This window comes from Antechinus flavipes, chromosome 5 (assembly GCF_016432865.1).
Source record: "Antechinus flavipes isolate AdamAnt ecotype Samford, QLD, Australia chromosome 5, AdamAnt_v2, whole genome shotgun sequence".
In the NCBI taxonomy this organism is placed as follows: domain Eukaryota; kingdom Metazoa; phylum Chordata; class Mammalia; order Dasyuromorphia; family Dasyuridae; genus Antechinus; species Antechinus flavipes.
Genome location: NC_067402.1, coordinates 134,578,947 through 134,686,993, shown reverse-complemented (window position 1 = coordinate 134,686,993; position 108,047 = coordinate 134,578,947). Strand labels below are relative to the sequence as shown.

At 33.3% G+C, this 108,047-nt stretch overlaps 1 protein-coding gene across 1 annotated transcript; it reads right to left on the bottom strand.

Moving 5' to 3' along the window:
• Positions 1–9,186: 9,186 nt before the first annotated feature.
• Positions 9,187–67,050, bottom strand: BMT2 (base methyltransferase of 25S rRNA 2 homolog). The gene is made up of 5 exons (XM_051963519.1): positions 66,764–67,050; positions 53,776–53,917; positions 46,150–46,320; positions 14,364–14,478; positions 9,187–12,504 (listed from the first exon to the last, which is right to left on the bottom strand). The coding sequence occupies exons 1-5, from the start codon at positions 66,921–66,923 to the stop codon at positions 11,875–11,877; spliced, it is 1,218 nt and encodes a 405-aa protein (XP_051819479.1). The 5' UTR covers positions 66,924–67,050; the 3' UTR covers positions 9,187–11,874.
• Positions 67,051–108,047: the final 40,997 nt, after the last annotated feature.

The window sequence follows — 108,047 nt, the reverse complement described above, 5'->3', positions numbered from 1 at the left end:
TATGCATAATCTAGATCCTACCTAAGTTTCCAGATTTTTTTTTTATTAAGTTCTAGTCATATGTTCTATATTTCTGCCAAACTGCGAGACTAGCTGATATTTGACCTAGACAATTTTGCTTTGATGATACAGGCTACCACCTGGAATATACTCCTTCTGCCTGGTAGAAAAATCCCGAATTTTATTCAGAGTTCAGCAAAAGTGCCACCTCCTACTCAAAGTTGATGTTGGGTTTGGTTTTTGTTTTGTTTTTTTAAATTTCTCCAGTGATTAGTGTTGTCTCCTACTTGAAATTATGTTACTGCATTATGCTACATATTACTGTGTCACTATAACATCTTATAATCTCCTATTAAAAGATAAACTCCTTGAAGGCAGAAGTTCTGTTTAACCCTAACATCTACTATAGTGCCTTACCTACAACAGGTACTTAAAAATGTTTGTTGAATTAAATGAGAAAAGACTTACCTATACAAAAATATTCATTATCATCAATATTTACAATAGCAAAAATATTACATATAATTAAACCCCATATAATTAATGCCCCATAACTGGGGAAGAACTAAATAAATTATGGTATATGAATACAACAGAATATTAGTATATTCTGAGACACAATATGATGACTTCAAGGAAACAAGGCTAGTATTAAGTGATATTGGATGAACAAAGCAGAACGAAAGAGAAAAAAAAAAACCCACGAAAAATACAATTGCTAATCTTTGTAAACGAAGACAACTTTAACCAGAAACAAATCCTCTATCAAAATCATTGGGCAACTTTGTTATTAACACATAAAGCATTATGGCTGTCTGTCTTTTTAAAAATGGAAAGCTTCTAAGGAACAAGTTTATATGTACTATCAGTCATAATTGTTCTTCTGTATTGTTGTATTTGCTTAAATATTTTCAGGTGTATCATCTGGAATTCAACTGAGAGTAGCATATTGTGTTGAAACAACATTTATCATTAAAAATAAAAGCAAGCTAAGAGACCCTACTTAGAAATTGAACAGATTGAAACCATCTAAACCAAGAAATGAGGGGAAATGGAAATGAGGAAATTAAATGAAAACTAAATTAAAAAGCAAAATTCTTTCTAAAATGTGTGGACATGTAATAGTGTATTAAGAATACTAGAATGGAAAAAGGTGATGCTAATTCTAGGAAGATAGTGGTAGTAAACTTTAGCCTTTCTAATGGTATTGAATTCAGAAATATACCATATTGGAAAAAAAGCCAAATTGGATATATGATCATTCAAGTTTACTAAAGAGGATGTAATCTCTAATTTTGTGATATTTAGCAGAGCATTTATCTTCAGCTGAATGAGGATCATCTTCTTTATGTTATTTCCTTTAGCAGACACAATCTTCTAGAGTAGTTGTAACCAACAAATATCTATTACACCATAAATATTTATCATTTATTTGGTGGCAGCAAGACAAATCTTAATGAGTGTTCATATGACTTCTAAAGTGACTTGAGGCAATATTAAACTTAATCTTTCAAGACTAGAAAAGAGAAGTTAATAACCCATCTTCTCTTCTCATTCCTAATGCATTGAATCAATCACACATAAAAAAATAATGATACATGTTGATTACTACTGTGTTCAATATTTGTATAGCTCCATCAAAGGTAGAAATATGGTTGGAGGGACAACACAGCCAAAGAGAATGAACAGAGGTTGCCAGCTTATAGGAATGTAACATTAAAGAGAGAAAATAGAAAAATTTTGAAATATTGTTGTTAGGTGACTTGTATGTGTTGATGGGGGAAGAGTGCCTTTATTATAACATTTACTAGAGATTAGTATCACAAGAGCGGGGTAATTGGGAAAGTATTTGTGGAAAGGAGAATCTAAGGGAGTGTATTGAGTTGGATTACTTTGGCAGATTGATTTCTTTACAGAATGTTTTAAAATGCATGTGAGGTTGTAATTTATTTTCAACACAAGTTCAAAGCCCTTCTCCCCCTGAAATCCCCTTGAAATTCAGACTTTTTGGGCATCCCTGGACCCCATGATAAGAACTCCTGATCTAAGGATGGGTCAAATGAGATGATAAAGCACCTGAATAGTCCCAGAATGAAATCTTAGAAATTGATGTTTGAAACTTTGAATAAAAGGAGATAAGATTGTTTTCTGAATTCTGGGAATTAAGACTGAGAGAGACATGATAAAGAGGTTATAAAAAGATGATTTAACTAAGAATGTAAGTAAGCTTGTTGAGAGCAGGGATTATTTCATTTTTGTCTTTGTATTCCTAGCATCTAGGACAATGCTTAGCAGATATTTAAAACCGACAGAGGAATAAAAATGATATATCCTTTATTCCTATTGGGTAATCAATGTTTATTGAATTGAAGTAACTGCCAGATAAAATCCTATGACACTTTGGTTGTAAAGTGGAAGTTTCCAAATTTCCTATTAAGAATGATAATTCTGCCCTATACTTGTATGACTTCAGTTTATAAAGTGACTTCCCATATATTATTTCGTTTGATCTTCATTACAAACCTACAAGGTAGATGGGGAAACATCTTCCTTTAATTATGAAGCCAAGTTTAGAATTCTTTTCATTATATAAGTATATAACTTTTTATAAAGACAAATTTATGAATGTTGTACCTTGTATTTCATTCGTAATGTTTAAATTATATGTCTTTTACTCAAGATTTCAATTTCCTAGAGTGCAGAGACTATTTTAATTCACATTTCTTTATAGAGCTCCAACTCCCAGCTTAGTATCCCAAGCATCCAGTATACTGGATGTTCAATCCAGTTAAAAGGTGAGAGTGATGAGGTTAACTTTGTTCCCCCCCCCCCCATATTTGCCATTGGTCACAAAAGAAAACTGATAATTCCAGGATTTTTAAAAATCCATTATTATTAAAAAACAAAACTACCAAAGTGGCATGAGCAGTATACATAATGCAACCCCAACATTTATTATTGTATTTGTTCATATTTTAATGTCACACCTTTTTATGGAAGCCCAATTGTTTCTAAAAGCATCATTATCCATCCATAGTCATAAGACCTTTGCAAAGACTATGAAACTAAAATGATAACCTTACTAATGTTATTAATACCAATTAAAGTTATGATACCTTAACACAAAGGCAAGACTGATGGTAACAATTTCAACTATGACGGACTTATAATCTATTTTTGGCAATGGATCTTTTGGCTTCCTTCTAGCACAATATCATCCTGCACTGGCTCTGAACATTACATATAGTTCAAGTATTCCTAGTGATTCAATAAGAGAAACTCCTGAAGACTTTACAAGAGGAATTTTTTATTTTTAATGGAATCATAGGTTTTATGAGCAAACCATGGAACAAAGTTAAGACAACTTAAAACTTTTTCTTGGTAGAGCTGAAAGTCTTCAGATGTTTAAAACACATTTGTGAATTTGCCTTCCTCTGACATTTTGGATGTAACCAAATCTATTTTAAAACATAGGAATTTATGGGAAACCTTGAGGAACCTAGCTATAGTTGCATGTTTTTATTCTTTTTGTTTAGTAGCAGCTGGTGGAAATTGCTAAAGGGTGACACTGGTTTAGAACATAAAGAGCTTGTGCATCTATAGACTCGACTGATGTACTCACATTCCCTTTATTCATTTGCATTCAGGCCAGCAGTCCCATATAGGATGACTGACTCATAGCATAACCACAAAACATATTCTCCCAGCTTCCAATTATATGACTTCATATTCTACGTGAAGAGACATAGGGCCAAATATGAAATATAAAAATAGAAAAGCTTACTAGTTGAGTCCCAACGTCCTCATTTTATATAATGAAGCAACTGAGGCTGAGAGGCAGAGACTTGCTTATGAATAGGCTGGTAATGGAACTGTAGAGAATGAAATTCTTACACCCTATGGTATATGTCTTTAGGATACCACTGAATTTATGTTGATTAGGGGATTGCAATGTGCAAAAATATGAAGGGAAAAGAAGTGATATTATAACTTCTTACACATATTTTTTTTCTTATAAAATATTTGTGGAATGGTAGTTTATCATGTTCATTTTAAAGTTGAGGACACAAGCTCACAGAGGTTAAATGACTTGCCCCAGTTCAAAAACAGCCCCAAACCCAAGTTCATAAATTGAGTCCAGTGTTCTTCTACTGCATATGGTGGAAAACCACATGCACACTGTGTCCCTTCCTCCCCAACATTCAAAGCCATTTTTCTCCCTGGGAGGGAAAATTTATATGCAATCTCAGAGCAGGCAGCTACTTGGCTGTGTTTTGCCTGGTAGGCAATGATTCCCCAAATCATTTTTATGGTACATAGTATTATGACAGATCAATGCCAGCCTTGCAGCTGCTTAGCTATTAAAAACTATGCATGGAGATTGATCAATACCCATGTTTAGAACTTCCAAGTTATTTTTTCTTTTAATCTAAAAAATATGAAAATCTGTAGACACTGCATAGCATTCAATATTGGACTAACTTGAAAATTCTGATTATAACAGGAAAATTTAGTAGACATTTTTATTTTGATTATTATATAGAACTTGGTATCAGAATTTAAGTTCAAAAAAACTTCAGAGACTCCTCAGTCCAACTCATACTTTAATAAAATAAGTCATCCAGCTTTCTCCTGAAGACCTTTGTGAAAGAATATTCCTTAGGCAATCCATTTCACTTTTAGATATAGTTCTGTGAGAACTGTCTCCTTCTGCAAAATCCACCCAGTGCTGTCTTCCAAGGCCAAGCACAAGACTGATCCTTCTAGCACAATAAGCCTCCTAATGCATATTTTTCTATACCCCAATCCCTTTACTACATCCAAATATGTTATTATCTTGAGGCCCTACATCGCCCTAATTGTCTTTCAGCACTCTTCTAGCTTATCAACTTCTTCCCTAAAATGGGCCCAGAAGAAAAAAAATAGATGCAGTCTGACTAGGCAAAAACAAAAGTTCATCAAATCCTTAAACTTGGAAACTGTTTCTCTTCACTTTAGCCCAAAATTGAAGTTAATTTTCTGGTCTTATATCCTATCTTCTTGACAAGTTTTATCACATTGGACTCACTGAATTTGCAAAACTTCTAAACCCCTAGATTTCAATGCTATGAATTGCTATCTAGCCATGCTGTCTTAATTTTGTATTTGGGAAGACTTTTTTCACCAAAGGATGACTTCAATATTTACCCCCATTTAAAAAATTAAACATTGACATAACCCTCATAGTTTTCATCTCTTTAAATCCTGTCATCTAGCATGTTAGCTTTCTTAATGCTATGTCATCTACAAATTTATTAAGCAGGATTATTCTTTTAAATCATTTAAAAAAAAACATTTGTTGAAAGGATCTGTGATTTCATCAATGCGAGTAGCCTCCAAAGATTTTCTACCATTGTAGATCAGCACAATCTCTGCAATTTAGTCTTAAGAGAATTTTGCCTATAACATTGAGACACTATGACTTATTCAAAATAACAGCCAAGTACAAGGGAAAGGAAAACTTGAAACTGGGTCTTCCTGATTCCATGGAACCCACACACTAAAGTATATGTTCTCTTTTCATAATAGTCACTCATAGAAATAGTGAACAGTACAAAGCTTTGAACTGGTCCATCGCCTATACCAGTACAGACTTTCTGAACAGATACTGAGTCACAGCTGACCACTTTTGGGGTGCAGCAATTCAAGCACCTCTGAATTCAATTTATTTATACAATTTAGCTCACATTTCTTCATTTGAGAAGGTCAATGTTTTGCTAAATGTCTAAATTAATTACATATACATTTGTCTTATCAGTTTGGGAGCATCTGTGATGATAGACACTTTGTAATGTAATCATTGCTTACTTTTTCATCTATTCACTAATCATATGTTTATTAATTTGACAATCTCATAAGCTTATTTTGTAATATTAATTCTTTAGGTGAAAATTGGGGCATTTGTCCTTTATTCTCAGGCATCTCTCCCAATCCACTATCTCACAAAGATCTTCAATGACCTGATAGTTCTTTCAGCAACTGGACAGCTAACAATTCTTGGCTCCCAATTCTTTATTAGCCATTTTCATCCTTTATAGTCCAGGTCAAGTGACCTGACAGGAAAAAAAAACAAACCAGCAATCAAGCAGTTATGTCTCTTTCCCATCAACCATCAGCATTATCCCATTCACTCAAGAGCATTTAACTAGAAAATGAGATATTGTACATGAAATCAAAGTAGTATTTATCAAGAAATATGTGCTAAGTGTTGCCAACTTCAAGTGATAAATAATTATCATTTATTATGCTGTAACTCTACTTTCCCTAATATGCCTTTAAATGAAGAATTCAAAAGGAATTAGCTATTCTGAATTTGGCATAAGGCTCTGAAAGTTGTTTATATGTCTTTCATAAAATTCTTATCATTTCTCCATGCCAGATAGAAAGGTTTTCTGAATTCATCTATGTTTAGGTAGTGGGGAATGTAGTATGATGTTTATTTTAACTTGTTTTAAGTTCCTTACTATTCCTATACTTTAGGATGGGCTTTTGTTCCATTCTCCCAACTAATATTTTTTAAAAATTTTCATGTGGTCAATAGTAGAGTCAGGGGGTAGCTAGATGGTACAATGGATAGAGTGCTGGCCCTGAAGTTGGGAAGACCTGAGTTCAAATTCAGCCTCACACTTATTATCTAGCTGTGTGACCTTGGGCAAGTCACTTAACCCCAAGCACTTTAGCCAAAAAAAAAAAAAAAAAAAAAAGTCTTTTCTTCCATTTACACCAGACCAAAAAGCACTCTACCTTGCGTTCCCATTGTTTTATGATTTCCTCAATGGAGTTTACTTCTTAATCTACTATAAAGCAACTCCTAGTCTCTTACACGTGACATAAATTCCATTCCCATTAAGACTTACTAAGCTATGAGATCACATTTTTTGTTATAATCTTTTACACTATCTTGTTATTTATACTTTGTATATATGTGAATAGACATTGTAAACTATAGATTTCACTGCTTCTTTTATTAGATTTTGTCTATGAATTTTTCACTGTTTCTGGATTTTCCCTATAGGATTCAGTCTTGTAGAAGTCCAATTTTCTTCTTTTCCAATTTAAATCACTCATTAGATCTAGAAAACTCTTAGAGGGGAAGAGGAGGAGACAGACAAATGAATAATCAAGAAATCAGTTTCAGTTTCCCCATCTATAATGATTGTACTACATATTTTACTGAGCTGTAATGAACATAAATGAGCATCAAATTTATATACTTTAGTATATGAAGTTTTAAAAATTAAATCACTATAAATAGTGCTATCATTAATAAAATTAACTAAAAAATATAAGAAAAAGACTTTCTAACTCATATCTGCAGTGACAAAAGAGAAATTAAAATAGACTAAAGTGAAAATAAGGAAGTCAAACAATGTTTGTGGTAATGGTCAATATTTAAGCAATGGAAACCTACTATATACACCAGCTATTTTTTTTAGACAAGAATTTTAAAAGTTAGTGCTTGTTAATTCATTTTATGTTCTAAACTTAATGAAATTAAACCAAATGGATTTGAAGTTTATTGCAACAAGAACCTGTTGAAGACTGATAGGAAAATGCACTGCAGAGATATACATCTCTTCATAGTGAAGAATAAGTCACAGATAGGAGTAAACTTTATACTTTGAACTTCAGTGCAAGGAGAGTTAAGAACTCTAAATTAAATGTCACTTAACTTATCTGTTTTCTATGATATTCTATGTATCAAATGAACTATGAATTCTCAAAGGGCTTTTTGGTCTCTCTTTTTCAAGAGACATTCTTATACCATATTAAATTGTCAGGGGAATTAGCTAATTACTCTTCACATTTACATTAAAAATTGTATTGCATGTTTTAAAAATAATTACAAAGTTACAGGGAGAGGGGTAAGACTCAGTGTCTTGAGCACCAACCCTGAAGTCAGGATGACCAGAGTTCAAATCTGGTTTCAGATATTTCACATTTCCTAGCTCTTTTAAGTCATTTAACCCTAATTGCCTAAGGGGAGGGGGAAAACCCTCCAAAACAAATGCAAAGTATACAGGAGAGAAAGAACAATGGGTTGAAGGCAAGACATCCTAGAGTTCTTCTAGTCCAGGGGTTCTTATTGGAATACATAAAACCCTCAAAAGGTATGTGTTTAAATTTCAGGGGGCTCATTGACTAGAATGGGAAAAATTTACATTATTTTCTTAAACTTCTTTGCTGAAATTTAACATTTCCCTGAATTATTAAATAACATTTTCTGAGGTTAAGAAACCTGTTCCAAGAAGGTTTTATAAAGATGAATGTTGAAAACTATCTTTGCATAAAATAAAAAGCTACTAAGAAAGAAAAAAGAAACTTGTTCTAGTCCATGCTTTGAAGTAAGCAAGTTGAATGGCTCTGAAGCAAATAACTAAACATCAGAATCAGGTTTGTCCTTTCCAAAAGGAAGTTATGTAGTCTCAATTTTGACCTCTTGAAGCAGTTAGATCTATTTTTGGAGATCCTTAATATTATTAAAGTATTTTCTTCTATTCAACTCAAATCTGTCTATGTTAGACCTGGTTCTACTTGGATTAAATCTAATCCTTCTTCCATATAGTAACCTTTCAGTAGTTAAGTCAATGATCATGTTCCCATGAACTAATTATCATCAGTTTCTTCAACTAATCTTTTTATGACATGATAGATTAGATGCTTGGCCTGTAATCCTTCTATGAATTTTGTCTATGGACTAATCTAAATTTAGATTTAACTTCTAAATAGATTGGCTAGTATGTGATGAATTTTTCATCCTAGATAATTTATAAAGGTCCATTTATAGAGATGTACATCTCCAACACTTAATTTTCCTATTAAACTTTATTCCAAGGAACACTCACACCAGTGAAATCAGATTCTTACCATAATTACAATTAACATGGGGGGGAAGGGGAAAAGAGAAAAATCATTTTAATTCTGCGGTCCACTGAATCTTCATATGTAAAATGAAAGGGATGAAGAAGATACTACTACCTCTTACAGTTGAAAACTCTGAATTTTCTACTAGTTATACCTTTAAGTGGCATGTAAGTACCAAGTTACACCACAATCACCAGCTGAACATATTATTATTTACTGAAACATCTTAAGTAAAAGTCTGCAAAGCTGTCAGTTTATAAGTAACAGACAGGGAGCTGGGAATATTATTATTATTTTTTTAATAAATGTGCTTTTGTTCACAAAAAAGTGAAAAAAGGACAACATCAACTCAGACATACATTATCTGGTGTGCTACTCTCCCACTCCTTGGCAACCATGATATAATAACACCTGATCTAGTCATGATCCTGAAGAATTTAACCAAAAGATCATCAGTTGCTTTTAAAACCCAAATATTCAGACAATCCTGCATTCAACAAAGCCTAGAAGGCATGACTATCCCTCTGAATTTTCATACCCAAATGAAGTCATTCTGTAAAGTACCTATATAATAAAACTATTACATTTTTTCAAAGGCTCCTATATAACATTACATATATCCTGACCACCAAGCCATAGGAATGGATTAATTTCAACACTTAAAACACTTAAATGGCTTTTGTGGAACACATATTGGTTTGAATTCTGTGCCATCTCTGAATAAATGTTAAATTCAGAGTAACAAATGATATTCATGAATTCAAACACATTTACACTAGATGGTAATAAGGTTGTAGACAACTTGAAAGTACTAATTAAAATATACCATGCACACTTTGGAGCATACGCAAAATCAGCAACATGTGTAAACAATTTCAAGAATGTATAGCACCAACATTTTAGCTGTAACATAACTGCTGACTCTAAAGCCATGCTAACATAACATTCTTTTCCCCTAAGTTATTTTGTTTACTTTCAAAGCGCTTTAAAACATGTTATTTTGTTTTCTTTGCTCTTGTAACTGAACTGAGTGAAATCAAAGAAAATGAGTATGGCAGTGTAGGCACTCTGACCACAATGTAGTTTTGCAATTATCCTTAATTCAGCACTCCTTTTGGTTACAAGAGATGACTGCAGAGCTTCAATAGAAAGAAAAGTCAGTCTTAATTTGAGTAATATTATGTTACCTAGAAAAAGTGAATTATTCCAAATGATATTCTACCAATTTCAACCAACATACATTTTAGAGAAATAACATTTTAAGTTTAAAAAAAAAATCTAATTTTCAGTAATTTAGCAAGTAAAATCTAATTTGAAATAATAGGTGTAAACAATCAACTGCTTACCTCTTAAAAGGATACTTTGTATTTCTAAATAAAATTTGACATTCAACCTTAACTACAGCAATCACAATAAGCACAAAACAATTCATATCAGAGTATATAGAAGTGCAGTTTATGAATCTTAGGATGAACTTATAGAAAATGCAGTCTTTTTCTTTTAAAGCAACCATGAAATCTGAAATTTTGATATTTCAGTGCAAAACCTCAGTATGAGGTATTTTTAAAATGTAATAACCACTTGAAAAAAAAAATCCACACAGTGGCACTCTTAAAAATGATAGGTTATGAGACAGTTTCTGGCTGATGAAAATAAGATAAGATGGCCTAAATATTCCAGTTGTTAAAACTAGCTTGTCTTCACCTAGATAATTTTTTCCCTTCATCTATTTTTTTTTTTGGGGGGGGGGAGGGAAAGGATGGGAGAAGGGAAAGGATTTTAAGAAAAGGTTTAAGTATACTGCCATCTAAGTCCAAGACAATAAGCTCCTCTTCTAGAATACAGACAAATAAGAACACTAGCTATCAAAACAATTTTTGTGATATTATCAGATGGAGTATTTCATTTTTCTTTAAAATCCCAGAACTGAATTTTACCACTTAAACAAAAAGGTGAAGACCATAACAAAGATGATTCATAAATCACAGCTTTTTTTTTTTTTTTTAAAACAAGGTCAAATGTTAACATAGTTGCTTTGGGTCAGAGGGGAGCAGCACATTGCTGTCTAATTTTAAAATTCTGTATATAGTGAACTAAGAGTCACCCACAAGTAATTACTAGAATATTTATGTACAAATCAATATGAGATGTATGAAAATACTAACTGCGTAATTAGGTTAATGGAATTCATTTACAAAGCTTTCTCCCCCAAAGGTTTCACTTTGGAGTAAAAAATAATTGTCAAAATCTATAAAAGGACACAATGTATGACACTCTTGCATGGATGTGATACTATGCCACACATTCCTCATCCTTACCAAATTCTGGTTAAACTTTTTATGAACAGCAGAAGAAAAGAAACCACAATGAGTATTATTACTAATATCCATAAAGCACAGGCAATACTGGTTCATCAGCCAAAATTGAACGGAAAATAGCTTTCTGCTACAGACAATATTTTTGCTACCAAAAAAGGAAAAAAAATTGATAAGTGCGTCCAAAAACCCTCCAAACAAACCAATCTTTTACTTCACATCAATTTTAACTTGTGAGTCAAAAGTGCAAACTACAGTTTTCTATGCAAATACCTCAAATTTTTCCCCACTTCATCTTAAATTCCAACAGTATTTTAAAAGAAAAAAAAGGAAAACAGCAAAATGATGCTTCATTTCACACAACAGCACTGAAGAGAAAAATGTACCTTTCTATATTTTAGTGCTACAAATCCTAAAGTTTGTAACAGTAGTTTCTGCTACAACAGGAGTCATTTTGCATGAAATTTTAAGCTTTTTATATAAGAATAAATTTTAAAATTTAGAAGTAGAAAAAAATAGCAAACTCTGTAAACCTTTGCAATTTTTCTATGCAAACCGTGTTTTTAAGTACTGAGCCCATGTTAATATCTCAAATTAGTTTGGGCAAGAAAGCAGTCTGGATTGAAAAGGGTTTTTTTTTTTCCCCTTTATACTATTAACTTAAAAGTAATATGGGATCTTCTAGCTCATAGAAAGGAATTGAGCTTGCTTGACTTTCTCCAGAATCTGAGTCATATGGAGCATCAGGAAGCTCCGTGAAACTGTAAGCCAGCTGTTCATCTTCTACATCAGACCGGACATAACTGGAAGGATTGGAGTATTCCTCATCTTCTACACTGTTGAAATCTTGTGGAATATATAACATTCCTGGATAGTTTCTGCTAACCAAGTCAATAGTAGTTTTTAGAGAGATTTTCCTAAAAGCCATTAGATGCATATGAGAAAATTTTGAATACTTGAAACGTTTAAAGCCAAGAGATTCTATAGCAATTTTCCAGCTTTTCATCATCATAGCATGTCGATTCTGATGAGAGGAGTCAGGAGTGATGATGAGTAACAGGCCATTTAATACTAAAAGTTCATGGGCTTTTTTGCAACAAATCCACCGCTGATAAGGTGATGGGAAATAAGAAAGAAGGAGAGAAAAAACAACTACATGAAAAAGCTCTCCAGGAAGAGAATCAATTGGGTTTTTCAGCTGTTTCAAAAAGGCATCTATTGTATCTTGTGCAAGTTGAAGTGGCTGCTGAAGCTGCAGGTTCAGGAAGTCACATTTATAGACACTCTGGGGAGAAGAAAAGTAGAATAAATTAAGACTTTGAAAATTACTGTCTGCTCAGAAATTAGAACAATCATGGACATATAGTTTCCATTCTCCATAATAAAGCACACATATACTCCCACTAGGCCTTACCCAAAATTATAATCCATTCAAAAAAGATGTAATCCCCAAATATCTGAACATTTCCTAAATATTTTTGTGACTAACTTTAATTTTCCTCATATATCTCAACCACACCCAGTTGTACAGTTTTGGGTAAAAACATTATGAAAAGGTAAGAAAATTGTCAGAAATGGGTAGGTTTACATTTATTGAAGCCTGGATTATCAGATCATAAGTAGAATAAATTATATGCAGCCATTTAATAATTTCTTTTAAAAACTTAGAAAATATTTATTTAAAATGTCTATAGGGGAAAAATTATACATTCTAAAATTCAAAAAGATCTTCGCCTGAGATATTGGACCAATACTAACAACTTAACAGAGATGAAGTATTGGATATGGATTTTAAAAATCAATAATCCAATTAGAAGAAGTAGGGACAGAATATCATGAAAGATTGTAGGAGGTTTTAGTTGACTGTTGTCAGAGTCAGTAGTGAATAGGGTTGTCAAACAAGAGTTCATTTGTGGGAATAGTCTGGGAGTTAAGAGTCTTCTCATAGTCTGCTTTGGTCAGAAAGTATCTAAATCGCTATGTTTAGGACTAGGTGCTATACATGGATTTATCCAAAAGGGCACGAAGGTAAAGGGAATTAAAAGTATATTATATAAGAATTGCTTGGAAGAAGTAGAAAAACTTAATATGGAAGCATGTGATAGTCACCTTTGTATCTAAAGATTTATGTGGGAAAAGGACTTTATTTTGTTTTTTTGGGAACAAATAGGAAAAACTGGAATCAACGTTAAACTTTTAGCGCAGTAAATATAGGCACAAAAACAGTAACTCTTGAGAATTATTAAATAATGGATTGACTACTAGAGAGCTAAATACACATTCATACCCTCCCCCTCTCTCCCCACACCATTTAAAGAATAAATTACTTTGGTCTCTTATTAGTTCATTAATTCTGCAAAAAGCCAATCACCTAGCTCAAATAGCCTAGGATGGTATGCCTTTCCACTTGAGAAGGAAATGAGGAAAAGAGCCAAATTAGGGAATTTTCTAGGAAAACAAAAAGTTGTAGGATTTCAGGGCTCCCCCCCAAAAAAAGACCCAGATTGTTGGGAGGGGAGAAAGAGGACTTAGCAGGAAGGTAATAAAGATCTTGGGTCATATATTTAGTCCAATGGCTTCCTTGATGAGAAGACACTGATTCAAAGAGGTTGGGTGACTTACTCACAAGTCTCAAGACCAGTATGTCAGAGAATAAATTTGAACTCAGATTCTCTTGACTCTTGATATAGTTCAGGTCAGCAAGTGAAAGTCAACTGATGTAATATATTTAATAAAACAGACAAGAATATGGCACATTTTGAGGACAATTTCCATCAAAACATTTAAAATTTACACATAGGCTAATTCCTCAGCTATTTAGAAGAACACACTTCTTTAATATTCCAAATTGGCAAAAGTTTTTACTGTACTTCAATTTGTATTATGGCCAAAAAAGTGGGAGGGAAGAGAAAAAACAGCAGTTAAGATCACTGTTAATTACTAAGTAAAGATCAAACATTAATATTCAATACTATAAATTTAGTTGTTATTTTTTTTCCCCAAAAAAAGTACAGCCAATCAGGTACACAGCCAGTATACTACCCATTTCTGCTGCAAAGGAAGTGAATTTACATTGAGGAATAAGTACATTTTAAAATATACTTACAAAGCTATCAGAACAAAAAACATACAAATAACTGATACCTCCACAGCAGGTACAATGTCTATGCCAACAGTCAGAAATTCTTCAAATTTTAAAAATGGATTAAAGCAGCTGCCAACATCAAGTAATCTGATCTTTCCTGAGGGTTGAAGCAACCTAAAAATAGAGATAATGAAAATGACAAATTGTTGCTTAAAAGATACCATTTTACAATAATCTGAAAATAAAAAGGAAAACATGTAGATAAATATGGTCCAAATACCAGAAGGTGGTAAATCCATTCTTTGACCACTTATATTTGACAAAATATATGCAATGAATGACTCTTTTACTCTAACTTGTTTTAGTGATATAAAAAGACCAGTAATCAATTTTATTCTCATTGTTACTAAAGAGTTTTTCTTCACTATCTCACATAGTATATCTGAGAAGCTGCAGGACAATTAAGAAACACGGAAAACTAAAGACCATACACATTACCATTTTAATCAAAATACAGATGTTGCACAAATCAGAAAGATGAATGCTCAAAGACAACAAAAATAAAAACATAGAAATAATGAGCTCAGATTGGATGCACATAATCCTTTTTGGCAAAAGGACAAACAAACAAAAACAAACAAGTGTACGTGAAATGACATAAGATAAAAACTGGGATAAAATATGAAATATTTTGTTTAAACATTGCCTGGGAGATCTTAACTTTGAAGGCATGTTGCCTTGATAGTATATCTTCTATTCTATGGGGCTGATAAGATGATAACTAATTTTTTTTTTTTTTTAACAGTGAAGTTGGCTATGTGAAAAAAGGAAGGATTAAGTACGGTAAAGTGCAGGAAGACCTTTTCAACTTTGTAACAAACATGTAAGACCTTTTCAACTTTGTAACGAACATGTACACTTTCAAACATCTAAGTATGTTTAAAAATTTTTTTTTGAAGGTCTGGTAGTTGAAGGTTTATGGTGAGAATTTCTGGTTATGTTATATATTAAACACTTGAAAAGTGTCCTTGACAATACCAATCTAAACTTATATAGATATAACCACATATTACAATAGCTGAAAATTGCTTAGTTGACTTCCCCTTAAAAGCAAGTTATACCAAACTTAGCCTACTATTTTTAAACATAAAAGAATGTGCAGAGCTACAGTGTTGAGCAAATCCAAATCTTCATGACTCAGCAATCTGTACAATATTTCTTTCTGTCAAAGTATCATTACTTTAAAACACAAATGGTCCAAAGGTAAAAGAGGTACAAAAATTCACTGAATAACCCCTTAAAAATTAGAATTGGTAAGTTGAAGCTAGTAACTCCATGGAACATCAAGAAACAATAGAACAAAGAAAAAAAATAATAAAAAATTAAAGAAAATATGAAATATCTGATTGGAGAAACAAATGACTTGAAAAATATATTAAGGAGAGCTCTCTCTCCTTATTTTATATATATATATATATATAAAGATTACTGGACTACCTGAAAGCCATGATTTTTTAAAAAAGAGCCTAGATGTCTATATGTCAAGTCTTTATAAAGAAAAAATACCCAATACTTAGACCCAGAGAACAAAACAGAAATTGAAAGAATACACTATCACCTCCTAAGAGAGGTCCCAAAATGAAAATTCCCAGGAATATTATGGCTAATTTCCAGGGTTTCTTTGTCAAGGAGAAACTACATCAAACTGCCAGAAAGAAACAATTCAAATATCATGGAGTCAATCAGGATCACACAAGACACAACAACTTCCACATTAAAGAATCAGAGGGCTTATGAACTAGGAGTACAACCCAAAATAACCTATTCAGCAAAATTGAGTATAATCCTTCGGGGGCGGGGGGCATGGATATTTAATAAAATGAAGAATTTCCAAATACTCCTGATGAAAATGCCCAAAGAGAAAAAAGAAAAATTGAGATTTAAACAGAAGACTCAAGACGATGATAAAAAGTTAAAAGAGAAATCATAAGGGATTCAATAAAGCTAAATTATTTTCATTCCTACATCATAAGATGAAACATGTAGCTCTTTAGAACTTTATTATTAAAGCAGTCAGAAGGAGTACCTAGAAAATAGGTTAAGTTGTGAGACAATTATGTTAGGATGATCTTTAAAAAATGTAGAAGTGAAAAAGAAGAAAGCCCTGGGAGAAGAGAGAAGGGAGAGAATGGGGAAACTTTTTCTAAAATATATATATATATACACACACACACACACATACACACACACACACACACACACACACACACACATATATAGTTTATATGTATGTATACAAGGAAGAAATTTTATAGTGAAGGAGAAATAGTGGAGTATAAGGCAATATCTGAATCTTAATGTGATTGAAATTACTTCAAAGAGGGAAGAATATTTATATATACATTTAGTTGCATATAAAAATCTATCTCATTCAGTGGAGAAATGAGGTAAGAGCAAGTTAGGGGAGAAGAGAGGACACATTAAGGGAGGCAGGGTCAGAATCAAAATAGGCTTTTGAGGAGGGACAAAATAAGAAGAGACAAAAAGATTAAACAGAATATATAGTTAGTAAACTTAACTGAATGGGATGAGCTAACCCAACAAACAGAAGAGATTAGAAACCAGAATCCAATAATATCCTGTGTATAAGAGACCCATTTGAAACAGAAAGACAGAAATGAAATAAATTGTTGCTGCTGAAGCAGGATCTATTATGCTTCAACTGAAGTAAAAAAAAGATTGGGGTAGTAATCATGATATCAGACAAATATAAAGCAAACAGACCAAATTAAAAGAGATAATTAGGGAAACTATCTTGCTAAAATGTGCCACAGATAACACAATTTCTTATAGCAGGTTTCTCTGATAAAGATTGCATCTCTCAAATATATGTGAAATTGAATAACAAATTAAAACAACTCTGAGTTACCACTTCACACATAGCAGAAACAACAAATGCTAGAGTATTGCTGGTGAACTGATCCAACCAATGAGAAATATGCTCAAAGAACTATAAAAATGTGCATATCTTTTGATCCAACAATACCACCACTAGGTCTGTACTCCCCCTCCAAAAAAAAAAAAAGCAAAGAAAAAGGGGCTATAGGTAGAAAATATTTACAGCAATTCTTTTTATGGTGGCAAAGAACTGAATATGAAGGGAATGCTTATTAATTGGAGAATGACTAAACAAAATTGTAGCATATGATTATGATGGAGTACTAGTGTTACAAAAAATAAAGAGGGGGGTTTCAGAAAAATATAGCAAAATCTCTATGATCTAATTGGAAAATCATTGTTCAAATAATAGTAAACTTGTAGCAAGTATTAATAACTCTGAAAGACTTGACTTCTCTGTTCAATACAATGATCATCAAAGACAATACCAAAGGACTCATGATGAAAAAATACTATCCTAGCTTCAGAAAGAACTGATGAATTCTTTTTTTTTTTCTTCCCCCAAATGAATTTTACTTACGTTCTTTCTTTTTTTTTTTTTTTAATTTAAATTTTATTTTATTTAATAATAACTTTGTATTGACAGAATCCATGCCAGGGTAATTTTTTTACAACATTATCCCTTGCACTCGCTTATGTTTCATTTTTTCCCCTCCCTCCACCCCCCCCCCCCAAGATGGCAAGCAGTTCTACATATGTTAAATACGTTGCAGTATATCCTAGATACAATACATATTTGCAGAACCGAACAAAGAACTGATAAATTCTTGATGGCAAATCAAAGTATAACTTTCTCACTTTTTTGGCTTTGTTTTACAATAAGGTTAATGTAACTGATATCACATTGTTTGCCTTTTCAGTGAGTGAAGGAAGGGATTGCAATAAGAAAAATAATCTGGAACTCAAAATTTAAAAAGTAAAGAATGTTGAAAATAAGTAAGTTTTAAAAAAAATTTTCATATGGGTGATTAATTATTTTAAGCATTTTCTTCACATTCAGCTTTTACTTCAGGAGGAATGAAAGGGAAAAAGTATTTGTTAGATTCTTGCTATACTGCAAAGTCCTTTGCTATGTGCAAGGGATACAAACAGAAAAATAAATGAGTTCCCAGTCTCAAGTAGCTCATATTCTAAACAATGAGCACATATAGGACATTTCTTCTTTAAACTACCTAGGAAAGGCATACTAGTTCTCAATATATGATGGTAAAGCAGATGGTAATGCATTTTATTTTAATGTAACTTCCACTGATAAACCATACTTGAATCATTTGATGATGGGGAAAACATTGTTTTGTAGGTTGTTATTTAGCAGTTAAGTATTCTCTTTAATATCTTTTTGTTCAGCGTCTTGCCTGGAGGAAACCAACATATTTGTAGATATTGCCTTCTTCCACTGATACAATATGTCTTCTAAGTTTAAAAGCTTCAGTCTCTATGTATCCTTGGTGTAAGAATTTTATAATGGCATTTAAAAAAAAAAATCACTGGAGAAAAGATTCCTCAGGATGAAAGAGCTATTTGATTAATTTTTCAGCACCACCATCAAGCTTGTAGCTTGATACCTAGCTATGTACATTAAATGATTAATAAGATGTTTTGGTTCCCCTCTTCCCCTTTAATCTACAGGGTTACACTTAGATCTACTTAGAAGATGATAATGGGTTTAAAACTAGGCAGAATCACAATGGATTTAAGCAACTTCTCTGAAAAAATGCTACTGCTTAATATATATTCTTGATACAGTGTTAGTATTACATTTTCAAAAGCTAACAGTTTTTAAATGTGGACTTCACATACTCTAGTATTCTTTCTATACCAGAATATGTTTCACATACTTAGAGTATTTAGAGTGGCTTATTATTGTCCTCATTAATAAGGTAGATATCATTATTTGCAGATTTGCAGAAAAGGGCTTTGGAAATTAATGTAAAGAAAGGGAGAAAATCAAAGATAAGAGATGAGAAATTATCATTATAGATTAGCAATGTTATTGCTAACATAGATATTAAAAAACATATTTCATGACAAGTCATTTCAAAAGAAATCTGTTTCAGGATTGATATTTTGAACTACTAGGTAGCTGGAAATTGGGAATTTTATTTTGGAGAATCTATAACTGATAAGAGATTTTGGGGTATTGGGGCAGGCACTGTTACAGGATGCCAGCTGAAATATTCTAACTACTTAAACCACTTCAAAATGGTACTGGGGTTCAAGTCTTTTGTAAAGCTACAAAATACTATGTCTATGAATAATAATATCAATGTCTTAGAAAACTACTTAATTCTAAAATATATATATATATTTTTAAATCTAGCTAAGTATTATATAAGTAAAGTGCTTAACTGGAAGAAATCTTAGAAGAAACATCCAACTAAAATTGTAGAGTATGTAATCACTATGAGAGAAAGAATGGAAAATAATAAACCTGAGGTAGCCTTTTAGAAAAACTTTATGCCAAGGAGGTGGGATAAGAAAGAGAAGCCACTAAATGAAGAAAAAAAAAGATTAAGAACTAAAAACTAAGAACTAGGGTATCATGTTATAGAAACCAACATAACTAGAGAATATCAAAAAAGAGGCTGTCAAGAGCTAAGTGCTCTAAGAAAGCAAAAGGTTATAGACTAAGAAAAAGCTATTGAATTTGGCAATTAGATGATCAATGACCCCTAAAAAAGCAATTTCATGACAATAGTGAGCACAAAAGCCATATAATGGGAGTAAATGACAATAGAAGATACATGGCTATTATTGAAAGTAAAGGCTAAGTTTTATTAGGTTAACTTCTAAATTATTTCTAAGACAAAACAGGTATGAATACTAGTGACTTAATGATAAATTATGAAAACACAAAGATATGCTATATATACATATATATATATGTGTGTGTGTGATTTCATTTAAATATGTATAATCTTTGGCACTAGCTTAAAAGTATTATCTTTTATGTTTCCAGAACCTTTTACAGAAGTTGATTCATTTCTAAAGCTGGAAATCTAAAGGGCAAAAGTTCTGAAAATATATTTTCATGACTTTAATGATTTTTATATTCAATATTGGAGAGAATTGTAAGAAAGTGAACTAAAAGATTGGTGTTCACATTCATGACAAAGACAAGTAACTCTCAAGTTCAAGATAAGAAAAATCTATTTTGATATATGCAGCATAGATCTGATTTAAAAAATGAAAATATTCTCATCTATTAAGACAATGTCAAGACTTATTGATCACCAAAGTGTTTTAAGCTTAAAAAAAAATTTATAAAAGCTAAGTACTGAAGAGAGTTCATAGTAAAATTCTGCTACCAATTGGTTTAGAAAGACTCCCAATGCTAAGAAAATAGCATATCCAAATAAGCACTGATGATTCAGGCAGCTGAGGTATTTTGGATAACTAGGATAGACCTTGATAATTTTGATATTATGCAACAATGGAAAGCAGCAGAGAATTATTGAATTTAGATATGAATAAACGATCTCTTCAGTTCCCTCTCATTTTAAAAATAAGGAAAATGAAGCCCCAGCCAATTATTTTAAAAATACTAGAACTATAATCTAAACATAAATCTTTCAATTCCAGTGCTTATTAACAATTGGGTAGATTCTGCTTGCCTCAGTTTCCTCAATTATAAAATGGAGATAAGCCTGACAATCCAGAGCTGTGAAGATTAATGAGATAATTTATAAAGCACCTAGCAACTCTGGCACACAAGAGGCATTTAACAAATGGTTATTTCCTTCCTTCATTCCACAGAAAACACATGCATGTGTGCATGCGTCCATGCACTGCTCCTAGATTTAAAACATTATTTTCACATTATAAAACTTTTAAAATAATAGCCTGTTATCTTGTTATTCTAAATGAGTGTGGAATCATAGTATGGTTTGCATAGTTGATAATGTTCTTCATTACCTTACTTATTTTCACAGGTTTTGAGGTAGATAGATAATTAATCTGCAGTTTACATATAAAGAAAATGAGATTCACAGAATCCAAAGGTTGGAAGCAATTTCATGAATCAAGATCAATCTAAGAATCCTTTCTACAATATTTTCCCAAATGGTAATCTAGTGTGCTTCTGAAAACCTCTACTAAGGAGGAAGTTGTTGTCATTGTCAGAAACACAAAATGGGTCCAAATGCTCTGGGGAAAGCCCCATTGAAGTGCAAACAAGAAAACTCTATGGGGCAGCTAGATGGCATAGTGGAAGTCAGGAGAATCTCAGACACTTAACCCTAATTGCCTCAGACAAAAAAAGAAAACTCTAATCATTTTTTCACACAACAATCATTCAAGCTGTTGAAGACTAACATTATAACTGCCCAATGATGAAACCTCGTCTGAGCTACATATTGCCATATCTACCTCTGCCAGTTCCTTCTACCTATTCTTGTATGACATGGCTTAAAACTTTTTCACCATTTTCGATACATTTTTTGCCTATGATCTTCCTAAAATATGGTACCCAGAATTAAATTTGATACATGCTGATCAGAATGGAATATTTTACTTCTAATTCAATAAATATTCAATATCATTATATGCAATATACCATTCTGATAATATTCCTTTGGCCCTCCATTTTTGCCTCACAGTCTCAGAGAGATTAAAAGAATTTGGCAAAGGACTAAAACAAGTCAGCCCAGTCTTTTTTTCTAACCTAAATAGTTATGAAACCTTGGTTATATACTTGGATCCTTATTCTCTTACTTCCAAATTAACAAAAAACAAACAAAAAATGCCAAACCCTCATATGATGGCAATTACTTGAATTTCAAACAACTTTCTTTAAATAATTACCTTTTGTTTTTTGATACAGTATTTACACTTCAACAGAATAGTTCAGACTCAAATAAGATCCCATAAGGATAATTCATAGCAAGCTATAGTACACAAATGTACAACTTATTAATTATTGTGTAAATAAAGTAGAAGCAAATCTAGGTATCTGGATAAATCAGATATTTAAACAAAATGCTATAGAGACTGTGAATTTGGTAGCACCAAAAATAAGGGGAAAAAAGATGATGTCCAAATTGAATCTACAGTAATTTTACATAAGTTGTAGAAATTTTGAAAAGGCAAAATGATACAATAGATAGAGCTTTTTATAGAGTAAGGGAGCTAATGTGATTTTATTTAGTATCCATGTGATCATGGACACATCACCTTCTCAATAAGGTGTAAAATGTAAAATGGAAACAATAATACTGATAGACCTAACTCACTGGATTGTTGCAAGAGTCAGATAAGATAATGTAAAGAAAATGCTTTGTAAACATAAAAATATTAATTCAAATGTCAGTTATCACAAGGAAAACAAAATCTTTTACATAGCAGACTGGATATCACAAAATAATCTAATTAGGCAACAGATGTGATTACAATTTCTGTTTTAACTAAACAAGAAATTTCCTAGGAAACTCCTGTAGTCGTTATTTGTATATCATGAAAGAAAGAAATAGCTCATTTTGAAAAATTAGCTATTAAGTTTACAACAAACTTAAAATGCAGGTTTCATTTAACTTATATGTTCCTGGAATTTCATGGCTAAATGAAATTCATAAAGTCAACAATATATTGTGGCATGGAATAAAATGTAATAAAAAATGTAAATGTAATAAAAGATCTTAGAAACCAGCCTAAGAGACCCAATCTGAAATAAATAGCAGCTTTAATGTAGACCGAAATGACATGTCCATATTTCTTTTGCATATTAGAGAGGATGTATATTTGCTGTATCTTCTAATAATTTCATAAATAGGCTTTTTGGGAATAGTATAACATGAAGAAAATAGATATTACCTGATGATACCAAATATTTTCTGGAGTTTTAAATATCAAAAGTTTTTATTAACTGCTTAATGTTTTTTATTTTTTGATCTGAAAGGACTCCAGATTTTAAACATCTCTAGATTTATATATATATATTTCAACGTCAGCAAATGAAATGTTTCTATAATTTGTTAATACACCAACTACTTAGTCTCCATTTAAGTTTGAAACCTTTCCTGAAATACTTTGTTGTTTTTATTCAATTGTAATTAGCAGAAAATCCTTATCCTATTATTCATCTATCATGCTTTTAAGCATTATAGTTTCCCCATTTATTTTTTCTAAGCACATCTTTTTGCAGTTATCTCACTGAAAATCATAACTCTTATACCTACTTTTTTTTAGTTTATCTGGAACATAATAAATTCTGCTCTATCCCCTCATTTTAAAATTGTATGAATATTATAATTGTGTTATTTATACACAAAATATCACTGCAATCTATTGTTTAGTCCATTCTGCTATGCTCTCTATGTAATAAAGGGTTAAGTTCATTCTATTAATTTTAATTGTTTCCATTATATTCCCTAATACCACTACTTCTTTTGTCTTGATGTCCCCAATTTAGGGAAGGTTGTTTAAGAAAAGGAATGAGATTACACTAGTGATCTGTAACTGATGTGACCTGTTTCCACTGTATTGCCTTTCTTCTATGCCAGACCCTGATTACAATGCTTATACTTACTTTCCTTTTAATCCTCCCTTATGATCCAGCCTCTAAAGATTGTTTTGTTCAATCCAACTCTCATCCCTCCTCTCGTTTCCTTGTTTCTACCTGTTTGCTTGAGTTCAATGCTTATTATGAATTGTTTATGTTTAATTTGTCTTTGTTTAGATCAGATGAGTGAGTTTCATGTAGACGCCAGTTCCAGCTCCCCATCTCAGAATTCATAAAGAAAACATTTTTCAGACTTAAAAATTGATAAATGCAAGATACCACTATAATTCTAGAGGATCAATAATGAAACACACTTCTGACCTCCTCACAAGTGCCAGATGAGAGGTACAAAAATGAAACATTTTTAGATATGGGCCAATGTGTAGATTTCTTTGGCTTGACAGTGCTATTTTATTGGTTGCAATTGGAGGGAGGGATGAACGATGAGGATTATGATAGTGCTGCAAAAAAGAGAAAATAATAGTAACTGAAGCATTAAAAACAAAGAACTGGATATTAAAAATGAAATAGAAAAACCTTCCCCATCCATTAAAAAAAGCAAAACAGGTAACAAATCCTTATAGGAAATACGAGTAATCAAGCAAAACAAATTCCCCACATTCATGTCCAAAAATGTTATATATCATTCTGCATATAAGTCTGGAATCAAATGATGTTTTTCCAAATATTAAATATATCCCTCAAGGGAGGCATACTTGCTGCTACTAAGACTGTTCAAAACAATATATTGGAGGCACATATACAAAAAATTTTGCTAAACAAAAATTATCCTCCAAAAATACCACTTACCTAAATAAGTCACTTTCTCATCTTAGATACTAAGGCAATTGTTTGTTTCAAGTCCTAACTAAAATTCCACCTTCTACAGGAAGTCTTTCTCAAATCCTCTTAATTCTAATGCTTTCCCCTCCACTAATTATTCGGGTTTTATCCTGTACATAGTTTGTAGATATTTGTTTGACTGTTATCTGCATATTAGACTGACCTCTTTGAGACCAGATGACCGACTTTTATCTTTCTTTGTATCCTCAAAACTTAGCACAGGCTTAGCTTACAGTCTACCAGACAGTAAGCTCTTAATAGTTTATTAAAAAGATGATTTCCATTCCATAATGCTTATTTGTAAATATTGGAACATGATTAACATATGATTAACTTCATGAATAATGGCAAGTACTTAAATTTTACTTTAGTCAATAGATGATTTATTTAGTTATTACTCAGAAAAAAAACTATATTGACTGAACAAAAGGGTAATTCTAGACAAGGGGGAAACTGAATAAATGGCTTTGTAAAGGATAACTATCTAAAATAGCAATACAATGTTTTCTATTTTTTTCCTTCACTTTTCCATTTTCAATGTACAGTTCTATATTCCTATTAATTTGCATTTTTCTGATAACTGCATATAGCTATTCTCTACATTCTTAGTACACAAAACCAGTACTGAATAAAAACCAAAAAGCCTAGTTAAAAATACATCCTATGATACTATTGGCTACATTTAAACAGCTCTCTGAAATGCTCTTTTTGCACTCATCAGTTTTACTGGGTCCAATTATGTAGAAGACCTTTACCCATGAGATGAAACAGGCATAAACAGCACCTTGAAGCAAGAATTCATAACATATAATCTCTTCATTGTGGAGGGGCTTTTATTCGACTTCCCTTTAAATTTTCCCCAAACTTTCTTCCAAAAAATTCTGATAGGAATTTGGTTTCTAAAAAGTTGGTAATGTGAAACTCCTCCTTCTAAAATCATTATGAGAAATGCTAGCGTTGGCAATAAGAGTTGAGAAAGAGATTAAAGGAATAAGAATAGGCAATGAGGAAACCAAATTATCACTCTTTGCTGATGATATGATGGTATACTTAGAGAGCCCTAGTTATTAGTTATTATTATTAGAAACAATCCACACCTTTAGCAAAGTTGCAGGATACAAAATAAACCCACATTAAGTCATCAGCATTCTTATATATCTTATATATCACTAACAAAACCCAACAGTTAGAGTTACAAAGAAAAATTCCATTTAAAGTAACTATTGATTGTATAAAATATTTAGGAATCTATCTGCCAAGGGAAAATCAGAAACTTTATGAGCAAAACTACAAAACACTTTCTACACAAATTAAGTCTGATCTAACCAACTGGAAAAATATTAAATGCTCTTGGATTGGGTGAGCAAATATAATAAAGATGACAATACTACCTAAACTAATTTATTTAGCGCTATACCAATCAGACTCCCAAAAAACTATTTTAATGACCTAGAAAAAATAACAACAAAGTTCATATGGAAAAACAAAAGGTCAAGAATTTCAAGGGAATTAATGAAAAAAAAAATCAAATGAAGGTAGCCTAGCTGTACCAGATCAAAATTATATTATAAAGCAGCAGTTACCCAAACCATCTGGTATTGGCTAAGAAATAGACTAGCTGATCAATGGAATAGGTTAGGTTCAAAGGGCAAAACAGTCAATCACTTTAATAATCTAGTGTTTGACAAATCCAAAGACCCCAGTTTTTGGGATAAGAACTCATTATTTGACAAAAATTGCTGGGAAAATTGGAAATTGGTATGGTGGAAACTAGGCATTGACCCACACTTAACACCACCATAAACCAAGATAAGATCAAAATGGGTTCATGACCTAGGCATAAAGAATGAGATTATAAGTAAATTGGAAGAGGATAGTTTACTTCTCAGACTTGTGGAAGAGGGAGGAATTTATGACCAAAGAAGAACTAGAGATCATTATTGATTACAAAATAGAAAATTTTGATTATATCAAATTGAAAAGTTTTTGTACAAACAAAACTAATGCAAACAAGATTAGAAGGGAAGCAATAAATTGGGAAAGCATTTTTATAGTAAAAGGTTCTGATAAAGGCCTCATTTCCAAAATAGAGAATTGACTCTTATTTGTAAGAAATCAAGCCATTCTCCAATTGATGAATGGTCAAAGGATATGAACAGACAATTCTCAGACGAAGAAATTGAAACTATTTCTAGCCATATGAAAATATGCTCCAAGTCATTATTAATCAGAGAAATGCAAATTAAGACAACTCTGAGATATTACTACACCTGTTAGATCGGCTAGAATGACAGGGAAAGGTAATGCAGAATATTGGAGGGGATGTGGGAGCAATTTGGAACTATGCTCAAAAAGTATCAAACTGTGCATACCCTTTGATCCAGCAGTGTTTCTACTGGGCTTATACCCCAAAGAGATTTTAAAGAAGGGAAAGGGACCTGTATGTGCCAAAATGTTTGTGGCAGCCCTGTTTGTAGTGGCTAGAAACTGGAAAATGAATGGATGCCCATCAATTGGAGAATGGTTGAGTAAATTGTGGTATATGAATGCTATGGAATATTATTGTTCTGTAAGAAATAACCAGCAGGATGAATACAGAGAGGCTTGGAGAGACTTATATCTATTGATGCTAAGTGAAAGGAGCAGAATCAGAAGATCATTATGTACCTCAACAACGATACTGTATGAGGATATATTCTGATGGAAGTGGATTTCTTCAACAAAGAGATCTAACTCAGTTTCAATTGATCAAGGATGGACAGAAACAGCTACACCCAAAGAAAGAACACTGGGAAATGAATGTAAACTGTTTGCATTTTTGTTTTTCTTCCCAGGTTATTTTACCTTCTGAATCCAATTCTTCCTGTGCAACAGGAGAACTTCGGTTCTGCACATATATATAGTATCTAGGATATACAGTGACACATTCAACATATATAGGACTACTTGCCATCTTGGGGAGGGGGTGAAGGGAGGGAGGGAAAAAGTCGGAACAGAAGTGAGTGCAAGGGATAATGTTGTTAAAAAATTACCCAGGCATGGGTTCTGTCAATAAAAAGTTATAATAAAAAAAATAATAAAATCATTATGAAAGGAAATTTCAAACATACTTATGTATGTAATCAGACTTAATTTCCATTTTCCCTCCAAAATTCCCTCTCCTCTACTTAGCCTGACCCCGGATAAGCATTTAGAGATTTTGTTGCAAATAGAGAACTCAAAAAATAATCACTCGCTGTTTGTTGTCTTATGTGAATATATCCTATTTATCTATTTGAAGGATTATGTATTTAAATAGTTTAACATTTTTCATATATTCTAAACAGTTTATTAACATATATTCTAAAGGAGCTTATATCCTATTAGATCAACCTAAAAATTTTTTATAAAATAAATATTTATTTTTAAAAATTCCTATTCAAAAGAATTACAAAAGCAATTCTGAACCTTTGAAGTAGGAAGGTACAATATTGATGAGGGTGGAGAAAAAGCCCTCCCAAGATTAGAGATCTAGGCAGGTCCTACATAATAGGAAGTGACACTACAGAGAAAAAGCCAGAGTTTACAGCCTCAACTACTCCCAGAGGCAAGCAGAGAGGAGCACTGAGCCTTAAGTGGGTCACTAGTTTTAAAGTAGACCTTTTGTTCCTTGACAAGACTCATTGCCCTAAAAAGTTTAGTGTCCAATCAGAGAGCCAAGTTATAATGTCAATCTCTCTCTCCAAGTTATTCCTTCCCTTATAAAGACTTATTTGTACAGTAATTCCACTAAGACCTATCAGGACCTTAACTCCTTTCCAGAGGTAGCCTGCCAGTCAATGGGTCCATCAGAATTGCAGGTTCATTAGGAACTTGCCACACCTCAATGGCATGTTCCTCCAGGTTAACTCTGAATTCCGTGAGAAAACTTAGCTCTCATCTGTCCCCTTATTAATTGCTAAAACTTCTTTTCTATACTAAAAACTCTATCTGGATTTACTCTGCAATCTTTGCCTCTTCATTTGAAGATGGTCTAAGCCTACAAATTACTTTAAGACAATATGCAACACCAGCTCCTAACCCCAATATACTTTTGGGGTTCAACACCCCCTCCATCATTTGGTGGCAAACTCTATCAATATGACTAAATGATTATAACCTCTAAATAGAATTTTTTAGCACATGTGACTAAATTCAGGCATATTTATCCCATTTATTAGTTCAGTTTTCACAAATGGTTTTCACAGACTTCCATCTGGATTTGTGAAAGAAGTACCCTTTATTAATGAAATACTAAATATTAATGTATGTTGAAAACAATTTACACAGAAGACACATTTCTCTCACATAATCTGAATGTATGGCAAATATATTATTTTCAAATAGTTTTTTTTAAAGCATCTTTAGGAAACTAACCTAAATCAAATTGAAGAGTATTGCAAAATAATTATACTGTATGTACAGTAGCAAATTATTACAGATTTTGTGCGACTTAATTGAAACACATATTTACAGTATGCTTATGTTTTTCCCCTTACATGAAATTCCTCCACCTTTCCCCAAAGAACCAAAGTCTTAAGAGATTAAAAATCCTTAAATTTGAATCTCAAAAACTATTTGGAAGACATCAAAACAGGGATAATGTAAATCTTGCTCCTAGGTAGTTTTCTATCCCTGAGAGAAAACTTAATTTCTAATATTTGCCTTCATTTTAAAAGTACTTTTACATTCCAGTGGTCTCATTTCTAACAAAACACTAAAAGTTAATACCATCTGCTAGAGTCATTCTTAAAATGGGAAAAATGAAGCATAGAAAATAAGTGATTTATGCTTCTCACGATTATATGTTCTGAATTAGACTACGGTACAAGGTTTTCAAGGTATCAGAAAGCCTCAAGTAACTGGCACTTTTTCAAAAGTAAAAAATGTCAAAGAAAGTCAAACAACCTATAACAGTTTCAACTTTCCAAAATTGTATTCTTCCCTGCTTGTTTAAACAAAAAGTCACCCAGCGTTAGAGCTAGAGGCATCCTAAAAAATCACTTACCACTCTGCTACAAAGAAGTTGTGAGAGACTATAAAAGGTAACAAAACACAAAGTATAAATACTTTTAGAGGAACTTTGGCAATCAGCAGATATGCCACTAGACTGAAGACTATAAAATGCTTTTTAAAAATTTGTAAATGATTTTCAAAAAGGGGACAAGTTAATTACTTCCTCACTACAGGCTTTTGAAGAAACCTTAGTTTCCCTTAAAGTTAAGGTCATGTCAAGATTAATGTCAATCTCTATAGAAAATCTGTCTTGCTACACACCTAGTTGTTAGTATTCTTTTTGATTCAAACACTATGTGCTTATCTGTTCATTTCTCGGATCACAGATCAAGACTAGGAAGTTATTTAAAGGATATCTAGTTCAACACTCATCTTAAAATACATAGAAACACAGAGCTGAAGAATTTAAGTGATTTGTCAAGATCATACATATATTTACAACTAGTAAATATATGTAATATACATTATTGTATATATTGTAATAAATAATAAATATAATAGATTTACTATATATTCTAAGTCCTATACCAATACCCCAAAATAAAACATAAGCTCTTATTTTTCCTTTTGTAATTTATATCTCTAGTACCTAGCAATAAAATTTTAATACTTCCTAGATTGAATTAGTCTAGAAAGTAAAACTTGTGAGAATTTAGATAAAAATATTTAATAGGTAAACCAGGGTGACATAACCAATGAATATCAATGTTCCTACATACATTATGCCATAGGTAATCAATATCTATATTCCTAATACTTTAATAACATACAACTCCCACCTACTTGGTCTATAATCCTATTGATACACCCTCTTGGAACAATAAGGCTAAAAGAAGAAAACAATTCATTTATCTGCCACTGAAGTATGTGTGGCTAACCTAAAACAATACAGCACTATTTTATAATTTAATACACATCTTCAAAGTTTAAAAGAGACAACAACAGAGGAGGAAACTTCTCGTTTCATTAAATAGGAACAAGGAATACTAAAGAAAATAAAGATTTTCTATCCAATTTAATTCAACATATATTACATATCTACTATATGCAAGGTATTATGGCAGGGAGTAAGATACAAAACAAATGCTTTTATATTTCCAATATGGGGAAAAAATAAATATGCTCAAAAATACAAAATAAGACAAAGTAATTTTAAGAGGAAAAGGGTGCTAATACATTGAGAGTAGAAAGGTAGAAACGAAGCCAAAAAAAAGCAGTAACTTTTAAAAAAGGCCAATGAAAAGATGGTAAAGTGAAGAATAAAGGCTAATGATCTAAAGTAAAATCCTTAATAATGCTGAATAAATGAAGCATTACTTATTAGATTTAATTATCAACATAATATATCAAACATTCCAAGGATCTTTCTGCTTTGTCTAATTTCTAATTTTTTTATAGCTTTTAAAACATTCCATCCTCTAAATAATAATTTCTACATTTTGAGTACTGACCTCCTTTGGTATAACTTCCCTGCATTTAGTTTTGGATCCACATTAAGTGATTTTTTAAATAAGAGCTAAACATGGGGGAGGGGTGAAAATAGGCATTTTAGATGGTACTCTTTCTACATGCAAAACAATGTTATTCAAAATGCCTTTTTGAGAAGCCTATAGCGAACACAGAAGAATCTTAATCATTATTATGAAGATCGAACAATGAAACTCTAGAGAGATGTAAAAAGTGCACAAGGCTATTTGTCCCCATACTAAATGGTATCCAAATCTGTTTTGTTTTTTGAATTCTTCTGTTTCTAAAACTTTTTGGGGTTTTTCTTTCATCTTGCTCACTGCCATCTTGATGGCACCAGTGTACCTGGCCACCTTAAAAATGACTTTTGGTTAAGATATTATATAGCTTATTACAAAAATTCAAATATAAAATAATAAAAAATATTCTTAATAAATTATTCAAAGCAACTAGATGGTTCAGAGATGGAACACTGGACCTGTAGTCAAGAACAACTGAATTAAAATCCTTCCTTAGACATTTACTAGCTATGTGTTCCCGGATAGGTCATTTTGAACTTTGCCTTGGTTTCCTTATCTGTAAAAAGGGAATACCAATAATAGCCCCTGCCTCATAAAGTTATTGCAAGGACAAAAACAAAATATTTATAAAGTATCTTGCAAACAATATAAATGCTATCATGCTCATCATTATTACTTATGTTTTAGTCAGAAAATGGTACTTGTTTTAAAAGCTCAAAAGCTGTTTTAATTATCCTTCAGAATGTTGGATTTTGAATAAATGATCTCTGGATAACTGAGATGTCATTTTTGAGGCAGAATAGAAGACTCTCAAACAAGAAAATTTCTGAAAATACCATAGCATGATGTGAGCTGAGTTTGGGGGGGTTTGTTTTTTTAATTCGAAACTCCAGTGAACATACAGCTCTATTTATAGAATCTGCTTTATAATATAGTTTTAGGGAGTAGACTAAAGGCACCAAGAAGGCTGTGACTAGTCTGCGTTTTATGTCAAGTCAAAGGCAAAATTTGATGTTTGATCTTTTTGATCTGGATAAGTGTAAAATTCAAAGAAAGCTTGCAGGATTTTATTAAAAGCAAAGGTAGGATGTATGCTTTACTCTTTTAGTGGAGAGTGAGCCAGAGCACACAGGGTTTTATCTTCCCCCACAGCATACCGAAGGTTTCAGATATCTCTGCAGCTATTGGAATATGCCTGGATTTAAACAAATGCCATAATCAAGTCTTTCATTTGTTTGAAGTGGACAAGATGGATATATGGGTGGGATTCTAATACAATTAAGGGATTCAAATCCCCCTAGGAGAATGAATTAAGATAACCAAAATAAGACATTAGAGATCCACATCAATCTAATATAGAAAACTTCTTCCATTGATGAGTCCCAAAGACATGCTCTGAAGTTATTTAACATTTATCAATGATTTAGGTGAAAGCAGAGAGGCAGAGAAGATAGATGACAAAATGTGACACATCTGCCTGTCTTTAGTGCTGTCACACCTCTGCCACTCTCCACGATTATTCAAGGACCACTAAACAGCAGTGATTCAAAAATATTTTAGCAGGCTACAATAATGTATCAAATATAGTAAAATTAAATTTAATAGATTAGTAAGATGGTCGAATAAGCTGTATCTTCAAAAAATTAGAAATATGCCAAGAAAGCACAAGATAAAATCAGCAATTGTTCATTAAATAAGAAGGAAAAATAAGCTCCTACCAAAAAAATGTCCAGAGCAAGAGATATTGGCTTACTACCCCATATGCTCTTTTGCAAATGCCCTAGATTTCATTTGGCAATGGCTAGAGACAAAAGATGACTTGAGACCAAAAGAAATTTGAGTGGAATCATCAAAGACCTTCATCAGACTTTATCCTTTTTTTCCCCCCTTCTGCGGTCTTTTTAGGATACCTCCCTTGCATGAATACTGTTATAATAGTTATAAAGATAAACTACTAGGACTAATAATAGGTAGTACAGAGCCTTACCAGTTGCATTCAGCAGCCAAACTAACATCTACCATAATCTCATGGGGTTTTCTCTTGGCAGGAAGTAAAGACTCAGTAAGAAGAAAAAAAGACAATGAGTTAAAAAAGTAAGGCATAACATACACAGAAATATGATCCTCAAGCATGAAAACTCCCAAGTCAGAGAAAAAAATGCTCCAAGTAGAAGAGAAAATACAAACCATAGAATCACATTAGAATCAGATAGTTCCAGTTATTAGTGTGGGGAAGAATATCTAATATATGATATACCAAGAAGCAAAAGAGAATTAATAATCCTAGGTCTTTAAAAGTTAAGCATAATGGAATTAAGGAAAGTACTTTTAAAAGAATTTGTTACTTCCAAGCCCTTGAAGGGAAACTTAATTATGCTTAAAAGTAAATATTAATTATATGTACACCCGCCCCATCCCCCATCCCATACAATATTTAAGCTTTTAAAAGAAAAACTAAAGCTTATGTAGTAAGATAGTAATCAGTGGATCCTTCAATACACTGTTTTCAGAATTAGACAAAAAAAGATAATATGAGATGTTTACTCTTGCTAGGTTCTATGCTTAGCAATAAGAGGTAAAAAAGCAGCAAGACGGTTCCTACTCTCAAGGAGCTCATACACTAATAGGAGGGAAGGAGTATGACATGCAAACATATAAAGCAATCTACATGCAAGATAAAAAGGAAGTAATTAAAAAAGAAAAGTCAAATGAATTAAAATGGGGTTAGGGAAGATTTCCTGTAGAAAGCAGACTTTTAATTGGGACTTAAGCGAAGTCAGGAAGGTCAGTGGTTAGAGTGGAAGAGATGAAGTGTTCCAGATATTAGGGACAGTAAGTGAGGAGGTCCAGAGACAAAAAAGAATAGTGAATTGTGTCATTGAACATATCAGGAAATAAAGTCTAAAAGGACTAGAAAGATAAGAAGGGACTACATTATAAAAGATTTTAAATGTCAAACAGGTCATTCCTGGAAGAAATAGGAAGACACTGCGGTTTATTGAGTAGGGAAGTGACATGACTGCCTTTGCAAGAACTTTGGTGATTATCTAAGTGAAAGCTTCAGAAATATCCACTTTTGGCAATATATAACAAGTCTTTAGAAAAACTAATGATGCACTACGGTTTAAAGAATTTGTAATCCATAAACAACAAAGAGATCAGTCTTAAATGGAGACTAAACAATTTTATCACAAAGAGGGATGTCAAAGAACACATTAAAGATAAATAAATTAGCTTAGACTTACAAAACTATGAAAATAGCTAAATTAATTTCTAGGGGCAAAGTATCAAATAAAAGTATGTGTGTATGTATATATAGAAAAACATATACACTTGTATGTACTTTTTGTACTTACAAAAGAGTAAAAGGTCCAATTAATTAGGCATGTAAGAAAACTGAAATACCAAACAATAGCAATAAAAATGGAAATTCTGAAAAATCAGTGATTTAATAAACAAAATTAAAAATACAAATACTAAGCTGACAAAACTATGTGCCATTTTTGAAAAAAACAAACATAAAATAGATCAACCATTTGCTAATTTGTTTTCCTTTAATAAAGAGAAAAACTAAATTGCCAAGGAGCCAAAGGAGAAACAAAGAGTAAAAGAAAAATTTTAGAAACTGCTACCAAATTGTATGACAAAAACACAAATTTTAAATGAAATAAATATTTACAGATATATAAAATGCCCAAATGAATAAAAAGGAAATGGAGACATCTTCTGTAAATAGATATGCAGATGAATTACTGAAAGGATGAACCCTATTATATAAAATATTCACAAAATCAGAGACATTCTACTAAAATTCTGAGATAACCATGACACCAATATCCTAAACCAAGGAAAACAAACCAATGAAAATTTTCACTAATGAATATTACTACAAAAGTGAGCAAAATATTAGCCAGTCATCCTACAAAGCAACTTACCAAAAATTTATCTCCATGTTCAAGTTCAATATATGACAGGAATTTTGCAAAGATGGCTTGATATTAGAAAAATTTAAAGGTAATCATAATGAAAATGGGCATAATTTTTCAATATATAGGAAAATAGGATACTATAATAAAAATATAGGAAAAAACACCTAGCATTACTATAAAGTGGAAAAAGATTAGAAACTTTTCCTAATATAGCCAGAGTAAAGCAGTATACCCATTATATCCACTTTAATTTGATACAATGTGATAATTAGACACTGCAAAGAGGAAACAAAGTTATCTCTTTTGCAATAATTTAGAAAATTTAGAGAATTACAAAGAATCTATTTTTAAAAACCACCTTAAGATTATAACTTCAAAAAAGTATGATGTAAAAATATTCAATGAACAAAACTTTAGAAAGTACAAGAAATTCCATTTAACATAGAATGAATACATTTGGAAATTTATAATTACAAAGGAAATTTTGCAGAAATTAAGAAATCATTTAAGTAATCTGAGAATTTTTCAATTTTCATTACCAAGTCATCCCAATATAGCAAAAATGAGTACATTACACAAATTAACCTATAAATTCAATGCTATGAGTCAAATTAACAGTAACATTTTATTTATTTGGGGAAATAAAAGGCCAAGAATATATTTTAAAATATGTTTTTATCCACATTTAGTCTCTATAGTTTGCTCTCTGGATATAGATGGCTCTTTCCATCATAAATCCATTAGAATTGTCTTAAATCATCTCATCATTATAAAGAGCCAAGAAGCTCAAGAATATTGAGGAAAAAATTTTTAAAAGGGGGCACACGAATACAAAGCAAGGATTATGAAAACTATCTGACCATGGATTAACATTAGTGAAAAGGCAATAAATGAGTAATATTTAAATTGTGTAATCTATTACAACTCTGTAATCTGGTTCAATCCCTTAATTTGAGAAAAACCTTTTCAGTTTGTTTTTTAACATGGTAATATAGTGAGGATTAAAGCCCAGGTTACTAATAGTTTTCAACCATACCATGAATTTAAGGAATTACTACACAAGTAAACTGTGGAAAATCCCTGGGATCAAGAATAATACACATAAATATATATTAATATGTTCATCGATGCCATTTTCTTCCATACATGGTCAATCAAAATAAAAGCTGTTCCCGTATTGTGATTTGACTATTCGAGTATTTAGCACACTGTAGAACACTCAATATACACTGAAGAACAGCTGGCTTAAAAGACACACAAGGCTAAATGAAATTAGATTTACTTTCATTTTCATTTGTTTTCTACGTGATAACAAGCACTTTCAGATTTTATCTAAGAATGTCTAAGATACTATAGTGTTTGTGTGAAGCAAACTCAAGAATATGCTGAATTCACTGTAAGATTCTCCTCTATGGTAGATGTTCACCTTGCAGACCCACAGTACTATAATTAAGAATCTTAAGACTTTATAGACTTCATTTCTGTCAAGCAGTAAAGGCCCAAAGCCTCAAATTTATAGAAGAGAAAAATATGGCGAAGGAATGTTAAGTAGTTTCCTCAAGGTCATTCTGGAAGCAATTGTAAAGGTGGGGACAAAATTTAGTCTAGCTTCAGAGATCCTATGGAACACAGCAAAGAAAATTAACTGAGGGAATGTGAAGTGTAAGAGGATTTTTAATGTGATCATAATTGAGGAAATTAGGACTGCTGTTTCAACTGTATGTAAACTTATCATGACCAAGCGAAATATTTCTAGCAGAGAGGGATATGCTGGGAAATATAGGTGAGGTAAAAATAAAAGATATAAATTAAAGTTTTTTAAAAACATTATTTTAGGTAAAGGTTTAGGGATGATTTATTACATATTGCTGCTTTGTAGTCAGCTAAGAAAAGGCAAATTTCATTAGCATAGATTAAACAGATAAAGATAATTTTTAAAGATGAATGGAAAAGTCTAAACATGTACTAAATTTAAAATGCCTCTGATTTTTAAAAATACAAAGCTCAGCATCCCTTCCTACTGATCTATAATGATTATATTTCTTGAGTGATAGCCAAATTTAAGCAAAAATAATGAGGTGGTATTCTATGAATTTCATATAGGCTACATAAAGCAATTTTGGGCTAAGGAATGTTATATACTTTTTAATTAGCCATTCTGAGCACACAATTATATGCTATCTTCTATTATTATATGTCAAACATATAGTAGGCATTTAAGATTATTTGCTGTACTAAATGTGCCATGCTGACAATTACTAAGCATTTATTACTATAGTAATACTCTATATAGAAGACTTAATTTTTAAGGGAAATAAATATATATTATTTCTCATTCTCTCCTCTCTCCCTCCATTTTCAATATAATTTATTGAAAATTAATTGAAAATACAAAATATTACCAAAAGACTTATCTGTCTGAACTCCATTCAGGACTTTCTTGCATAATCACTGTACTTTTTATTTAAGAAAAGTTGGGTACTTTAAAAAAAAATTCTGTTAAAATAAAACGAAATTCTAATAACCTTAATTTTAATTTACACCAGCAAAATAGCAAGTAAAACATTTCATAAAATTTACATTCTGTTTTAAACTACAAAAAACCAAAAATTCTTGATTACATTTAATTAAAAAACTTTAGTACAAACAAAATTAAGTGGGAGGGAGGAGTTTATTTCCATTAAGGATCTGATATCTAAAATATATAGGCAACTAACCAAAATTCATAAACAAAACCATTCTCCATTAAGTATTCAAAGGACATAAATTACCATCCAAAGAACAGCAAATTATTAACAACGACATTAGATTCCCAGTCAAGAAGGTTGGGAACATACTTAGCTTTAATAAAAACCTGAAATTCCCACCAGACACAATAATGATTATAAAATCCAATGAGAAACTGCATTTAATGACTTTTTTCCACCACAGAATTATACCAAGTCAAAAGAAGCCCAAAGGAAAGAGGATGCTCTGCAAAGCAGTGCCACCTTAGGTGATTATGTCACTATCTCCCAGCAATACCAAAGAAAAGAAATTCCAGGAGGAAGTCACAGAGGGGTCAGTAACTAGACCTTAGAAGACCCAGGGTCTGCATTCAAACCAGGACAGCTCAGATACCAAGTGACTCCAGGGTCCCTACTAGGCTATCTTGAAGTGTTATACAAGACCCAAAAAATCCAAGATTATAAACCTCAAAAGACTGACAGAGAAGGGGGCAGCTAGGTAGTACAGTGGATAGCATCAGCCCTGAAGTTAGGAGAACCCGAGTTCAAATCTGCTCTCAGACACTTAACACATCCTAGCTGTGTAACCCTGAGCAAGTCACTTAACCTCAATTGCCGCAGCAAAACAAAACAAAACAAAACAAAAAAAAACTGACAAGGAAGGGAGGGGTGGGAGACAGAGAAGAGGAGGACACACTCCAGAAGGTGAGAAGTCAGTTTAGGAAAGCCGGGTGTCTCAGGATAAAACAAGGAAGGCTGACCACCTCACTCACAAGTTCAACAGGGAGAGGACTTTGAACTTGGCACAAAGTCCCAGTTAAGTCTATCCTACTCTACTCAGTAAATCTAATCCCTGGTCAATCCATATAAAAATCTGTTGTAGATACAGTGATTCTCCCCAAAGGAAAGTAACTCTATAAGAGATATAAGAAGAAACTTGAACAAAAGTAAATTTTTCAGATGGACTAAATGAGCACTTAGAAGAAACAAAGCAAAAGATTAAAAAACAAATCTTTGGAGAAAAGAATTGGAAAAACAGCTTAGAAGATAAAATGGCATCGTATGTAGTATTATGTATGTAATAGTATGATATCAAGTGGTATCCGTGATATTATATATCATAATATTACATGCTTTATGCAATATCATACATTATGTATACACTGTAAATAAAAACAACTCTGAAAAACTTAAGATCAAAGAAATGACTAAAGATGCCTTCAGAAAACCAGTGATGAAGCATATGTTGCTAGCTGCTTGTTTTCAGAGGTACTAGGCACAAAGTGTAGAGACATACATTTTTGGACACAAGATAATGAGGAAATTTGTTCTGTTGACCACACATGTTAGTTGCAGAAGTTTTATTGTTCTTTGAGGAGAAGAGGAAAAAAAAGGAAAGAGACATATTTTTGGATATAGCCACTGTGTGAATTCATTTTGCTTGACTATACTATTTGTTAGAAGAGAATTTTAAATTTTTTTCTCTTGATTTTTAACTTAGGGAGATGGATTAGGAGGGAACATAGTAATAGAGATACAAAAAACCCAAGAGGACCACAAAGATTTTTTTTTTTAACGCACAGGAAGAAATAAATCTGAGAAAAACAGGAGAATTTTGTAAATAACACAGATTTAAAAAAAGTGATATAAAACGGTTTAATATACATTCTTTTTTTTTTTTTTTTTGCATTATCCATGAAAAGGCTCCTTTGTGTTATTTACATTCAAAAGCAATTGTTGCTTATAGAAATGATGACCTAAATAGCTGGAGGACTATTTAGTGTTCATATGTTTCAGTTGTGTCAACATAATAAAAACAACTATGCTGCCAAAATTTATCTACATATAGAATATTTGATATTACAGATGTAATGTCAAGACACTAAATAGTCTGATAAAATAACCAATTTTGTTGGAGGAAAAAAGTGAACAAAAAAAAGTAGGAATGAAGAGAGAATTTTTTTCTAGCCCTTTTGGGCTTCAAATTATGTTTATAGAGCAGCAACTACCCAAAACACTTTTTTACTTTAAAAAAAATTTGAAAACTAGATCAATGAAACAGTCTAGAATCAGTAATAAGGAAACAATAGCCCAGTGTTTAACTGCTGAGCAAACTGAAAAGTGGCTTGGAAGAATTTAGCTATCTATGAAATGGATTTATCTCACAAAGAATACTATTCTGATAAAAAAGAAAAGGGGAATGACTTCAAGAGACAAACACAGATACACAATAAACTCACTGATTTACTAATATTGTTATAAAAGACACAAGAGATGATGAAAAAATAACAGAGAAAGAAAATAAAAGCATGGAACTGCTCTGAAGAAAATATACCTGTAACAATAAACCTGGAACGAAGAAAATGCACGAAATGCTAAGGTCAAAAATATTTTTAAAACCTAATTTGAGAAAAAGAAGAGGTAAAATAAAGGAACAGCCAAGTAGCTCGGGGTCAATAAGATGATGATAAAATAAGCCAGGAAAGTAGTATTCAAGTCTTACTTTACTTTTCTTGGCAAAAGAGAATGATCTTTTTAATGAGAAAAAAAGCAGAAAAGAGTTGGCTAATACCAAATTGATAGCCAATGAAATAGGTTCACTGTTTTAAAGCTAATAAAAGCCTTAGAGACGAGCTAGTCCAACTAACTCTTTTATAGTTCAGCAAACTCATGATCTGAAAGTAATTTGTCTACAATTATATAGGAAGTAAAGCCTAGATTCAAATCAAGGTCCTCTGACTCTAAATCCAAAGACCTTTCTAGTCACTATGACATAGCAAAATATATAGGGATATAATAAAACAGTATCAAGCTCTTGATGAATTTAAATCATGGGGCCCACATGAACTATAATTTAGGGTGCATATAGTAACTGGCAAAGTGACTGCTTGTCCTTGACAAATTTTAGTACTGGGTGACACATTTTCCTTATTTTTTCAGCTTTAATAATAAACATATTTTAAATAAAATAATTTGTCCTTTTTAATCTCACACTTTTTAAAGTAGAAGGCTGAGGTGTTCTAAGGTCTTGGGATGGGGGTTTTGGTTTTTTTTTTAACTTTTTTTTTTTTTTAAATAAAGTGAGATCAATGTATAAAGAAACATATTTCTCTATATCTAACATTTCTATAGAACACTAAACACGAGAAACTTTTGATCTCAGTTAGTGCTAGGTCCACCCTGGTTTCCCAAGGGAATAAGGAAGGAATTTGCCCTTTCCCTCTTTTTCCTCCTTCTTGGTTCCCCACTGCTATGCTCTCTGTCCACCTAGAAAAGGGTGGGTGAGAGCTGGGCATGCTCGGAGAGGATGCCACATTTTAGAAAGTTAGTTAAGATGTATTTAACTAAGTGCTCATTACAGACCATGTACTGGCAATACAGATACTTATAAGCAACAAAGGTTGAATGGCATATCTGAGGAAGAACAAGTAGATCAGTATAACTTAATCATGGGGAATATATTCATAGTTAGGAGCTATAACCTGAATGAAGAAACAACAGGGAGACCGAGGAGTTGTCAGACAAGAAGGATAATCAGTTGAAGTAGGATAATAAATGAAAGTCTTTTGAGAAGATGGTGATTGATGGGGGCTTAGTGTGAAGAAGAGGACCATTAAAGCAGAGAGTACCTAAAGGAGAGTGATCCAAGATGATCAATCATGAGATAATGCCACATATGAATTAAAAGAAAGAATTGGAGATATTTTAGCCTACGGAAAACTTCTTATGGATGAGAATAGTATCCAAGAGTTTGAAAGAAGATAACAAAGAAAATGATTCAGACATATTCTGGTTGGCCGCAGAAGGCAGGACAAGAAACAATGGGGTGGAAATTGCAAAGAGATAAGTTTACATCAAAACTTCATTTGGGTTGGACTACATAGTCCTCCCCCAACTCACATCTTTGTAACGCTGTAAAACTTTCTCTGATTACAAATGAATAACTTTATACCCTTCTCTAAGACTTTGTTAATACCTCTATTATGACATGTACCACATCCTTGCCTTGTGCATTTCTGCACAAATCTCCTCTTTTATTGAACTGTAGGTTCCTTGAGAGAAGACTAATTTAATTCACAGGAATTAATTAATATTTGAAATGAAAGAACAGCTGAAAAATTCAAATACACATAAAGCAAGGCTGATCCTCAGTTTCTAATCTGATTTTGCACTATTCTTTAGACTACAGTAGCAAACCTTTTAAAAGATTTTTAGATACTACAAAAGATAAAGAAATTATGCCTTAGAGAATCAACCAAAAAACTATTAAAAATAACCCACAACTTTAGCAAAGTTGCAGGCTACCAAATAAACCCACCTAAATCATCAGCATTTTTATACATCACTAACAAAACCCAGCAAAAGATACAAAGAGAAATTCCATTTAAAATAACTGTCGATAGGATAAAATATTTGGAAATCTATCTGCAAAGGGAAAGTTAGGAACTATATGAGCAAAACTACAAAACACTTTCCACCCAGAGTTAGATCTAAACAATTGGGAATATCAAGTGCTCGTGGATAGGTCAAGCAAATATAATAAAGATGACAATACTACCTCAACTAAACTACTTATTTAGTGCTATGCCAATAAAACTGCCAAGATACTATTTTATTGACCTAGAAATAATAACAACAAAATTGATCTGGAAGATGAAGAATTTCAAGGGAATTAATGAAAAAAAAAAAAATCAAATGAAGGTAGCCTAACTATACCAGATCCAAAACCATATTATAAAGCAGTGGTCTTCAAAACCATTTGGTATTGGCTAAGAGAGTAGTTGATCAATGGAATATGTTAGGTTCACAGGACAAAATAGTCAATGACTATAGCAATCCAGTGTTTGACTAGCCCAAAAACCCCAGCTTTTGGGATAAGAATTCACTATTAGACAAAAACTGCTGGGAAAACTGGCCTAGCATGGCAGAAACTAGGCACTGACCTACACATAGCACTGTATACTAAGGGAAGGTCAAAATGAGTTCATATCTAGACATAAAGAATATTATAAACAAATAAGAACATAGAACAGTTTACCTCTCAGATCTGTGGAGGAAGAAATTCGTGACCAAAGAAGAACTAGAGATCATTATTGATCACAAAATAGAAAATTTTGATTATATTAAGTTAAAAAGCTTTTGTACAAATAAAACTAAAGCAGACAAGATTAGAAGCAAGAAACTGGGAAAACATTTTTTCATTCAAAGGTTCTGATAAAGACAGCATTTCTAAAATAGAGAACTGACTCAACTTTATAAGAATTCAAGTCATTCTCCAGCTGATAAATGGTCAAAGGATATGAACAATTTTCAGATAAAGAAATTGAAACTACTTCTAGTCATATGAAAAGTTGTTCCAAATCACAATTGATCAGAGAAACGCAAAGTAAGACAACTTTGAAATACCACTACCCATTTCTCAGATTGGCTAAGATGACATGAAAAGATAATGACGAATATTGGAGGGGATGTGGGAAAACTGATACATTGTTGGTGGAACTGTGAATGGATCCAACCATTCTGGAGAGTGATCTGGAATTATGCATAAAAAGTTATCAAACTGTACATACCCTTTGATTCAGCAAGGACTCTACTGGACTTGTATCCCAAAGAGATCTTAAAGAAGGGAAAGGGACCAACATGTGCAAAAATGTTTGCGGTAGCTCTTTTTGTAGCGACAAGAAACTGAAAATTGAATGGATGTCCATCAATTGGAGAATGTTTGAATAAGTTATGGTATGTGAATGTAATGGAATATTATTGTTCTGTAAAAAATGACCAGCAGAATGGTTTCAGAGAGGCCTAGAGAGACTTACACAAACTGATACTAAATGACATGAGCAGAACCAGGAGATCATTATACACTGCATCAACAAGATTATATGATGATCAATTCTGATGCATGTGGCTTTCTTCAACAATGAGATGATTCAAACCAGTTCCAATTGTTCAGTGATGAAGAGAGTTATTTATACCCCAAGAGAAGACTTTGGGAGCTGAGTGTGGACCACAACATAGCATTCTCACTTTCTGTTGTTGTTTGCTTGCATTTTGTTTTCTTTCCCAGTTCTTCTTTTCCTTCTTAATCCAATTTTTCTCGTGCAGTAAGATAATGATATAAATATTGGATTTAACATATTATTTAACATGTACTGGATGACCTGCCATCTAGGGGAGGGGATAGGAGGAAGGAAGGGATAATTTGGAACAGAAGGTTTTGCAAAGGTCAATGTTGAAAAATTACCCATGCATGTTTTGTAAATAAAAAGCTTTAATAAATAAAGACACTCACATAAAAATATAGAAATATCAAATAAGTATTCAATATTCCACACATCAGAAAGAAAATTCAGGAAATTACAGATTTAGAGATAATAACAATGTTCTAGTCATCTGGGCTCCACAGATTCATTTTATAAATAAGGAGACACTTAAGCCCCAGAGGGGAAATTGCCTTTTATAGATATATATGATATAGATATTAAGTACCAAAAAGCAGGATTTAAAAATCAGTCCATATTATTAAACTCTTTCCATTGTGTCATTCTGACTCTTTAAACAAATGAGACATTAAATTATAAAAATTAAGTTCTGAAAGAGTCCAGAAGCCAGAAGTAATTGTAAGTTATGGTATTACAGAGAATAGGTCATGTTGTGATAGATCCTGGAAGATGACTACAACTCCAAGAAAAGGAGGGTAAGTAGGGGGAGATGACAATAGAAGCATTCTATAAAAAGAGAAAATAATATGAATATAATCAAGGAGGTAAAAATTCTATAGGGTTCTATAGAAGATACTAAGTAGATACATTATCTTGTTGGAACAAAGAATATGTGGAAGGAAGAGAAGGAAGAAAAGTTCAAGTGGCAGGTTAGGGACTGATTATGAATTTAAGTGTAGATCTGATTCTATATTAGTAAGAAGCTATTGAAGACTTTGGTGGAAGGGGGTTGTTTTTGTTTTTTAGCAAAAGACTAAATGGGGTCAAAATCTGTTTTAGAAGATTTATCTGGCAACTGGACAGAATGAAGAAGAGTGAAACTGAAAAAGAATACAGTTAAGATACTAAGAAAATTGTCGTTCTAGTTTATTTGAGTCGAGAAGGGCTTAGGCTAGGGTGCTGGCTATAAGAAATACTATAACAGCAACATTTGGTAATTGGATCTATCTTTTATGTAAATTAGAATTTTCATATGTAATTTTGTCTTTAAGCATGACTCAGCTATGTTGAATATTCAAAAATATAGCTAGTTACATAAAGTACATTTTAAAAATCCATTCACTAAAAATCTAGATATTTTAAATCACTGAATAAAGGGGAAATGTTTTTGGATTGCCTAATTTTTAATTTAACCTATTTAATCCTTTTATTACAATTTTCTTAACTGAGATCTAAAAACAATAGAATTTAAACATTATCAGCCTTCCTCATATTCTTTCTAAGCATTAGTAGGTTACATAATCTGGGACATCATATTTCAATTCTAACTTTAAATCTAAAAATATATATTTTTTTACAAAGTAGGTTTTTATATGATCCAGAATGGATAGTAAATAAGTAACATTTCTGATTCTCATTTTATACACACACACACACACGGGTCACTATGGCAATGGAATATGAATTTTAAACACTTAGAAAGTAATAATAATACATTCCCCGTGATGCCTTACACTGATAAATATTTCTTTTTTATTGGCTAAGGACAGATTAAATGCTCCTAATTCCCTATGTAGTTAGGGCACTATTTCTTACTTCTTATTCTACTAGTAGAATACATAAAAAGCCTTTATTAAAATGGAGACAAGCAAATGCAGAAGTCTTAGCAACTAAATGAAACTATCTCTGAAATATAGTGGAAAAGACTGAGCACGCAAGGAGCACCAGGAGGAAAGTAAGCTGTCTAAATGAGTTGAGTTCAAATCCAGAGTCAAGTCACTGTCATCTGTATAACTTAGAGCTTTTGGAGCCTTAAATTTTTTGGGTTTTGATTTTCTCAACTATCAAAATGAGAGTTGAGCTAAATAACCCTTCCCATTCCTTTGGGGTTCTAAAATTTTGATTCTATGACAATACATAACATTAAAATCTTATTCAGCCTTTGTGCTAATATGAATTATCAACAAATGGAAATTTGCTATATCACCAAAAGTAAAGATACTTATTATATTCAGATTAAATTGAGTTCATATAGATTTGGCTAGCTTTAATTTTACATTCTGAAAGTGAAATCAATATCTATTAAAGCATTAAGTGAATATAGAACTTCATAATTATTTGTGGAAAAAAATTATTTCATTGGTTTATCATGTATATATTTACAATGTCACCTTAAAACACAATTTAATAAAACAACAAAAAAAGACTTACTCAGTTATATATTCAGGATTTGTTAAGCTGAAGTTGGTTAAATGATCTTCAAACTTAGATGAATCATTAACACTTAAGGCTGGTGTATTCTTAGCAGCAAGTACAGCTCTTTTTTCATCTTTTTCAAGGGCTTTCCTCTTTCCACCATTTTGGAAATATTCTCTGCATACACTAAAGGTAAAATGGAAGTTATATATAACAGTATAAAAATACAAGAAAATATGGTAAAATTATAAACAATAATTAAACCAAAAGTTTGAGCATATTCTAAGTTCAAATTAGTTATAGAATATTCAAGAAAGAATGAAGGGTATTAACATAAAAGAGTGATGACAAAAATAAAAGAATTTATTATTTTGTATGAAAAAAAATACCTATATGTATGAGGCTCATACACTTTTCTGGATTTTCTTAAGCAGAAATTATATTCCTTGTGAGAAGATACAGCTTAATAAAATGTTAAATAATTTCTATTATTTAATCAAAGCAGAAAAATGTTTTAAATATGAATTTTAATGAAAACAGACCAAAGGAAAAACCTTTGGTATATCAAAAGGAAAACTAAAATAAAAATATAGTACCAATCTACCAATTGTAACCAAATAAGAATACCTCTTTGCTAATATAAATAGATACAACTAAAGTAAGGCATCATAAAGTATTTTAGAAAGACAAATAGTTAAATTTAGCCATTTCTATAATTTATATATTTCAACCTCAATCTGATTTTGTATCACACTAAAAATATTTCCAAATTTGTGATTTCAAAAAAAACAGTGACTTAGCCCATGAGGAACTACAAAAGAATGTTTTGATGAGTAGTTCTAGAAGAATGGGTCAGACATAAAAGAGAATCACAAAAAACATGTCAGAATTTGATTATTATTTTGAACAAAACACAGCATGACTTTATGAACACCTCATATTACAGATATGTAAGTACATAATAAAACATCCATATGATGGTCTCTTATATTCATAAACAGTCATACGTATATAATGAATGCAAAATATGATTCATAGTGTAAATTGTAAATATTAGACTTGCAGGTACTAAATAAATGGGACAAGAACAATTTTCTATAACTCAATATCACATATTATGGCAATAAATTGATTCTAAATTACTTTGATCTACTTCACTATCTAAAAATAGACAAAAGCATACAGAAATGAAAATTAGCCCCACTATAGTCCAATATGCTTGAGATTAGTCATCCAGCTAAATTAATGTGAAATTCATCTAAAACTACAGCACACATTATATTAAGGAGTTCCTGAAAATATATCAATAGAAGCAGACATCACTAAAAGGGAACAAGATTGGTCATGACAATCCAACCAAATTTTCTCTTTTGACATAAAAACTACAACTAGCAAACCAGGGAATGCTATAATTAGATGTTGAAACGAAGATTTCAGTAAAACATTTAATAGTAGCTCCTGCTATGCTAAAATATAAAATAGAATGAGATGAGCTGGATTATAAATCAAAGGTCCAATTTCACGGAGAAGATAGGCTGCATCCCACTCACCTTGCCATATAGATAATCATGGATTTTGTTTCCAATATAACTACATCTATTCTTTTATTCCTTAACATTTACTCCAATTCTACCAATCTATCAGTATTTCCTTCTCCACTCCATCCCCCATCCCCTCCTTGTGTACAAAGTACCTATCTTCCTTATTTCCATCCCCTTTGATTATGAACTAGATTTTGGTGCCAACTGACAATAAGTATTGTCTCCCCATTTTTTCTTTATGCTAAAATGAACCACATTGAATGAGTGAACATGTTATCTTCCCCTTCAAACTCAAACCTACCTTCCACCTTCCTACTTCCCTACTGTAAAATCATCACAACCCAACTAGTCAATCACATTCTCATGACTTCACTATCAACTTTGATGACAATTTCCCTCAACCATTTCCAAATCATATTTATCACCAAATCTTATGGTTTTTACCTCTACATCTCTCACATCTGTTCTCTTCTCTCTTTTCAAAGCCATAGTTCAAAAACTTATCATTTCTGCCAGTTTCTTAAAGGACAAGTCAAACCATGTCACTGCCCATGCAAAATTCTTAGGGGGTTAAACCTCTGTAATCACATCCTCTAATTTCTATTTTTGTGTTACAACACTTATCAAAAGCCAAATCAACAAGCATTTATTAAGTGCTTACTAAGAGTCATTGTGTTCATCACTGAGGACATTATATGGGCCCTACAAGAAATGAAGACATAATTAGCCTGTCCATTTCTTTAAAATGGAGATTTGAGGAAGAAGAAATCAATCAGAAGAAAGGATCACGGGGAGAGAGTAAACTTTCATGATGAGAATATGCAGGGGCAGAGTAAAAGGCTGCTATGGAATGTTGGGAAAGATCCAATCACTACAATCAGTAGTAAAAACCATATATGGACACAATTATTAGTAGAAACATATTCAAATCTGTCCTTAGACATTTACTGGCAGTATGATCCTGGGCAAGTCAACTAACTACTGTATGACTGTTTATACACACACACACACACAAAAAGGAGCTAATAAGAGCTCTCACCTCCAAGGGTAGTTATAGGAATCAAATGAATTACATGTTTAGCATAGTGACTGGCTCGTGTGTGTACACACACACGCCACATGCACACACATACATTTTTAAAGAGTATCAACAAAGTTTGAGGACTACTGGGCTACATGAAAATAGAGTTCTTAGAAAGAGGTAGAACTGACTCAAATTATAGGACCCACAAAGTCATTAACAGATCCATTTTAACTTGGAGAGAGGCTTTCAGTAGACTGCCCTAAAAGTCTATTCTTGTTCTTTTTGACTTTCTATTATTGATTTAGATGTTGCAAAATAGTAGGACATTAAGTAAGGAGAAATTGTTAACTAACTAGATGATAGGGTCACTACCTCCAAATTTTAATTGGCTATAAAGATGGCTTAAATTAAATAAAATGAAATTAAACAGTTATCATGTCAAATTCCATGTCTGAATTTCCAAAAAAAAAAAAAAAAAAAAAAAAAAAAAAATCAAAATCTTTAAAAATTGATTTTCCTTTTCTTACCCCAAAAGCTCATTCATAGCTCAGTCCCAAATCAATCCATTTCAAGGTAATAATTATTGTATGTCATCTGCACTGGAACTACCTTATTTGTAATAGTGCAAGCTAGAGATTAACTCCCCTTCTCCATTTCCATCAGTATCTTGGCTAGCAACACCTCAGTGTAAAACACAATTAGTACTCATTAAAAATGACAAGTGTTGTCTTGAGAGGTCATTTCTCTCTTTCTCTTCAAAGGAAGATAATTGCTTACTAGAGATGTTGCAGAAATATTCTTATTAAGCTATCGTTTGAATTAGGCATTGAGATTCCTTACAATTCTTAGATTCTATGAACTAAAATTTCACATTTAAACTATACCAATTTTTTGTTCATAATATTTTCCTGATAAGCTTATCTTTGTTCTATTCAATTTAAATTTGACTTGAACTAAGGGGAAATAATACACATTTTAAGATTTATAAACTATAAACTTCAAGTAGATAGACTAACTCCAATGACAATGGAGTACTCAAAACAAGAGTCCACATCTAATCTGTAAGAATTACTTGATGATGTATATAAGAACACAACTTTAATTTAATAATCTAGGTAATTAAACTAATAGAGAGCCAAACTCCATGTCAAATGTACAACATAGCATAGTATTATACTATACTATACTATTGTGGCATATATATATAGATAGATGTATACATACATACATACATACATATATATATATACACACTACTACAGTATTATACCTACATAAAAGTCAAAGCAAACCAAACACCAAACTAGTCTAGTGAAATCTTTTAAAGTCTTTTTAATTCTTTAAAAAGGCAAACATAATGAATCATTTTAATGACAATTCTCAGTCACTAGTTCCTCTACTAAATTAAGTTTTATGTCCATAATTTACATTAGTAAAAACTATGTTTAACATAACAATTAGTGGAAATTTTGTCTTAAATTTTAGGCCTACCAATGAGAGGAATTGCTATCAAAAATCATGTTTTCTAATTTTAATAAGTATAAAAGTATAATTAAGGAATGCAAAGTATCATGTCATTAATTCTAACACAACAATTTTTTGATACTGTCATTTTATGTCTTTTATAATGTTCAGAAACAAAACTTCAATAGAATGGGAAATAAGTTTTAATTTACAGACCAAAAAATTTATTTTCTGTATCCTCTTATGAGGGAAATTGCTATATTTGTTTAAAAAAAAAAAAACCCTCTTAGAAGAGAGGAAGAATTTACCTTACTCATCTTTTACATTGTCCTCAAATTTTAGTACACTGTTATAAACTATAAACATTTTAAAATGAGCTTCATATTCTAGAATTGGATCTTTATTGAGGTAGTGATAGAGAGAATAAGAGACTGAGTCTCCCTATTTTACATGTTAAAAATGCAACAGGAATTTTTTCACAGTCATGATTATCAATAGTAATCAGCATAGAAAGTTTAATTCATTCTGTTATTTCTGACCCTGGACCCATCCCTCCTTGTTAAGCCTGGAAGCCCTCAACTACCTCTATATATATGCTTCAGCTTCAAAGCAGTAGGGATTAAAGGTATTATCTAGTTGTTGTCTTTAAAAAAATTTTTTTTTTCCTGTTGTATATCTGAGATATGCTCTGAAATAGGGCTACATACAAGACTCTATAATACAATGAAACAATAATCTAATTAAAATATCAAAAATAGTAAATTAAAAAAATTCTCAAATTCTTCTAAATCAACATTTAAATAGTGCAATATCAAGACAATGTTGTTTACTAAAAACAGAAAGTCCCATAAAGGTTTAAAGGGAAGAACTAGAAAGTAGCTATTATTATGATCTTTTAATTTTATTTTACCCTTACAATGCTGTTTCAGAATATCATCAGGGTAATAAACAGAAGCTAGTGATAACAATGTTGAACATTATCTTCCTTTCCTAAGCAAATACCAGGATAGTCAGGTAGAACACTGCCATCAAGCTGTGTCGTAAACTAATTATATAACCCTGTTTTGCCTCAGATTCTCACCTGTAAAATGAACTGGAGAAAGAAATGACAAACCACTCCAATCTTTGCCAAGAAAACTCCAAATGAGTCAGACATGATTGAAACAAAGTAGGGGGAAAAAAGTAGTAAACAATTTTGTCTAATATAAGTTTTAAGTAACTGATTTCTATAACTTCTCTCTAAAATTGTTCTGAGTCTATTGATATATTTCATTGCAAACTAATGCTTTTTAAAGCAAACTAACCAAAAAAAAAATCTTAAAGGCAAAAATCACCTCTTCCATAAAATATTTATACATAACTTTTGGCAAACTTTTATTGCTTCAAAAAAGGAGGCTGAAGTTTGAGACTTGTACAAATCTAAGTTCAAATAAATACTCCTGTGAATATATGATTTAAAAAGCCAAAAATGACATTCTTAAGGACTGATAATTCTAGATTAGTGACAACTATACTACCATTATTTTTTGTTATATGAAAGAGCATATCTAAGTGCATTTCATTTATATTTAGTCTTAAAACTATTTTACATAAAAAAAAAAACTAGGATTGTTTTCTCTTCAAAATAAATATAGCTACATTTTCTTCTTCATCCTGTCTAATCAATTTGTTTAAGCTATCAATTATTTTACTTGCTAAAACTATTCACTCAAACCATAAACCAAAAAACAATCAAAGAACTTCATCTAGATAAGTGACTAAAGTGTCTAAATTTTAATACTCTTATGGAATAGATAAAACTTTGGTTTCTATAAATTCCTTTTCAAGTTCCCTCAGATACACAATCACACATTTTAAATGCTCAAATTTAAATATCAAAGTTTAAACTTCAGTACAATTTAAGTTAAAAAAAACCCCCAAAACTCAAGAACTAGAGATGTGATAAACAAGAGGAATGTTTTCTAATTTGTAAACAAAACTTCCTAAAAGGACTTCCAGAATGTTTATCTAAAATATGTTTAATAACTTGAGAATAGAGTGGTAGAAAGAACACTGAATTAAAAAACTAGGTTCATGCACAGCTTACCAATTAATTATGACCTTAAGTAATTCAGGTCAATGTAAATGAAATACTAACAGTAGATATAGGTAAGGCCCATGCTAGACCTTGGGGACAGAAAGAAGAAAATGAAACTCTGTGATACTGAAAAACCTTCCAATTTACTTAACCTTTATGAATCTTAAGCATCTTCATCTCAGAGAATACCTCAGAAAGAACATCTTTAGTTCTGATAAAGGTCTCATTATAAAATATATAGAGAACTGACTCAAATTTATATAAGGATTCAAACCATTCTCCAATTGATAAATGGTCAAAGGATATGAACAATTTTCAGATAAAGAAATTGAAACTATTTCTAATCATATGAAAAGGTGCTCCAAATCTCTATTAATCAGAGAAATGCAAATTAAGATAACTCTGAGATACTACTACATACCTCTTACATTGGCTAAGATAACAGGAAAAGGTAAAGATGAATGTTGGAGGAGATTGTGGGAAAACTGACAACTGTAAATATTGTTGGTGGAATTGTGAATGAATCCAACCATTCTGTTAAGCAATTTGGAACTATGCTCAAAAAGTTATCAAACTGTACATACCTTTTGATTCAGCAATGACTCTACTGGGTTTGTATCCCAAAGAGATCTTAAAGGAGAGAAAGGGTCTGACATGTACAAACATGTTTGTGGCAGCCCTTTTTGTAGTGGTAAGGAACTGGAAACTAAGTAGATGCCCCTCAGCTGGAGAATGGCTGAGTAAGTTATGGCATATGAATGTTATGGAATATTATTGTTCTGCAAAAAACGACCAGCAGGATATTTTCAGAAAGGCCTGGAGAGACTTACATGAAGCAAAATGAGCAGAACCAAGAGATCACTGTACACACACTAACAAGATTATATGATGATCAATTCTGATGAACCTGGCTCTTTCCAACAATGAAATGATTTAGACCAGTTCTAATTGTTTAGTGATGAAGAGAGCCATCTACACCCAGAGAGAGGACTGTGGGAACTGAGTGTGGTTCACAACACAGCATTTTCACTTTTTTTGTTGTTCCTTGCTTGCATTTTATTTTGCTTCTCAACTTTATTTCTGGTTTGATATGATTTTTCTTGTGAGGCAAGAAAATTGTATAAATATGTATGCATATACTGGATTTAACATATATTTCTACCATATTTAACATATATTGGACTACTTGCCATCTACGGGAGGAGAAAAATTGGAACACAAAACCTTGTTGAAGAATTGTCCATGCATTATGTTTTGAAAACTAAAAAGCTTTAATAAAAGGGGGAAGAGGGGAGACCATCTTTAAAGATCTGTTTCAGTTCAAAATCTTAAGTCTATGAAACAAAGCCAAGATCCTTTCCTAGTAAAATGAATTCTCCATAATAAATTATAATTGAATGAAACTATAATAGCAAAAGTTAGAACACTAGAAAAAAGGAAAACAATGTTTTATTTTAAATGTTAGTAGTAAATGTAACAAAATCTTTTTAAATAATTTAAGGAGAAAATAAATCTTAAAAGTTTAAGCCAATTACCTGCAACACCATTCAATTCGACCTTCTCCTTCACAAGTTTTTGCCCAATGATTATCTGCAAGATTTTTCATTGCAACAGCATATTCACAGAGTGTTTCTTCATCCTCACAATGCTCTCGCCAGATCTTATCAAAGTCTCCAACTAAAAAGAATAGAATTTTAACATATATTACATTTGTAATGGTTATATTATAAAGGCATTTTAAAGTGATTCTAATAAAAATATAACTGAAGGAATATATATTTTTATAAGCTACTTAGACAATTTTAATATTTTAAATAAAACTGTAAATCAAAGTCTTATTTAGATGTGTTTTATTTTTATATCACACTTATAGACTGGCCCCACTCCATGAGAGATCTAGTATAGCAAAGCAAACCAATTAAGTTAAAGAATATAGTGACATTCCCTTAAAATATATACATTACATATCCTACCTCCCCCACTGCTCGATTAAAATTTTTTAAAACAATTTTATTCTATTTTCTACCTCCCCTCGCTGAAAAAAAGATAAAATTCCTTGTAATAAAGATGTATATTCAAACAAAACATTAAATTCCCTCTTTGATTATATACAAATATAAATATGTATGAATGTGTGTGTGTGTGTGTATGCATGTATAACATATATATTTTATTCTGAACCCTAACTAAATCCATCAATTTGATTTCAGAAGGTGGACAATGTTTCCTCTGGAACCAAAGATGGAATACTGAGGTCTTACTCCTTTTGACAGTTGTATTTCTTTACAATGTTATTATGAAAATAGTTCTCAGCATTCTACCATTTTATTCTACTGGTTTACAAAATTCATCAGAATTGTCCTTTTTAATAATATTCTGTTTTTCTAATGGTTGTCTTCATTTCCCATCAGGCTTTGAGACTCTGGAGTCTTTACCATGCCTAAGAAACTTCCTCCGCTCTTTCATCTTGGAAGATCACTCCAGCTTTTAGCTATGGAACCACTGCCTGGAATTGGATAGTTCTATTTAATAATTCTATTTAAGGAGGTTGCCCAGGTCAGTCCTGTTTCTATTTCCCATCAATCTGTATGCTTTGTCTACCTGCATCGTTTCCTTACACACACCCTTCATTTCCCACTTCAATTTCTTTTAATATACCAGGTTTCCCCCAGTAGAAAATTTCTTGAGGCTAAGTAATGTCTTTCTGTTTATATCTGAAAATCACATATTTAGCACAGTGCCTAGGCAAATACTAAGTAACCGTGAAATAGCTTGGTTATGGTTCTACTTATTTTTTGGTCTTTGTATTACTATTATCACTATATAAATCAATCTTCTAAGTCTATTCACCTCACTTTTAATCAGTTCGTTTAAGTCTTCCTAGACTTCTCTGAAATCATCACTTTCATCATTTCTTACAGAATAATAATGTTCCATTGTGCATATACCATGTTTCTTTAGCCAACCCCTAAATAATGGATATCTCTTCAGTTTCTAATATTTTGAACCTATAAAAAAGATTGGCTTTCAATATTTTTGTTTATGCTTGTTAGAGTTTATTTTACTTGGAAGTAGCACCTTCCTTAATTTATTTTTTTTCTTATGCTCCCTCCTTCCCTTTCTGTCTTATATACAACTAAGCTCTCTGTGGAAAAAAAAAATTTAAAGTATCATATGCTTTTAAATTTAATCTGCAGTATTCACATTTTCTCTATCACTTTCTTAAGTCCAGATAATATGCAACAACAAAAATAAAAACTTGATTAAAAGAGATAAAACAGAGAAACTAAATTATACTGATAAGTAGCATGGATATATAAATTAAAAGGTCAGACAACATAAATATTTTCACTTTTTTTGCTGTTGCTGTTAGTTTTTTCTCTCTCTTTTTTTCTTTGTGATTTCTCTTGTGCAGCATGATACATGTGGAAATATGTTTAAAAGAACTGTACATGTACTATGAGAGAAGAGGGATAGAGGGAAAGGAGGAAAAAAATAAATCCACATGGTTTTGTAAGAGTGAAGGTGAAAACTATCATTGCATGTATTTTGAAAATAAAAATCTATTTTCAAAATAAAGGTGAAAAATATGAAGGAGGGGGAGGGAAACAGAAGATTAAAAAAAAAAAATCTACCAACAGTCAAAATTCGTGATAAATACAGGATATGATTTCATTCTGATTCATATATTTTAAAGATTATAGCTCAATTGGATGTAATTAATAAATAATCAAGTGAAAAGTCAGCTACAAATTCAAAAGCAAATATTCTCAAATTTAGGGGCCATTAAATTACCTAACTTTGGCATGAAATATCATTTAGAGAACTACATATTAAGATGACCTCTAAGACATGAACTTACAACCTACAAGAATGGCAAAAATATTCTAAAATAAAAAAATATAAAGTGTTCAGTGTTATAAGTAAACTGGCACTCCAATGTGATTAGTGCAAATAATTTGCAGAACAGTAGCTCAATATACAATAAAGTTAACAAAACTTAATTATTTTTTAGCCCACAAATTTCACTGTTAGGATTCTAACCTCCCCCCCCCAAAAAAAATATGGATTAAAAAAAGACCTGTTTATAAAAAAATCTTCATAGTTACTCTATTTGTAAAAAATACTGAATATATACTTTCTATAACATTTGGAGAAAGCTAAATAAATTCTGATACATAACATAATGGAATATTATGTTGCTATAAAATATTAAGAATCACAAGGAAATAAATAAAATCCTGTATGAAGTAAATAAAGAATAAAAATATAACCAGAACTATACACACTGATAGAAATGAAAGAAAAGATAACAGGCCCAAATTGCATGGCCTATGAACAACAGTCCTTGGTAACTGTTTCTGCTGTAGATATAATAAAATTAGGAATAAGGGGATAGGAATCCAAGGTCAGGATAGCCAGTTCAGGAGCTATGCTGGAAGAAGAATGTCCAAAGTGACTTTCTGGAACCCAGACGAGTAGTACTTGTCATTAGACACTGATGAGACCCATGCAATTCAGGAATTGATCTAAGTTTGAAGCAGTCTACTTTCCCACAGACCAAGGGGGTACAAAAGAAAGTTCTGAATGAAATGTCTGAATGTTTGTTCTTGTCATATAATTATGAGCATCATATATTATGTGATGTATATGTGTTTGTGTGTATATAATACTGATTATAAAAGAGGAGGGAAAAAAAGAAGGGAAGGGAGGGGAGAGACTTAAAAATGGCATAAATTCAGGAAGGGCTAGAAAAAAATACTTTTCTTTGTTTATCAGGTTTAGGACAGGTTTTTCCCCTTACAGTCAAGTCAAGAAGTATTCCCTAAATGCCTACTATGTGCCAGGTACTGTGCTAAGCACTGGGGATTTAAAAAAAAAAAAAAAAAAAAAAAAAGCAAAGATTCAGTCTCGGATCTGAAAAAGCTCACAACTTGTAAATACTGGGACACAACATGTAAATTCTGTACACATATGCTGTAAATATAATAAAAAGGATATAATGGGGGAGTACTAGAACTAAGAGGAATTCAGAAAGGCTTCCAATAGAAAGTGGGATTTTTCTTTGGGATGTAAATAAATTAAGTCAGGAGGCAGAGATGAGGAATGAAAATGAGTATACCAAGTATCTGGAATAAACAGTAAAAGTATCTAGAGCCAGTTTTGGTTTTGCTGACATTTTTCATTCTAAAATTAAATTTTAAAAGAGGAATCAAATTACTCATACTAATAAAATCAGATATATTTAGTTCCAGACATACTCCATTTTCAGAACAATATTTCTACGACTTCTCTTTCACATGTAATCAACTACCAGTTGATTATTTCTGCAACATCTCACATTTGTGTTCTTCTATCTACTCCCATTACTATCACCCAAATAGACTTTAGCTTCCTAAAAGGTCAAGTTTCTCCCCTCTCCCCACTTCATCATTAACCCTTTACTTTCTTCTAGCTACCCCCAATTCACTTTTCACTGCCAGAATAATCTGTATGCACTGACCTCTGCTATAAAAAAAAAACTTCAGTAGTTCATATTAAATGAATTTAAATTTCTTTGCCTGAAATTCAAGACTATCCTCGATCTAATATAATATTATTTTGAGCTTTATCCTAATTTTTCTTTCCATCACAGTATACTTCAAATTGGCAAAGCTTTTACAATTCACTTGAATTGTTATGTTATAGTTATTAATGCATGTCTTATATAGCTCCATTAAGCAAAGTTCATGATGGTAGAAACAGGATCTTACCTAATTTTTCATCTTCTCCAATGCATAACAAGGTGCTATGCGTACATTAGGCACTTAAAGCTTAGTGAAGTTAACGTTTAAGCAGCCATTCAGAAATCATAAAATTGATCTTAATTTTGGCTTAATATGTTTCATATGAGGAAACTTACCTGATTAGGAAGGTCAAAGACAAGTAGGTACTTTTATATTTAAGGAATTTTATAAAAGATTTATCTCCTGAATGTTATTAAGTATAATTTAAAATATAGTCTCAATCCAAATTTTAACATTTAATTTATCATAAATAATAATTGTAAGAGAATGAATGGCATGGTGAATAGTGAGAATAATCAGAAGGTATGAATTCAAGTCCTCTAACATACTGGTTGTGTGATCAGGGAAATCACTTAACCTCTAAGTGTTCTTGGTAACTCTCCAAAAGAGTATATTGCCAAAGGGGTTGACATGCATTGTTAAAAAATGTTTGTTTATTTGGAAATTCTCTAGGTTAATAAAGTAAGATTGTTCCTAGTCCAATAAGAAAATGAATTCTTTGTTTTAATAGTATATCCTTTTTCCAACTGGTTTTCAACATTCATTTGCTGAATTGATTGATTTTTCATTCATTTAATCTTAAGAGTTACAAATATTTTTCCTCCCTACCTACCAATCTTCCCCACCCCCACCAACACAGCAAACAATCTAACATAAGTTATACCTATACAATAATTTTTGGACATATTTCCAATTTGAATCATGTTGGGAAATAAAAATCAGAAAAGGGGAAAACCACAAAACAAAACAAAAAAAATAAAGACGGTTATGCTGCAATCCATATCCAGACTCCATATTCTTTCTCTGACTGCCAAGGCTACTGGAATTCTTTTGGATCACTGCATTGTTAAGACCTAAGTCTATCATAACTGACTATCATACCATCTTGTTATTACTGTGTATAGCTTAATATAGTTCTCCTGGTTCTGCTTGCTTCACTCAGCATCAGTTCATATAAGTCTTTCCAGGCTTCTCTGAAATTAGCCTGCTTATCATTTCTTACAGAATAATAATATTCCATTACATTCATATGTCATAACTTATTCAGACATTCCCCAGTTGATGGGCATCCGCTCAATTTTCAATTCTTTGTCACCACAAAAAGAAACACTATAAACATTTTTGCATAAGTGGGTCCTTAGCCTTTTATGATATTTGATACAGAACCAGTAGTGACACTGCTGGATCAAAGGTATGCACAGCTTTATTTATAGTTCTTTGAGCATAGTTCCAAAGTGCTCTCCAGAATACCTGGACCAGTTCACAAATGCACCCAACAACACAAAAACTATTTATTCTTTAGGACTATCTAATGGGATAAGCTTGTAAGGACATTTAAAATAAATAAATAATATACTGTCATGGGCCAGGTTAATGTTAGTTATGCTAAAATGTTCTTTTATATTTGTTCCAACTGGCTCTTTGTATTTTAGAATTGAAGATGCTGTTAAAAACAAAATATTAAGGTTTTTTCCCAACTTAGCAAGACATATTAAAAGGGAAAGCAGTTATGGAAAGATCTATAACTAAATAGTTAAAGCAAAATTTGTCAATATAGATGTGTTTCCTTTCCTTAGAAAATGGTTTTTGAGTAAATGGAAATCTTTCAAAGGGTAACACATTATGAATAAAACTATTTAAAAGAATCATTGAAAAAACAACAGCACTTTTAAGCATTTAACCTTCTTACCCTAAATGTTGTATTAAAACCAGTTTAGAAAATTGTTCTCCAAAGATTGAAACTTTTCTCTTAGAATAGCAATTCTCAACCTTTATGGTCTCAGATCCTCATTACACTCTAAGAATACTGAGGAATCTCTTTTTATACTTAGAAATTATGGATTCCAAAAAGCTTCTGTTTATGTAGGACATGGATGGACAGACAGACACACAAACGTGATTTTTACCACACTAAAAATTAAAATCCATGTTTTAAGCATTTATTAATTTAAAATAAGCCCATTAGGTAGTAATATAACTTTATTTTTATAAAAATAACTTTTTCAAAACAAAAAAAGAGAAGAGTGGAATTGTCTTACATATTTTGACAAATCTTTTTCATATCTGACATGACAGAAGATAGCTGAATTCTCTTATCTGCTTCTGCATCCAATCTTCAATTGATGTATTTGAAGAAAATCTAGCTTTCCAAAGACATGTTGTTGGGAAAAGAGGAGTATTTTAATAGGCAAATAATGTCTTAGTCTTATGAAAACACTTTTGAAGGGAAATATGATTTTAGAATCACAATTTTGAGAAATGCTGTCTTAAATTTTCCTTATCTCTCCACTTCCCACTCAAGACAAAGGACAGGCTGGATTAGGCAACACAAAATAAAACTCAAGAATAGTCAAATGATTTTCTCACGATTATCTATGAGAGCTGGTAGCAGAAACCAGCCAGAATCAACTATCACATAGTAAGATTTCATTTTTTAATTCATTATTGCGAATGAATAATTCGATAAATATTTAAGTTCATACTATGTACCTAGCACACATATAATGGAATTAATTAGTGGAGCTCAACCTTGTAGTAAGGAAAACCTTGCCCTCTGGCAGTTCTTGGCTTTGTGACCACAGGTAGACAAGTCACATAGGCATAGGGATACTCTCCAAAACTTACGGGAAGCAAATCAGGTAGCCCCCACAGATAGTTTTCTATCCGAGGATTCCAAAATAAATAAATAAATAAAGTTCCTAACTTTAAAAAATTTACATTCTATGGAAGGGAACAGATATACAGATAATACAAATTGGAGTGGAGGCAGGCGGAATTTAGAGAGATCAATATGGTACTTGAACAAGGAGGCAGCACTTGAGCCAATCCTTTATCAGGGATTCCCTTCTATGTTGTCTGGCAGACATAGTAAATGTTTTGGTGCACAGAATGAAGGCTCAGAAAGTATTGGAAACTGAATAGCCCAAATTCTAACTAGTGGCCAAAGATAAAATATAATGGTAACATGAATATCTACAAAATCTATAAAAGAGTTAGATGTTAAATTCTTGCCAAATGCAAATGTCTTTTCATAATCCTTGGTCTTCTAGTCTTCTCTTTGCAGCCTGTCATAATAATAAAAGCAAACCTGTATATATATGTAAGGAATAAGTGTCTGAAGCCAAATATGACTTCCAGACTTCAGAAAGGCCTCTGACCATTCTTTCAATGACTCATGCTTTCTTATACAAGCTGGTAAATATCTATCAAGAGTGACTGACAGGCAGCTAGGTGGCGCAGTAGATAGAGCACCAGCCTTGAAGTCAGAAGGACCTGAGTTCAAATGTGACGTCAGACACTAGCTGTGTGACTCTGGGCAAGTCACTTAACCCCAATTGCTTCAGCAAAAAAAAAAAAAAGTGATTGGCATCCTTTCTGAGAAGGCATCTACTCTCAGCATAGCCATTCTCTAGATGGACTTCCAAATCAGCCTACTGGAAGTTTTGACTTTTCACCTACAATCCCCCAACATACACCTTTTCTATTTAAATGCACAGCTATTTCAAATTCAGCAAGGAAAAAACTAAACATTTTTTCTCACTTAATTCTTCTCAAAAATAGTTTCTTTAACTACCCCATTTCTAATAGTATTAAAGTCATCATTCATTCCTCTACACCTCTGATTCTTTCCTGCTCTATCCAATGTATCATTCTTTTCTTCATTCTCTTACCACTGCCACCAATCTAGTGGAGATTTTTTCTTCTCACTTCCCAATATGGGTTTCTTAGTTGCTCTTCTTACCTCAATACAAATTCTACATATATATATATATATATATTATATATATATATATATATATATATATATATATATATATAAAATTAGTTTTTCACTTTATTCTATAACTACCATCTAAATATTTTAAGGTTTTTTTTTAAAATACAAAGTTCTTAAAGCAAAATTGTCAAAAACAAAATTCAATACAGTGAAGAGTTTAGTTTAAAAAAAAAAAAGGCTCAACTTGTTCAATGAGGCTTTTCAATATCTGAAAGTTATACATTATCATGTATTGAGGAGATCCAAGGATAATTATTAGGCATTACTGAGATTTCAGATTATTTATTTAGACTTCAAGAAACAATGGATGAATTCAAGGTAAAATAGACTGGAAACAGCAAAGAAACCAGTTTCAAGACAAGAACTGAGACATTTGAAAAGTAGAACAAGTAATCCTGGAAGTGACACCCTCCTCTAAGAATGATCTCTCCTGATTACCAAACCTTTAATAGGCTCCCACTTGCCTTCACAATTACTAGATGTAACTAAGCTGTGCTACTTCCCAAGAAATATATAATTTGGAGCTAACTATATTGCCTAAAAAGTGAAGCTATATACACAATCCTGGAAATTTAATTATGAATAAAGGTAACATTTGTTTAAAAAAAAAAAAAATCAAACACCATAACTACTATATATATATATACTATTATATAGTACACACACAAGTCAAGTGACAAATCAACTTTTAGTTTTGAAAATGTTTTTCATTTTAACAATTTGTAATTGTAAATTAAGACACAATGAAAAGACAAGAAAATGAACTGTTATGCATAAATCATTGTGTTTTATTATCTCTTTTCACCCAACTCTTGGCTATCAGTTAACAAAATGTCCTAGGACAAAGCTAATCTAAACAGCCCTTCTATGGCCAGTATTCACCTAACTCTGCTGATTTAGCAAAGATGCTTATCACAAAAGGTAGTACTTTCTGACATTGTATTCAAATAGGTATAATTAAATAAAAACATATTAAGGTAGCAGAAATTAAAAGAACCCTGAAACCAAAAATAATTTACTCGGGGTTTTTTGCCGTTGTTGGGTTTGTTTGTTTGTTTGGGGGGGAGGGTTATCAGACTTGTTAAATTTTTTATATTAACTTTTTATATTCTTCCTTTGGGCCTTTTAAAACACTCTGGGGAAAAGAAATCCAGAAAACTCTTAATTAAAGACAGATGATTTGCTACCTTAATTTCCTTAAGGAATTTCAAATCTCTGCTTTGTGGGAAACTTAAATATCTTGATTTTTCTTTGAAATCTCTTCATTTTTTAAAACTCATCTACAAACTGCTATGCTTATCTCATAGGACTTTAGAATCAGAGTTCTAAGGAACTTTTAGGAATTATCCAGTTCAACCTCAAACCCCATATTTTACAGACAGATCTAGATAGAGGAAAAAACTTGCCCAGTCTCATAAGATAGTACAAGTAGAAGATCTAGAATTTGAGCACAAATCCCTCTAACTCCAAATTCAATTCACTTTTTCCCACACACCATCCAGGATCTCATTCTCACTTAGCTATCTGCTGTGAAGAATTTAATTGACCTATAAGTATTCATTAAGCACTTACTGTGTGTTAGCTCTATTAAAGAATCTACCACTCAAAATGTAGTTTACTCTTATTTAGGTCTATCAGTTAAGATCATTTTCTTTCTGAATTTAGTTTCCATAACAAATAGATCCTGAGCTGTTCTATTTTAGTTGTTTTAACCTATAGCTTTATGTGGAAAACATTTCCCATCACAAGCATTTTAAAGTACATATATTCAGTATTGAATGAACTTTTAAAAATTGATTCAAATATAAATGACCAAAAGACATGTTAAAAAAAAAAAGGCTTATAATATAGAAAATAGCAATCATGGCTTTAAAGTCAACAGCTACTGTCATTTATATATAGTCTTTAAGTGTTGATATGGACACCCAATAAGTTTAGAAAAAGAGTTGTCAAATATAATGGAAATCATTCATGGCTTCTTTAGAAGAACAGGATTGTGGGAAAAATAATACAAAGGCACCTGAAAAAACACATGGCTTTACTTCAGTTCTCAGCTTGATGTGTACTTATCAGGCTGATCTGATTAAACAATGAAGTCTTTGTTTGCAAAGCAAAACATGCTGTTTCTTATTATAAGTATGTCTATAATTCCTGTGATACTTTTGAAAGATTTTTGGTTCATGCCTATATTTGAAAGTTCTACACATTTAAGTTAAAAACCATCTAAATATACAGGCAGTACCTGACTTATACATACCCAACCTGAAATTTTTTATAAATTTTTAAAATAAAAACTCAACAACTTTTCATTGCTGCTGGAAAAATCTTTTCTTCCTTTTCTAGATCCTGAAGATCCCTGTCACTACCTGGAATCCAAGGCCTGGATAAAGTAATATTGAGCAGGAAAGGATCAAAAAGAGTTGTTGTGTGGGAGGGGAAGAATGAAAAAGCAAAGAACACTCTAGGAACCCCCCCCAAGACCATTCTTTTCCCTGGGTCACTCTAAGTCCAAGGTCAGGCTCCACCACCCCAAGCCCCCGAAAGCTTTTTTTATTTAATCTCAGCTTCAAGAGACAGAAAACAGCTTAAGGCAGTCTTCTCTGCAGCTGGCACTTACAGTAGTGGAAGATTGTGCTCAGCAATTTAAAAAATTGGAATTCAGAAGATTCTGACCCCTACCCCACAAGAGTATTATAATTTTGGTAAATTAGCTACAAAGGATTTGGTGGGCTAGTTTAGGAGCAATTCTTTCCATAGGATAATATCTATTTCAAGTAATCCAACATACTAAAGAACTTTATTTGTAAATAAATTGCAGATTACTATAAAATTCTATCATATGATAGAAAATAAATTTTAAAGTGTAATCATGTACAAAATCCAGTTACTCTTCCATAGATTATTCTTCCATAGATGGCACTACCATTTTTACCTGTGAATTGCATATCACCATACTTGTTAGGAGAATTTAATTGGAGAGACAATTATTTAACTAATAAGGTTTTGTGTGTTAGTGGAACAAAATGAGAGAGACATAGAAATCTGAAGCAATGGCAGAATCCAACAGAAATAATTAGGGAAGTCTAGAATCTTTTAGCCCTGCTAGAATTTGGGCAAAAGTTTTTTTGAGTACACAGAAATGGATAAAACTTTTGATTATGAACTCTAATTATCAACAAGTAGTGTTCCCATGGTTAACATTCAGGTTTAAAAACATGTTTTAACATGTGAGAACTAAGCAAGTGCAAGCAGATTTTAAGAAATCATCACACAAGTTTAATTAGTAGTCCTGTTTAAATTAGTAAATCCTATTCCTTTATAAATCAGGGAAAAGTAAAATATTGGTACAAATGAAAATTCTAAACTATTTGTCTACCATTTATTTCCCTACCATAAGATGCATTTTGCTCAAGTTTCTTATGTATTTTGCATAAGTTATCAAGACAAATATTAAGGAAAGTAATTCATTATTTCCTCATCTTTCCAAACAATGCAAAAACCTACAACAAATACCATTATGTAAGGGTATTCTCTTAAGATCAAGAATGATGCAACAGTTGCTATGGTAACTATTCCTTTTATTGAATAAATTGTGGGCTGAGATAAAACATCCTTTTCAAAACAAAATTTTCTACATTTTAATTATGCCAGTAAGACTATTTCCCGATGCTACCTATTAAAACCATCATGAGAAACCTTTTCGGGCAACAGATTATTTTATAAAGTCTGGATTCTTAAGAAAATTAGCTTTAAATTTGTCAAGTTTTATTTGTGAGATTGAATTTATGATTGGAACAAGGATACTTAGTTTGAATTTAGGATACTTAATTAGATTTATATATATATTAAACTTTTTATCTAGATGATAACTATAAGATTTATATCAGAGTACTGTACTACTAATACCTTAACTTGTTACACTGTATACACTAAAAATAGTAATAATGCATATAGAAGTGGGAAGGTAGCCTGTTATTCTGCTAGATATGAAATTCATTGTAAGAAAATTGCTTCCTAATCACTGGAAGGAAAAAGATTAACATTTTTATTTATCATTGAAAATAGCTAATACTTGTAAGAAAAAACTGTGATTTTAAGAATAAAGCCATCTGTATTCTATATTGGTTGCCCACCTACATTTTAAGATTGCAACAATATTTATTCTATTTTATTAATTTCCTTCAAACACAAATAAAAGTTATTAAGGTTCTCCAACTAGCTTTTACCATTCTGAGTGGCCACTTATCTACCACTGATTATAAGACTGGACTCTCAGATACAGCCAGGAAAAAGATTATGACATTAATGACTGATAAGAGGATCCATCAATTTAAAAAATTATAACTTCCTTTCCTCCCTCTCCCCAAGTCAAAAACATTTTAATACAGGAAGAAGTGGGGTAAAAGGTGGGGGAGATCTGGAATCCGCTTTTAAAGAACACCACACCCACGCAAGGCCTGCTGAGTTCGCAGCCCCCCAAAAGCCAGCGACTCAGTGGAGGGGGGAGGGAAGGAAAGGTGGGAAATAGGGGATAAGCAAAAAAAGAGGGAAGTGACAGGAAAGGGATGAGGGGGCAGCTTTCGTCCTCCTGGTGATAACGGTTTTTACCTTTTTTTCCCCCCAGGATCTTGTTCTTCACTCCTTTTCTAGTACTTTTAATTCTTAGCGAGTCCCCCTACTCACCCCCAGTCCCATGCTCGGGAGGGGGGAGATCAACAGCGACCTCAGTGACCCTGACTTGGGCAAGGGGTGGAAGCGTGGGGGGGTGCATTCCTTTTCTTTCAGCCACCCCCCTTTTCCCATTGCCAATGTCCCCCCACCCAAGTTCTCCCCATACCCTGGGGGCCGAGAGGAAAGGATTAAAAGATTGGGAGGCTAGGGATGGGGCGAGCAGTGATTTGGGAGGGATGAAAGGGAACGTAGCGACGGGCACAACCCCGCCTCCCCTAAGCTGTTTACCTTCGCGGTACTTCTTGCGGAGCCGTCGGTGGACGCTCTTCACCAACCCCGAGAGCTTCTCCTGCTCCAGCTTCCGCTCCTGCTCCCGAGGCGGCTGGCCGCCCGGGGGCCCAGCCCCCTGCCCGCGAGCGGCGCTCCAGCCCCCGGCCCCGGGCTCCATATCCCTGCCACTGCCGCTGCCGCCGCCGCCGCCGCCGCCGCCGCCGCCGCCCGCTGCTCGGGCCCCAGCAGACACTCGCACGGCGGAGCGGAGCAGCGGAGGAGGCAGCAGAGGCAGCAGCGGGAGAAGGGGGTAGAAGGCAAAGGAGGAGCAAGAGCAACGACAGTCTCCCCACCTCCGCGGCTCACGAACCAAACGCATATCATGATTGGTGAGAATTGGAGGGCTGGGCGGAAACGGAAGGAGCCAAAGGCCAATCATGAGGAAGCCCCGGCAGCGGATTTGGGTTATTTGGGAAGGCGAGCAGCTGGAGGGGGCGGGGCTGAGGCTTGGGAACGCAGGGCCGAAGCTCTGAGCTCCTTTCCTATTCCGCCCCCCCCATACATCTTAACCCGCTCCAACCCAGCAGATCTCGAGCGCATGCGCATTCGAGGCTCCCTAGATATTCTGCCGTCTGGGGGTTCTCTGCTTTGTAGTTTGTTTTCCATTGAAGTGCTGTCTTTTTACCGCATATTAACTTCCTCCATCTGAAAGGAATAGTGTACTGGGCTCAAAATGACCATTAACACACTGACTAAAATCTACCTTGATTAACGCAGGCTTCTTTTAGCAGTGCGGTATTATACAAATGTCTTTGTTCCTATAAAGCTGTTCCTTAAGCTGTTCAAGGTAAATGGCCGTCCCATTTTGCAGACTTAGCCTAGAGTCTAGAAGCACTTTCACTTACATTATTTTTATGTTAGCCTTGTAAGAGCCCTGTGAGGTGAGCAGAGCAAGCATTAGTGCCATTTTATAGATTAGTCCGATTCCAACCTCTTTTTCCAGACTATACGTTATTGTACGTGGCTGCCTATCACAGATTTACTGGTGGCCTTCTAGTTGCTCGGAACAGGCATTGTATCTCCTAAGGTTGATGACTTTGCTTTGCTGTCCCCCCATACCTCAAATACACTTCCTTCCCATTTGCATCTATGAAAATCCCAGTTGTACTTTGAATCTCAATTAAAGTGCAAGCTTCTGCATGAAACTGTCTTTTCTGATCCCTGAAGTTGTTTCTCTGCCCTATAGAACATAATCTCTTTGGGGCAAGGGGCTTTCACTTTTTTCTTCATATCCCCAGCAATTTAACACGATGTCCATCATAGAATAGACACTTAATAAATGTTTGTTGATTGATTGATGAAGGAACTGAGACTTCTTTAAATTATCCTGTCGACATCATAGACATCAGGACTTAGAATTTAATTTTGTGTCAAGAATTAAGAGATGTTCTTAACTTTTATGTTCCAGCAGTCTAATGAAGCCTATGGACACTTTCTCAAAAATGAGGATTACAGAGAAAAGCAGTTATATTATAATACAATCATCAAAAAAATTTTTTTTGTTTTAAGTCATCTTTTGATTCAGGCCAGTTTCACTGGTTTTGTGATAGAGAGAGCCATCTGCTCCAAGAGAGAGAACTGTGGAGATTGACTATGGATTACAACATAGTATTTTTACTTTTTTGTTGTTTGCATTTTGTTTTCTTTCTCAATTTTTTCCCTTTTTGATTATATTTTTCTTTTGCAGCATGATAATTATAAAAATATGTATAGAAGAATTGCACATGGTTAACATATATTAGATTACTTTCAGTCTAGGGGAAGGGTTGAGGAGAAGGAAGGGAAAAATTTTGGAACACAAGGTTTTGCAAGGCTTAATGTTGAAAATTATCTAGGAATGTGTTTTGAAAATTAAGAGCTTTAATAAAAAATAAAAATATATTTTAAATGACCTTTTATATAGTCTCTGATTAAAACTCCTAAAGGGATTTTAGAGATCATTTATACAATTTTTTTTTTCAAATGAAAATTGGGACCTGTACAGATTAAGTAATAACCAAAATCTCAACTCATTCAGGTAAATAATATATACATCAGCTTCATTTTATAGAGGAAAAAATATTAGATTGATTAACTCAGCTTGTCCATTGTCACAAGTTAGCAAGTATCAGAGACAAGATTTAGCTGGGACCTTTCTACAACAACCTCCTCTGCTCATAAATGGCAAAGCTGAGACTAGAACACAGATCATAGTAAGATCTTACTTATACTACTTACTTCTTACTACGCCAAGGTCTCCCAACCTGTGTTATAAAGTTATGTTTGGAGGAAGAATCATTTTGAAGAGAACAATAAGATTCCAATTCATTAAGGTCAGTCTGTCAATAAACATCAGGCATCTGCTATATTCAAGATACTGTGTACAAAGAAAGGTAAATGACAACCCCTGCTGTCAGAGAGCTCACCAACTAATAGAGGAGAAAACAGGCAAACAACTGTGTACAATCAGGTTAATATGGCAAAAGAAAATAATCTGTGCAGGGAAGAGAAGATAACATGCACTTTTATAGTACCTCCTATATATCAGGCCCAATATGCTATGCTCTTTTACAAATATTATCATATTTGATCCTTATAACAACCTTGAAAGGTAAGTGCTATTATTATTCCCATTTAACAATTGAAGAAACAGATGTTAAGTGATTTGCCCAGTCACACAGCTACATAACTGTCAGAAAGCAGATTTTGAATTCAGGTGTTGTGACTTCAGGCCCAGCATTCCAATCTATTGTACCACCTAGTTGCCTATAAGAATTGAGGGGGAATTGAGCAAAGTTTCCAGTAGTAAATGGAATTTTAGCTAGGACTTGAAGGAAGTCAGGAGGCAAAGATGAGAAGGGAGAGCATTCCTGGACATACAAGTTTATAAACATCACAAATGGGATATAATCCTGGCTCCTCAGATACCATATGCAACATTTTCCCTCCAGGATTTATTTAACCCATAGCAAAAGGAGTAAGTAAACAATTGATATGTTCTATTTTAATAGATTTTTGTCTATGTGTCTTATGTACACAAGATCTCTAAGTTTCCTTTGAGGTCTAAGGTTCTATGGTTTATGTTATAACATTTTTATTTAATTGGGGAATCAGCAGACTCTAGCTTGGCCTGAATATCTCAAGCAATGCCCTATGTACTCTGGTCGATAAGAGGAATGGAGAAAAAGTAGGAAAAGGTGAGGACAGAGGATGAGAGAGGTGGGGAATGATAGAAAAATTGTCAACAGTTGCCTCAGGTGCTACTAGAGGCAACTGTCAAGATAAATGGAAGTTTTTCTCCTGGACAAGTGCAAAATTTAGGGAATTACAGTGACTTCAAAGAAAGCAATTGATTCTTGTTTCTGTTACTTGCAGCAATAAAGTCTAGTGAATCTAGATCATTCATTGTCTGGGACTTGTATTAGTTGACTTCATAAGCATAGTTATCTTCAGGTATTGATAGAATTCTAGTATTCTGTAAAATTTGATTAGGTCAGTCAATTGTAGACATAAGCGGTGTTCTTTGAACTAATTTCAAAAAGGAATAGAAATGATCTTTCTAAATGGCCTCACAATCAAATCAACTCGTCCCAATTAGTATTAAAGCAATTAAATTTCTAACTTTAGCCTCTGAAAGTTTTTCATTGATTACTAGTGACTAGAATTTTAAAAATTTAAAACATTTTTATTTAAATGTTCAACTTAACTTTCTTGATTTTGTGAGAGGTTCTTGCTTATTTTTAATTGTTTTTGTGGTTAAAATGATATTAATTATCCCTGAAATTCATATTCTGAGATCAAACACATTTGAGATGAAATGGATTTGGGATAAAATGGACAAAAGCAGTTATGTATCATAGAAGATGGAAAGCTGGGTCTGAACAGGAAGATGAGTCTTCCTAAGTTCAAATATAGCTTCAGAAATTCAGTTAGTTGTGTGATCTGGGTAAATCTCTTGACCCTATTTGCCTCAGTTTCCTCACCTGTAAAATGAGCTAGAGAAGGAAATGGCAAACTATCCCAATATCATAAATAGCCAGACACAAATGACTGAACAATTGAACATGGTCTTGGCCACTTATTTCCTGTGTAGCCCTGAATAAGTCCTTTTACCTCTCTTTGTCAGGATTTACTCATCTGTTAAATAAGGAAGTTGAATTAGATAAGCTTTCCATTTCAGCTTGAAATCCACAACTCTATGATGCCTTAATGTGGCATAGAGGTGACCATAGATTCTCAAAAGCCATACCATTTGAGACTCTAGTAGCTCTCAGGAAGCTTGGAAGGGTGTCAGGAATGGATCCAATGACAGAGTGTATTCATTTTCTCAGATGATAAGTCCCGCTGAGTTCAGAGATATTTGTGTCCAAAAAAATTGGCCACCCTGTAATTAAATGTATGACAAATTGTCTCTGTGGACTAATACCAAAAAAAAAAAAAAAAAAAATCACCAAATTCTTCACAGGGATATGGAGTTTCTGCAACACTTCTTGTTGTTTGCCTTATTCGTTCTTGAAGAAGACCATGACATCAGAGAAATGACATGCAAGTGAATTGGATTTAAGTGGGAGGGCAGGGCAAAAATCACGTGCCTCACTTTCCCCTCCAGAGCCTCTGAGTCCAGTGGCACTGGAGATGGCTCTTGATGAAATGGGAAACTTTGGCCTTTTTAAGCTAAGGTCTTCAACAAGTCTCAGTTTGTCTGAGGCCTCATCCATTCAGTGATTTAGACTAGGTAGCAATTGAGGCAAAATAAAAAAAAAAAACCCCAACAACAAACCCCTCCTCTTCCACCTAGTCCAAAAAATATATATAAATAAGCAAATACGTGAATAAATAAATCTGGAAGGGAAAGACCCTGACGGTTTCTGGCCGGAGCAGAAATGACTGCTATTACTTTCAATCTGAGTCAATTGGGACTGAAACAAAGACCAAATGAGGCTTGGCCATGGACCTATCAGTGGCCAGTTAGAATCAGATTGCTTTTGGTTTAAGGCCTGTTCTTTAAGAAAGAAATCTAACCCATAGTAAAGCAGAAGACATTTTGAAAGTGTTCAGACAGGCCTTATTGAAGAGGGTAGTTTATTTAAACCATTTTCCAATATGACATTATTTCTGAAGAAGAATTTCTGAGTTTCAGGAGAAGAGAAAAATGAGTTTGGTAAGAATTTTCCATTTAAGAGGGATACATTTCTAATACTCAGAGTAGATAATTTCATTACCCATTCAGCAAAACCATCTCCTGGAAAAAATGAGCATATCTTTCAAATGTTAAACTATTTATTGGTGTGAATATTTCCACATCTTTATGGCTATTGATATTTTTGCTGTTTAAAGGGGTCATAGTGATTGATTTAGAGTTTGACAGGACTTTTAATAAATCTAGTCCAATTATTTAATTTTACAGATTGAAGGAACTGATGCCCAGAGAGATTAAGTGGCTTGAACAAGGACAGAGAGGCAGTCAGTTTGCGATTGCGGCTGTAGTAAACCTCAAGTCCTTTAATTCCAAATTCATTGTTCTTGGGGGTCAATGGAATAGGGGAAGGAGGGGAAGATAGGATGCAAACTTACCTGCATTTACTAAACAGGAAAAACCTGTTTGGGAGGGAACAAATCTAATCTCTTCAACAAACACTTGATAACTGAATTTCTCATCCTCATTCTTTGCCTCACCTGACCAGCTTCTGCACATTCCCCTATGTTCTTTCAGCTTGTCAAAGTACATATTCTATTTTTTTCTTTATTTTCTTTAAAAAAAAATAATAGCTTTTCATTTTTAAAAATACATGCCAAGATAATTTTCAACATTTGCTTTGTAAAACCTTGTGTTCCAAATTTTTCTCTTTCCCTCTCCCCTCCCCTAGACAGCAAGTAATCCAATATAAGTTAAACAGTATGTATCCTATTTCAAAGAACTTTCCAAGGAAGTATCCCTTGGAAAGCTTTGTTTTTAAAATGAAATTCTTTGTAAAAGGGGAAAAAAACTCCATCTTATATTAGGATAAAGTTTAAAGACAATGGAAAGCATTCAGCAAATGTCAAAATGCCACCTCACATTTATTAAGTGCTTTCTATCCAAAAAACTCAGTGAAGTACCTAGGATTAACTTCAATTTATAGGTGTAGAAATCAAGTTTAAGTGACTTGACCAGGGTCACAAAGCTATTACCAAGAACCAGGAATCAGATTCCAGCTGGTTCTACTATATTGCTCTCATGGATTGGTCTACAATGGTCCCAATCCAAGCTTTATTTAGTCTTGGATTTAATGTTGGGTTTCTGAAGGCTCAAAGTGAATGTAAATAGCAATTGTTTCTGTCTTGACCAGAAACCCTGAGGGTTTTCCCTTTCCCAGACTGATTTTTTTTTTTTCCGAGACTAGGTAAAAGAGACCATTCTTTGCCATATTTTTACTTAGTTTAATTGCTAAATGGTTGTTGACTCAGACACAAAGAGACCGGTTAAAGATATCTTTAAAAGGCCGAAGCCTCCTATTGCCTCGGGGCCATCTCCAGTGGTCGATATTTTGCCACTGGACTCAGAGGGCTCTGGAAGACAGAAACTGAAGCTAGTGATTTTGCTTAGCCCTCCCTCACTTAAGTCCATCTAACTTGCAAGTCTTGACATCTCCTTGCCTATGTCGGAGTCCTCTTGGAAAATGAAGGACAAACAATAACAATAACTATACTTCACTTTCTCTTTAATTAAATGCCATTCAATGAAAATAGTAGTTTCAGTCAGCATCGCAAAGAAGACACTGATATACCAAATATTGTCAATGAAAATCTGGTACATCTCCCTAATAACAAATTATAGTGCTCAGGTACTAAAATAATTTTAAACTGTACCTTTCATTTAAGCTTCTGAAAATACATTTTATTTTAGATTAGATTATGTGTTTTTTTCCCCCCTCACAAAATATTTATGCAGTAGAGAGGGTGGAATAACAGGGTTGGGAGGGGGGTTGTGGTTGCCTTTGAACTGCCTAAAGCATTAATAATTTATTTGCATTGTGTATTGATTTTCAGTACAACTTTTGCAGTCCCTCTATACTCACTCCATTACTATACCCTTTAAAAAAAAAAAAAAAAAAAAGAGAGAGAAAAAAGGTGCTTACATTTAATGTTAATTGAATATACACTTGTGTGCAACAGTAGGACAAAAGATCTGATTAGATTTTTAATTGTTGAAGATGGAATTTTATTCTGAGGTTGGCAAAGACTTTTGCCCCATGATTATTTTAGATACTTATTTTTAGGAATAGGAATAAAAATGACAATAAAATTGGAGGAGGATGCCAATAGTTATTTTTAAGCCATTTACCTCATCTTTGCATCATTTCCCAGAGTGAATTATAGAAAAACAACTGCCTACTTAATTAGCCTTGTTCATTCATGTAAATAGAATCTGCACATAATATTGATATTATAATATCAGTTCTATATGTTACATAGAAACTATCAAAAGGCTTTCTTTTCTAATGTTTTCCATTGCATCTTCCTTGGAGGAGTGAATTGAATCTTTTTTAATGATATGTTAACAGAAACAAGTATAGCTAAGAAATAGGAAAAGGAAAATTTTACCTGGATCAAGTTTTCACATATTATTGGAAGACTACAACTCAATAAGAGCATACTCTTCACCAATAATATTTAGTATGCATTGTAAATAGATTGTAAGTTCCTGGAAGACAGGAATTCTTTTTCTTTTGTCTTTGGAGTCAGTCATTAAAGGTCTCCTGGTTGTGCTGTGTAGGTACTCAATAAACATTTGGTGGATTGGAGCATTAGTCTAAACAATTGTAATTGTTTAAAATCCTATCATACTGAGTAGCATTTGTTACAACCTCTGCTTACACAGAAAAACTTTAAAGTATAAATCAAATTAAGCCTTTTAATAACTCTGAAAGGTGTTAGGACTACAGTGAATTACAGCTGCTAATAATCATAGTTTGTGATTACCACTAAGTAAAAAAGCAAAATTTATAGTGTTGGTGCTATGAAGTGCTTCATGAAATTAGTTAAACATCTATAGCAGGATTGTTGAAAGGATAAATTTCCTGATGGAAAAAGAGAAAATTGATATTTTCTAAAGCATGTCTTGACAGGCCCGCTTTATCTGACACAGAGGGATCTTTGAAAGGTTTTTGGAAGGAGTCTAGATTGCCTAAAATGGAGACCTCTGTATCATCTACCAGGTAACCTTCTTGATTGACTGCCTGGATTGATGAGGTCCTGAATCATTGCCTTGGGAGGAGTAGTTGAACCAAGAGAAGCTCAAGAGTTGATCCCTGAGGCAAGCAGGGAGAAGGCACAGATAGAGATCAATTTAGCTTCATGGTCCCACCCTCTAGGGAGTTCCAGTCAGAAATCCAAGTAATGTCAAACCCCTGAGATCTACTTTTTGCGGGGGTCTTAAGAAGTCTCACCTTGACATGCCCTGTCAGAAATCCCAGTCATGTCCCTAAGGTTAAATTTTCCCTTTAAAATCTACTTATGAGTCACCCCATGGCTACTACCTTCTTTGGATCAATCCATAACTGCACTGTGCCTGAGGTGTCTTTTCCTTTTCCCTTCCCCCATGTTATGTGGCCTAACTCCACTATGCTTCTGAATCCCACTTCTCCTTATAGTTACCTAATTCTTTTGGGGTGTTAAGTCCCTTTCAGGATTTAGCCTGCCAGCTAAGGGCATGCCCCAACCTCATGGGGTGCTCCGTTTCTACTGGGTAATTGTGAGTTCCACTAGTTCCACTTGTCTTTCATAGGCTCTCCCACTCTATTTTATATTTACCATTGCCAGTGTCTATTGTATCCCTTCATTTTGTCTGTAATCTATTCCCCTAAATAAATTTACCTTTTACCAAAGAGAATGGACATTGTGAATTCTTCACATGAGCGAATCCCAGCTTTTGGTGCCTTCCATCATCGGGTATCACATCAACCACACACATCATTTTCCTGTTCAAACCACATCAGCATCTTTAAAAATGATGAAACTGAGCTGTTCCTTTTTTTTCTGCTACTCTTAATTTGCTGTCCAGAGGATGAAGATCACAATTCTCCACACCATGAATGGAACCAGTGTGAAGAGAAAAACTTTCCTTCTCCTGTTCCCCTTGGGACCTGGAAGTACCAGTCATAGTAACTACTTTGGAGTCAGGATGAAGTAGCCATCCCAGGCAGAGAAGCAATAAGAAGAATGTCTGGGATTGGAGTCAAAGGACAGTTTTGGATTTGGAACTGAGACTGTGTTCTATGGAAGGGAGGAGGAAGGGGAAGGGAAAAAGGATTATGTTTCCCACCTTTTGGGGAAGTAAGCTTGTATATTTGTGATTGTGCCATCCTTTCTGGAAGTAATAGGGAAGAAATGCAAAGGAAGGTGACCTACTCATACCAGACCTAAAACTGTAATACAAAGCAGAATCATCAAAACCTAGCTAGGAAAAAATAGTGGATCAGTGCAATAGATTAGGTTCACAAGACATAATAGTCTATGACTATAGTAATATACTTTTTAAAAAAATTTTTTATTTAATAATTACTTTATATTGACAGAATCCATGCCAGGGTAATTTTTTTTTTTTTTACAACATTATCCCTTGCACTCGTTTCTGTTCCGATTTTTTTCCCCTCCCTCCCTCTACCCCCTCCCCTAGATGGCAAGCAGTCCTTTATATGCTGGATATGTTGCAGTATATCCTAGATACAATATATGTTTGCAGAACTGAACAGTTCTCTTGTTGCATAGGGAGAATTGGATTCAGAAGGTATAAATAACCCGGGAAGAAAAACAAAAATGCAGATAGTTCACATTCGTTTCCCAGTGTTCTTTCTTTGGGTGTAGCTGCTTTTGTCCATCATTTATCAATTGAAACTCAGTTAGGTCTCTTTGTCAAAGAAATCCACTTCCATCAGAATATGTCCTCATACAATATCGTTGTCGAAGTGTATAATGATCTCCTGGTTCTGCTCATTTCATAGTAATATACTTTGATAAACTCCAGCTTCTGAGATAAAAACTTACTATTTGACAAAAATTGCAGGGGAAACTGGAAAATAATATGGTAGAAACTAGGGCATAGATCAACATCTCATACCCTATACCAAGATAAGGTCAAAATAGATTCATGATTTAGATATAAGCAAATCAGGAGAACAAAGGATAGTTTACCTGTCAGAACTATGGAGAAAGGAGGAATTTATGACCAAACAGGAAAAAAGAGAACATTATGAAATACAAAATGTTACATTAAAAAGTTTTTGCACAAACAAAGCCAATGCAGCCAAGATTAGAAGGGAAACAGAAAGCTGGGAGACAATTTTTATGGCCAGTATTTCTGATAAAGGCCTCATTTCTAAAATAGATAGAGAACTGAGTCAAATTTATAAGAATACAAGTCATTCCCCAATTGAAAAATGGTCAAAGGATAGGAACAGATAAATTAAAGCCATCTATAGTCACATGAAAAAATGCTCTATTTAAGTATTATTAGAGAAATACAAATTAAAATAACGCTGAAATACCACTTCACACGTATCAGATTAGCTAAGATGACCAAAAAAGAATATGATAAATATTGGAGAAGATGTGGGAAAAATGGAATATTAATACATTGTTGATAGTTATGAACTGATCTAGCCCTTCTGGGGAGCAATTATATCCCAAAGGGCTATTAAACTATGAATATCCTTTGATCTAGAAGTGTCTCTACAGGATTTATATCCAAAAGAGATCATTAAAAAAAAAAAAAAAAAAAAAAAAAAAACAGGATCCATATGTGCAAAAATGTTTGTAGTAGCTCTTTTTATGGTGGCCAAGGGATTGGAAATTGAATGGTTGTCCATCAGTTAGGGAATGGCTGAATAAGTTATGATGTAAGAATGTAATGGAATATTATTATTCTATAAGAAATGATGACCAGGCTGATTTCAGAAAAGCCTGTAAAGACTTGAACTGATGCTATGTGAAGTGAGTAGAACCAAGAGAATATCATACATAGTAATAGCAAGATTGTGTGATGATCAGCTATGATAGACTTAACTCTTCTCAGCAATACAGTATCCAAGATATTCCAATAGACTTGGATTAAAAAGTGCCATCCACATCCAGAGGGAGAATTGTAGATGTAGATTGAAGCATACTATATTTGTTGTTTGCTTTTTCTTTCTTGTAGTTTTTCCCTTTTGTTCTGATTTTTCTTTCACAACATAACTAATATGAAAATATATTAAAATGATTGTACATGTATAAACTATATCAGATTGTTTGCTGTCTTGGGAAAAGTGAGATTGGGAAGGAGGGAGGAAAAAAGTTTGTAACAAAACCTTACAGAAATGAATGCTAAAAACTATCTTTATATATAATTGGAAATAATAGAATACTATTGAAATTTTAAAAATAAAATAAAATAAGCCTTTCTGTGTAAAAGCTGATATAATTAACAATAGCTAAAGAGAACTGAGATACAGTGGTTTACTTCCTACAATTAAGGGGAAAACATCAGTGGAGATTAGAGCCTTTTGCTGAGTCTAGACATCTCACCGGCACCTGAAGGATATGCAAGAATCTTGTAAATGTGATGTGCCTGGTCTTCAGGCATTGGGGAACACTAAAAAAATAAAAATAAATAAAGACTTGGACAGAAATAAAGTCATTGTCACCGAATGCTCTAGAAGAAAGAATTCCATACAAAGCAATTTACTTCTAATGTGAATCCCTGACATTAGCTACCTTTTTATTGTTGTGAGATCAAAGATGTCATTGATGAAAAGGATTCCCAGTGAGGAAACTTATTTTACCACTATAAATTAATAACCTCTGCAATAGTTTTGTTTTGTTTTTTTCCTGAGACAGTTGGAGTTAAGTGACTTGCCCAGGGTCACACAGCCAAGAAGTATTAAGTGTCTGAGGTCAAATTTGAACTCAGGACCTCCTGACTTCAGGGCTGGTGCTCTATCCACTGAGCCTGCTAGCTGCTTCACTTTTGCAATAGTTTTGAAGAATTGTCTCTGGCAATGGGGTCAAGTGATTTGTCCATTGTGATGCAAACAGTGGCAAGGTGGGACTTGAATCCACATCTTTCTAATTCTGAAGCCAGCCCTTTAGCCTTTTTTCCACCATGACTCTAGCTGACTCCCTTGCAGGGCTTTTTTGAAAATTAAATTAAATAATACATTTTGGTGTTCTTGGGAAAGTTAGAACTACTACATGAATGTGAAACATTATTATTATTAGGCTTACATACATTGTATTTTTATGGCTTTTTAAGGGCTTGAGAATTTCATATAATTGGCAAAGAGCATCAAATTATATATTCTTCTTTGTTTTTTTTTTTTTTTTAAAGATTGTGTATCAGCCTCATAATTGGAATTTCTAAATTTTTCTTATTGAAAATTTCTCTTTCCTAAAGCTTAAGTATACTCTATAATACCATACTGTACTGCAATGAATACTTTTGAAGAATAAAAAAAGGGGAAGCAGTGTATGCAGTGCACATGAAGTCATCCTGTCTGGGTCAAGCCATTAAGGTGCCAGAGGTTGAATATCTGGAAAAGTCAGATATAAAATCTTCGTTACCAAATTAATTTTAATCAAATCCCATTCACATTGATTTACTATGGTATTTTTATCTCAAGCTTCTGAAAGTCCTTCACTCTAAATAAAAGGATAAGAAAGTTTGATTGTTATGCCACAGTTTTCTTTAACTGTCCTGACTCAGTTTCCCTGTCTCAGTTACCTTAACTGTTCTGTCTCTGACCCAGTAAAACTAAGGATTATTCGCTCTCGGGTTGTAAATTAGCAAGATAAAAGAGTAGCTCTCCTGACTCTTTTATGGATTTACAATATTCCTTTAGAATATTCCAAGATCAACCCATGATATCTTTACTTCTTTGTCTCTGGAATTTTTAGGTTTTATGGCTTCCCCTCCCTGATAAAAAAACCTTCCCTCCCTTTCTCTTCTTTGTCTCCAAAAAGGTATTTAAGAAGTTGTTGTTCTTCCATTCATGGCTGGAGAATGGCGTCTGGCAGCTGTATGCTGGACGATGGATTCTTTGGGTCCTCCAGCCCTGGGACCAATATGGATTCCTTGGTCCCAGTATACTTATCTCTGTCTGACTGGATAATCTGAGACGAGAGTCCTGTCCAGTCAATCTTACTCTCCCATTAATAAAAATATTAAAACTCTCTAATCTCTCTCCTGCCTCAGTTTCTCCGGCATTACAGATTTTGGTAAATTAAAAAAGTAAAAACTCCCCCCACCTTTTTTAGTAGATCATTTACTTACTATTCATAAGTTGGCTTGAATGGATCCTCTATAATTATTTAGGAACAAACTACTTCAGCTTCCTAATTCTGCAGATGAAGAAACTCAAGGCCATAAAACTGTAAATAATTTGCCTAAAGTCAGTTAAATGACAAAGTGGGAACATGAACCCACTGTCTTTACATCACATTATGTTTATTTGTCTAATATTTCCTCAATTTGGCAAAACACATTTTATAAAAAGAAAATTGTCAATTTAGTTAAAAAAAGAAGGAGTCAAAGTTTTGGGGCTGAATGTTTTTTGTATCATTGTTACAAAAATCTATTGCATTTTTACTTTTAAAATATGATTTTTTTTGTTGTTGTTTGCTTGTTTTTTTTTTCCTTTTTTTTCTTGCAAAACATGACACATATGGAAATATGTTTAAAAGGATTGTACATGTTTAACCTATATTAGATTGCTTGTTGTCTTGGGGAGGGGAAGATAAGGAAGGGAGGGAGAAAAATTTGGAACACAGTTTTACAAAAATGAGTATTGAAAACTATCTTTACATGCACTTGGAAAAATAAAATACTATTACAAAATAAAGTAGTTATGATGGAATCATGAAGACTCAGAAATAGAATGTCATCTGTTAAGTGCAAAAAAACAGGAAGAAGCTGAAAGCTTATTAGCTAAAGATTAGTCTCTTACCATTGCCCATAACTTTAAAGTTGAAAATAACAGGCAAAATGCTAAATTCTTAATCAGTATTTTTTTGTTCTAATTCCCAGTTGATAAGAGTGACTTACACGCATTTAGTAGCTTCCAAACACACAATTAAGTATTTTGTTAGAATTTAAATTTTTTCTTTTTAGGGCTGTGATATAGGTATTTACTTATCCACCAATGAGCATGTAGTATTAATTGAACTATTACAATGTGATCTTTCCTTGGGATGGAAAATGCCACCCAAACCTAGAGAGAGAACTAGGAAACTGAATGTGGATGAAAAAATAGTATTTTCACCATTTTTTGCAGGGGAGGATGAGATTCTTTCTTGTGGTTTTTCTCTTTTTGGTCTGATTTTTATTGTACAACTTGATAAATATAGAAATATGTTTAAAAGGATTATACATGTATAACCTATATCACATTGCTTGCTGATTTGTGGAAAAGGGAGTTAAAAGGGGGAGGGAGAAAAAATTGGAACACAAAAATCATATAAAAATGAGTGTGGAAAACTATTTTTACATGTATTTAGAAAAATAAAATACTGTTAAGAAAAAAATAAAATAATGTTGTCTTTCCTGTTAATAACTGATAGAAGACCAATTATTAAAACATTCCATTTGAATTTATTTGCCATGTAATTCAAGTCATCTACTTTGAGGAGATTGAGCTAGAAAAACATTTTTAAAGTTACTCAACATTGCTGTCAGACTTTTATCCCCTGTTTAGCCTCTGATCTTTGTATTATCATGTGAAACTTATAAAAGTATTAGTTAAGGTTTAAATTTTCTTGTCTTTTAAGTTGATTCAAGGAAATTCCTAGTATTTAATTTTACTTGGTGGACATGAATTTTTTCTTCTTCATTTCCCTAGTTCAAAGCCCAGATTTAATAGTTGTCTAAATAAATATAAAGATCATTGAGTTCCAGTAGTAAATATATGGAAATACTACTAAGTATCAAATAGACCCAAATAAATTATAGCTGGCTTTATAAGTGGGTTGAATAAAAGTTTTCTTATTTGGTATAAATTCAAAGATAAGCAGTAGATCCTGTTCCCCCAATTATCTTGCCTAATGCTATGAAGATAGCTTAATGTGGTGGGAAGGCACTGGCTATGGTCTGAGAAAATAGGTTGAATACCCAGATCTGCCATAATAAAGGCAATATAACTTTTTGGCATTGAACAGATCCACTTCATCTCTATTGACATCAGTTTTCTTATTTGTAAAATGAAACCTTCATTAGAATAATGTGCAAATTTCTTCCCAATAGTAGGTCTATGAAATTCTATTTATAGATTAGTTTCTTTTTACATCAGAAGATTTCACATTTTAAAAACTCCTTATTAAAGATATATATGGTTCAGAGAAGGACATCCTTTCAGAACAAGAAGATTTGAAGCCCTCAATTCAGCCTGGAATTGGATGCCACACTGAGGATTTGGAGTTATTATAGGAGACCTTCTTTGAGTACTTGTTTAATTCTGAGTCTTGAAAGGTCTAGGTTCCAAATTAATTCTCTAGTTAGATCAAGCCTTCTGACTTTGATCAAGCCTATAATTTTGCAGAGTTAAGATCCTCAGAGCTAGAATACAACTTCTGTTTACTTATTCCTACTTTGTTAGGAAGAAATTGAGACACAAAAAATATGATTTGCTCAAGGTCCAAAGCTACTTAAAAGCAAAACTGGGAATAAAATCCAGGTCTTAAGTAAAGATTATTATATCAAACTCTATTTCTCAGAATCAACTGGGCTTCCTCAAGTACTTCATTAAGGTCCATGGATTTGGGATAAGGTCTCACAGTGACATTATAGAAGGCTATTTGTGCTGATGAACTCGCTTTCTAATCCACTATCTCTATCCAAATCCTGCTTCTCATCACCTCATACAAGCACTACTGCAGTAACTTCCAAATTGATCCCTTTGCTCTAACTCTCCACCACTCCCAACACATCATACGTGTTTCTATCAAATCTTTCTAAAGACAGCCTTTTACATGTCCTTTCCTTTTACGTTGTAAAACAGAATTTAAACTCACGCTGTATTTTGAGGTCCTTTATAACTTGATCCTATTACTCCTTAGCTTTATCTCATACTACTTATTAAATGAACATTCCAAACAGACCGACTCACCACCCCCTAGTTAAATGATGCTTATTTGTACATCATATGCATTCTTCCCCCTCATATGGTCCCCTTACATGGAATGGCCTTGTCTTCATCTCCATTTCCTTTCCTACTTAGCCTGCAAGACCCAAAGTCTAATTTCCCTTTTTCAAAGCTTTACCTATCCAAAGCCCCAGTAAACTTGCTGTTTATATTGCTCCTTAAACATTTAGCACATAGCATGTTGTATCTTGAATGTTATTCATCATTATATGTATATTTCTTAACTTCCCAACTAGATTTTTAAGCTTCTTGAAGACTATGAAAATGTCTTGTAATTCTTTGTATCCCTGATGTCAAATACAGTGCTTTACACAAATGCTTGCTGTTATTGCTGCTGCTGCTGCTAGAACATTGAAATATTTCAATGCTGTCTAGAAAAGAGCAAGTATTATACTACTGTTATAGAGACCTTGTATTAGTGTCACTTAATTTTTTTTTTATTTTTAGTTTACGGAATTAAACACACATTAATATATTACAATAAAAATATGGTTATACATGAAGCTACAAATCTATTCTATACAACTTGCTATGCCTTTAAAATAGTTATGATATAAATTTCTTTTTTTCCCTTTTCTTCTTCCCTCCCTTACCAAACCCTAGAGATAAAAAACCCCTTACCCTTGCTCCCTAAGGATGAGGCAGTGAACTTGAAATTTGAAAATTTGATTTAGGATCCTGATTCTGTCACTGTTCTATCAGCTGTATAATGGTGGACAAAATATTTGGCTTCTCTAAAACTCAGTTTGCTAATCTGTAAAATCAAAATAATAATCATTACACTACCTGCCTTAGTGGGTTGTTATAAGAGAATTAGATTATAAATTGTGAAGGACTTGTTTTACAGCACCATTTTATTCCTTTGTAAGTTCTTTACCTTTTCAGGTTTGTATATATAAATGTATTTGTATCTATAAATAGCATTCATATACATATGTGGATACATAATTTTTAATTACATTTATCTGGACTATGAGTTTTTGTTCCACATTTGTTATTTTTACTTTAGTCCATAGATTTTTACTATTTGGGGTTATCTTTCTTACTTTGAAAGGCAGCATGGCACAGTGGACAGAGAGCTTGTCTCATATCCACAGAGACTCAAGTTCAAATCCTATCCTTCACATACACTGACTGTCACTTTAGATTAATTTTTTAGTCCTCTAAGCAACTTCTCAAACTATAAATTGCCAGTCTTCATTGGTAGAGGGAATTTTCTCACCTCGGAATTTCCTTTATCTAGAAAATAACATGTCCAGATTCTATTGTTGCTTACTTTATATTTCCTTTTCATGATCACTAAACCCAATGGAAACCCATTGGGAATGAGAAAACTCATTAGTTTTAGGAGACAGTAGTTGAGTAGCAGTGGAGTAGTCTTGGAAATATGAAGATAAAATCAAATGGCAAGGAAATGGAACAAAATAATCACTGAACAGTTTATTGACCCTGGTCTTGTTCATTTCATTACATTTCTCCAAATTCAAGAAAAAAGAGTATGTCACCTTTTCTGAATTATATTATTTTTATCAATTGATAAGCATTTATAAAGTATTCACTTTATTCCAGGCACTGTACTCCTTTTTTTTTTATCAATATAAACTTTATTAATTTTTGTTTTCTTCTGACCTTTGTATAATTAATTCTATTATTGCTGCCTAGGGAGGGTAGGAATTTCCTGTTATCGTTGGAGTAAAAACCTGAAAAGGTAAAGAACTTAGAAATGAATAAAATGGTGCTGTAAAACAATACATTCAAACTCCAAGCTTTTAACTTAAAGATGTGTCAGCAATTTCAAAAGTAGTTTCTTTTTAGGACACCACAGTGATTACGGTCTGAAGAAGTTTCTGAACTTTTAACTTAAGGTAATGAGCCAGTTAATAGGAGACTGGATTTTGTGTAGGAAGCAATTACACCGATTGATAGGAAACTTGAGAAAATGAGTGCAAGCTTTAATGAGATCGACAAAAAGGTTATGTGTCTGAAAGCTGGGATAGAAGAACAAGGTATAATGCTGGGAGAAAAATCTTTAAAGACAATACTATGAAAACCAGTGAAAACAAAGATGAAGAATAATACCACTGAAGCTATCAGTATAAAAGTTTACAGAATTAACGTTTGGAAACCTGTCTCTGAGATCAGAGCCCATTTTTTAGTTGGTTTTAGTCTATTTCTTCTCAGTGGCAAAGGGATATGTTAGTAAGTGGGGCTATAGGTGAAAATTTCTCATTGCAAAACTGAATCAGTATAACCTAATTTGAGGGGAAGAGCTAACATGACTTGAGTTTCATATTTTAGGAGAGGTTTCTAAGTTGTGGTTTTTTAAAATATGTTTTCATAAATAGCCAAACTGGTTTTTTGACCCAGTATGGCTAGAATTGGAAACAGAAGACCTGAGTTTAAATTTCTGATCTGCTATTTGCTACCTCTGTAGCAAATTTTCATTAAACGTTGTAGCACTGGGTAAAAAATATAAACCTGAAATTATAGAATCCTGGGTTAGCATTCCTGCTCTATTTCTTATGAGGGTTACAAAAATGGGTAAGTTATGGAGACAGTTAGATGGCACAGTAGATAGAGCTCTGATCCTGGAGTCTGGAGTACCTGAGTTGAAGTCAAGTCTCAGACATTTAGCACTTACTAGAAGTGTGACCTTGGGCAAGTCATTTAACCTCAGTTGCTTTACCAAATAAATGGGTAAGTTACTTCTCTAGATCTGTTTCTTTATTTATAGAATAAAGGATTTTGACTAGAATTCTGTTAAGACCCTTCTTAGTGCTAAAATTATGCTCAATTTTTGTGCAAGGCACAGTGCAAGCTACTGGGATACAATGACATAAATCATGCAATCCTAGCCCTCAATCTCTACATGAGGATTGGGGACAGATTTGAAACAGATAGGCCTTAAAAAACAGATAAATATAATGCAAGATAGGGAAGCATAGGAAAAAAATATATAATTTATATATCATTATGTAAAGTGATGTAGAAAAATGTGAGAAAGGAAGGAATCAGAGGAGGCTAAAAAAAGAAGTAGGTTTGAAACAAAGATAAGGTTTCTAAAAGGGGTCACTGATGATCAAGTCCTTTACAGAGGGACCAGCATGACTTGTCACAGGGTACTAAAGCTGGAGATAAGAGTAAGAATATGAGGAAATAGCAAGTAATTTGGTTTGGCTGGAAATACAGAATATGTGAAGGCCTTTGACCTTCTATGTTTTCAAGTCTGCTCTAACATTAAATTCAAACCTTTCCCTAATGACAACAATGACAGACTTACCTAGGGATGCAAAAGAACAAAGACTAGAAAGCTTATTGTTATTAAAGGGTGCTGTGAAATAAGAGTGCAAGGTAAATGTCAGATTGTGGAGGGCCCTAAATGCCAGAATAAAGAGTTTGTATTTTATTCTTGAAGCAGTAAGAAGGTACTTGAGTTTTGATAAAAAGGATTAACAAAGTCAAAGCCGTCTCTTGGGAAAATTATTCTAGCTAACTATATAGAGGATGAGCTAGAAGTAGAAAGACCAACTGGTAATCTAGTAGTGGCAAGAGGTGATGAGAATATGACTTGAATATTCAAGGCTATATTATTAAACAATTAAAAGAGAATAGAAGGACACAACTTGTACAACTATGTAGGGAGGGAAAATTCTTAACTAGAGGAGGGATAGAAATAATTATAAAAGATACAAACTAATATTTCATCACATAAAATTGAAAAGCGTTTGTGGAAAGTTAATGTTGCTAAAACTAGAAGAGTGGCAATTAACGGGAGGAAACTTCTTCCCAGTAACACTTAGGAGGAAACAAGGTAAAATAGAAAATGATGGAAATGGAATCAGAGAACCCAGCTTTGAATTCTAGATCTGCCATTTATGATTTGTGTGAGGCTGGTTAAAGCACTTAATTTGGGGGAGGAGGGGTTAGTTTTCTCATCTGCAAAATGAAATGAATGATTAAACTTAATGACCATTAAGTTTCCTTCCAGTTCTAGATCTGTGACCTGTGATCCTTGATAAATTCTCACATTCAAGATACAGAGGAAATAGATGCAAATATATAAGAACAAGAGACATACCCAACAAATAAATGATCAAAATATATCTGCCTTTTATTAAGGCAGATACTGTGCTAAACAATAGGAAAGGCAATAGGAATATTGAAAGTTTTCAGAATAGAAAATTTAAGCAATCTACAACCATATAAAACAATGCTCTTAAACATTAATAATAAAAGAAATACAAAAACAATTTTGAGATCTTTACCTTATATCAATCAGATTAGCAAAGAAAAAATAAAATGGTAAATGTTGAAATGGCTGTGATAAGAAAGGCATTTTAACTAATGCATGGTTATTAGAGTTATGAATTGGTCTAATCATTCTGGAAGACATTTTGGAATTATATGGAATAAGTAAACTAAACTGAACATACCTTTTGACCTAGGTATACTACTACTAGACATAATAGTATGTTAAAGAAAAAGGGAAAGTAATAGAATAATATTGTGGCATTAAAAAAAATGATAAATGTAAAGAATAGAAAAAACTTGGGAAGATTTTTTTTCAACTGATGTATATGGAAATAAATATAACTATCAGAAAAAATATACATGATAACCACTATAATTTAGAGGAAAACAAAACTGAAATACTTGGAAACTCTGGTCAGTACCTTGGTTTTATCATAACTGTTGGTGAAGCATGTCTCAAGTCTCTTGGTAAAGAGGTAGTAGACAATTGATACAGAATGAGACATTATTTTCAAAAATGGTCAATATGTTAATTTTTTTTACTGTGCTAATTTATTACAAAATAGTGTCCTATTGGGTGAAAGGCAAATCATTAGGGAAAAAGACAATTATTTTAAAAAAAGAAATGAATATCAATAAAACATTAAAAAAAGAGAGAGAAAAGGATATGATGAGAGTGATATATGATCAAAAAGAAGGCACTTTTATTTTATATTATGAATGAATGAAAAAGTATTTACCTATATACCAAACCTTGGAATTACAAATAAAAATACCTCAAGGAGTTTACACATTAATAATAGGAAGCAATATCTATGGGGTAAAATGGGAACAAAGGAGAAATATTTTGATTTGGAAAGTTCAGGAATTGAGTGGAACTATAGGAAAACAGATATATTTAAAAGATGTGGACCTTGAATTAGCATGACTTGAAAAATGATTAGATGTGGGAAATAATAAAGAACTAAGAATTTTAAAATAGCCCTATGGTCTCAAATTTGGGTGACATCTCAAAAGTAAAACGTCTGGCAGAGATGGAGATTTAAGGCTGAATATGATAAGTTCAGTTCTGGACATATTGTATGGAATCCATAACAATACACCCAGAAAGAAATCTGGACTAGAGTTTAGAAAAGAGATTAGGATTGGATGTATTGATTTGTGATTCATCTAAGTAGAAGTGAAAATTGAACTCATGAGAGTGGATGAGATCATCAAGGAGAAGTGGAGAGAGAGCAAGAAAAGAAGATCCTAAACAAAGACTTTCAAAAAATTTCTGAATGGTATTTATTTTTCCAATTACATGAAAAGAGAGTTTTCAACATTCATTTTTGTAAGATTTTGAATTCTAAATTTTTTTCTCCCTCCCTTCTTTATCTCCTGCATCCCGAAGACAGCAGGCAATCTGATATAGATTATACATGTACAACCATTTTAAACCTTTATTAGTCATCTTGTGAAATAAAAAGTGAAACAAAAGGGAAAAACCATGAGAAAGGAAAAGCAAACAAAAAAAGATGAAAATAATATGCTTGTGTCTACAATTAGTTCTCTCTGGATGTGAATGGCATTTTTCCATCTCAATCTATATGAATTGTCTTAGATCACTATATTGCTGAGAAGAGCTAAGTCTAAAATAAAATCAAATAATCTTGCTGTTACTGGATACAATATTCTCCTGGTCCTATTCACTTCACTCAGCATCCACTCATGTAAGTCTTTTCAGGCTTTTCTAAAATCAGCCTTCTCATCATTTCTCACAGAACAATAATATTCCATCACATTCCTATACCATAACTTCCTAAACAAAACTTAAAAGAGACATCCAGGTTTAGTTCTTGGGAGCTGCATAATAAATTAATAAAAGAAATTGAGAAGGAACAGTCAGACTTGAAGGAATATAAAAATGTTCCTTTATATATAGGATATATCCAAGCATACTCGCAGGGGTCCTCAAACTATGGCCCGCAGGCCAGATGCGACAGCTGAGGAAGATTATCCCCCTCACCCAGGGCTATGAAGTTTCTTTATTTAAAGGCCCACAAAACAAAGTTTTTGTTTTTACTATAGTCCAGCCCTCTAACAGTCTGAGGGATAGTGAACTGGCCCCCTATTTAAAAAGTTTGAGGACTCCTGCTTCAAAAAATAGCATTTTAATCATACATTAATTTAGTTTTAAAGCAAAGATTGTATTATATAGAAATAAAATGTAATTAAAAATTAAGATTTTTTTTTTAGCTTATTGAGTTAAAATAATGTAGTTTATGATTGAAGTTGTTAAATGTTCACTTAAAAAATTCTCTGAGTGCATACTCTAATGAAATGCTTTGCACAGGCCTATAAGTGGTAGGAGAACCACAGAAAAACAGAGGAAAAGATGAGAAGTAAGGGTGTCTAGTTTTCAAAAATCATAGAAAAATCTAAGAGTATGAGGCTTAAGAAAAAGCCATTGATTTAGCATATTAATAATAATGGATGATCTCTGAAAGAATAGTTTCTGTTGAATGATTGAATAGGAAACTAGATTATAATACTGCTATGAGTAGGAAGTGAGGAAATAGAGCACTTTTTCTGAAAATTTGGCTTTGAAAGTGAGGGAAAATATAGTATGATAGCTTGAAGGGATAGCAGGATCAAGGGAAAGGTTTTTGTTTTTGTTTTTTTCTTTTAAAAATAGGAGAGATCTGAATATGCTTTTAGATGTCAGTGAAAGAGCCAATAGATAGGTAGAAATTGAAACTGAGGGTCAGAGAGAGGGGATATAATATATGGATTGATATTTCAAAGGAGACTGACTAGAGGGAATAGGATCAAGAATATAGAATAGATAGCCTGAGAAAGAGGAAGGACTACTTCATCCTTTGAGACTTTTAAGTATAGGTTAAGTTCAAAAGAGCTTTTGAGGTATGGTGTAGGGGAGGGAAGAGATCTTATGATTCATGGCTTCAATTTTCTCTTTTAAAAAATACTTTATTGATATTTTTTTTAAAAAGCAAAACTAAACAGGACAAACATCAGTATCACTTCCCAATGACTTGCCCCCACCTCCAAAAGAACATTCCCTTGTAATAAATAAGAAAAATTATATCTGTGGCATAAAACAAATTAAAATTAGGGCCATTAAACCCTTTTATAGCATATTGACTTAGGAAATCACATATTAGCATCATGTTAAAATTATATTTTTATGTTTTTTGCTAAATATTTTCCAATTACATTTTAATCTAGTTCAGGCTAGTTTAATCTTGGCACATGTTTCATGCTTCTGACTTACATAAAACAAATGAACATACAGTTGTTCAGTTATTTTAGTCACGTGTGATCCCACTTGGGGCTTTCTTGGCAAAGATACTGAAATTATTGCCCTTTTCTTTTCCAGCTCATTTTGTAGATTAAAAAACTGAGGCACACAGTGTCACCCAGCTAGCTAAGTAAGTCTCTGAGACCAGATTTGAACTCAAGAAGATGAGTGTTCTTGACTCCAGCCTGGTACTCTACTGCATGATCTAGTTGTCCCAAAATGAACATATGGCTAGCTCTAAAAATGTATGCATCATTCTGTAGCTATATCTCATACCTCTCTTCTGAGTGGCAGGAATTACCCTTCACTATCAGTCTTCTGAAATCATGAAAGACCATGGCATTGATCAAAATTTTGATGTTTTTCAGCATTATTTTCCTTCACATTTCTGTTGTCATTCGGCACATTGTTTTCTTGGTAATACTTAACTTTGTTCTATGTTGGTTTAAAAAAAGCACCTCAGGCTTCTTTGAATTCTTCATATTTGACCTTCCTTATGGCAGAGTAATATTCCATTTCATTTGTATAGTACAGTTTATTTAGTGTCCCCAACCTGTATAATGGGATCAGTTATGAAATCCTGAGAGCCCAGAATGTAGTAATAGTTGCATTGGGAATCTGAGGATAGAAGAAGAGTTGAAGCAGTTACCGTGGGGAATGTGATAGAAAGTCAATCAAAGAAGAATAAAAGAATTGCTATGAATCAGTAACGATCCAGTTGGAATTAGATCTCAATTTTCTAATGCACTCTATCAATATGGTTGGAACTTCCTTCTGTATTGTTCAGGGATTTTGAAATAAAAGTGGAAAAGATAGATAGCAGGGATTAATTCAGGGTTGAGGATCAATACAATATGAACAGAAAAAGAAGAGGTCAAGTGATTTAAAGGTAGAAAACAGAACTTTGTTGAACTGATGAACAGTAGGATCAAGACTGAAGAATGGAAAGTATGGCAACCAATGGTATTAAGGAATTGGAAGAAAGGACAAAAGTAGGAAGATAAAGCAATGTGAGAAATGGAAGAACTGGACATTTTGATCAGAAAACTGCGGAATCCAGGCTGTTGGAGGTAGAAGAATTTGGAGGGGATGATGAAGTTCTAGGTGTGACCATCTCTATCATGGTGGAGATAGCATGGAGATATAGATTATGGGATTTTAGGATGTTTGTGAACTAGGAAGTTGGGATGTTTACTATTTTCTATACAGAATATACCATCTTCTGGCTTCATGCTTTAAATGCTCACCTCCCTACCTCTATCTTTTGAAGCTCTACCTCTTTAGACCTTTGCTGGTTTGTTAGTCTCACTTACCTCCCACAACATTATGTATTTATTTTGTATATACCTTGGATTTAAAAGATATGTACCAACATTTTATATCCCCACCAGCAAAAATGTAAACTCTTTGAAGACAAGGGAACTGTCTTATTTTTGTGTTTGTACTCCCAGGACCTGGGACATGATAAGAGCTTAATAAATGATAAATAGATTTGAATATATTTCACAGTGAATATTCAGATAAACAAGGATGAAGGGAGGAGTTGGAGTAACCAGAAGTTTGTGAGCCAGGTACTGAATTTATTAAAATAAGGATTTACCTGGAAAATGAGGAGAGGAGTAAGACATAGACTTGACTTCCTTTCCCCTCCCCACCTCAATTGTTTTTGGTTTTTGCATGTCATGTATAAAAGAAAACAGATCTAAGGATAAAATATTATGGACTAAATAATAAGGTATAATTGGAAATGCTTGTTTGGAAAAGACTTGAACAAACTAGTTCTCATTACCTTATTAGATAATGTTTTAATGTTTTAACCTTTAAGCTAGAGTTGATAAGCAGCATAGATTAGTGGATAGTGTAATGGGGAGGGGAAAGGAACAGAGAGATTGGGGAGTTTGTTTATGGAAAGGAAAAATGTGTTTTATGACAATGCTCTGCACTCCAATTTGGATCCTGAACAAATATTTTGCAGGTATTCAGTCTACTTATCACATGATAATGGGAGAGTGTTGATTGGTTATATAGGCAGAACTAGAATGAGTTCAAAAAGCACCAGTCAACCAAGACTTTGTTGAAGAGAAATTTAGGGGAGGGTGGGGAAGGGAGAGAGGGGGAAAAAGAGAGAGAGAGAGAGAGAGAGAGAGAGAGAGAGAGAGAGAGAGAGAGAGAGAGAGACAGAAAGACAGAGAGAGAAAGAAAGAGAGACAGAGACAGAGAAAGAGAAAGAGAGAGAGACAGACAGCGATAGAGACAGAAAGACACGGAGAGAGAGACAGAAAGACAGAGAGAAGGGGGGGAAGAAGGGAGAGTGGGAGAAGGAGAGGGAAGGAGAGCACTTTGGCATCTTTCATCTCCCTATCAGAACTGCTCTGATATAGCTCATGACTACATTGTTGTTATTTCTGTTACTGTTATAGCTTTAATTTTTTCTCCTTTTAAATGAAGGAAAAGGGAAATGACTGTAACCTTGTGAACTTTTGAGGGATCAGGAAAGTAAGCTACCAGAATCAAGATAAGAATTTGCTGGAAGTCAGTGGGTGAAGACCAAAGTCTCAGGAAGCCTGCTTCTTCTAGTCAAGCAATGGACAAGATGCAGGGTCATCTACTCAGCCATCATGCTGTATTTGAAGGTAGGGCCTGTGAGAAGTACAACTTGCATTGTCTGAGCCCACTTTTCTCAGAAGCCAAAATCATATATGTCCCTAGATGTTAGGGGGAACAGTTGTTCTTCCATTCTTGCTTTATCTTCTCAGTTATATTTACTTTATTATATATATATATATATATATATATATATATATATATGTATATACATATATATATAATGTCATTATATAATATATTATTATATTACATATAATAATATGTATTATATATGTTTATGTAAATATATATATTTATATATGTAATATATATATTTACTTTGTAAAAGCTAACTATATTAATTGATCTAATGGAACAGACAGAAATCACAGGTAGTTAATGGGTTCATTAGAGAAGACCATCCTACTTCAGGATGTATTTCTAGACCTTTAGAGGGGATGCTTCGATCTGTGATTGTGATTTGTCCTTCGTTCTTGAAGAGGACCACGACATAAGGGAGGTGATTTAATAACATCCATGGAAAGTTTCCTACCTCAATGAAATCACTGATCCAGATTTAAAAATGAAGGACTTAAAAAAATTCTCAGACTAAGGGTAGCTACCTTGTTTCCAGCTAATACAAATGAGTGAGTTTTTATGAGTCACTATTTGCATTAAATCTTCTTTTATAATGAAAAGAATTATAAAAAGAAAGATATTTTATTATGCTTCGTTCTCTCTCACTGGATTACAGATCCATTCCACATCTTTAAGTTCTGACTTCTCTCTCATTAAGAAAGCAAAGGTGAACCTTGAAGGTAAATCAGCTATTAATAGGAAACAGTATCTAGGCTTTGTCATTTCATTTCACATATCTGATTAACAGTCGTTTTGTAAGATTGGGACATTTTCTTTGTGGTCTCCTCTTTTCTGTCTAATATTGGCATTTAATTACATCCTGCACTCTTTGCAGTATTTTTCTTTGAGCATAATTGTTGTGTCCATGTGTTAATCTTATCTAGAAGTGCTGAACCATTTGAATTCTAAAATTCTAAAAAATTTCTACATGTGTGTAAATATAGATCTGTGAATGCATTACATAGTTGTTCTCTACCTCTCTTAAACACTCTTTCTCTCTCTCTCTCTCTCTCTCTCACACACACACACACACATACACACACACAAAGATGCATTCTGTGGAGAGAGGTAAATGGCCTTCTGTCAGGCATATTTTTGTGTTTTTAATGTATGATTCATCCCTGTCCATGGTAAGTACAGATCTAATGATGTCAGGGCTTGTTTGGAGAAGACAGAGATTGAGTTCTTTCTTTGTTATGAATTTGCTGACTGAGTTCTGCTAAACTCCCTCTTATAGTTTGTTGTTTTTTCCCCCTCAAAAAGGGTAGGGAGTAGGATCTTAGTAACATTTGAATGTTGAAATATGTCCTATTACAAATGAACCACTTTGAACAAATGGCCCAATGCAGTTTATGCCAGTAATCTCTAACTTGCCCTGAAATGGGGAAATGAATAATTCAGGGTAATTCCAATAAGATACCAAGTTTTTCATTTCTCCACTTCTTGATTACTCATTTACAAATCATGTTAGTGGAATTTACCACCCACCAATGACTACTTAGGTTTAACCAGAAGTTCTGAGCTTACTAAGATAATTTGTTCTTATCTTATTATTGAGGAATGGACAAATATTAGGGACAGGATTGATTCAGGCCATTACCCTGTTAGTTCAGGTTCAGTGTTGGGATGAAATGAGGCATTTGATAGTTGTTCAACTGTTAACAAAAGGAGCCTTATTTAGTCCTAATGTACAAAAAAAAATTCAATTTTCCATATACTGTGATACTGATCTCAGGTAAATACAGCTCCCTTCAACTCCTTATGGAAATTAATCTTCTGATCAGCAGGGTTGAGGTGTGGTAACTCATGTGGCTACAGAATGCTAATCAGGTATAAAGGGCTCAAACACTACTTAGGTAGGCTTTGTTATATAAGCCACACAGTCAAAAGCTTCAAGGAAGCTACATATAAAGGAAAAAAATCATTTTAGGTTATTTAGTGGATTTTATGAAATATAATTCTGAAGAATTATTGAATGAGTCATAACATCAAAAATTTAGAACGAGAAGGGACCTTAGAAGACATCTGATCCAACTGTCTCTTTTCACAGTTGAGGTCCAGAAAATCTAACCCAAGATCAAGTAATAAGTAGAAAGATGGATATTAACTACAGTTCTCTAACTCCAAACTTGGCATCTTTCTGCTGCAGTACATTCCCACAACACTTGTAGAGGCAGTGTGGTGTTGTGAATAGAGAGCTGGCCTTGAAGCCAGGAAAAAAATTACATTAGACTCCAGCCTTTAACATGTACTAGCTGTCTGATCCCAAGCAAGTCTTTCTTTCTTTCCTTTTAAAAAAAATTATTAAAGCTTTTTATTTTCAAAACATATGCACGGATAATTTTTCAAAATTGATCCTTGCATAGTCTTGTGTTCCAAATTTTCCCCTCCTCCCCATTCCCTCCCTTAGATGGCAAACAGTCCAATATATTTTAACATATATAACATGTTAAAATATATGTTAAATCCAATATATGTAAACATATTTGTACAGTTACCTTGCTGCACAAGAAAGATCAGATACAAAAGGAAAGAAAACAGGAAAACAAAATGTAAACAAACAACAACCAAAGAATAAAAATGCTACATTGTGAACCACATTCAATTGCCATAGTCCTCTCTCTGGTTATAGATGGCTTTCTTCATTGCAAGATCATTGGAACTGGTTTAAATCATCTCATTATTAAAGGGAGCCACGCCCATCAGAATTGATAAACATAAACATAAACTTCTTATTGCTGTGTACAATGATCGCCTGCTTCTGCCCATTTCACTCAGCATCAGTTCATGTAAGTCTCTCCAAACCTCTCTGTATTCATCCTGCTGGTCATTTCTTACAGAAAAATAATATTCCATAACATTCATATACCAGAACTTATTCAACTATTCTGTAATTGATGGGCATCCATTAAGTTTCCAGTTTTTAGCCACTACAAAAAGGGCTGGCACAAACATTTTTGCACATGTGGGTTCCTTTCCCTTTTTTAACATCTCTTTGGGATATAAGCCTAGTAGTAACACTGCTGGATCAAAGGGTATGTACAGTTTGATGACTTTTTGAGCATAGTTCCAAATTGCTCTCCAGAATGGTTGGATTCATTCACAATACCACTAACAATATATCAGTGTCCCAGTTTTCCCACATCCCTTCCAAAATTCAGCATTATCTTTTCTTGTCATCTTAACCAATCTGAGAGGTGTGTAGTGGTGTCTCAAAGTTGTCTTAATTTGCATTTCTCTGATCAATTGTGATTTGGAGTATCTTTTCATATGACTAGAGATAGTTCCAGTTTCTTCATCTGAAAATTATCTGTCATATCCTTTAACCAATTGGAGAATGGCTTGATTTCTTATAAATTTGAGTCAATTCTCTATATATTTTGGAGATGAGGTCTTTATCAAAACCTTGGAATGTAAAAATGTTTTCCCAGTTTATTGCTTCTCTTCTAATCTTGTCTGCATTAGTTTTGTTTGTACAAAAACCTTTTAACTTAATATAATCAAAATTTTCTATTTTAAGATCAATAATGATCTCTAGTTCTTCTGTGGTCACAAATTCCTTCCTCCTCCACAGGTCTGAGAGATAAACTATCCTATATTCTTCTAATTTATTTATAATCTCATTCTTTAAGTCTAAATCATGAACCCATTTTGACTTTATCTTAGTAGATGGTGTTAAGTGTGGGTCAATGCCTAGTTTCTGCCATATTAGTTTCCAATTTTCCCAGAAGTTTTTATCAAATAGTGAATTCTTATCCCAAAAGTTGGATTCTTTGGGTTTGTCAAACACTGGATTGCTATAGTCATTGACTATTTTGTTCTGTGAACCTAACCTATTCCACTGATCAACTAGTCCATTTCTTAGCCAGTACCAAATGGTTTTGATGACCATTGCCAAGAAAGTTTTTCAAAGCTTGCAATTTTTTAAGACTAAATTTCAGAGAAGGTCTGACTTGTACTAGTAGAATACGTTTTCTTGTCTGATAAGTTGCCTGTATCAATGAAATCACAGGTCTCCATTCTCTATCTCTTATTCCCACTTCTAACAGAGGGCTTTATGCCAAATAGGCACTTAGCATGTGTTTGAAAAAGGCAATTCCTGACAATGAAATGTAGTATCTCAATCATGAACATAGTGTCATCATTCATCAGACTTCAAAATGTAACATCAAGATTATTTTGACATCAGGTAGAATAGTATAACTGGTATTAAAGTAGAGGTTTGCCTACTTTGAAAATTTTTTTTTGTAGTTTTCTGAGCAGCTACTCTGAATCTGCTGTTAGTTTTGTTAACCAAAAAATGAATAATTTATTACAAAAATTTTATCTCATTTAATATCTATGATTGATTATGACTTGATTTCACAATGAAGCTTAGGCTGCTTTACTTAGAAATAAAAGGATACTAAAGTTGTGTTAATGTCCTTTTTTCAAAAACTGATGATGTCTTAGTCTCATGAAGAAAATCATCAAGTATCAAGAAAAAAGAAGCAGTTTAGTGGCAAAAGAAAAATTTTATAATGATAACATCTGGATTGTTCTTTCTCTATCCATCCCAGCAACTACAGAATGCTTCCATCTCATTTGGGTCTTTCAATATCTAAAGGCTAAGCTGGCAGGAAGATAGGCAGTTGCTTATGTGGTAAGATTTGAAGGCTTAATTATGACAGATATGTCCCAAAATTTTTTTTTGCAAATCTGCTATCCTACCTATCCATCAATAATAGTCAATATTTAATGACCTTCTGAAGGAATACATTTTCAATTGGTTAGACTGAGTATGATAGAATATTAACTCAAATTCAGTTGAGGATTATTTTACCTCATTAACTGTAATGTTTGAGCTAGCTTTCTGGAGGTCCTCTAGAAGGGCCTTGGTCTCAGCATGATAGACACCATAAGAATAGTCAAGAATAGAGTCTAGATTTTTTATTCTGGCCCAGTCTTGATCTTAGTGCAGGAGCTGGTCAAAGATAGAATGTCTATCTTCCAGTCCTTGTTAGCCCTTATCATACCTAATTGTAATTACTTCATTACAGCATACTGATTATGTGTGCACTTAGAGAACCATTATATCACCATGCTAAGTATTAATATATATGTGAACTAGAGAACAATCATCTCATCAATTCCATTGAATTAACACCTTGTTTCAAGTATACATGTTTCAAGTATACTTCTCCAGAGTTCTGGCCCTCTATATCTCTCGCTTTGTTTTGTTTTAGAACATAGGTGGTCACGACTTCCCTGACTTCTCAGAGAGAGGTGAAAATACCAAAAAGGAGATGATCACACCCTTCCTGACTTCTCAGGAAGATGAGAACACCAAAAGGAGGTGAGAATACCAAAGGGAAAATGGGGAGCCAAACCAGATATTACTAGCAGGTTTCCTCTGGGCCAAAGGGTCTTATACCCTACCCAGAGTTTCTCCACTATCTGTGTCCCTCTACAATTAACATTACTTCCCAGTACACCCAGCAGAGGAAGGTCACCAGAGAGGGTAGGACATGAAGTAGAAAAATTTACTTGGGGCATAGTGGTAGACATAGAGAAAAGTCCAAAACTTGCACTGCTATATTTTGAGTGCCATGAGTAGCTAAAGGTTGGCATGAGAGCACTTTAAAAGGGTAGGGAATATATAAATATACATATATGTAAATGTCTCTTTGTATATATATATATATATATATATGCATACATATATATACACATACATACATATTTATGCATATATGTGAGAGTGTATATATGCACATGCATTAGAAAGGTTTGAGTCCTTCAAACCAAACTTTATAGAACAGTTTTGCATATCAAAAGCTCTGCTTAAATGAGCCGTTAATAATACATTTAGAATGTAACTTATAAATGTATTCATGTTTTAAGGTCAGAACTTATATGTATATATACTCACACACATATATAGATAGATATACATATACATATAGATATAAAGAATAATGTATAATGTTAGGATTCATGGATTTATTTTGTAGGTATTTTAGATTGAAACGAATAAAGAATTTGGAAAACTGATTTGAAAAAGTCATTTAGGTACCTAATATTTTTTTTACTTTGCTTCAAAGTTTTAAGAAAAAAAATTATTGATCATAATGAAATAAGTTTGGGGAGGGGATTGACTGAGTCATTCAATCAATCACCTCATCCCACTAAACCCTGATTTCAATATTAGGCCATAAGACATCTAAACTGAATTAATCAAACAGAGATGTTGACTATAGATATGTAAAAAGTTCTGCATATATCTGCTGAATCAATCAATCAATCAATAAAATCAAAGGTTTCAGACTAAGTGTGAGAGATTCTTGATTAATTTAAAGTCCTTGAAAGTCACTGTATGAGGACCATTGAAGTGGAAATATATTCATATTGTTGAGGAGACTTGGTATCTCTGTGATTTTTGTATAAAATATCAAGTTAATTCAGAACCTAAGCAGTAGTGTATGTAGTAACTAAGTGGTAGAATCCTTCTAATTAAGCCCAAGAAGGGATTGAGGAGGGGGAGAGGAAGAAGCCCCTTGGAACCAGAGAAGGAACTTTGACCCTAGTCTAAGTAACAGTTTTTTCTCCAGTCTTTGGCCAGAGTAGAACCTTATGAATTTTAGAGTTTAACTTCCCATCAGTGTCTTAGTTCTAACAGCATTTCAGAACAAAATGATGCAGTATCTGCTTTGAGAGCCACAGAAAATATGGATAATACTGAGTAAAGGTATATTTAAGACTACAAGGAATACAGCAATGAAGTCACAGCATACCTGAGAGGAACATTGTGAATATTACAAAAAGAGAGCAAAAGACTTTTAGCCTCCAGGATCTGTGAATGATCCCATTTTCACATGTGCTGTAAATTTAATCTCACTTTCCCCTGGTCTCTGTATATTTTAGTAGATGATTGTGTCATAGTCTTATAGGGTATGTTTTAAACCATTTATTCTTATTATACCACTTTAATGAACCTCCTTATGAAAAGCTAATTAAATCTGGTTGATTACTTGTTATCAACCGATAATCACTGAGGAAAGGCATACTGATTGGGGCTCATGGGTTATACAGTTTTAGAAATCCCAGCCCCCTCAGGGCTACCTCTAGAAACTTGAGATGATGTACATCAGCAGAATTTTGGGAATCTGACTTGTTAGTTTGAATAGGGGATAGAAGAGTAGCTCTAGAGCATGTACTACAATGAAATGGTTCTTAAAATTTGTTAGAATCCTTCCAAGTCTTAAGATGGATTCTTTTCATGTCAGGCCTGTCTCTGCCTTTCCCTATATAAAGACAGAACCCATGAGGCCATTGATTGGCAAGGAGTTTTATGGATGCTATAGGCCAGAGTGTCACTGCCCCTGGCTGGTCCAACACAGATGATGAAGTCAGAAATTGCCTATGATTTTATGGCATGATCTTCAGGCCCTTCATCATGCCTGGTTACCCTCTGTTATGCTTCAGCTTGCCAATATCCTTTTTATGTTATGGGACCAATAACTGAACTCCAGATGTGTTCTAACCAGACAGCCTGCAATCTCCTTATAATAACTCAAATTTTGAATGTTTTAAGTTTTATAAATCACTGAATGGATTTAAGTAGGTAATATTAGGAATATTCTCTGGTTTTTTGGATGAAAGAACTGAGGCTCAGTGCTTCAGTCCAATTAAATTCACAATTTTTTGAGCACCAAACTAGGTACCCTAAGGTACTATGCTGGGTACTGGGAATAAAAGAAAAATTAAAGGTACAGTTCTTGTTTTCAAGGAATTTACAATCCACTAAAAGCTTTTATAATACCTTGCCCATGTCTCACAGTCAGGATATATTGAAGGCAGGATTTGAATCCAGGTCTCTTGACTTCAAGTAAACCACATATTCCACTATATCAGCCGCTTTTATTAAGGCAGCTTAATACACATGACTTTTTTTGGCTGCAGTATTTTTATTGTTGAATTCTGATGTTAAGATTCACTAATATCTCCCTTTCCTTCATCCCTGCCCTCTTTTTCTAACATAATTTAGCATGATTTCTGTAATTACTTTAATAATCCCTATACACATAAACACTTAGGCACATATGTGCACATACTCATAAGTGCATCTGCATTCCAAAAATCTCATATATATATATGGATATATAAGTATATATGGACATAAAGATGTATACAAGAATGAATATACAAATAAACATGTATCTATGTATATGAAGTAGGATTTTGCGGTGCACAGGGGCTTCTATGTCCAAGTGGAAGCATGGGTCTTGCAGGAATCTGTATGCTTCTGAGAGAAAACATTCTGTATTTTCTTACCCTGTGGATAGAAGCAGTCTCTTTCCATTGATTTCATGGCCAGGACAGGCTGCATCTTTAAAACTACGAGGCTGGAACAATCTGGCTCTCGTTCCTGCAGCATTTCACAAGGTCCTATTCGCCTGAAGGTTAAACATCCTGCACTGAGCTGAGTTCCAGAGGGAAAGGACTATCTTTTCTCCTCCTTCCCTTTAGGTCCTTTGATCCTGAGAAATGGGTTTGGGATTTTGTTCGGTTTGGTTTGGCCTTTTCAGTTCTAGGCATGTGATAGGATGCTAGAGCTGGAGCCATGGTGACCTTGGAACCTAGGATTCCAGGAGAGATCCGGGAGAGAGACTTGAGAAGCCAGGGTACCCAAGGGGGCTTTTATTTTGAATGTGGCAGGACTCTTCTATGTAGGAACCGAGCCAGGCTATAACCCTAATCCCCTTCCCTCCTCAGAAACTAAGATGATGTAAGAGAGAGTGGGGATGTTCACATATTCTCTTGCTATACTTTAGAAAGAAATATTCATAAAAAGCTTGTGATTGTGAAGTGGTTAAATATAACTGGAAATGAGAACCTTATAAAATTGGGGGAACATAACTTGGGATTGGAGCCAATGACAGGCCCAATTCCCATCAATGGCACTGATGAACCTTCAGGAAGTGGGTACTAATGTAATCATAGCTGTATATGTATGGTTATATGCACACATGTATATATGTAGACATGTATATTTATGTTATTTATATTCCCAATCTTTCCCTCACAACCTCAATTCCATATTTATAATTGTTTCTAAGAGCTGCCTATCTGTAGGCACTTCAAACAACATATTATTGTTCCAAAATAGTCCTTCTCTCTCTATTTCTATGAATGGCACCAGTATACTTCCATTCTCCCAAACTCAAAACTTAAAAGTACTGTTTTTCTTTCTTGTCTTTTTCTAAGCCCTAGTCCCAACATCCAACACCCACCAGTGCTACCTCTATTATACCTTTTGAATCTGTCCCCTTCCCTCTATTCAGACTAGTTCAAATGCTCAGTATCCCTTACCTCAAAATAACGGCCCCTGGTCATCCTTGTTTCTAGATTTCTTTCTTTAGGCATCTGTGTGGACACCACTATGGCACAGACATGACTAAGTCTGATTCCAGGAAGGCCAGCAGGTATCAATGGCCAAACTGTAGGCCATTTTGGCTAGTGGAAAGGAACAACTCATAATAGCTCAAAATGGCATGATCCAACCCCAGGTGATGGTTTCTTTAACTTCGTGGAACCCCAGCTCTGGGTAGATCATTGCCAATCAGTGGGTCACAAGTGTATCCTCACCAGAATAGAAAGCATCATTCAACCACATATCTTTGCTAATTGCTTCACTTACATCCTTTAATAAAACTTATATGAACATCACCTCTGAGTTCTCATTGTGGAGGCTCTCCTGCGCCTAGTCTAGTTACTATATCCCATACAATCTTCCTAATTTGGTGCATATAGTTCTAATATAAGTTTTCACTGATTCTACTTTGCCTATTAAATAAAATATAAATGGCTCCTGGCATTCAAGCACTACTACCAATGAATTCTAATTTATCTAGTAATTTGAGTGTCCTAAAGGGGAATGAATGGGCTTCCTTATAAGATGCTGATTTGTTGATTATTGTGTGAGCTTCAAGAACAGGGGTAGGTAGTAAATTCTTGTTCCTGTATGGTTTAAAATGGGTGACTTCTTAGCTCTCTTCCCTCTCTGAAATCCTGCAATTCTATAATTCTGTGGGAAGAAGATGTAACCCAACGTTACTGCTATTCTCCCTCTTTTGCCATGTTGGTACATGTTATTGTTCTCTCTAATAACTGCCTGCCTTGCATGTTCTCCCTTCCAGGGGAGGTGTGGCTTCTCCTTTTTGCCTGTGGTCTCCTTGTTTCTCTGCTGCCATGGCAACTGCCCAAAGTAGGCATTCTCTTTGATCAGTCACATGTCTACAAAGGAGAGGATTTCTTGTTTCTTACTCTTGGTTCATAGTTTACAAGGGTGTGTATGAGGGATAGAAGGGGGTCCAATTTGGCAAGAGTACAAAGTTTAGGAGTAGAATAGGATGAGATTAAAAAATAAGATTAAAAAATTGTATGAGATAGTATGGCAAGGTCAAAGGTGTGGGGAGTTGTGACATGTAATTCTTAAATGCCAACAAACAAATTTGGAATTTACCCAGAAGGTAGCATGGAGCTCTTGAAAAGTTTTGGATTTGCATAAAGAAGTCTCTGTATGAAGGTGATTCTTTTAATTGGTAAAAAGATGATTTTTTTTTAAATTGGCAAAATGGTTGGATTTTAGTAATATGGGGAGAAGGAAGATTGTAACTCAGGGAGGGAATCCCCCCTCACTCCAAATTAACCTATGCATATGGGTGGGAGAGGAGGGAACTCTGGTAGACAGTAATCTTATCACTTCTCTTTCTCTCCCCTCACATGGCTACCATCCTAATTCAGCTGTCACCACATCTTACCTGAACGATTTTAATATTTCCCTGCCTGTGACTTGGATTTATGTATCTTCTAGACTCTCTCTCTCCTCTATTTTATAAGCTTGTTTTTCTAGACTTTCTCCCCTGCTTCAATCTTGTTTTCCAGCTTCCACCTACTTAAATTCTTATTATGCACACCCTTGCTGTACTTATTCATTATAATTCTATGTACAGTAATCAGGACTTAGTAGAAGTAGCTGAGCATGGTCAAGGTCTATAGGAGCTGCCAAAGTAATTTTCCTAAGATACAGGTCTGACCATGTCAATCCCTTACTCAATAAACTCAGTGATTCTCAGTAAACTCCTATTGCCTCTAGGATAAAATATAAAGTTCTTTGTTTGGCATATAAAGCCCTTCACAGCCTGGTCTTAACCTAGCTTTCCAGTCTACTTAGATATAATTTCAATTCTCATACTTTATGGTCCATCCATAGTGACTTTCTAGTTTTTCCTCACACACAACTTATTCTCCCATTTCCATTCCTTTGCACTAGTTATTCCTCGTGCCTAGAATACATTAATTCAACTCCACCTCCTAGAGTTCTTTGTTTCTGATAAGACTCAGTTCAAACATCATCTTTTCTACAAGATCTTCCTGTTACCTTTACCTCCTCTCAAATACTTCTATTTTCTCTCCAAAAATTACCTCATATTATTATGGAGAGTATGCTCTGGTTGTCTCTCAGAGCCAGGCTTGGTGTATTTGCCTCTCAGAGTGCTAGACTGCCCTAAAAGGATGGGATATCTCTTTTCTATTGTCATCAGCTTGTCTCCACTGGCTGTGTTTTCCCCATTGTTAGATTTTAGATACTAGTGCCCCTATTTCAATTAATCACTTGACATTGGGTTACTTTTACAAAGGGGTATTTATTTCAGAGTATGAAAAAAACGTGTAGACATTTCTTTGTTTACTGAGAATCAGTCTGATTACTGATCAGTCAGTATACTGATTTTCAGATACTATAGCTTACTCTCCTGATAGTTTGAGACTCCCAAGGTTGGGTTATTCTCATTTTATTTAGAAGAATAATAACAAATGAAAAGGCTGAGGACTGAGGATTGTTTCCTGAGCCATATAAGGAAAAAAAAGACCTTAGGCAGGCCTCATTGGGTGAAACTAAGGAGGAATAAATTTTTAAATGTCTTTTCACCCAGTTAGTGAACTTCTTCTTCAAAACTTGGTTATCCAATAAGAACCATTTTTGCAATGTTTACAGTCTCTCCAATGTACTTCCTCATGTTACATCATGATTCTCTTAGAAATTAGCTTAATAGTCTCTTCTTTTTTTTTTTTTTTTACACATTAGCCCCAATTATATTATTCTCTATTTTCAACATATGCTTATTTAGACATATTTTATAATTTAGTCTTCCATAATAGAAAATATCAGCAAGGATATTTGTCTTTGTATTACTAGCACACAGTAGATGTTTAATAAATGTTTGTTGACTCCTTTTATAATTTTGTAATAGGGTAATTTCTGATTAATTTGATAAGTTCCTCAGTCAGTGATGAATTACAGAGCATAAGCCTTTGTCTTAAGGACACCTTCCAAAGAATTACCTATGCATTCTGGCACTTTGCAGAGTGGGCAAACAACTCCTTTGATTGGTTTTCATTCACTGATTTTAAGAGGATTTTTAACTGAGAGTCAGGAGCTTAGACTCGTATTGAAAATGTCCCTTGCTCCTTCTTTCTATAAAAGAGAACTAGTCACACTTTTCTGTGTTTCTTTCTCTTGGACTTTTAGATTGAAGCACAACAGAAGGGGATTTTCATTCTGGCAAGAAGATTCTCCTTTCTGCTCTCTTGCTTTATCAGATCAAGAATTGGAGATATATGGTAGGAGTCAATAGCAGGGGTAAGCATGGGCTTACGTGCTGTCTGGAAGAAGAGTTCAAATATAATGTTCCTGAACCAATATCTCTGGTATAAAAGTGGAGGGATTTTGAATTCTCTGTGCAACATGATCAAACAGATAGGTGGCTAGATTGGCAGGTTCGGAGTTGGGAAGACTCATCTTCCTGAGCACAAATCTGGTCTTAGTCACTTATAACTATTTGGCTCTGGGCAAGGCATTAATTCTAACTGCCTCAGTTTCTCCATCTGTCAAATGAGCTGAAAAAGGAAATGGCAAGAAAAAACCCAAATGAGATCATGGAAAGTTTGGACATGACTTAAGACAACTGAATAATAACAAAAACAGCACAATTCCAGAATCTAGTTCTCAGGCCAGAGAAAGATTTCCTGGGCAGCATTGATTTTGGGACTTGTCGGTCGGTCAGCTAAAGTTAGAGAATTTATAATTTTAAGAGTTAAAGAAGAGGCTTCATACAGCGGGCAGCAATGCACTTGGGAGGCAATGAAATTGTCAAGAGAGTTCTGTCCTGCAGTTGTAGAACTAAAGCCATGTCATAGTGGGGCCAGATAGCTGGAGTTTCCTAAACCTTCAATTTCCATGAATTATTTGGTCAGTACAAATCCTTAGGAAAGGGATTGGCTGTCCAGCATTCACCAAAAGTATATGTGTCTTTTAGGTAGGGAGAAGTCTGACGAATTATTTGATTGTTTTATATATTTTTCTGTGTCTGTTTAGAGTCTTCTATGTGTCATTTGCATCTTATGCATTTTCTGAGGGGATGAAATAAAGACTGACCCATGCCCAATACCTTTGTGGTACACTGAGTGTGACTGTGGGATTTAGGGACCTTGCTTTCCACATTTGAGGGAAATCTAAAGCCAAGTATAATTTTGGAAATTTCCTTGGAGTAAAAACTCGGGAACACAGTGATAAAATTTGGCTTAGCCCTCCAGGATTGAACTTGGTTGGTATGAACCCCAAACCTTTCAGAAGCTTTGGGTCAAAGCCTTGGGCTTTCAGAATACAAATTTTGTTGGGCTCAGCTCATCCTTCTTTCTCTCCTGTTTACCACAGCTCTTTTTCTTCAGTTCCAGAACAGCTTGGTAAATGACCTTCATCCCTTATTACATAGTGAATCTAAAACCTAATTCTGCTATATTAAAGTGCAATATTCTAAAATTTTACCTCTTGGGGATTTCTTTCTTCAGATTCTGAAGTGTTGTTAGGAATCTGACTTCATTTCTATTTCCATAGATGGCAGTAATCTTAGGCCAAAATTTACATCCTAGAAAAGATCTAGAAAAGCTCTTCTCCAAGGAGGAGAAATGAACTTAGTTACACCCAATTCATTCTACCATAATTAGGATTGAAAAGATATCCTATGTGTGATTCATTTGGGAACTAAAGGATATGGGAAAGTAATAGTTTAGTGCTCACAGAGATAGAAATAAGGATAATATAGAGATTGAAAAAATGTCAATCTCCTTTAAATTCTTAATTCTAAATTTAAAATCCTTTAAATATATAGTTATTAATGCTATTTAATTAAATTTAAGATTATAAAATATGAGGGCAGAATATTATTCACCTTTAAAAATCTTATTTTTAATAATATATTCAGTTTTTAGAAATTTAATCTCTTTGTCTTTCCTATTTTCTTCTTCCTTATCCTTTATTCTTCTTTGATTTCATAAACATATGTAACTTTTATTATGGGAATCCCATTCAGATGGCAATGCTGTAACTTAAGAGTTTCCTGGATCTTAGACAAATTAACTGAATTGTTTAGGGTCATGTAGTTAGTACATGCCAGGGACAGAACTTGAACCTTAAATCAAAGGCCAGTCTTCTCTTGACTATACCAGCTATATCTTAAAAAATAGTGATAAGTTGAAATTCATTTAAATGTTTGTTTTTGTTCATTTGTATTCAACTTTATGTGACTCATTTGGGGTTTTCTTGGCAAAGATACTGCAGTGGTTTGCCATTTCCTTCTCCAGCTCATTTACAGATGAGGGAACTGAGGCAAATTGTATTAAGTAACTTGCCCAGGTCACATAGTTATTAAGTGAGGCCAGATTTGAACTTTGGTCTTCCTGACTCCAGGTCCAGCACTCTATCCACTATATCACCTAGCTGCCTTCTTAAATGTAT

Excerpts from the sequence above, each read along its gene's own strand:
- BMT2 (XM_051963519.1), bottom strand. The coding sequence starts at position 66,923 with ATGGAGCCCGGGGCCGGGGGCTGGAGCGCCGCTCGCGGGCAGGGGGCT. Across the intron at positions 46,321-53,775 it reads CGAATTGAATGGTGTTGCAG|TGTATGCAGAGAATATTTCC; the intron begins GTAATTGGCTTA and ends TTTTACCTTTAG. Across the intron at positions 12,505-14,363 it reads ACATTGTACCTGCTGTGGAG|AGTGTCTATAAATGTGACTT; the intron begins GTATCAGTTATT and ends TCTTCTCCCCAG.